The sequence below is a fragment of the Lactuca serriola genome, chromosome 5 (genome assembly GCF_051521515.1).
Source record: "Lactuca serriola cultivar US96UC23 chromosome 5, Lser_US96UC23_V15, whole genome shotgun sequence".
NCBI classification, from domain to species: Eukaryota; Viridiplantae; Streptophyta; class Magnoliopsida; order Asterales; family Asteraceae; genus Lactuca; species Lactuca serriola.
In genome coordinates this window covers 311,140,485-311,281,620 of record NC_136412.1, presented here as the reverse complement: position 1 = coordinate 311,281,620, position 141,136 = coordinate 311,140,485, and the positions used below count along the sequence as shown (strand labels likewise).

General features: G+C 37.3%; 7 protein-coding genes, 1 long non-coding RNA gene and 1 other non-coding gene across 19 annotated transcripts in view; 1 reads left to right on the top strand and 8 right to left on the bottom strand.

Annotated features, from left to right (window-relative positions):
• Positions 1 to 2,261, bottom strand: part of LOC145054936 (NADPH-dependent aldo-keto reductase, chloroplastic-like) — a 3,224-nt gene extending 963 nt beyond the window's left edge. The window contains exons 1-5 of the mRNA XM_079003209.1: positions 2,007 to 2,261; positions 578 to 628; positions 372 to 448; positions 167 to 254; positions 1 to 81 (exon numbers count right to left, since the gene is read on the bottom strand). The exon at positions 1 to 81 is cut by the window's left edge and continues 195 nt beyond it. Coding sequence (XP_078859335.1) covers positions 1 to 81; positions 167 to 254; positions 372 to 448; positions 578 to 628; positions 2,007 to 2,126 — 417 coding nt within the window. The 5' untranslated portion in view covers positions 2,127 to 2,261. The remainder of the gene's footprint in view (positions 82 to 166; positions 255 to 371; positions 449 to 577; positions 629 to 2,006) is intronic.
• A 3,676-nt stretch (positions 2,262 to 5,937) lies between these two features.
• LOC145050759 (uncharacterized) lies at positions 5,938 to 7,539 on the bottom strand. The gene is made up of 7 exons (XM_078998957.1): positions 7,292 to 7,539; positions 7,120 to 7,204; positions 6,683 to 7,006; positions 6,365 to 6,620; positions 6,253 to 6,305; positions 6,093 to 6,164; positions 5,938 to 6,045 (listed from the first exon to the last, which is right to left on the bottom strand). The coding sequence occupies exons 1-7, from the start codon at positions 7,537 to 7,539 to the stop codon at positions 5,938 to 5,940; spliced, it is 1,146 nt and encodes a 381-aa protein (XP_078855083.1).
• Positions 7,540 to 20,911: 13,372 nt separating this feature from the next.
• On the bottom strand, positions 20,912 to 31,712 carry LOC145054934 (uncharacterized). Of its 11 annotated transcripts, XM_079003204.1 has the most exons (14): positions 31,455 to 31,638; positions 31,231 to 31,337; positions 30,789 to 31,124; positions 23,923 to 23,992; positions 23,746 to 23,846; positions 23,093 to 23,241; positions 22,712 to 22,982; positions 22,533 to 22,615; positions 22,320 to 22,453; positions 22,167 to 22,248; positions 21,976 to 22,066; positions 21,745 to 21,899; positions 21,257 to 21,654; positions 20,912 to 21,194 (listed from the first exon to the last, which is right to left on the bottom strand). In XM_079003204.1, the coding sequence occupies exons 8-14, from the start codon at positions 22,556 to 22,558 to the stop codon at positions 21,109 to 21,111; spliced, it is 972 nt and encodes a 323-aa protein (XP_078859330.1). In that variant the 5' UTR covers positions 22,559 to 22,615; positions 22,712 to 22,982; positions 23,093 to 23,241; positions 23,746 to 23,846; positions 23,923 to 23,992; positions 30,789 to 31,124; positions 31,231 to 31,337; positions 31,455 to 31,638; the 3' UTR covers positions 20,912 to 21,108. The 11 variants fall into 11 exon arrangements, with proteins under 11 accessions (XP_078859330.1, XP_078859332.1, XP_078859329.1 ...); XM_079003206.1 differs by lacking the exons at positions 23,746 to 23,846; positions 23,923 to 23,992 and adding an exon at positions 31,645 to 31,693 and having other exon boundaries at positions 31,455 to 31,512; XM_079003203.1 differs by lacking the exon at positions 23,923 to 23,992 and having other exon boundaries at positions 23,746 to 23,860.
• Positions 23,100 to 26,442, bottom strand: LOC145050758 (uncharacterized). The gene is made up of 5 exons (XM_078998956.1): positions 26,299 to 26,442; positions 25,898 to 26,190; positions 25,145 to 25,828; positions 23,645 to 25,066; positions 23,100 to 23,241 (listed from the first exon to the last, which is right to left on the bottom strand). Exons 1-5 carry the CDS (start codon positions 26,440 to 26,442, stop codon positions 23,100 to 23,102), a joined length of 2,685 nt encoding a protein of 894 aa, XP_078855082.1.
• Positions 31,713 to 53,111: 21,399 nt separating the features above from the next.
• LOC145056004 (small nucleolar RNA R71) lies at positions 53,112 to 53,218 on the bottom strand. The gene has a single exon (XR_013685546.1). It is a non-coding gene; the product is annotated as a small nucleolar RNA R71 (small nucleolar RNA).
• Positions 53,219 to 67,529: 14,311 nt separating this feature from the next.
• LOC145054933 (NADPH-dependent aldo-keto reductase, chloroplastic-like) lies at positions 67,530 to 69,657 on the bottom strand. The gene is made up of 7 exons (XM_079003197.1): positions 69,426 to 69,657; positions 69,034 to 69,084; positions 68,827 to 68,903; positions 68,628 to 68,715; positions 68,262 to 68,537; positions 67,898 to 68,149; positions 67,530 to 67,801 (listed from the first exon to the last, which is right to left on the bottom strand). The coding sequence occupies exons 1-7, from the start codon at positions 69,543 to 69,545 to the stop codon at positions 67,715 to 67,717; spliced, it is 951 nt and encodes a 316-aa protein (XP_078859323.1). The 5' UTR covers positions 69,546 to 69,657; the 3' UTR covers positions 67,530 to 67,714.
• A 1,372-nt stretch (positions 69,658 to 71,029) lies between these two features.
• LOC145050757 (uncharacterized) lies at positions 71,030 to 72,388 on the bottom strand. The gene is made up of 3 exons (XM_078998955.1): positions 72,372 to 72,388; positions 71,311 to 72,298; positions 71,030 to 71,188 (listed from the first exon to the last, which is right to left on the bottom strand). Exons 1-3 carry the CDS (start codon positions 72,386 to 72,388, stop codon positions 71,030 to 71,032), a joined length of 1,164 nt encoding a protein of 387 aa, XP_078855081.1.
• Positions 72,389 to 75,823: 3,435 nt separating this feature from the next.
• LOC145054932 (NADPH-dependent aldo-keto reductase, chloroplastic-like) lies at positions 75,824 to 78,093 on the bottom strand. The gene is made up of 7 exons (XM_079003196.1): positions 77,832 to 78,093; positions 77,326 to 77,376; positions 77,150 to 77,226; positions 76,953 to 77,040; positions 76,587 to 76,862; positions 76,223 to 76,474; positions 75,824 to 76,106 (listed from the first exon to the last, which is right to left on the bottom strand). The coding sequence occupies exons 1-7, from the start codon at positions 77,949 to 77,951 to the stop codon at positions 76,020 to 76,022; spliced, it is 951 nt and encodes a 316-aa protein (XP_078859322.1). The 5' UTR covers positions 77,952 to 78,093; the 3' UTR covers positions 75,824 to 76,019.
• A 43,740-nt stretch (positions 78,094 to 121,833) lies between these two features.
• On the top strand, positions 121,834 to 123,585 carry LOC145051806 (uncharacterized). Its single transcript, XR_013683831.1, has 6 exons — positions 121,834 to 122,135; positions 122,225 to 122,390; positions 122,473 to 122,513; positions 122,621 to 122,863; positions 122,984 to 123,112; positions 123,426 to 123,585. It is a non-coding gene; the product is annotated as an uncharacterized LOC145051806 (long non-coding RNA).
• Positions 123,586 to 141,136: the final 17,551 nt, after the last annotated feature.

Sequence of the window (141,136 nt, the reverse complement as noted above, 5' to 3'; positions counted from 1 at the left end):
TGTGTTTGGAATATCTACTGGAGCAAGATTCTCCGGCTTAGGCTCAATTGATCCCTTCTTCATCCTAACAGGCCAATGTATCTTCAAGATAAATAAAAAAAATCATTGGTCGAATCAATCATATATATAAAAAGATATACAAATTTTTTATGTAATGCATAATTACAAGGTATAAGTCGATATAGTCAAGCTGCAAATCATTCAGAGTTCTGTCTAATGCAACCGGTACATCTTCTGGTGCATGATCAGAACACCTGCGAATCATTATAGATTGTTAACTGAAACTTGGAAGGATCTGTGCGTGTGTGTGTGTGTGTGTGGAAACATGTTATGATATGAGAAGAATGTAGATTCCATGGAATGTGGCAAACCAGAGCTTAGAGGTGATCCATAAATCTTCTCGTTTCACCACATCATCTTGAAAGAGCTTTTTCAAAGCTAAACCAATCTGAAATAAATAAATTTACATGAAACCAATCTGCAAGAAATAAATTTAACAATCTATACATTGACATTTTATAGAATTATCAACCAGTGAACAAGAAAATTCAATAAACAAAAGTTAGTAATTGTGTACCTCCCTTTCGTTGCCATAAATTTGAGCACAATCAATGTGACGATACCCCATCTACATGCATATGAAACATTATTTATAAGACAGAGTAACTAAAAGTTAAGACAAATGTTGATTCTTCAGGACTTTAATGGTACAATGCAGTACAGGTTAGAGTTCAATGTGATAATATTAGCTGAATATATCATATTAGTACATATTAGATGACTTGAAGAAGAAATGGTATTGGGGGATCCTAAATTGTAACCTAAAGAAAGCATAAAATTCTTACATGTCATGGATGACATACATGATTAAGTTTGTAAGAGAATTACTAATCCTCTCATAAGAAATGACTTCATAAAACACGGAAATGTGTGCATCATGTCGCCAATTTTAGGTATCGATTGCTAATTGGTTGATAGCTAAATTTGAATTTGAAGATCTGAAGTCGAAACCCTTACTGACCCGGTTAACTTTATTAAATTGTGCTAAATGTATTCGTTGTAATGACGTAAATGTTGGATTATATGTCTAAGCCCATAACTATTTTTATATGTGCTTGACCCGATTATGAGCATAGTCTTTTTGGGTTGCCTTCACCATAGCAACTGATAGGATGAATTAAGGAGAAAAAGGATTAATTATGATTTAATAATATATTATATGAATAATATATTTAAAGAGAAATCATATTGTTTAATTAATATTAGTCAAAAATTAATTTTGTGGCTAAAAGAGATTAATTAAATAAAGGGGACTCATATTGCAATTATATGATAGTTGCGATTGGGCTATGGATTCCTAATGGAAGGGGGATTTGACGAAATCTATGAGAAGCCCATATGATTTTCATCCAAGGGCTTTCAAGAGGGACTCCATGGGTTGCTTAAGGCCTAAGCAGAGAATTAGGGTTTCACCTGAAACCCTAGCAGCCCACACAAGTATAAAAGGACCCCTAAGGCTCCCAAAAACGTGGCTAAAACTTCTAAGAGAACCCTAGGACGTTTTTGGAGCCTCTTCCCTCTCTCCTTGTTCATCTTGTTTCTTATGGTGTTTGTGACTCCATTAGAGGTGCAACATTTGAGGCACTAAGCTTGCAGAAGTCAAGATCAAGAGGAGTTGAGATTGTTATTGCTACATAACAATCAAGGTAAGATCTAAACCCTTTTATTAATATAGTATTGATTATTATATGCTAGATCTAGGGTTTATGAGCTATGGATGATTATTGCATGTTCATTACACAAACTAGATCCAAAGCTTTAGGGTTTGCATATACACCATAGGATTGATGTAGTGCTCAAAATCCATCAGTAAAGGGGCGACAAACACATGTTAGAAAACAAAACGTGAACAGAATATACGATCATTAATGAAAGTGATTTTTTTCATTACATGATACGAATCAACAAAGAGTAAGAACAACTATGAGGGAGGGAGGGAGGGTAACCTTAATAGCAGCAGTAACAGCATCACCAACAACACCAGGCTCCGATTGCCATGTGCCGAGACCTACAAAAGGAATGTTGGTTTTGTTAAACAATTGAAAGAATCGAATGGCATTCAACATTGTCTTGCGATTGAACAAATGTTGAGAATAGGGTTGTATTTGGAGTGGGAAGAAGAGAAGTCTATAGATTAACAACACTCTTAATTTTAGACTCTTTTATGTGTATGAAGCGGAGACTTCGCCAATGCTTCGATATCCATGGCCAGATGTCGTTTTATAAAGCTCCAATATTTCCATATTTCCAATTAGATGTTTCGATTTTTGACTTTAGACCCATCATTTTGGTCCCATTCTTTAAAGAATTCACGTTTTAAACATTTTTCTTTTCTAAAATGGGCAACATATTTTTATGAAAATAAAGAAGCCAACAGACAATTGGCAAAAATTATCCAAGGGAAAGAAAGGGGGCAATTTGATGCTAAAATGAAAACACCAAAAATTATAACTGTTTGAGATTATAACCCAACCCCAATTTCAAATGCATTGTAGAGAATTGCAGTCGACATATTGAAGGCCTTCTTCTCCATTACATAAACCTCATCCTTGAAAAAGAAATCAAGATAAAACCTAAAAAACAAATTGTTTTCGGACATTGAAACCTGCAAATGTCGATGTTCTATTGTTCTATTTCACATGTCAATTTTGTTTTATTCAACTTTATCAAACTTAAAGGCTAGATATAGGAATTGGATAGGGAAACCTCATGGATCTTGAGGAAACAAATACAGATTCTCTTTTCTGGTGCGTGAAGTAAACACATATACTAAGGCTGTGGGGAGTGGTCACCACCAACCCACGGGAAAAGTGGTGTCACCTCTGCGTCACGTCACCTTCACAACCAACACACTAGACCTAGGAAATGGTCACCACTCCATAATTATCTTTTTTATGATTAAATTAGATAAAAACATTATTTAAAACATAATAAAAAAATTTATATTAATTAAAACCACATTACATAATTTAAAACATAGAAAATTAAACCTAAATTACTAAAAAAAATATAAAAACACATAAAAATGAAAACTAAAATACTAAAAAACATAAAAATGACCTAGAAAATTAAACCTAAATTACTAAAAAACATAGAATAGAATCTAGTTGCGATATTGGTCGAGAACTTCTTGTTGAATTTTCAAAAACACCCTTAAATTTTCCGGGTCGAGATTCGGTTGTGGCACCGTGTTTATAATTTGAAGATCGGTGAGTGCCAATTGTCTTCGACGTTGTTCCTCCGTTCAATCAAAATTTTTTTCTAAAAAATTTAGAGTTTTGTTGATGTTCTCCGCTGGTACGTCCTCATTAGTTGATTTTCTGCTAGAAGACGCCCCCTTTCTCGCTTTGTCCCTTCCCGGTGGTCGACAAAGTTGGACGTTCGGGGACCCTACCCCTCGGTGGCGTTGAACTCATCATTTAGGTCGAGGTTCACACCAATGTCCAACTCATATGTTCTCGGCCTTTTGTTGGAACCAGTGGTAGATCCCGAATGCGTCGTTTCCGGATAAAAAACCCATTTTGGACCATTGCGACAAACTTCCCACACTTTTTGGTTGGCAAACAGTTTACCATTGTTGGTAATTTTGTATTGGTACAACGTGGTTGATAAAATGTTGAAATCGTTGCTACCACTTCGATGCATATTTTTAACATTGTTAAATACGCTATTAAATTTGGTGCAAGCCGCTCGAAGGTCACGTAATTTTGCATTGACCGAGTCGTATGACCGACTCGTTTGCCTTCCTAATAACGCGTGGAAGTGGTCTAAAACACTATTCCAAAAGCTTTGAACCGATTGCGCGTTGCCGACATCCCCGTCTTGTGATATGAAAAATCCAGCTTTAGCTAAAGTTGCCTCCTCCTCCTCGGTCCATTGCATATTTTTCTATTTTGTTGGATCTTTTGATTTTTTTTGCCTTCTACGACTTGGTTGTGTTTCTTGAACCCGTTCATCGTCGTCGTCGTTGTCGAGGTTTACGGGTTGCGATTGAGATAATGGAACTTGAGATGGTTGTGAAGTTTGTTGACGTTGGGAAGTTTGGGATTGAAATTGTGGAGAAGGTTGTTGTTGAAAGGCTTGAAATCCGGGTTGAACGAATTGTGGTGGTTGTTGTTGTTGGTAGTAGTGTGGGTGGTATGAAAGATTGGTGAATGGAGGTTGTTGTTGAACGGGGGATGATAACAATTACATGTAGCCAATATTCGCTAACGGATCATTTAGAGTGTTTGGGGTGTTCGGGTGGGTGGGTTATTTTGGTTTGGATCCATGAAGAAAGAGATTTATTTTAGTGAAGTGTTTGTGTTGAAAATATGTTTGTGTGTTTGAAATGATAAAAATGGTTGATATATATAGAAAAAGTGGGTATGGTAATTAATTAATTTTTTTACAAACGGTAACAATTCAACGGTCAAGAAAGGAATAACCAATCATCTCATGCGTCTTCTCTCGTCTCCAGCTCCACATCACACCCAACCCACCGGAGGTTGGGGCGGTGTTCACACGTGAAGGGGGCTGACACATCAGCTCCCACACGTCCTTACCCCTACCACTCCGGGTAGCCGAATACATATAGATCATCTCTTTTGGTTCTATCTCATTTTAAGCCTACTTTAGAAGAAGAAATTCAGGTGAATTCGACTTGTTATGTACTTATATTTAGGGTCGATTGGTTTTGGTATTAAATTAGTTTAATTGATTGATCTGAAAGGAAAGAAAATTGAATTTATTTGCTTCAAAAACCAAGAGTAGATTGCAGTAATGGTCCTTGTGTTTTGGTCAAATTCACAATGTCAGTCCAACTTTCAAAAAGTTGATAATATGTCATTGATCTATGTAAAAGACAAAATTTCACAAATAGTCCTTATGGTTTTCATTTTTTTTTTCTCTAAAATAGTATCTATAAAATCTTTTTTGGACGAATGGCCTTCTAGAGCAAACCTTGCACACCAATGGTCCATCTAATGGATGTCCGATAGATGGATTCACTAAGTTAAAATAGTTTTGGATAAGGACAATTTCTATCATTTTGTGAAACTTCGTCTAAGGACCATTCGTGAAACTTCGTCAAAGAAACATTTGTTAAAATTTAAAGAAGTCTATTAACTCTTGTATAAATTATTATAAATCAAATAAAAATTCAAAAAACTAAAACTTAAAAAATGTAATATGTATATAAACTAGAATATAACTCGCGTTAAATGTGGGGGAGCGCATAAAAAAAACATACAAACGTCTAATGATTAAAGAAAAAAAATTATGGTTATTCGTATTATTGAAATATGTAGAAGATACACTGAAATTTATAAATATCTATAATCGTTGAGTGACCTCTTTGTAGACAACATTTTTTGTTTTATTAGTTGAACGACCATCCGTGTCACATATGAGTATCTTCAAACCTTTTTTACTTGTGACGCGGGAAACAACTACATATAACTGACCATGAGTGAAAATGGGTCTACGCAAGTATAATCCAACATCTGATAATGGTTGTCCTTGACTTTTGTTAATGGTCATAGCAAACAAACAGCTATGGGGAATTGCCTCCACTGAAAATGGAATGGAATATTTTTTTTCAGACGGGGTTAAGTTCATGCGAAGTATATAAGTAGTCTCATTGAAAAATATTCCAGATATGATTCAGGCTTCAATGATGACTCCTTGCGATCTGTAATCTAGTACCATTGCATAGTCCTTTGGTTTGGTCGATATTACAAAGTAACATGACCGGAACACCTTTTTTAGTATAAGTTTATGGTTGGGAATTCCAGAAGCCTTAAAACCATTCTACACATCTAGAGAGTATATTGATTCCTCAAAAGAATCTTGTGCGTCAGTCTCACATAAAGAATATGAATTCATATACGTTTTCCCTTAATCTTTAATCAATTCTAACATGTACTCATTGATAACATCGACTTCTTCATTTGTAGGGACCAAAATAGCTTTATCTTGAAAATACGATGGATCATCAAGATGGTTCTGAAAGGATGAATAAATGGTGGATACAACTGAATGAATATGGTCACCCATAGAAGGAACGATAACATCTTCTCAAAATTCAACTTCAACTTCACAATCATTAGGGCCACCAATAGTACCTTCACCAATTTTAAGAATCTATTCAACAAATGATTTTGTCTCTTCGAAATCATTATTTTGATAGCCGACATGAAGCCTCGTGTTTACATTCAAACATAAAACTATACATTCACGCCATATCTTGATGAATGAAATGATGCCTGGACAATATTTGAATAATTTCCCCTTTGTATTACTGGAAGCATCTATCGAAAGTTACCTCCAAATACAATGGTCTTGCCTCCAAATAGTTTATTCTTGTCTGATGAAAGGATAACGTCTCTAAGTGTCCTATCAACTGCTTCGAAACAATGACGATGCATCATTGGGGCTTCATCCCATATGACAAGTCTAGCTTTACTCAACAGTTCAGCTACATCGTTACTTGGTGTAATAGAACAAAACGAATCCTCATTCAAGGTTAATTGGTATATGAAATCTTGAATGCGCTCTCCTACCACCAGAGAGCAAGAGTGCTACAATTCCGCTTAAAGCAACGTTGATAACAATTTCACCTTTAGATCTAATAGCAGCAGACAGTGTCTTCTAAAAAATGTTTTTCTTGTTCCTCCATAACCATACAGGAAAAGACACCACCTTTTTTGTTGTTAACAACATTCATAATTGTATCATAAACCTTTTTTTGCTCGACATTTAATTTGGAATGTAGTTGTTGATGTTCGAATTCAAGATCAGATGGATCATAATTAAGCTCATCTTGAATTAACATATTACAAGAATCTTGAATATATTTGTGATCAGGTAACAACATATTGGGTATTTGCTTCAAACTCAGTCCACAACTCAATAAAGATTTCTCAATATATGACAATGTTAGGTGGAAAATTGTTTCCGGTTTTAGCTTCAAGCATGAAAAGACAAAAAAAATTATGAAATTATTTATTTTTAATATCAATTAATTTTAGAACATTTTTAGTGTAAATGGGTTAGATTATTTGAAAATGTACCTGTTACGTCGATTTCTTGTTCACAAATGTGAACGACATCATCAGAAAGACAATTATAGGTCTCTTTAAAAACATGATGAAGACGGGATACACTATAGGATGTAAACAACATAACAAATAGAGACCTGTAGAATGAAGTAGTGGCCCAATGATGTGTTTCGTGTATAGAAGATATGTACTCTCTGTTATCATCTAAAAGACCAAGAGCATAGCAAGCATCTTTGTAAGATTCATAAACGGTATAATTAGTTGTCCTGATATCTTCATAGAAAGTAGGACCCTTTAATTTATTAAGCAAAATGTGTAAGTAATAAACATCACCAGACTTGGGAGACACATGATTAATTCTACCAAGTGACTTTGTCTTTGTTTTTCTTCTTGTCCGTACTTTATCTGATTTATTCGAAACATATTGACTTGGGTACATATGATAACTGTCACAACTAGCAATTTAGGGTTTAAGATGTGAAGCTTATTCACAACAAATTCCTCTATGTAACCTTGTTGCATCTTATAAATAAAATTCAAACTACAATGTTATTCGAATTCATACGTGCATACATTGTGATTCAACTTGAAATAGCCTCATACAAGCCCAGAAACTCGATCCAATAGCTAAACCCAATCAATTTTGGGCCTTGGTCCAAGAATTCTCGGTCTAACACCCTATTGGGCCGAAAACTCTTTCCTTGGGCCCTATTGGGCCGAAAATTTATCCTTGGGCCCTATTGGGCTGAAAGCTTTTCTTTGGGCCTTATCGGACCGAAAAGCATTTCTTTGGGCTTTATTGGGCCGAAAACTTCTAATGGGCCTTCCATAGGGCTGAAAACCCTTCTATTGGATCAAATAACACCCAAAGACCGATACACACATCAAAAACCGCAAACACATTTGGGAATTAGGGTGTTTCCGGCCACCCTTAAAACTGAAAACCCTTGAGAGGCCTTAAGGCCGCAAACCCCCTTAGTTTCGACTAAGGCTTGAATAAAACAAAAAAAAGAGAAAAAGAAATGAAAAAACCCTTGCCACCTCACTTTTACCCTTCAAATAACAAGGCAATTAACCTCCATACTTCCAAGCAAGTATCATCTCAAGCCTCTAATCAACAAAGTCAACCCCCCCCCCCCTTCTCTCTTATTCTCGACCGATACCCACCACACACACAACACCGATTTGAAATTCATCCCACTCCAAACTCTCTCAAATCCTTTCATTTTACCCTCGAAATTTTCGATACCATCTTCAAGGAAGGAGTTCACTTCAAGGAAAAATCTTAGTCATTTGGTAAGAACTTCTTGTAGCCTTGTAATTCTAAACATTTTTATGATACCAACTTCTTTTTTACACACTTTTTTTGTGTGTTAAGTGCTTAAAAACACTTGAAATTTCGAGAATACCTTCAAGAGGTTCAAGACTAGGCTCGAAATCTCTTCACTTTCCTCTTTTCTACCACACGAAATCTTCAAGGTGAGCTTCATACCCGACTATTTTCATGTTTTTTATACTTTTTTTTGCCGGGGAGAGAGGAGGGGATATAGTTTAAGTTGCGTTGAACCATTGGATAATTGCTTGGACCTATGTGTAATGTATTTAACCTTTGGGTAATTGCATGAACATGGATTTTATCTTATGCATCTTCATAAAAACCATGAGAAATGTGTTTGTTAACATATATCTTGCATGAAAACTTGTGGATGTCGGTTGCACACTCAAAATTGGCGAAAAAATGAGTGTTGTGCTCAAACATGCTTAGCTTTTGGACATATACATTTTTAACACAAATATTTGCATATAATAAATTTCAAGGTCATATTTGTATTTTTTGGAAATCGTGACTTGCAAGGGTCACAACAAATTAGAATATTTTGTGTTACAAAACTCTCAAAATAATTTTTGGTGTATTAAACAAACTACAAAACTTGATATTTTGGTAATATTAATTTTATTGGAAAAATATTCTTAACTAAGTTGTCACTATTTTGTTGGATGGCTTAAAAACTTGAGAAATTATGCTATACGATATGTTCACTAATGACTATTTATAAAAAGTATTATAAATAATTTAACCAAAATGGTATACAAAACAGAATTCGTGACAGAAAGTTTCGTGTGTCAAGACCTGTCTATCATAAAGCTGTTAAAGCATGAGTAATAAGTTGTATGTCATAAAGCTGTAAAACACGTGTCATAAAACATCACTCATAAATTTACACTAGTAATGTCGATTTCATTATTCAATAATGGGAGTCAAAGTTCACGTTAATCTGTTAAGGCTCATGTGCAACTTTCCTTCACCGTACCTACCTAGCATACACCGTAAGTCCTGTAGTTATAACCAAAGCTTCCTGGAGGGAGAGCGAGGTAATTGTGTATAGATCTATACAGGGTTGACACCCATACACCTGAGTTGTTCGCTACAGCTAGACTGGACCGGTCTAGGGTGACAAATATCTTACCGAAACCGACACCTCAAGAACGTCATGACAGGCATATCAGTCACATCAAGCATGGTTGTAACGACTCACATAGGGATTAACAATGTTATTTTGGATTTACAAAGAGTATACACTTCACTGGTTTTATAAATTACAAAACTACGCTTTGTTTTTCAGTGCACTATTACCACCACTCCAGTCTTAGGGTATAAGACTACAATTTTTCATACAACTGAAAATATTGGATTTTCTGGGGACCTACACTTTACCACTACAAACAAAAAGAAAACAAAGGACATGCATGCAATTATTCATAGTTCTAGAACGAGACTTACAAACCATTTTTCACAAGAAAATATCGGATTTTTTGGAGACTTACAAATTATTACAAACAAAGATGTTACAAACCTTTTCTTCCAAAAATGCTTATGAACTCACCAACATTTAATGTTTACGATTTTCAAATGACTTGTATTCTCAGGGAACTAGTAAGCAGGTACCTCGGAACCGGATTCGCAACTTTTTGAATTCACACACTTTATGTCATTTTTGTGTAATTAGATGAACAAATAAAATTTGTATACAATGTGTGATGGTATCTTTTAATGTATGTTTTTTGGTTGCTAAGTTTCATTCATATTCAATTGTTGTGATACTATACAATGACGTCATCCGCCCCCGAACGTTTCTGCCGTCCTTGTTCGGGGGTGTGACAGATTGGTATCAGAGCATTGTTTATAGTGAACTAGTATATCTAACCATACAAGATATACAACTATAAATGCAATGGGACTAAAACACTCTGACTAAAAGTATACTTTAAAAATATAAGTATTTTATAAAAGTGTACAAACATACATGTATATTAGAAAACAATACGAAGAGTTGGACATCGCGACTAAACTTACACAATTATGTAATCATATATAGGGTAAATATAGCCTGATCAACTATATTTATTCAAGATACGACCAACATGTGTCTAGAAGTGGTCAAGGTGGATAACAAATCTAAAACTTATCGGCTATAAATCAAAAAGAGGGTCTAAGAACAAAACTAAAAGACATAAAATACTATATAGGTATTTTAACATTCTATCTATTTTCTCGTACTTATATATTCTCGTGCAGACACTATGGCGGGCTTCCATCACCCAGGAGACCCATACTTCCCCAATCAGGTAAACAGGGGATGGATTAAGGAGGATCCCAAGGAGGATCCGGAAGAGATCGAGGAGGAAGATATCGAAGAAGAGGAGATAGACGAGGAGATTTGCGATGAGGAAGAAGAGGACGATGATTCGGACGCCGAGTCCGAAGTCATCGGCCCGCCCTACATGGTGAGGGTACCAACACATCATTTGGGCCCTAATGGCCCAACGCCCCCTTGGGCCTACGACCTGGAGCGATGGAGCCGACACTAGGGACAACGTCCACCGTTCCGGATGAAGCAAGGGTTCTACGATCTTCTCCATGGAGGGCCCGCGGACCGAGCCCTTCTTGTCATGGTCAGGTGGATTACCGACATTTGGGACCAGGCGCAGAAGACAGTGTTGGAACCCAATTTTATAACGAACGGTGAATGCGGAAGTAAGATATCTCGAGATTAATCGTGTTTTTGTAAGTATGAACATGAAGATCATATTATGAGTTCATGGAAAGAAAGCTAAGAACAAAGAGAGAATAATAATAATATTGCATGAAGAACATAGTGGGAGAGAAACTCTCCCTGGATGGGAGAACCCACCACTTTTCTCTATTGTAGAAGAGTAAAAGTAATCACTAAATAAGAAAAAGTGAGCTAGCTTAAAATAAGAAATGTCCAACTCTCCCTTTATATAGGAGGGAGAGTATTTACACCATATATACAATAAAGGGAAAATACAACCTAACTATCACTCATTATTTGTAGAGCATTTCCATGCTCCAACATTCTCTCCCTAAATGCTTACAAATTATGAGAGATACAACAAGTGATACTAGGCTATAATACAGTAATCTGAATAGTAAGTATGGTAATAAAATGAAATCAAGTGCTGAAATGTCTCTGAAACACTGAAGTGTCTATGAAGTCTGAAACTGGCCATAAATCTTTGAAATGAAGGTCTTCGGCTTCAAAGCACAACCAATGAAGCAGAAAAGATAAGATCCAAATCTTCAAACCAGTCATAATCACTCGAAGAAGGAGGTCACCATGAGCAAGTAGAAGATCCAATAAAAGAAACACTTCGGCTTCAAAAAGTCTGAAAAACAACTCGAGTTCTCGAATCATAATACACCGAAATTCTTCAAAGAATAACCTGCTAAAAATGTGAAGCATCCATACAATGAAGTCCGGATAAAAATAATGTGAGTCCAAAGACATGGTCCGAATAATAAATAATCTGAATCGGAAAACATCGAGTAATGCCAAAAATTTGATCCGTAATTACCAAAAATAAGTGCCACATCGCATCTCCCGTCTGCAATCCTGGGGGAACCTTCACAGGTTCAAGGGGAACTCCTGTCTGCACTCCAGGGGGAACCTTCACTATCTGCCCAAGAAAACTCTAATCCCACCTTCCCAATTCAAGACAATTCAGCAGGATGTTCTCAAGTCCAGGGGGAACTACCATCTCCAACCGTAGAGTCTTCTGATATTGAAGATATTCCCTCTACTACAGCTGCTGATCATCTGCAACCCCGTCCACATGTATGGACGAAAGACTACCCACCAGGTTAAATCATCGGCAACCCATCTGCAGGTATTCAGACTCGATCATCCTAGGACTTATCCGAGCACCGTCACTACGCAGCGTTTTGGTCCTCGGTCGAGCCCCGAACGATCAAAGAAGCATTACTAGAACCAGACTGGATATCCGCAATGCAAGAAGAGGAGAAGGAATCCGAAGTCTGAGATGAGAGTTGTGGATCAAGGGAGGTGTTGATGGAGGGAGGGTGTTGCGGATGAGGAGTGGGTGTACATGGTTGGGTGCGGACGAGCTAGTTGGGTGCGGACGCAAAGGAAGGCAGATAGAGGGAGCTGGCTCCTGCTACTCGTTCTATTTGTTGCTGGAAAAAGATGTTCTTAAAAGATTATTATTTTTGTTGTTGAAGAAATGAAGAAAAATGGGAGAAGAAATTACTTTTTTGTGGTCTCTAAAATGTTGAAGATATTCTCCAGGAGGTTCTTTTTCTTGGAAGTGAAGACACAAAAATTATGGGCTTATTATTCTTGAAGATATTGGAGGAAAGCAACTTTTTCTAGAAGATTTTTGTTCTACAGCTTGTTTATTATGATCATCATAAAAGGTATGATATTCATACATTCTATCTTTTACTTGTTGTTGTGAATCTTCAAATTAGTGCATATGAACGTGTTTAAGTGTTTGCATAAAGCATATTGTCCTTGTTACTCTTTTGGGTAAAGAGTATTCCACAATTTACTCCCTCAAAAAGACAAAAGCCATGTGACATTGACAAATCCCATCACCTTTTTCCCAATAAAACCCATCTGCATACTCTTCTTTTTGCCTTCCCAAGACCCACTTTTGACTTAGAATGCTTTATAAAAATATTCCTTCATTAAAATATGAATAAATGGACTTTGAGGTACCATTTTTCATGGAAAAATAGCATTTTTCGTCATCTGTTTAGCCCTTCTCAGCCCCCTAGACTGCAGCCAAAAACTGCCATCCGGAGTCCCCTAAGAAGCCTCCCCACAGCCCTTTTTAGCCCTTGATCCGAAGTTGTAGCACCTGGTTCTTGGTACGTATTCTTGTATTTAATTCATTAAATGATTTGCAATTTTGGCCTTGGACTCGGCGAGTAGAAGGACTGACTCGCCGAGTAGAAGCGGGATGAGACGTGGAGTTTAAGCTGTGGACTCGGCGAGTCGGGTCCCGGACTCGGCGAGTAGCCGCTGTCTGGACAAAAACCATAATCCAGGGGTTTGCACCCTATTTAAACGACCTTATGTAGCCTCCATCACTCCTTTATGCTCCCAAACACCCCTCACTGAAACCCTAGTCGTTTTTGAAGCAATCTAATCCTTGTTGGTGGATTTTGGTGCTTGTAATCTTAAGAAGGAAGGAGAGAAGCTTGAGGAAGCAAGTAGAGATCAAGGGAACCTGAGTTTGTTCACCTTCTTCAGCTCATTGAAGGTAAAAAGTTGTAACCTTGCTCATTCATTTGTTAGATCCCTTTTTAGGGAGGTTTAGGGCTTTTATGAGCCATTTTTGGTGGCCAACCATGTTTGCAAACATGGTTGGGGGTTTAAGCTTCTAAATCACATCATGAAAGGAGTCACTACACAGATTTAGGTTGCTTTTGCACCCATGAAAGGTCACATGTGCCATATGAGCTTTTTTTATGTCCTTTTGAGCTCAAAGTCCCATGCAAGCACGTAAAGTTTGTAACTTTATGTAACGCCCGCAGATCCGGGCTAGTCAATTTAGAGGCAATAGGGGTCGAAAACGACTTTTCGACAAAAAGATTATTTAGAATAAATAATCTTAACCAAGTTTTAGAAGATGTCACAGGGTTTCCGTACATATAAAGAACGCCGAAATCCGAGTTATAACGAAGAAGTTATGACCCGTCGAAGTTTCGCGTCGGAACCGGCACGGCGTCGGGAAGCGTAAATAGTAAATTTATGATAGAGCGAGATTTAGATTTAGCGCTCTAAACGAAAGTCGTAGAATATGTTAAACTAAGAACTTCGATAAAAAGAACGCCCAAATCTGACTTCGTATGAAGAAGTTACGATTTTTCGAAGTTTCGGATTAGCAGTGTACAGTCCGAAATTCGAATATTAGATCGAGCGATTTTTAGCCGACACAACCTAAACGAGAATTGAAGATCTCATTATTAGTAGCGTAACAATAAAAAGACAGACGGAAATGGACATCGGATGAAGAAGTTATGAGATTATAACGGACCAATCCTGTCCCGGCCTGTTAAAAATATAACTTTAAAAATAAATTCAAAATTAGCCGAAGGAGTCTAAACGAAAGTTGTAGAGTGCGTCACCACCTACGCATGGATATAAAGAACGTCAAAAACGGAGTTCGTATGAACGAGTTACAAATTATAATAGCATATTTACGTATTAAAATAAAGTATAAATCATATATACGTACACATATATATACATATGTATATATCATTAGAAAGGTATCGACGATGCGGTCATTATAAGACTAATGTTGAGTTCTTTCGACATTAGTTTAGTACAAATATCTTTAAATCTATTTAAAATAGTATTATAAAGGGGTGTTTAGTTGTTTATATAACTATAAGGTCATTAAGTAATTATGGGGGGTAGTTTTTGTAAATTCAATTACTATAAATAAGAGGCTTGGGCTCTCATATTTCTTGCACCATTCTCTTGATTCAAGAGTCTTTCTCTCCTTATCCCCCGAGCATTTCGGTCCCTCGTGATTCGACTTCTCTTTCTGTAGTTTTAGTATAGTAAGGTGAGCGTTGAAGCGCTGCACGAATCTTTCTTAGAAAGATTCAGCGACGAAGTTCTGTCCCTACAGAGCCCGACTCCTAGCTAAAATCCCCTTGTAAGTAAGTTATGCTTACCCTATTTTAAATATAGTTTATATTTAAAATTAGTATTGTTATTATAAATTTATAATAAATATTTGAGCTATTATTATGACTTATATAAGTGTCGTTATAATATCTTTTTAACTACTCGCGGTACGGGGAATCTGGTTTAAAGGGTCGCATAGGGTTGTTGGATTTCAGAAGTGCTATATGCCAAAATGGTCCTGCCCTCCGGTGTTTTATGTCTGCCCCTGTCTGTACATAGTGGTTGGAAAGTATTGTTTAAACGCTTATATAATAATAATAATAAGACTAATAATTAGTCACGGTAAATATTAGACTAAAATCTAGTGGTAATAATACTAGGTTTCGTCGAAGGAAATTATTTTAAAGTAAACGAAGCGCTGTCCGAGTACCGAGTCACCACCTTCTCAAGTGAGTGCATAGTTACTTTCTTCTTACACATAGATATGAAGTATTTAATATATATTACGTGTTGTGAGTGCATAGTTACTTTCATCTTACACATAGATATGAAGTATTTTATATAAACTACGTGCTATGTGTGCACATTATCTGAATACTTGCTGTCTATGCTGGTTGAACGTTTTATACATGTTTTAAAGGACTTAAACTGTATACGTATTTTATATATACGAAAATGTTGGGTATGAGATGGGTAGATGAATGATGAGAGATAGAAGATGACGTGAGTATACATTGGCAGCTACAGACTTAGTGCCTATGGGACAAACACCGGTAGCTATGGACTTAGTACCTTTTAGACGTTGGTAGCTATGGATTTAGTACCTGTAGGAATTGGTAGCTATGGACTTAGTACCTGTTGAACATTGGTAGCTATGGACTTAGTACCTATTAGATAAAGACCGGTAGCTATGGATTTAGTACCCGATGAATAGACTATAGCAGCTATGGAATTAGTGCTTTATGAACGAACATTGGCAGCTATGGATTTAGTGCCAGTCCCATAACCCTGGAAGTAAGGGACTTCGGAATAAACGAATGCAGGATAGATGACTCTTAGGTTAAATCCTTAAAGAGTAAAGAAGATAATGGGGATGGGTAATTGGGTTAATTGTTTGATTGAACATAATAATTATATTATTGTGGGTTGAAAACCCTATGTACTCACCAGGTTTCCCAACCTGACCCACTCAGTTTATGTATATCACAGGTGACGAAGTGAAGTGACATTACACTGAGAGATTTAAAAGAGATGTAGATCACTAGTGTAAATCATTGTAAGTCTGTTTATGCTTATGTTTCGGTATTAACGATGACATCCCAAACATTTTAAAATGAAATAAATACGTTTCTTCGAAAATGTTTTAATAACGTATTTACCATGTTTTTCTGGGAAAAATTCCGCAACCTTTTTACAAAATGAAGTACTCTGATTTTTATAAAGCATAAACAAAAATCGGTCTTTTCTGGCCGTGATTTTGGGGATGTCACAGTTGGTATCAGAGCATTAGTTTAAGCGAACTAGGAATACGGATTTATTTCTAGACTTAAACTTAGAATGCTAAGCGATGATTGTGAGGTGTGAGCACTAGCTTATTTTTGGAATTGTGCCTAAAATGCTTTTATGTGCTAAATGCTTTGTGCATGATATGTTGTTAATTGTTTGGATCTATGGTCTGTTGCCGATCAGATCTGGAAACCTTATGTGTTTAGGATTCTAAACGTACGACTACGGTATTAGAACTAGCATGTAAATGTTTCGGAGTGATAAGGATGATTTAAACGTCAAGTAAAGGTCTAAATTCACCTTATTCGGTGTATCGATCGAGATGGTAAGGACCCGTAGCGGAAACATAAACGCAAATGGGAACAGGAACCAACCCCCAGTGGTTCAGCAAATACCTATTGTGGAAGAAGTTGCGCCTGAGCCAGTCACCATGGCTGGAGTTCAAGCCATGATTCGGGCTATGTTGGCTGAACAAAGGGAAGAAATGAGACGGGTGTTGAATAGGGACGAACCTACTATGCCCATTGAGCAACCCGAACTGATTCCCGAGCAATTTGAGGAAGGGAACTACAGCCGCCAAGTGAGTCAAGTTGGGACTCAAGGTGAGCAAAGGGATGGCCCAGAAGGGAGAAACAACAAGGATGGGCGGATGTACAAGAACTTCTTGGGTGCGAAACCACCAAGCCTCTCAGGAAGCCCAAAGTCGGTTGAGGTTATGGATTGGATCTCTGAGATGGAGATGGTGTTTGAGAGCTGCAGTTGTAATGAGAAACAGAAGACTGTCTTTGCAGTAAGACAACTGAAAACTGGAGTCTTGAGCTGGTGGAAGCTATTGGCAGATACGATACCACGAGGAGAAGCCTTAAGGATGTCGTGGGAAGAGTTTTTGGAATAGTTGAAAATGCAGTACTGCTCGGAGGTAGATCTGATAGACCTAAACAACGAGTTTCAGAACCTGAAGAAAGGGAAGATGAGTGTTGATGAGTATGCCACCGCATTTACCGAGAGGATGAAGCTATTTCCCTACTTGGTGCCTACTGAACTCTCCAAGATTGATAGGTTTGCTAATGGACTGCCCACTGACTTTGGTCCAATGGTCAAAATGGCAACTGCCTTAAAAGCAGCTATTAGGGCAGCTAAGAACGTAGAGGCCCAGATAAGAGAAAAGGGTCTAGAAAAAGATAAGGCATGAGAGAAGCGAAAGTTTGAGGGATCTTCGAGGTCGAACAAGGAAAGCAAATTCTCAAAACTCGGAGGAGCATATGGAGGTGAAACAAGATGGTGTGATAAATGCAAGAAGAAGCATGGTGGGAAGTGCAACGAAGAAGTGACTTGTTACAAGTGTGGGAGGACGGGTCACTATTCCAAAGACTGCACACATAATGACAAAGTATGCTACGGATGTGGAGGCAAGGGGCACATGTCCAGAGACTGCCCAAGGAAAAATAAAGCAACAAGACCAGAAACGCCACCAAGGCCAAGGGCATTTCACATGATCCTCGACGAAGCAAAGAACCATGCGAGGAATCAAGAATGAGGACTTCTTACCCGAAGATCGGATTATGCAGTAGCCATAGTTTCGTATGATGTAGCCTAGTAGAGGCATAGCCTAGGGTGAACTTGAACACCTATGTAATCGTTTCAAGAATTAATATAAAACCTTCGTTTTGTTATCTGATGTGTTGAATGATTGTATGATTTGCTGCATGGTGACTTGGGAAACTGCGAGACAATACTTGGGACGAGTATGAGTAGGTGTGAATGGTAGTAGAGGCCTAGACTACCGGAAGCACAGGACTCACACTTGGATCAGGGAAAGTCACAAGGTTACCAAGAAGCTAGTAATTGATTTCGTTTTATTCAAGTGTGTTGTTACCATCGTTTCGGTAATGACTAAGAAGATTGTTGATATTCCGACCCTAGTGGTCATATCGAATTGAGTCCGACTACGATGAGTATGTTGTGTGGCTCAGAGGACCAAGTTTGATGTAGCGTCCAACTTAAACCAAACGGTTGAAATCAAAGCGATCAATAGAAGTATCGCACTCGTTGTTAAAGAAGTTGGTGGCTAGAAATGCCTAATGTTAAAGTGTGATTATATCACATTAGAACATGAAGGAAGGCATAGTCTGTTTTAGAATTTAACTCTAAGAGACCTAAGTCTAAGTGTTGCAACATACGATGATAGGTCATTAGAATATGACACATCGATCTATAGTAGTAATAAAGGAACTTATCTCAAGTCCGTATCCAGCAAGGATCGAGATTGTGACTTGAAGGTCATAATTTGGAGTCTAACCTGAGGTAGAGAGCAGGTGCACGATCGAGTACTCTTACAGTCAATGAGTTTAAGAGATAGAATTGAAGGAATGTAGAAGTTATAATTATTACCTAGGATGAAGAGATGACGTATGGAGTCATTATATGACCCTGTTTCGTTGATGATTCCGGGACGTAATCATCCAAAGGGGGAGATAATTGTAACGCCCGCAGATCCGGGCTAGTCAATTTAGAGGCAATAGGGGTCGAAAACGACTTTTAGACAAAAAGATTATTTAGAATAAATAATCTTAACCAAGTTGTAGAAGATGTCACAGGGTTTCCGTACATATAAAGAACGCCGAAATCCGAGTTATAACGAAGAAGTTATGACCCGTCGAAGTTTCGCGTCGGAACCGGCACGGCGCCGGGAAGCGTAAATAGTAAATTTATGATAGAGCGAGATTTAGATTTAGCGCTCTAAACGAAAGTCGTAGAATATGTTAAACTAAGAACTTCGATAAAAAGAACGCCCAAATCTGACTTCGTATGAAGAAGTTACGATTTTTCGAAGTTTCGGATTAGCAGTGTACAGTCCGAAATTCGAATATTAGATCGAGCGATTTTTAGCCGACACAACCTAAACGAGAATTGAAGATCTCATTATTAGTAGCGTAACAATAAAAAGACAGACGGAAATGGACATCGGATGAAGAAGTTATGAGATTATAACGGACCAATCCTGTCCCGGCCTGTTAAAAATATAACTTTAAAAATAAATTCAAAATTAGCCGAAGGAGTCTAAACGAAAGTTGTAGAGTGCGTCACCACCTACGCATGGATATAAAGAACGTCAAAAACGGAGTTCGTATGAACGAGTTACAAATTATAATAGCATATTTGCGTATTAAAATAAAGTATAAATCATATATACGTACACATATATATACATATGTATATATCATTAGAAAGGTATCGACGATGCGGTCATTATAAGACTAATGTTGAGTTCTTTCGACATTAGTTTAGTACAAATATCTTTAAATCTATTTAAAATAGTATTATAAAGGGGTGTTTAGTTGTTTATATAACTATAAGGTCATTAAGTAATTATGGGGGGTAGTTTTTGTAAATTCAATTACTATAAATAAGAGGCTTGGGCTCTCATATTTCTTGCACCATTCTCTTGATTCAAGAGTCTTTCTCTCCTTATCCCCCGAGCATTTCGGTCCCTCGTGATTCGACTTCTCTTTCTGTAATTTTAGTATAGTAAGGTGAGCGCTGAAGCGCTGCACGAATCTTTCTTAGAAAGATTCAGCGACGATGTTCTGCCCCTACAGAGCCCGACTCCTAGCTAAAATCCCCTTGTAAGTAAGTTATGCCCACCCTATTTTAAATATAGTTTATATTTAAAATTAGTATTGTTATTATAAATTTATAATAAATATTTGAGCTATTATTATGACTTATATAAGTGTCGTTATAATATCTTTTTAACTACTCGCGGTACGGGGAATCTGTTTTAAAGGGCCGCATAGGGTTGTTGGATTTCAGAAGTGCTATATGCCAAAATGGTCCTGCCCTCCGGTGTTTTATGTCTGGCCCCTGTCTGTACATAGTGGTTGGAAAGTATTGTTTAAACGTTTATATAATAATAATAACTAGTGTATGAACCCGTGGTGAACCACGAGTCACGTTATTGTCGGACGTTTGGTAGTAGTAATAGAGCACTATTGAGTGTTTGGTAGTAGTCAAAATATAGATGTTGAATATTTATTGAGTTATATGGTGAAAGTTTAGTAGTCATAAAGTTTAGTATTGTTAGTTGTGTTGGTTATGATAGATGTATATAGTTGAAGAAAGTGATTTACCCATGCAAATGTTTAAATCACGAAATAACTTGTTTATGACGTGAAATATTGAATGGATTCAAAATCGAATGATGTCGTAAAGTATTGCTTTTGCAACGTATAACAAACTTCTATTTTGTACAACATGAACAAAAATCGTTCAATAGATAACAACACTTGTCACACAGACGACTATAAACATAACAATAAACACACTAAAAACTACAAATTGAAAAGTAAATGTCATTAGATATCAAACAAATCTATAGAAACAATTATTGTCAGAATATGACATAGTTTTATTGAATATTTACAGATTATTGTATATAAACATAATGTGTGTCATGTAGTTTATAATATGGACATAAAGCTATATAAAGAGAGTTTAGGTTAAGTCTAAGTATGCTATGATAAGATCAAATAGTTTCATTGCTTTTTGGCATGTGTTCCTTCGTCTGCTTCGCCGTGGTTTCTGTATTTCTCTCGTTTGGGACGTGGTTTTTTTGGTGTATCTGTCAAATGTAAGATGTTCATTACATGTATGAATTAAATAAACTTCTATAAGTTGTTTTACCTGTATCTTCCATTTGGAGGCGTTTTCCAGTTTCATGTGATTTAGTAGGGGTTAGGGACTCCATAGTTGTTGTGGTTTGTTGTTCCATTGGTGTTGAACGTGTAGTTTGTGTTTTTTGTGTTGATAAGATTGTTGGTTGTGGTGTTTTTATGTCACTGATTGTGGTGACTGTGAAACGGATATTTCTAGTGGAAGAAAGTTTTGTGCATTCTACATAGACATTCTTTGTCAACCCTTTACAACGTTCGAGTGTTTCAGGTAAAGTTTTTCTATCTTGACTGGGAAAGTTGTCTATGATTTCTTGTGCAGTCGCATTTAGCAGAGTACAGGTTGCTTCATTAGACATGAAAACTGTTGTGGTATCTGTATTGTCTGTGAGTACTGCTGAGATTTTATATCTGTGGAAAGAGAAGTAATTTTAAGTGTGATATATATATATATATATATATATATATATATATATGGTAAACATGAGAGGGAGTACTTACAAAAGTTTTGGTTCATTTATGGGCCCATGGGAAACACAAAACCATCCATCACCTTTTTTGTGTGTTGATTTACCACATGTGGTACATGTAACGTGGTACCATACATCTTTGAATGTGAAATCAGATAGTATGGTCTTTAAAACATATACATTGTCCTTAAACATGTTATAGATGTATGTTAGTGATTGTTATGTATGAAATAGTAATATTATACATAAGAAAACTAATTACCATTATTTGAGAGAAATTTGAGCTCTTTAAGCGTTGTAATGTAGTATTTATCACATTTGGTGATGATTTTGAGTAAAATTGGGTACCAAATCTGTATTCATGGATACTTGTTAGTGAATATATGTTGTTTACTATGTAGTTTATAGTTTGGTTAAGTATGGTTAAGATTTGGTAGAAGCAGTATAACATACCTTGTAATGAGTGTGTCCGTTTCTGGTAAATTGGGATTGACGTACATGTGTGTTGCGCTGGTGCTTGTCAATGTTAATTGTCCTGTGTAGTAAGATGGTATTTTAGCATAGTGTGAAGTGAGTATTATAATAAGGGTCTTTGTTATTACTTACCATTGTACATAGTGGATTTGAGATTGGTGAAAGCTAGTACCACTGTGTTAGAGTTTGATGTAAGGGCATTTCGATTGAATTTGTCTGGCGAATCTATGCATTCCTTCCATAAGATTATGGTAATCTCCTCCGCACTTGAACCAGTTTTGTCATTAATAATAATTAAAGGAAATATAGTAGGTAATTTTTTTGTTATGAAGAATATGTACTTACTTTTCATCTGTTAAAGTCATAAGCATGAATGGTTCTTTGTCTTTTTTTTCGATCTTTCATGTTGATGAGTACGCCTATGAAATCTGAATGTAATTGTAAGCGTAATATTTGTGACAAATTAGACTATTACAATTTTTTGCATTAAAGTAATGATATTTGGGTTGATGTTATAAATGTACTTGGATGCTCTAAGTTTTTGTCTGCTATCATTTGAAAGTGTGATCTTGGACTGAAGCGGAACCATGTTAGTGGAAGTGCATTGCGATTTGGTATTTCCTCAATTGTTGATGCTTCACCAATATTCATGTGTACTTGGTGATCTAAGACCTTCTGATATTTGTCTGGCTCAATGCATGTATAGTCCTTAATACGATAACATCGAGTGACTAATAATGAAGTTTGTATCGATCCTTGATTTGTCTTTCGAGCAAGTAGCTGAATTGTATCTCCCTGGTCAAAAAAATGTGTTAGGGTGTTTTATATATGAATTACTTTGTATAAGAGTGAATTATATATATATATATATATATATATATATATATATATATATATATCCTTACATGCTCATCAATCACGATAAACCATGTCTCGTCCTTTCTGAATTGTAGTGAATTGTAGTGTCCATTTTCGCAAGACACAGACTTCAAGTGAATTTCCTGGTGAGCCAAAGTGGAGGTTTGATATTCTATCCATGTTTGAGGAGATTGCTCTGCAATTATAAAAAACATTGTTAAAATAGATTTTAAAAATATGATCGTTATTTCCTACCATATATTTTAGGTATTAGATGTTTATAATAAGTATAAGAGTAAATTACTTAAATCGTCCCTATGGTTTGGTTAAAAATTGCACGTTTGGTCTCTAACATTTTTTTGCACTCGGATTGTCCCTATGGTTTTATTTGTCACGTTTTTGTCCCTGTGGTTTGATTTTGTTGTATTTTTCGTCCCTTACATACATAAAGTTAGGGACCAAACATGAATTTTTTACCAAACCATAGGGACGAAAAACGCGACAAAATCAAACCATAGGGACGATCTGAGTGCAAATAAAAAGTTAGGGACTAAACGTGCAATTTTTACCAAACCACAGGGACGATTTCAGTAATTTACTCTAAGTATAATTGCAAAACAGGTAGAAAAGATGAGATTTTGGGTGATAGAATTATCTTAGCTATTAGATTGATTTGAAAACATAAATGTGGTGTAATAACCTCTTGCATATTAACTCTTGCTAACAAATCCTTGAAGACGACATTTCTGGTACAGTTGAATGGTAATGTATCTTCTTGTTGTAGTAGAATCTTTATCAAATCTGGTGAGGTAGCTCTTGACAAAGCCACATATAGTTGTCCGTGTGTGAAAACAGAGTTTGTGAGGTATAAACCTACCTTTTTAAGAGATTGGCCTTGACTTTTGTTTATAGTCATTGCATAACACACTTTAAGAGGAAATTGTTTTCTGATAAATATAAAAGGTAGGTCAGAGGTATTATGTACAAATTTTATTCTTGGAATGTACACCCTTTTCCCAACAGATATTCCTGTTATTATGGAAGCTTCAATCACAGATGGTAATAATTGTGTAACAATCAAACGTGTTCCATTACAAAGACCTTCTCGTTGATTGATATTCCTCATTAGCATAATTGGGGTATTAACTTTCAAATTTAATGTATGTGAAGGAATACCAGAAAAGTGAAGATTGTTTAAATAATCTTGGGGATATAAGGTATCTAATTCTAAGCTATCATGGGTTTGTGACTTAATAGAATCACAACTGTTGTATACTACCCCTTGACTATTAGTTTTTGATAGAATTAAAGCATTGACTTGATCAGCTGTTTCATTTTTCGGACAAATAATGGCTCTAACAGATAACTCTTCAGGTGATGGATTGGAAATTATATCTTTGCCATAGACAAAATGTATTAGTGATTCTAATTCGTTGTCTCCTGATTCGATAAGGAAACAATGAGGTATTTGTATAACGTTTGTGCTTTCTGGATCATTCTTGTCTGGTGTTCCGATATTTCCATTTCCAATATCGAGAAGCCATGAAGCAAACTGTGATATTTGATTAACATCCTTATTTGGATTGACTGGTTGGGATAAACGCATATTATGATGCAATTTGAATACTGTAAAATGTGACCATAGATAGGAATTGGGTAGAGTTAGGCCAATTATTTGTGATTTTCTGCTTTTAGGTTGAACAGGAAGAGTTTGTCGAAAGTCACCTCCTAGGAGCATTGACATTCCACCAAAAAGATGGTTATCATCTTCAAGGACATCTTTTAGTGATTTATCAAGAAACTCAAAGCAACGACGATCACTCATTGGAGCTTCATCCCATATGATCATAGAAGTCCTCTTTAGGAGCTCTGCAAGCTGTGTTTTTTTTTTAATATTACAGGAAGACTTGTCTGTAAAGTCAATTGGAATAACAAATCTAGAATGAGCAGTACGACCTGAAGGCAACAAAAGGGATGCAATGCCTGAGGCGGCAACAGCAAGTATAATCTTCCCCTTAGATCTGAAATATGAAAGTATAGTTGTCCATAAAAAAGTTTTTCATGTACCACCAGATCCATATACAAATAATAGCAGTTGCCTTTTGTTTTTTTCAGCATCCACAACTTTTTCATAAATTGTAAGTTGATCCGGATTCAATTGTGATACCATGGATGTATTTTGAGAAATTAAGAGATTTGTATCATAATTAGTCTCTTCAAGAATAAGACGATTTCTGAGAATGGAAAGAAGAGATGGAGATGGCATTGGCAATCCAAAGTCAGCAAGTGATTTGGAAGGTGTTGAAGCTAGTAGTGTCTTTTGAATTTCGAGAAGTATTTGTTGTTCTAGTGTATTAACATGTAGAACTACATTTGGATCTGTAGAATTGGAAGTGAATGTATGGGTAATGTCATCGCCCATTTTAGGTTTTGCGGTTTCCCATAACAAAAGAGGGTTTCCTACTTCACAATACAAAAGTAGATGGCAGAATAGAGAACGAAGTTGAGATGAGGTTGTCCAAGTCGATGCTTCTTCAAATGCTGTTAGCCACTCCTTATCGTCACCGGTTAACCCTAATGCTTCACACGCATCACGAAAAGTTGAGTACGTGTATTCACGAACGGTTCTAATGTCATAGAATGATTTACATCCTTTTTGATGGAATAGTAAAATCCGTAGATAGAATAACTCCCCAGCTGTTGGATGTACATATGCAAGTCTGCCAATGGTGGTATTTGTTGTGGTAGTCCTATGAATCCATCTCTTATCTTTGGTGTCCCAACTATATTTAGAAGGGTAATCATTGTATGTCAAGTCAATTCCTCGACCATCACGTTAATTATTGTGCAACCATTCCGTTAAAGTGGTAACACCAAAACCTGGGTTATCAATTAAGGAGCTTAATTGACTGTTTTCTTTGAAAATAGTAGGTTGCATCCCATCCAAATGGACGGCCAAGACTTGTACAGGTGGATCTCGTTCATGAATGGGGAAATTGAGGACGCGCCATGCTGCTTCGTGTGGACATATATACCGACCATCAAGAAACGACTTGATTTCATTTACTGCGACAGGTATGGTAGAGGAAGTAGTAGGAGTATTTGCCTCTGATGTTTGAAGAGTGAAACGAATGCGATCAACCCCCTTTGATATGTACTTAAATAAGTACTTAATCATCATATTCCAACCACAATATTCAACATTGATGTGAGCATCAAATCAACTACACAAACGTTTATTATATGGCACTACATAGCCGTTATTAGTTCTAATCCCACTTTGTAGGACATGATACGATCCAACACGTCTCTTATAATGCACGTAACCATTTGCATCAAAAGTTGTTAATGGGTTGAACGGTTTTGGAAATTGTTTCTTACATCTATCATCTACCATACAGGGGGCACTAATATTTAATGAACCACAAGGACCATGTAGCATGCATGTAGTAACAGTCCTATATAGTGTTGGTTCAAGTATGGGATCAGGAAGTTCAGCGGTTATGTATTTATCAATATCTGCACCTTCTTGAATTGTATAGGGTGACGTTACCCATAATAATGTATGGCAATGTGGTAAACCCCTTTTTTTGGAATTCAATTGTGTAAAGATCTGTGAATAGAATATTTAATAATGATGTTATATATGACATAAAGGAATAGAAGGCAATAATAGGAAAAATGAAATAAGAGTAGAAAAACTTACATGCACTAACATCTCCAAAAGTTTTGTCCTCTTTAAGGAAGTTAATGAAAGCATGAACTTTAATTTTAAAGATGCGTGCAATGATATCTGGTCTGTTTTGAATATCACGTTGACCAATAGCATCCATGTATCTTCTATACTCAGGCCATTTAACATTGCAAGTGAAAGTGATGAAATATTGTGGCTTACCATGAACCTTGCATATGGCAAGAGCGTCTTGATAGTGTTTATACATATACCTAGGTCCCCCAACGAAAGTTGCAGGTAGAAATACACGCTTTCCAATGACCTGACTGTCTGAATCACCTCTGGACAAAGCGTCATAAACACCGCTGATGTACTCTATTCGTAATTGTTGCTGATGGTGTTCAATAAAGTCAAGCCTAGATTGTTCAATGCAAGTATATGCATCTACTAAATACTGGTGGAAAAGACGATGTGCACGTAAAATAAGAGAGTACGTGTGTCGATCATGAATTTGATAACTGTAATACATATTATTTGTTAACCTTTTGTTAGACTTAATATGTAGATGCAAGCTAGGAGACCATCCTTCTTCACCATACGGGAACAGTAATGGATACTGCAAAGGCATGTAAGTAGGATGAAGCTTACTGACACGCCGAGGTGACCCAGACTTTGAATAGACGACAATGTCATAGACAGCGCCAGTAACATCATCACCACAAACAATACAGCCTAAAGTTCCAGGGGCTGGTGGCCCATATCTTCTGTCAGGTACAACATTAAATAAACGTACACCATATGAATCTAAATTCATTGACTGAGCTATTTCTTTCGCAGTCTTAAATGTACGAACATACTCATTATGTGTGCGTAACATATGACTTAAGGATTCTACAACTTCTGCAGACAAAAGTACTTCCCCATCATGAAAAGAACGAAGTCTATTAGCGATCTCATTTTCAGTATCACACATGTACAATTGGAGAAAACGGGGTTGATGAATGTCTTGAGGATAAAAAGAGCCTATCCAATGGTAAATCTGACCACTAACCTTAAACACATATGGTGCACGACCTTTGTTGATTGAATCGTCTTCGTTTGCACCAAAAGACGTCATAGAGAACATGGAATTATATGCTCTTATGTTACGCATGAAGTGATCATCTTCGTAGAATTGCATAAGCACATCAGGCGGATGAAGAGGGTAAGGAAGAACTACATTACCCGACTTACAACATTTTGTATATTGTGGATGATTGGCTCTGGATAAATACAATACTCTCTCTTGATACCAAAAATAAGCTCCACAATACTCACATACACAGGTACAATTTCCACAGTCATAATAAAAAGGCAACGCTGGTATCTCCACTAAAAGTGAACTCCTGCGTGAACGACGTATTTGACGGGGGACTATTGTATTGGAAGTAGAAGCCATATGTCGCCGTTTTGGAGGCATGTGAAGAAGGCTTTACTGAAATGGAAATCAAAATTTATTGACGCTTAACATACTTTATATGTAAATGATATTGAAAATTAGACTCAAAACTAACTACTTTGATTAGTTACCAATTGTTGGAGTATTTTTAACACACATTTAGAAGAGATTAATAGGCTATTGTATGATTGTATTAATCGATGGAATCTTTGTATAGCTACTAGGTAGAGGTGAATATGAAAAGGATATGAACAAAAATTTTACGATTCTATATTAACAGTTATAGTTGAATGCAAAGGCTCCATGTGTATTTGTTAGAAGTCTTCTCACTTGCATACTATTACGTCTTGTGAATAAATTGACAAATAGACAAATTCCTGGTATCATATGTGGCATGTTATCTAGGAAAAGGTTTTTGTACCATAGTTTTGTTTATTCATGACCAAATTTACCTTAGAACCTTATAAATATGTTGATCTGTTACTTGATTAGAGTTGTTGTATGGAATTATTTTAGGTTTGTATCATATTTTTCATTTCTTTGTGTTATACAGTATAATAACAGGTTATGTTATTTTTTTGTAGGTAAATTTTTTCTTCTAGCATTACTAAATACGCTCTAGTGCATTATTTGTTATGTGAATATGCAATATTAAATCATAGAATTTGATTAGGGTTATCTTTAGTTGTTATTAGGTAAAATATTCAAAAAAAAAAAAAAAAAGGTTAGTGGCAGTATTGTCATTGCAGAAAATGTATGTTAAATTGTCTAAAATTTGAAAATACATTAATATAACTTGATTGTTAGAGGTATGTTGTATTTATTAGAAATTATTTTTAGATTGAATGAACTTGGAAGGAGAGGATCCAAAAAATAGCAATATACTATTTATATATTATACATTACTGCTATGTACTTTTTTTATTGAGTAATGGTTATGGGTACTATAGAATGTAATGAGAAACATACCTTTTACATAAACTTTCTTTCATAAATTTACTAATGTGTATAATTTATGTTTAAGTTAAATAGTTTAAAAGGTATTGAAAATTTTGTGATAGAAAAGGTATTCGGTAAATTTTCTCAGTATTTGCAAATATGGTTAAGGGCATTATTCTCCTTTGGTCAAAATGGATTTTCCGTCTTGTATTTGCAAATATGGTTAAGGGCTTTATTGTCCTTTGGTCAAAATGTAATATACTTTTTTTTTCATATAAACTACATGTAAACTCATTATTTTTTATTCATACTTGCTTTACATAGAATTTCAATTTAATATGTTTACAGTATCCTTTCTCTATTCTTCAATTGTCATATATAGTGTTGAATCCTATCTCTTTTCTTGCAATTGTCATATACAATGCTGAGACCTAAAACATTTGAATATTTTTATTTTTGTATTATTAAATTATTTTGTAATCGGTAGAATCATCTTTTATTTTTTTGCATTAATTGTGTTAATTTCCAATCGTTTAGAACAAATGCACACACTCTTAGTAGATTGAAAAATTATTGCTTTTAAAATTCAGATTTTGATAAATTTAGAAATAGTGCCATGTCATCTTAATCTTAAATTTTATATTGTGAATTTTTTTTAAAAAAAAAAAGCTGAGATGTGGGAAGCATGATCGAAATACCTCTTGATATCTACATTGTAACATTTTATTGGCATAGCCAATTAACATGTGATATAAAAGAGAAAGCGTCATTTTTATGCAGTTGGTTTTATCTTTAAAAGTTTGATATCAATCTAATTGGCATAAGGGCATTTCCAAAAAAAAACATGGAACTTCATGATCATATTTTAAATGAGATTGTTAATAGTGATGTCTCTTTTTTTGTCAGTTGTTATTTATAAAAGGTACTGTTGGATAATTTATATATGCGATAAAAAGAGTCCTGGGTATTTTGGGAAGTTTTTAATTTTAATTGTTTATAGGAGGAACATTTGGTTTAAAAAAGATGCAATTAATATTCAAAGGATGTGAAGAACTTTTGCACCACAATGGAGAACCTGACAAGTTTTTCTTTGAATTTCATTAAGAGTTACAGGGGCATTTTGGGAAGTTTTAATGATGTTAATATATATTCCAGGAAAATTGAGAACTTGGCAAGTTTTCTTTGAGTTGATTATGTTGGAATTGCAAAAAATATTAAGAAAAAGGAATTGAAATGTAATAGCTTTATAGATTACAAACTTAGTTAACTCTTTTCTTCAATTGTCATATACAGTGCTGAATTTTTCTGTTTTCTTGCAATTCTCATATACAGTGTTGAGACGTAAAACATTTGAATTTTTTTTTTTTTTTGGTAATCGGTAGAATCATCTTTTATTTTTTTGCATTAACTGTGTTAATTTCCAATAGTTTAGAACTATTGAACAGACTCTTTATAGATTGAAAAATTAATGGAATTATTATTGTCATTTCAGAAATTGCATGGTTAACATTAGTTTTAATCCGTCTAAATAGTTTTAGATTGAATGAAGTTGGATACTATGGCTTAGGATAAGTTGGGAGGATTCGTTTTATTATAATTGAATGAACTTGGAAACTATGGCTTAGGATAAGAGTGGGAGGATTTGTTTAAGAAAAAAGAACCAACATCAATTATACAGAAATTCAAAACATACCTTTTGTAAACAATAACGTAGAACAGGCTTATGGTGGCGGTAATTGATGGAAGATGTTGTTGGTGACAGAAACTTAATCTTGATTCTTGGACGGGATGTTGATAGTCACACCCAAAAAGTCGTAGACGTTGCTCAAAAAGACAGAATGATTAGAAAGGTGCAAGTAAACCAAAATCCAAGGAAATTGAAAGAACGAAGCACATACCGAAATTTCTCACACAGGTTGTTGATGGTTGGTGGCGGAATTGACGGTAGTTGTTGACATAAATCGATTATTGATTTGTGGATGGAAATCGTGGAGAAATCGAATCTTGATTCGTGAATGGAACCAAAATCCTAAGGAAATTGAAACATATCGATCATATACACAGATGGATCATTCGTAATTCAAAGAACCGAGCAATTGAACCAAAACCCAAAATTGAAAGAACAAACGACATACCGAAATTTCCCAGACAGACTGTTGATGTTGGTGGCGTTAATTGACGGTATTTGTTGATAGGCTGTCGATTGTTGGATGGAAACTGTCGAGATATCTAATCTTGATTCCTGAATGGATATCGTTGATTGTCAAACCCAATCCGTCAAAGATATCGATCAAAAACACAGAAAGAACAGACAGAGGATCAATCGATAAAAAATCCTTACGTAATTCAAAGAACTTACGACAAACCAGAATTTTTCACACAACAGTTGTTGGATGGAAATCGTGAAGATTTGTAATCTTGATTCGTGAATGGAAATCGATGATTGTCAAACCCAATCCGTCAAAGATAACAATCAAAAACACAGAAAGATCAGAAAGAGGATTAGTCGATCAAAAATCGTTACGTAATTCAAAGAACTAACGACAAACCATAATTTTTCACATTCGATTCACAAAGAAAAGGGGCGTGGGAAGGAATTAAAAGGGGCGTGGGAAGGAATTAAATTTTCAGATGTTGTAAAAGTAGAAGGGCGACATAGCAATTTTGTCCAAAGTGACGTGGTTAAAATTCAAACTTTCAAATTTTACTGTTCCAAGACTTGTTATAATTTAATATATGTATATAATAAGACTAATAATTAGTCACGGTAAATATTAGACTAAAATCTAGTGGTAATAATACTAGGTTTCGTCGAAGGAAATTATTTTAAAGTAAACGAAGCGTTGTCCGAGTACCGAGTCACCACCTTCTCAAGTGAGTGCATAGTTACTTTCATCTTACACATAGATATGAAGTATTTAATATATATTACGTGTTGTGAGTGCATAGTTACTTTCATCTTACACATAGATATGAAGTATTTTATATAAACTACGTGCTATTTGTGCACATTATCTGAATACTTGCTGTCTATGCTGGTTGAACGTTTTATACATGTTTTAAAGGACTTAAACTGTATACGTAGTTTATATATATGAAAATGTTGGGTATGAGATGGGTAGATGAATGATGAGAGATAGAAGATGACGTGAGTATACATTGGCAGCTACAGACTTAGTGCCTATGGGACAAACACCGGTAGCTATGGACTTAGTACCTTTTAAACGTTGGTAGCTATGGATTTAGTACCTGTAGGAATTGGTAGCTATGGACTTAGTACCTGTTGAACATTGGTAGCTATGGACTTAGTACCTATTAGATAAAGACCGGTAGCTATGGATTTAGTACCCGATGAATAGACTATAGCAGCTATGGAATTAGTGCTTTATGAACGAACATTGGCAGCTATGGATTTAGTGCCAGTCCCATAACCCTGGAAGTAAGGGACTTCGGAATAAACGAATGCAGGATAGATGACTCTTAGGTTAAATCCTTAAAGAGTAAAGAAGATAATGGGGATGGGTAATTGGGTTAATTGTTTGATTGAACATAATAATTATATTATTGTGGGTTGAAAACCCTATGTACTCACCAGGTTTCCCAACCTGACCCACTCAGTTTATGTATATCACAGGTGACGAAGTGAAGTGACATTACACTGAGAGATTTAAAAGAGATGTAGATCACTAGTGTAAATCATTGTAAGTCTGTTTATGCTTATGTTTCGGTATTAACGATGACATCCCAAACATTTTAAAATGAAATAAATACGTTTCTTCGAAAATGTTTTAATAACGTATTTACCATGTTTTTCTGGGAAAAATTCCGCAACCTTTTTACAAAATGAAGTACTCTGATTTTTATAAAGCATAAATAAAAATCGGTCTTTTCTGGCCGTGATTTTGGGGATGTCACAGTTGGTATCAGAGCATTAGTTTAAGCGAACTAGGAATATGGATTTATTTCTAGACTTAAACTTAGAATGCTAAGCGATGATTGTGAGGTGTGAGCACTAGCTTATTTTTGGAATTGTGCCTAAAATGCTTTTATGTGCTAAATGCTTTGTGCATGATATGTTGTTAATTGTTTGGATCTATGGTCTGTTGCCGATCAGATCTGGAAACCTTATGTGTTTAGGATTCTAAACGTACGACTACGGTATTAGAACTAGCATGTAAATGTTTCGGAGTGATAAGGATGATTTAAACGTCAAGTAAAGGTCTAAATTCACCTTATTCGGTGTATAGATCGAGATGGTAAGGACCCGTAGCGGAAACATAAACGCAAATGGGAACAGGAACCAACCCCCAGTGGTTCAGCAAATACCTATTGTAGAAGAAGTTGCGCCTGAGCCAGTCACCATGGCTGGAGTTCAAGCCATGATTCGGGCTATGTTGGCTGAACAAAGGGAAGAAATGAGACGGGTGTTGAATAGGGACGAACCTACTATGCCCATTGAGCAACCCGAACTGATTCCCGAGCAATCTGAGGAAGGGAACTACAGCCGCCAAGTGAGTCAAGTTGGGACTCAAGGTGAGCAAAGGGATGGCCCAGAAGGGAGAAACAACAAGGATGGGCGGATGTACAAGAACTTCTTGGGTGCGAAACCACCAAGCCTCTCAGGAAGCCCAAAGTCGGTTGAGGTTATGGATTGGATCTCTGAGATGGAGATGGTGTTTGAGAGCTGCAGTTGTAATGAGAAACAGAAGACTGTCTTTGCAGTAAGACAACTGAAAACTGGAGTCTTGAGCTGGTGGAAGCTATTGGCAGATACGATACCACGAGGAGAAGCCTTAAGGATGTCGTGGGAAGAGTTTTTGGAATAGTTGAAAATGCAGTACTGCTCGGAGGTAGATCTGATAGACCTAAACAACGAGTTTCAGAACCTGAAGAAAGGGAAGATGAGTGTTGATGAGTATGCCACCGCATTTACCGAGAGGATGAAGCTATTTCCCTACTTGGTGCCTACTGAACTCTCCAAGATTGATAGGTTTGCTAATGGACTGCCCACTGACTTTGGTCCAATGGTCAAAATGGCAACTACCTTAAAAGCAGCTATTAGGGCAGCTATTAACGATGACATCCCAAACATTTTAAAATGAAATAAATACGTTTCTTCGAAAATGTTTTAATAACGTATTTACCATGTTTTTCTGGGAAAAATTCCGCAACCTTTTTATAAAATGAAGTACTCTGATTTTTATAAAGCATAAACAAAAATCGGTCTTTTCTGGCCGTGATTTTGGGGATGTCACACTTTACGTGCTAGATCGATTGTAGAAGTTTGGATCTATCTTTTGATCAAAGGATGTACATCAGAAAGCAAAGATTTAGGGTATGGACATGACCAACTCGGCGAGTCTAAGGGGTTCTGTCCCATTCTGTTGAGGGTTGAAAGGACCCAGTTGAGTGTGGAAAGGTTTTAAGGGGGTCTCCGGGGAGTGACCCAACGTTCTGGGCTAAGCCATCGATCTGAAAGATCATGGAACTCGGCGAGTGCGTGAAGGTGCTCGGCGAGTCCAAGGCAATCTTCATAGAACTCAACGAGATGTTCATCAACTCGGCGAGTCAAGGACAGAACGTGTTCATCGGATGAAGATTAACTCGACGAGTTGTTTATACAACTCGACGAGTCGGATGAAGGACCATTTAGTATCAGTTAGGAAGTGAACTCGTCAAGTCAATGCCTAACTCGACGAGTAGAGACGGGAGTAAGCACAATCGACTGGATATGGACCCGGCGAGTTGGCAAGCCAACTCGGCGAGCCGGGTCAACTGGAAGTTGACTTTGACTTTGACTTGACTTTGGTTTGGAATCGGTCAGGGGTAAAATAGCCATTTTACCCTGGGAATAGTATTAATGTCTGATTAAGTGTTTTATGGAAATATAGTCAGGGGATCATCGGAGCGGCTGTCAGACATTTGCGGATCAGCTTTTCAGCAGCCAGCCTTTTGAGGTGAGTTACCTTCCAGTAGGGGTGGATCTAAGACCACAATGTCGGCCCACCAAGTAGGAGTATTTTAGAAGATGATTGTCTTTGTGATAATTATCTTGGTATGGATATGTGTTTGGTTATGAGATATATCTGTATGATATGTTACGTGTATGATGGGGATAGTTTTCCCCTGACAGTAGTCCTTAGGACCGAAGGGTAGTTCAGTACTCGGATATGCCTGATTGTATGATTATACCTTGTTGTTGTATGCTAGTAGTAGGGGGTGGAATAGACCCCAATTACCGGTTGGAAGATATCGATGATGATTACCGGTTGAAAGATACCGATGATGATTACCGGTTGTAAGATACCGATGATGACTACCGGTTGAAAGATACCGATGATGATTACCGGTTGAAAGATACAGATGGTATTGTATGGTATGTGGTATGATGGGTGAACTCACTAAGCTTTGTGCTTACAGTTTCAATTTTTGGTTCCAGGTACCTCTTCGTCTAAGGGGAAGGAGCCGGCAGCGTAGCATGACATCACACACACATATGATTTTTCGCACGAAGTTTTCTGGGATTGTACTCTGATATGATATTTGTTTATGACGTGGGTTTCCAACATGATACATTGTTTTATGAAATGACGTGTTGGCACAGTATTTTCTAATGAATGCTTTTATAAAATAAATAATTAAAGTGAAATTTTTGGGCTTGAATTTTGGGATGTTACAAGTTGGTATCAGAGCCCTGGTTTGAGGGATTCGGACGCACCCTCGGGGGTTTCTGGACTCAAACCGAGGGACTAAAAGATTTTTACAAGGAAAATGGTTTTCTAAAATCTAAAATGGGAAGTTTTAAGAAAGACGAAGTGTGTGATGCGTGCAACCGGCCGGGATCATGTAAGCTTTCCCCAAGATACCCATACTTGTTATGTTATGTTGTATGGTTTTGATTCAAGAAACTACATACTAGAATAAGACTAAGGGTCTAGGAGGATGCCTTGTGTGCCTGATATATGATTCTGAGAATTGCATGCTAGTTAGGGCTAAGGATCTAGGAAGGATGCCTTATATGTTGTTGTATGAGCTGTATGCTAGGACTGTTTAGTCAGCTGTAGGATGGCCTATGTAGGTTATGCCTAGTTTGGTTACTCAACGCACGGATGTTGTTTGCTTGTGCTATGGGGATTCTGGCCAACTTCGACTAACTAGTGAACGGATATGTAACAGTATCCACAAACTAGTTAAGGGGACGCGGTAAGGACTCCTAATGCAGCTGATGGCGGGGAGTATGTCGGAGAGTGCCCTAGGGAAACCTAGGATGTGATCAGTGGTAAGAGCATCGGTGAAAATGGACTTGGTGAAGTCAAGGAAATCCTTGAGGAAAGTACGGATAGATGTGGAAGGTAGTATGGGCCCGTACTACTGAAAGCAGAGGATCCGTACTCGATTCATGGAGGGTCGAGATGGAACCTGGAAACTTGGAGAGTGTGTGAGACCTTTCGGGGTATATGTGATCCTGACAATTGTGTTATTATTTTTAGAATGGTGGTCGCACGTCATGGAGCAGGGGGATTAGGATCTGGTTCAGGATCGGGTTCGGGAGCAGGCTCTGAGCATGTCGATGATGGGATACGCGAGTTCATCAGGTCTGAGATTACGAGAGGTATCCTTGAGGCGACCCGGGTCATTTTCGGGTCGATCAAGGAAGGGATTATCGAGCTGATGGAGGATCGCCTCTGGGCATTCATGAGTGATCTGACGTCTAGCCAAGTGGGTACACGTACACTGTCCTTGAAGGACTTCCGTGGGAGTGGTGCACCGGATTTTCATGGGGTGAAGGACCCCATTGCTGCTAGGAGATGGATCGCAGACATCGAGTCTGGGCAGCTAACGAGCTTCTGCCCGGAAGGGTCGAAGGTCCATTTCGCTGCAAGTTGTTTAAGGGATAGAGCCAGAGATTGGTGGGAGTTGATTGGCGATACGTTGGGAGCCCCAGCCATTGAGGCTATGTCATGGTCAGATTTCATGACCCGATTCAGGGCTGAGTTTGCACCAGTTGTGGAGCTTCAGCAGCTGGCCAGAGAGTTCTTGGATACAAGACAGACTACGGAGACTGTGGCAGAGATCACCGCCAAGTTCCGGGAACGGGCCTTGTTGGTACCCCCAGTATGCGGGGGATGAGGATATGAAGAGGACCCAATACCATGACATGCTACGGGCTGATATTTGGGAGCATGTTAGTTTCTCTGCTTGCCCTACCCTAGAGTCCATGATTTCCAGGGCTAGGGAGAGAGAGATTGATTTGGAGCACATACGGAAGAGGAAGGCCGCTGAAGGGCAGGCGATGGGGGCTCCGGGAAAGAAGCCCAAGGGATCCGATGGTAGGCCGAAAGGCTAGTTAGGGCGGGACCGCTGTGGGAAATCCGTTTGGTCACATGAGGGAGTTTGTCGCACTGGGTCGGGTTCAAGATGTTATAAGTGCGGCAAGGTGGGGCATTTTGGCAGAGATTGTATTGCCCCTGCTTCTGCAATTCAGACATTAGACCTGATTTGCTTCCATTGCAATCAGAGGGGCCATAAAAAGGTCAATTGTCCCAGGTTGATAGCAGCAGCAGTGCCGGCAGTGGCGCCAGCGTCAGTGACAGCACGAGTTATGGATGGCCGGAGGTCAAGTCGGAGGCTCCAGTGGTTTGGAGCCGAGCATTTCAGCTGACAGCCGAGGAGGCACGCGCTGCACCCGATGTGGTGACGGGTATGATTCTTTTCCTCTTATTTATTTGTATGATGTTATGATATTGATATGTGCTCTGTGTATATGCGTTTAGGATCGTTCCATGTGAACGGTATCCCAGTTCAGGTGTTGTTTGATTCGGGTGCTACCCGATCATTTGTCTTTCTTGCGCTTAGCAAGAAGTTTCCTAAGACTTCGGGCATGTTGGACTTCCCTCTAGAGGTCGAGATTGCAGACGACCGATCAGTGCGAGCATCGGAGGTCTACCAAGATTGTGTTTTGAGGTTGTTCGAGGAACGTTACCTGGTAGACTTGGTTCCCATACCGTTGCGGGGGAACAAGGTTATTATAGGCATGGATTGGTTGAGCCCCAATGGGGTCGTGATAGATTGTGCACATCAGCTAGTACGAATCAGGACCCCAGGTGGGGGAGAGTTGGTAGTGCAGGGCAAGAGGCCACAACGAGGACCAGCTGTATGTTCAGCAGCGAGAGTTAGGCGCTACCTTCAGCAGGGTTGCGCAGGGTATATTGTGTATGTTATGGACACCCGGGAGGCGGGTAAGGCGACAGTGGGCAATGTACCCGTGGTGCGGGAGTTTATGGATGTATTCCCTAAGGAGTTGCATGGGATACCTCCGGAGAGGCAGATGGAGTTTAGGATCGACCTAGTCCCTGGTGCGGCTCCGATAGCCAAGGCGTCGTATCGGTTGGCTCCTCCTGAGATGCAGGAGTTGCCTACACAACTGCAGGAGCTGTTAGACAAGGGATTCATTAAACCGAGCAGTTCACTGTGGGGAGCCCTGATTCTGTTTGTGGAGAAGAAGGACAGGTCGCATCGGATGTGTATAGACTATCAGGAGCTGAATAAGGTAACGGTGAAGAACCGTTACCCACTCCCGAGGATCGATGACCTCATCGACCAGCTTCAGGGAGCATCTTGGTTCTCCAAGATTGATTTGCGATCAGGGTATCATCAGATGAGGGTCAGAGAGGAGGATGTGCAGAAGACTGCTTTTCATACACACTATGGTCATTACGAGTTTGTGGTGATGCCTTTCAGGCTCACCAATGCTCCAGCCGCGTTCATGGATCTCATGAATCCCGTGTGCTAGCCGATGTTGGATCAGTCCGTGATTGTTTTCATTGACGATATCTTGGTTTATTCCAAGACGCGAGAGCAGCATGAGGAGCACTTGCATGAGGTTCTGAGTACTTTGAGGAGGGAGAGCTTATATGTTAAGTTCTCTAAGTGTGAGTTCTGGTTGCGCGAGGTGTAGTTTCTGGGGTACCTTGTCAACCAGGATGGGATATCAGTGGATCCGGCCAAGGTAGAGGCCGTGATGAGATGGGAGGTCCTGAGGTCTCCATCCGAGATTCGGAGCTTCCTAGGATTGGCGGGCTAGTATCGGAAATTCATTCAGGACTTCTCCAAGATAGTCGTACCCCTGACCAGGCTGACGAGGAAAGCCGTGGTTTTTCGTTGGGGGCCCGAGCAGCAGGCCGCATTCGAGACGTTGAGACAGAGATTGTGCGAGGAGCCAATCTTAGCCCTGCCAGAGTGCATGGAGGATTTTGTCGTGTACTGCGATGCGTCCATCTCGGGTTTGGGTGCAATGTTGATGTAGAGAAGGCACGTTATTGCTTACGCTTCGAGGCAGCTGAAGCCTCACGAGGCGAACTACCCGACGCATGATTTGGAGCTGGGGGCTGTTGTGTTTGCCCATAAGATTTGGCGTAATAACCTCTATGGGGTTCGTTGTACCATCTACACGGACCACAAGAGCCTGAGGTATCTCATGGACCAGCGGAATCTGAACATGAGGCAGCATCGGTGGCTTGACGTGGTAAAGGATTATGATTGTGAGATCCTTTACCATCCGGGGAAAGCCAATGTGGTGGCTAACGCGCTTAGCCGTAAGGCGTCGCCGATCCGAGATATCTGCCTAAGGATGACAGTGGTGACTCTGTTGCTGGAGCGGATCCGGGAGGCTCAGCAGGAGGCTATGAAGGAGGAACATTGGAAGAGTGAGCGGATTGTGGGGCAGGTTTCCTCCTTCGACTATGATAGCCGAGGGTTACTGACTCTTCACCGTAGGGTGTGGATCCCTTATCATGGAGGCGTGCGCCAGGTTCTGATGGAGGAGGCGCACAAATCCCGGTTCTCCATTCATCCCGGGGTAACGAAGATGTATAAGGATCTTCGTCTGGACTATTGGTGGCCCTGCATGAAGCGGGATGTGGCATGGTACATGGAGCGGTGCTTAACCTGCAGGAAGGTCAACGTCGAGCATCAGAGACCGCACGGCAAGATGCAGTCGTTGAATATTCCGCTATGGAAATGGGAAGACATCACGATGGATTTTATCACCAAGCTTCCCAGGACCGCTCGGGGAGTGGATTCGATCTGGGTCATCGTCGATCGATTGACCAAGAGCGCCCACTTTATCCCGATTTAGGAGAGCATCTCGGCCGAGAAATTGGCCGATATCTATATCAGGGAGGCGGTGGCGCGGCACAGAGTGCCAGTTTCGGTGATTTCGGATAGGGATGTGAGGTTCACATCCAGGTTTTGGAAGAAATTCCACGACGAGTTGGGTACTCGTCTGCACTTCAGCACCGCGTTTCACCCGTAGACGGATGGCCAGAGCAAGCAGACCATCCAGACTCTGGAGGACATGCTGCGGGCATGTGTTTTCGACTTTGGATGTAGCTGGGATACCTACCTTCCGTTGGCGGAGTTCTCGTATAATAATAGCTATCATGTGAGTACCGACCGTCCTCCCTTCGAGATGTTGTATGGGAGGAGGTGCAGGACCCCGATATGTTGGAGCGAGGTTGGCCAGAGGGTCATGGGGAGCACCGAAGTAGTGCTCAAGACGACAGAGAAGATTCAGCAGGTCCGGAGCAGGCTTCAGACTGCTCAGAGTCGGCAGAAAAGTTATGTCGATAAGCGTCGATCAGACCTAGAGTTCTAGGTCGGGGATATGGTTCTCCTAAAAGTGTCGCCTTGGAAGGGCGTCATCCGATTCAGGAAGCAGGGCAAGCTGGGTCCCAGGTTTATTGGACCGTTTAGGGTTGTAGCCCGGGTGGGCAAGGTGGCGTACCGGCTGGATCTTCCAGCCGAACTCAGTCAGATCCACAGCACTTTCCACGTCTCCCAGCTGCGGAAGTGCCTGGTGGACGACTCAGCGGTGATACCCTTGGAGGACATTCAAGTTGATGACAGCCTGAATTACATCGAGCGGCCTATAGAGATCCTTGACCGGAACTCGAAGGATCTGAGGAACAAAAGAGTGGAACTCATGAAGGTGCAATGGCAGCACCGGAAGGGGTCGGAGTAGACTTGGGAGCCGATGGACGAGATGATGGAGCATTACCCCGAGCTGTTTCAGGAGCGAGCAGCAGACTTCGAGGACGAAATCTAAAATACGTAGGGGAGATTTGTAGCACCTGGTTCTTGGTACGTATTCTTGTATTTAATTCATTAAATGATTTGCAATTTTGGCCTTGGACTCGGGGAGTAGAAGGACTGACTCGCCAAGTAGAAGCGGGATGACACGTGGAGTTTAAGCTGTGGACTCGGCGAGTCGGGTCCCAGACTCGGCGAGTAGCCGCTGTCTGGACAAAAACCATAATCCAGGGGTTTACACCCTATTTAAACGACCTTATGTAGCCTCCATCACTCCTTTATGCTCCCAAACACCCCTCACTGAAACCCTAGTCGTTTTTGAAGCAATCTAATCCTTGTTGGTGGATTTTGGTGCTTGTGATCTTAAGAAGGAAGGAGAGAAGCTTGAGGAAGCAAGTATAGATCAAGGGAACCTGAGTTTGTGCACCTTCTTCAGCTCATTGAAGGTAAAAAGTTGTAACCTTGCTCATTCATTTGTTAGATCCCTTTTTGGGGAGGTTTAGGGCTTTTATGAGCCATTTTTTGTGGCCAACCATGTTTGCAAACATGGTTGGGGGTTTAAGCTTCTGAATCACATCATGAAAGGAGTCACTACACATATTTAGGTTGCTTTTGCACCCATGAAAGGTCACATGTGCCATATGAGCTTGTTTTATGTCCTTTTGAGCTCAAAGTCCCATGCAAGCACGTAAAGTTTGTAACTTTACGTGCTAGATTGATTGTAGAAGCTTGGATCTATCTTTTGATCAAAGGATGTACATCAGAAAGCAAAGATTTAGGGTATGGACGTGACCAACTCGGCGATTCTATTCTTGGACTCGACGAGTCTAGGGGGTTCTGTCCCATTCTTTTGAGGGTCGAAAGGACCCAGTTGAGTGTGGATAGGTTTTAAGGGGGTCTCCGGGGAGTGACCCAACGTTCTGGGCTAAGCCATTTATCTGAAAGCTCATGGAACTCCGCGAGTGCATGAAGGTGCTCGGCAAGTCCAGGGCAATCTTCATAGAACTCAACGAGATGTTCATCAACTCGGCGAGTCGAGGACTGAACGTGTTCATCGGATGAAGATTAACTCGACAAGTTGTTCATACAACTCGGTGAGTCGGATGAAGGACCATTGAGTATCAGTTAGGAACTGAACTCGTCAAGTCAATGCCTAACTCGACGGGTAGAGACGAGAGTAAGGACAATCGACTGGATATGGACTCGGCGAGTTGGCAAGCCAACTCAGCGAGCCGGGTCAACTGGAAGTTGACTTTGACTTTGACTTGACTTTGGTTCGGAATCGGTCAGGGGTAAAATAGTCATTTTACCCTGGGAATAGTATTAATGTCTGATTAAGTGTTTTATGGAAATATAGTCAGGGGATCACCGGAGCGGCTGTCACACATTTGTAGATCAGCTTTTCAGCAGCCAGCCTTTTGAGGTGAGTTACCTTCCAGTAGGGGTGGGTCTAAGACCACAACGCCGGCCCACCAAGTAGGAGTATTTTAGAAGATGATTGTCTTTGTGATAATTATCTTGGTATGGATACGTGTTTGGTTATGAGATATATCTATATGATATGTTACGTGTATGATAGGGATAGTTTTCCCCTGACAGCAGTCCTTAGGACCGAAGGGTAGTTCAGTACTCGGATATGCCTGATTGTATGATTATACCTTGTTGTTGTATGCTAGTAGTAGGGGGAGGCATAGACCCCAGTTACCGGTTGGAAGATACCGATGATGATTACCAGTTGAAAGATATCGATGATGATTACCGGTTGTAAGATATCGATGATGATTACCGGTTGAAAGATACCGATATTGTATGGTATGTGGTATGATGGGGAAACTCATTAAGCTTTGTGCTTATGGTTTCAGTTTTTGGTTTCAGGTACGTCTTCGTCTAAGGGGAAGGAGCCGGCGGCGTAGCATGACATCACACACACATATGATTTTCCGCACGAAGTTTTCTGGGATTGTACTCTGATACGATATTTGTTTATGACGTGGGTTTCGAACATGATACATTGTTTTATGAAATGACATGTTGGGACAGTATTTTCTAATGAATGCTTTTATGAAATAAATAATTAAAATGAAATTTTTTGGCTTAAATTTTGGGATGTTACAGAAGTCCTCTCAGGTCCCATCCACAACCTCGGTCAGCAACCCTAGAACCGTAATCAAACATCTTATGCTGCCCTTGGTTCGGATCTCTGCTGGAAAATGATGTTGTTGCTTTTTATTAAATATCTTATGGAGTATGCAGATGGGTCACCAATCATGAACCGTCCTACCAAAGATGTTCTCGATAAAATGGAAAATGATGTTGTTGCTTTTTATGAAATCTCTTATGGAGTTTCCCCTGACAACTTCGACATTATCATAAACTGCAACTCAGAAAAAGAGATATGGGAAGTTCTCAAGAATTTATACGAAGGCTCAGAACAAACTCAAGATAAGAAGCTCACAACTGCACTCAATGAATTCAGCAATTTCAAAACTCGTCTGACACAACCCAAAAGAAAGAAAGGTCTTTTCAAAGCAATGGTTTTCAAATCTATTCCTGAGATGATCCAAAATGGAACGGTATCTTACCCACTCCAACACTTTAAAAATCACATCAAAATTTCAACAAGTGGCAGGGAATTTTATCAAATCCTAGAAAAAGGTCCAAAGAATCTACACGTGCTAAATCTTTTTCGAAACGAACTTTTTCAAACTCCAACAGCACCAATGTCAGATTTTACCAACTTCAGACTGATCACAAGCGTACCTCATCTTTCAAACCACTGACCAAACAAAGTTTCAAAACAAAAGACAAATTTTCAGTGTGCCAATGTCAATGCAGTTGTCAAAAAGGTTTACCTCATGTCAAATCTGATTCTTTTTAGAAACCTCGTAATTTTTCAAAAAAAAAACGCAAACACCCAGGACTAGGATTGAAAGTTGACATGAAACCAGTCCCTGCAACCTCAATTCATGCATCAATCAGAAACTCATCCTTTGTCCCAGACTCCAAACTAGTTTGGATGCCTAAACTAACCGTGTAATTCTCAGGCCTTGTGCAAGGAGGAACAAAAAGAAGATGGTTGTGTCTAGAAAAGAATTTTTGAGTCTACAATCCAAAGTAGATCAAATTCTTGCTACGGTCAAGTCCACTCAACCGCATTTTGAAGACCATCCAGGACCGCAGTCCTTAATCGAAAGAATTAAAAGACTGGAAACCCGTGAAAGACTGGATGCTAACCAAATATCTCTAAAATTTGAAATGGGAATCCGATCCCTGGATACAAGTCGCCAAGCTGATCACAAGCAATTCATGGCTGCTGCGGAGCGCCTCATCTATGAGATATCCGCAATCAAGACAGATTTACAAACAACCATTGCGGCCCAGTCAACCCACTCACGGAAACTGATAGTTGAGACTCACACTGCCTATGAGTCCACTATTTCAGTCCTTCATTCAACCATCAACAGACTTCAACGATCCTTATCGTCCAATTTTCATGCCCTGAAATTCTACAACTCACAAAGGAGATTCATCAGCTACTCTTCAACACCGCTATCCCAAACAATCAGCAACTGGCTGATGTTCTTAAAGCTCAATTTTAGGAGGTGTGTGCCAAGTTCGATGGTCTCAAACAATGGCTTGAGGAAGCTCCGGATTTGCATTCCTCAAGAGGCGGAAGTGAAGAAGACCATCACTCAAACAGTGTTTCTCATCATAGAAGCCCCCCCCCCCATCATAATTGAAAAAATTCCCTCACTGCAACCATCTACTCACCAGACGCCACTGCAACATCACTCTCCCTCTCAACAGAAAATTTCTCATGAGCGACCTGAGACTCCCCCTCACTTCAAGAATATAGCATCCAATATGTCATCTGAACACTCTAACGACTCTCCCGCAACGATACAGAAGAAAGCAAATTGGAAAGCAGCCAAATTTGTTGACCTCGTCTGGAGAGATAACGGATTAGACATCACCATGGATGAATCCCTAGTCAACTCCTGGATCAATCCCCACCGCAGACTACTGGATGATGACTACAAACCCTACCTTACCTATGCTTACTGGGATGTTCCAATCTCCCCAAATGCTAAATACTTCACTGTATTTGAGCAGTTTGACCATAGCCTACCGGATCACAAAAGACTGCCCATGGAATTCGAGAGACTCAATCGATTCTATGCCAAACATGCCTCTTCCATAGAGAAAATATGATCTAATGATAGACCATCCACAGTAAAGAACTTCAAGCCCCGGAAATTCATGAAAGCTGACTTCATTCAATACACACTTACAAGAAGGAATCAGGACTATGTCCGCACCCAAGCTGACTTCCCATGTATGAATCCAGAAGAAGACTTTCTAATAGCAAAGGTGTTCCAAAACAAAATGCAAAAGCATCCAAAGATGAAGATAACACTTGAAAGGGCAAGCACATTTCTAAAGGAAACCGTCTGCGACTTTGCAAGGATTGATGCGGACATCTATCCTACAATTGCCAAGAAGTTCGATCTACCACCACTTGATCCTGCACCGATGCCTACCAAAGGTTATCAAGAGAGATCCCTAGGTGCAACAAATTTCCCTGAACTTGGAGTCATTTTCAAAAGGAAGGTCGATAAGATGAAATACTTCATTCCCATGACCTCCATGAATCTTCTTACAAGGAATCAACTTGAAATCTATCGAACCGCAGTAGAAAAATCAAAACACACGACTGTCGAAGTCAAGTTCGAGATTTTAAGAAGGATCATCTGGTTGGAAAATATCAGAAAGTTTTGGTGGATTCTGATCAAGTTCCTAAAACTTGATAACTGAAGAAAAGTTAAAGAGGTCACTTAGGGGAAATTGTTAAATCATAAAAGTGTCACTCTTGAACTAGAGCTACCGCATCCCTCAAGGATCCGCAGTTAAACCCTCCTCGGCAACCTCATCCGAAGTCATCATCCAACCGTTGTCTTACTTACTCTTTACTTAGTTTAACTTTATCTACTTTTCTGTAATACTCTCTATTGTCCAGTATGCCTTGCATGGCTACTCTTATAGATTTGATCCAATGTAATTCTTGAGTCTCTATATATAGAGCTCATTCTTTCTCAGTTAATATAATCTTAGAGACTATCATTTTTACATCTCTCACTTCTATCTTCTCACGCATCTTAAATCTCTCCTTACTCTCAAAGTTCTCTAGAACATAACTAATTATTACTTCTCTTCGGAGCAAGTCATTCGTGACTTTATCACTAAGCTTGATCTAACTCACTAACTTGGTCTGAATGCATTCCATGTTATGAATCAACTTATGTGTATACTTGATATATCACCTGCTGTCATTTATATTTCCTTACATTTTCGCAACTAACTCTCTAATTATCTAACTTGTTAACTTATTATTGTTGAGCTTTTAGATCCTTTGAGATAAACTATTCCACAACTATACTTGTTCTAACGTTTGTTCAAGTGTGTCTCAAGTTTTTCTCTCAACAAACAGCCCATCGATTCATGGAGATGAGGGCTGCTCTGGAGGTCACTACTGCACGCACTCAGGAGCTCTATAGAAACCACTATCTGAGGGAGCAGCTCATCGAGGATCTCACCACTGCCCGAGCAGAGGTAAGGGAGTACCAGGAGCGACATGCTACTTTGGAGGAGAGGGTGTGGATTGTTGAGCTCTAGGGCGCTTCTACCTCATCACAAGCACCAACAAGGATCACTCGTCATGAGTAGGACTTATCCTACTCACCGCTTGCTATAGATTTGGTTATTGGTATGCGTTGGTGCTACCCCTTTTCTTTTCTCTATGTATGTAGGAGCGACCCTACATTTAACTGATCACACTACTCGTAGGGTCGTTACGCTGTCAGATTTGAACCATTGATGTACTGTAGACCTTTTTAAAAAGGTCAATTTTCATGCATTATGTACTAAGCATTATCATTAATGAAACGATTATGTGTTTTATTTGTGGTGTTGTTGTCTGCTATGTTCTCTCTTTTCATTTTTATTTGATATAATACAGTTTCAATTATAAGTACAATCGAACCACCTTAACCATTAAAAAAAAGGGTTTCCATAAACTTATCGTCATACCCAACTTATAGCAAGAAATGGCCCAAAGGTACAATCGCAAAAACAACACACCAGCAACACCATCACCACCGCCTACACCAGAAATGGATTCGGCCGCATTCCAGGCGGCAGTCTCAGTTGCAGTTACTGCAACACTGGCACATATCAACAACAATGGCACAAATAGAGGAGGGAATGGAAATGGAACGGGGAGTTCCAATCACAGAGGTAATCCATGACATCAGAGAACATACACATATAAGGATTTATCCAACGTAAAGCCAAGACCATTTAACGGAGTGGAGGTGTGATAACCCTCACCGTATGGTTTGAAAAGATCAAATTTGTCTTTGAAATCTACGTCTGTCCTAAAGAAATTATAGTGAAGTTCGTAGCTTGTATATTTTCCGACAGGGCCCTCTAATGGTGCAACGGCCATGTCAAGGCTCTAACTATACCAGTAGCAAACTCCATGGCGTGAGGGGAACTTAAAAACATGATGTTGGATGAGTACTGCCCCAAGGGTGAAGTGCAGAAGCTTAAGCAAGAGCTATGGAATCTCACTGTAAAGGATTTCGACATTGAAGCTTACATTTCCAGGTTCAGTGATCTGGCGCTCTTGTTCCCGGTAATGATCACCTTTGAAAGTAAGAAGGTCAGATGACTCATTTGGGGGCTAACTCCCTCGATTCAGGGGAACGTGATTGCTGCAAACCCAGCAACATTCAACAGTGTCAAGCGCCTGGCGCAAAAGCTTTACGACCATGGAGAACAAAAGGGCACGAAGAATTATGTCACTGAATCAAAGAAGGGGGATGATAACAAGAAAATTTGGTGAAAGAAGAGGAAGGTGAAACAAACTCAATAGTCTGGGAAGAAGCAACAAATCATAGCAGTTCACACTACTACCACTCCTGCTACATCAACAACAGCTACACCAGCACCTGCAAAGCCATATGCAGGATCTCTCTCAAAATCTGATAAATGTAATTTCCACCATAACGACATATGTTGAGATATGCAGTGCACCAACTGTAACCGAAGAGGGCACACCACTCGGTATTGCAGAGCACCGCCACAACAAAATAACCAACCCAACAATGCAGGGGCAAGTCAATTGTGTTATGGGTGAGGAGAGACTGACCATTTCAAAAGAAAATGTCCCAAGTCAACAATCAGAATGCATGAGAAACAAGTAGAGTCCTCACGATGGGACATGAGGAGGCTGTAAGGGATCCGACGGTAGTCACTGGTACGTTCCTCCTTAACAATATCTACGCACGCATCTTATTCGATAGTGGGGCGAAACGAAGTTTCGTGAGTCATAAATTTAAACACTTACTCAATCAAAGTTCCCAATAGTTAAACGAAACCTTCACGGTAGAAATGGCTAATGAGAATTTTCTAGGGTGCACGTTAACTTTAAATAATAACTCATTCCAAATCAACTTGATGTCGGTTACTATTAGAAGCTTTGATGTGATCATCGGTATGGATTGGTTAAGCCCCACCATGTTGATATTATGTGCTACGAGAAGGCCGTTCGCCTTCACCTACCCCACGATGAAACCCTGATGATTTATGGCGATAAACCTAGCACGAGCCTCCGTCTCATCTCGTGCATCAAGGCACAAAAGTGCTTGCACAAAAAGAACCAAGCCTTCCTAGCACACGTGGTGGATAAAAAGAACGAAGAAAAGAGCATCAAGGACATCCCGAAGGTGTGCGGTTTTCTAGACATATTTCCTGAAGACCTATTGGGAATACCCCATGAACGGCGGGTCGAATTTCAGATTGACCTGGTACTCGAAGCCACGACAATTGCCAAATCACCGTATAGATTAGCCCCTACAGAAATGCAAGAGCTCTCCAGATAATTGAGCGAGTTACAAGACAAAGGGTTCATAAGACCGAGCTTCTCTCCTTAGAGAGCTCCTGTTTTGTTTGTTAAAAAGAAAGATGGTTCTTTCCGCATGTGTATCAATTACCGTGAACTCAACAAGCTCACCGTAAAAAATCGATACCCTCTTCCTCAGATCGATGATCTATTTGACCAGTTACAAGGAGCCAGTTACTTCTTGAAGATAGATCTAAGGTCTGGATACCATCAACTGCATGTCCGAGAAGAAGATGTCCTTAAAACCGCCTTCTAAACTCGTTACAGGCATTATGAATTTGTGGTAATGCCTTTCGGTCAAACGAATGCGCCTGCAGCATTTATGGACCTGATGAACCGAGTCTGCCGACCTTTCCTTGACAACTTTGTGATAGTTTTTATCGACGACATACTGGTTTATTCATGAAGTAAAGAAGAACACGGCCAACATTTGTGGTAGGTTTTGGAAACATTCAGAGCGAAGAAGCTATACGCGAAATTCTCCAAGTGCGAGTTATGGATCCGCATAGTGGACTTTCTGGGACACGTGGTCAGTGAAGAGGGAATATATGTGGACCTATCCAAGATCAAAGGCATCAAGGGTTGGGCAACCCCGAGAACCCCAATGGAGATCAGGTAATTCTTAGGCCTCGCTGGCTATTACAGGTGGTTCATTCAGAATTTCTCCAAGATCGCCAAGCCACTCGCCGCTCTAACCCGGAAGGGTGTACCCTTCACCTGGGAGACGAAACAGGAGGTTGCCTTTCAAACCCTGAAACAAGCCCTCTGCAGTGCTCCGGTGTTATCTCTTCCAGAGGGAACAGAAGATTTCATAGTTTATTGTGACGCATCCAATCAGGGGTTAGGTTATGTACTTATGCAGCGCAGAAAAGTTATAGCCTATGTGCCAAGGAAGCTAAAAACCCATGAAGTGAATTATACCACTCACAATCTTGAGCTGGGAGCGGTGGTCTTCGCTCTAAATATTTGGAGGCACTACCTCTACGGGACGAAGTGCACCATTTTCACAGACCACAAAAGCCTCCAACAAATACTAAACCAGAAAGAACTAAACATCAGACAACAGTGATGGGTTGAGCTGCTGAACGACTATGAATGTGAGATCTGGTACCACCGGGCAAGGCCAATGTGGTGGCCGATGCCCTAAGCAGAAAAGAATACCCGGGTTGCCAAGTGAGAATACTAACGATGACCATTCATTCCTACTTGTCTTCACAAATCAAGGAGGCTCAGCTGGAAACCTTGATACCAGAAAACGTCGCAAACGAAGCCATGCATGGAATGGATAAGAAACTTACAATCAAGGATGATGGAGCCTATTACCTCATGGATCGGATCTGGACACATAAGTTTGGAGGTTTCAGAGATATAGTCATGAATGAAGCCCACAAGACAAGATACTCCGTCCATCTGGGTTCCAACATAATGTACCTGGATCTCAAACAACATTATTGGTGGCCGAATATGAAAGCTGAAATTGCTACCTACGTGAGAAAGTGTCTGACTTGCGCTAAAGTAAAGATAGAATATCAGAAGCCCTTGGGTCTATTGCAAAACTACCCCCATCTTTTCTCTAGTGCTTAAGGGCTACTCTCGAACGAATTTCGGGACGAAATTCCCTTGATATGTGCATAATTAGTTAATTATTTAGTATACATTTTTATTCATTTTTAACTAATTATGTGAATAATATGGACAAAAGGTACTTAATATTGTTTAAATTTTGTTTTCAGTTCAAAAGACATGCTTGGGAGTAAAAGGGAGCAAGGGAAAGCAATTGAAGACCAAAGAATGAAGATTGAGGAACAAAAGACCATCTACTTGGCGAGTACACGAGTATACTCGGTGAGTCCAGCTGAATATTCCAGAAGATAGACACGACTCCTGATCTAAGACGGATAACAACGAGTCTACTCGGCGAGTTGGGTCTGCTACTCACCGAGTACCCCCTGTTTTGAGATATCTATAAAAATCAAACCTTTATCTGATGGGACGACACTTTTGGCGATTTTTGAAGATCCTTCTGCGATTAAGAGCACTGGAAGACACTAAGGAATTCTAATCTCCAACCTTTTGAAGAATTGAAGCAACTAGGTTAATCATTCCACTTAGCTTTAGGATTTGAGTATGTCTAATCTAGTTGAACTTGTTTTTGTGTGTGATTTTACTGCAACTATGTACTAATTTCGTTTTTGTTTCTGTTTGGGGAATACCAAAGAACTCTTATGGTTTAATCCTTAGTTTTTGATTAATTGTTTATTGGTGATCTATTAAATTAAGTTTGTTAAAGACCCTTATGCATTAATCACGATTATTTTCTGTTAATTGGAAGACAATTAAGCTGCGTGAACATCTCTTAGTTGTTAACCTCATATGTCTATGTGAACACTAATTCATATGCTTAGGAATAATGATTATGAAACTAAGATTAATAAGACAATAATTAGATTAATGTGTGAGCTTGTTTGAGAAACCATCAAACAAGAGGTTAATTGATTTACTAAATTGATTCACCACTACAAATCTTATTTAATCCAAATCATTAATCTAAGGAATTAATTAGTTTAAACATTTGATCACCGCTTAAATTAGTTAATTGTCTAAGGGTTAGGAGTAATGGACATGAACCTAACCACTTTAATTGGTAGCCAATAACAATTAATCTATCATAAATACAAATAACCATAGGAGTGAATTGGTTGAACCTAAATAGAAACATCTTTATCAAATTTGTGAATTAGTTGTTTGCTTTAGTCATTTAGTTAATTAAGTGTTGCTTAAGTTTCTAGTCTTGTAAAACTAGAAGAAAAACCTTTTACTTTCATTAATTGTTTTAGTTAAAATTAGTTATTAGTTTAATTTTTCGTTCCCTGAGTTCGACACCTTACTTACTAAACTATACCACTAAAAGACAGGTTCACTGCCTTTGTGTGCTAAATATATCAATAAAAGTAGGGATAAAACAAGTGCATTTTACACACATCAAGTTTTTGGCACCTTTGCCGGGGAACAGTTCTAAATAATTAATCTAATTCCTAATTTTTTCGATCCTTTGTGTGAGTTTACTTGCATAAAGTGACTTTATTGCAGTTAGTAGTCAGTAATTAGGTTTTAGTATTTGTTTTAGTTTTAATATTAAGTTTATAATTTTTTCAAAAACACACTGGTACTCGCCGAGTGTAGTCGCACCTACTCGCCAAGTACAAGCGTAATCAGCAGTTAATTTTCGATTTCTTTTAGTACATTTTTTTGTTCTTTTTACGCTTTTATTCTGTTTATTTCAGGACTTTCATGACCAGAGGATCAAACACTCCGCTGGTACCCCCGTTTGAAGATACCGAAACCGCATTGAAAAGAAACAAGGGAAAGGTCGTGGAGAGTTCGAGTACACCAAAGAAGTCACCCTTGTCCAATTTGAAGACTGTTTTTGGGAAAAAGAAGAGCAGCAAGTCAAGAGCATCCAGCGCTTCCTTAGTAATCGACGAACCGGCGAAGGAGGATATCGAGTACGAGACCGAGGAAGAAGAGGACCCGACATACGAGCACGAAACCGAGTCCGAGGAAGAGTTAGCTGTCACAATGGCTAACATTGATGAAATCCCCATGGGAGAATGGAAGAAGAGGATGTGGGACGACACTGGCTCGGGACTTGTGCAACCCGCAATTCCCGCGACTGCTACCTTCGAGCTAAAGGGTCATATCCTAGCTTTACTTAAGGAAATACCTTTTTATGGAAAAGACCATGAAGATGCCTACAAACATTTGGATGAAGTCAATGATGTAGCTGATTACTTCAATGTTCCAAATGTGCCCCGCGAGATTCAGCTACTTCGTATGCTTCCGGTGACATTCAAAGGTGCTACAAAAGACTGGCTCAAGTCACTTCCCCCCGGATCAGTCACCACTTGGGCCAAGATGAAAGAAGAATTCATTGATCACTTTTTCCCACCTTCCAAGATAGCCAAGTTGAAGAAGGCCATTGCTAACTTTGAACAACAAGTTGGAGAGTCGCTATATGAAGCATGGGAGAGGTACAAGAGCTTACTAAGAAACTGCCCACACCATGATCTAAACAGCCAGCAAGAAGTATCCATCTTCTATGATGGAGTCAATGTCACAACCAGGTAGTTACTAGACTCGCAAGGCCCGCTCACAGAGAAGCCACCCCCGGTGATCAAAGAATTGATTGAAGAATTCTCTAAACACTCTAGAGAATACCACAACCCTAGGCATGATGTCACTAGGGGAGCCGCTTATGCAGCTACTGAAGACTTATCCGCGCGGTCATGGCTATGCTAAAAACAATGGATAGGAGGATGGATAAGATGGATCAAACAATCCATGCTATTCGGGTGGGTTGTGAAAACTGCAATGGGCCTCACCTCACTAGAGACTGTGATTTAGATGAGAATGGCAACAAGAAGGCGCAAGTGTGTTATTCAAGTGGGGACCGATATAATGAACACTGGCGCAAACTAAAGAAAGATTGGCTCCCTTATGAAGAGTACAAGAAAGCCAAGGAGGAAAGGTTTAGGCAAAAAGGGAGAGGGTTCTACCAAAAGGAGGAGCCGGTGCAAGAAAGGAAGCCAAGCTTGGAAGAAATGCTCACCAAATTTGTAGCTGCTTCAGAAGAAAGACATAGTGACCATGATGCTGCAATTCAAGAAACAAGGACCATGCTTAGGAACCAGCAAGCATCTATCCACAATATAGAGACACAACATGGGCAACTTGCTCAACAAATTAACCAAAGGTCACCGGGCGAACTTCCTAGCAAAACTGAAAATAACCCACGAGGCGCGCACATAAACATAGTCACAACAAGAAGTGGGAAGATAATCACTCCCCTGGCACCTATTCAGACTGAGTCATCCAAGAAATCACAGAAGGAGGAGGCAGAAAAGCAAGCAGGAAACCAAGAAATACACTCTGACAGCCCTACTCGCCGAGTACCACGTATGGACTCGGCGAGTACATCACAAAATCCCACCACACAGATTCCTGAAAAACTATACCAGCCTCCCATGCCATACCCAGCCCGAGCTAAGAAGGAGAAGTAGGAAGAGGAGTATCAGAAGTTTCTAGATCATATCAAAACTCTTCAAATCAACATTCCCTTCATTGAAGCCGTCATGCAAATGCCCAAGTATGCAAAGTTCCTTAAGGAACTTATCACTAATAGAAGGAAGATGGAAGAAGTGAAGAAGGTAGTACTCAATGAAAACTGCTCAGCTGCTATGCTAAATAAGCTACCAAAGAAGAAAGGTGATCCGGGGAGTTTGACCTTACCTTGCCAATTTGGCAACTTGACCATCATTCATGCCTTAGCCGATTCGGGAGCAAGTGTGAATCTAATGCCATATTCGTTCTTTAAGAAGCTGGATCTCCCGGAACCAAGGCCAATATGCATGGCAATACACTTGGCGAACAAAACAGTCACCTTCCCAAGAGGCATATGCGAAGACATACTAGTCAAGGTGGACAAATTCGTCTTTCCCGCTGATTTTATCAGTATAGACATGGAGGCGGATCCACAAGTGCCAATCATCCTTGGAAGACCCTTCCTCAACACGGCAAGTGCTATAGTAGACATGAGGGACTCAAAGCTCACCTTACGGGTAGGAGAAGATTCAGTCACATTTGGAGTGGACCAAGCCATGAAGTATTCAAGGAACAGTGACGACACGGCATTCTCAATCGATATGTTAGATGAATTATTGGAGGAATGCATAACTGAAGATTCCATCAAGTTCACAGCTGAGGATGAAGAATTTGATCCTGAAAAAGACTTGATGGAAATTGAAAGACTGCTGGAAGAAGCCGACTACGAAGAATTGGTGAAGAACACTGACAGTTCTACTCGCCGAGTAGGACCAATCTACTCGCCGAGTACCTCTGAAGAAAAGGCAGAAGTCGTAAATACAGCCACAAACTCGCCGAGTACCCTACCTGCACTCGGCGAGTCCAACAGTCAAAACCAAAAATCGGAGCTTAAAACTTTACCAGATCATTTGGAGTATGCTTTTCTCGAAGAAGGCAACCAAAAGCCAGTAATTATAGCCTCTGACCTGACCAATTATGAAAAAGAAGAGCTCGTGCAAGTGTTGAAGAAGCGGAAACGGGCCATAGCATGGAGCATCACCGACATCAAGGGAATAAGTCCATCATATTGCTCCCACAAGATCAATCTGGAAGAAGCAGCAAAGCCGATTGTACAGCACCAAAGAAGACTAAACCCGAATATGCAAGAAGTAGTCAAGAAGGAAGTGGTAAAACTCTTAGATGCGGGAATTATATATTCCATTTCCGACAGTCCATGGGTGAGTCCGGTCCAAGTGGTGCCCGAGAAAGGAGGGATGACGGTCATAACCAATGAAAAGAACGAGTTAATTCCGACACGAACGGTAACTGGTTGGAGAGTGTGCATCGATTATCGAAAGCTAAACGATGCCACTCGTAAAGACCATTTTCCCTTACCTTTTATTGATCAAATGCTAGAAAGATTATCGGGCCATAGCTATTATTGCTTTCTAGATGGATTTTCGGGTTATTTTCAAATACCCATTGACCCAATGGACCAAGAAAAGACCACATTCACTTGCCCAGGTAGGACTTTCGCTTATAGACGCATGCCTTTTGGGTTATGCAATGCACCCGCGACTTTTCAAAGGTGTATGACAGCTATATTCCACGATATAGTGGAAAAATTCATGGAAGTTTTTATGGACGATTTTTCCGTTTTTGGATCATCTTTCCATGATTGTCTCACTAATCTTGATTTAATGCTTGCTAGGTGTGAAAAAACCGATTTGGTCCTCAATTGGGAGAAATGTCATTTTATGGTCAAGGAGGGTATAGTGTTGGGCCACAAGATTTCCAAAATGGGAATTGAAGTGGATAGGGCAAAGATAGACACTATTGCCAAATTACCCCCACCAACTAATGTGAAGGGCATTAGGAGTTTTCTAGGACACGCGGGTTTTTACCGGCGTTTCATAAAAGATTTTTCAAAAATAATTAGACCTCTAACACAATTACTACTAAAAGATGCACCATTTGAATTCACTAAAGAGTGTTTAGAGGCATTTGAATTTTTAAAGGAAAAACTAACTAATGCCCCGATCATTATTGTACCAAATTGGAACTTACCTTTTGAGATTATGTGTGATGCTAGTGATTATGCATTAGGAGCTGTCCTTGGTCAAAGGGTTGATAAGCACTTTCAACCCATATATTATGCTAGCAAGACTCTAAACCCGGCCCAAGAAAATTACACCACCACTGAAAAAGAATTACTAGTTGTGGTGTATGCATTTGACAAATTCCGCCCTTATTTAGTTTTATCTAAAACTACTGTTTTTACTGATCACTCGGCTATCAAGTATTTGTTTTCCAAACAGGATGCCAAGCCAAGACTGATACGATGGGTGCTACTTCTTCAAGAATTTGACATAGAGATACGAGACAAGAAGGGAATGGAGAATGTGGCAGCTGACCACTTGTCAAGGCTTGAGAACCCGCAATTGGAAGAAGATAAAGTTGGAGACGACTTCCCGGACGAGTACATCATGGTGACAGTGGGAGAAGAGCCATGGTTCGCGGACATAGCTAATTACTTAGCTACAAAATACATCCCGAAAGATTGTAGCAGTCAACAAAAGAAGAAATTCTTTGCTGAATTAAAATATTACTTTTGGGATGAGCCATACCTCTTTCGAAGCTGTGCGGATGGGATAATACGAAGATGCGTATTCGGAAAGGAAAGCCGAAAAATACTAGAGCATTGTCATAGCGGGCCCGCGGGTGGACATCATGGAGCACATTACACGGCGAAGAAGATCTTTGACATTGGGTTTTATTGGCCCACAATTTTTAAAGATGCAACCCAATTTGTCAAAGAATGTGATGCTTGTCAAAGGGTGGGAAACATTTCATCTCGAAACGAAATGCCACAACATAGTATCCAAGTATGCGAGGTGTTCGATGTGTGGGGAATTGACTTCATGGGACCATTTCCCATGCCCAAAGGAAACAAATACATACTAGTGGCGGTGGATTACATATCCAAATGGGCGGAAGCACAAGCATTACCAACAAATGACGGACGGGTGGTAGTACGGTTTTTAAAGAAACTATTTTCACGATTTGGAGTCCCGAAAGCCCTTATAAGTGACCGAGGCACACATTTTGCCAATGATCAATTGGAAAAGGTGTTAAAGCAATATGGGGTCGCCCATAAGTTTTCCACGTCATATCATCCACAAACTAGTGGACAAACCGAAGTGACAAATCGAGCCTTAAAGCGAATTTTGGAGAAATCGGTGGGGAGCAATCACAAGGAATGGTCGGATAAGCTAGATGATGCACTTTGGGCCTTTCGTACAGCTTTCAAAACACCTATTGGTACCACACCATATAGGTTAGTTTATGGAAAGCAATGTCATTTACCGGTGGAGCTAGAACACAAGGCGTTTTGGGCTTTGAAGAGGTGTAATTTCAACATGGAGGAATTAAAGAGCAACCGGTTAATGCAAATGAATGCTCTTGAAGAACTAAGGAATGATGCATACTCTAGTTCATGGCTATATAAAGAGAAGACCAAGATGTGGCATGACAAAAGGATTAAAGATAAACAAATTCATGAAGGCCAAAAAGTGTTGCTCTTTAACTCAAGACTAAAGCTTTTCTCGGGAAAACTCAAGTCAAGGTGGGATGGGCCTTTTATAGTGAAGACGGTGTTTCCACATGGTGCTATAGAGCTATTATCAAGAGATGGCACGCCTTTCAAGGTCAATGGTCATAGGGTTAAAAAATATGAAGAAGGAGTCCCCCGAAATGAAGCAATGGAAGAGTTGTTGTTGCTGGAAAGGATTGCAACCACGTAGAAGGGGAGGAGTCCAGCTAATGACTCCCTAAAAAGAAGCGCTTCTCGGGAGGCAACCCGAGTTTCAAGTTTGCATTTTCTTTCCTTTTCATTATTTTTATTATTTTTCTTTTCTTCATCTATTTTTGAGGACATAACTGCTTGAGGACAAGCAATGATTAGAGTGTGGGGTGGATGGTTTAAAAAATGAGAAAATACATAAATTTTTCAAAATTGTCAGAAAATTTTTCAAAATGCAAGGTTTACTCGCCGAGTAGGCACGTTTACTCGGCGAGTACCTACCCGAGTAACCCGAAAAAATGCGTAACTGCATATGTACTCGGCGAGTAGGTCCGATCTACTCGGCGAGTAGCCAATTTACACGGGTGAAATATAAGTCTGTAAAAAAAGAGGGTTTTTCACCCATTTCACCTCATACTCGCCGTGCACAGCAATTCCTCGAGTAGCCAGGCGATTTTTGCGATTTCGTCTCAGTTCTCCAATTTTCCACTCGATTTGCATCATTCAACCAAAAAGGTAACATCTTTACACTATAAACTCGTTAAGGGTTCGATCTTTATCGTAGATTTGCCCCAATTTTGCTTGATTTCGAATTTGGGGGTTTCCTCAAATTCTAGGGTTTCGAATTAGCCATGAATCACGTAATATTATGACGAATTTCTTTATGATTTATGGTTAGATAGGCCATTACAACAAACCCCTATGGAAAAATTGGATTATTAGACGCTATACACAGGTCCGAGACAATACAGTCCCGATGTTCATCCTATTCGCCGAGTAGGTCGTGTACTCGGCGAGTAGATGACTATTCAGACCCACTGTCTTTGTTTTTAATTATTGGGTATTGTTGCTGGTGTGTTTTTTGGTGTTTGTATGTAGGAACCATGGCTAGAAGGGGGCAGTCTTCGCGCGGGGGAAGCCAAAGTGATATTCCATGGCTTTCCTTTCAACACATAACTTCCAAGTCATCCCAAACAAGGGCTAGAAACAGGTTGGAGGCCCTCAAGCAAAAGGAAATTCATCTCCCAAACGCGGTTGATTGGGGTTGGCTGGGCAATGTAGGGTTGGAGGAGGAGCTTACACCTTATTTGGTGAAAGAGTGCAGTTTGGGGTACACCACCATCATGTGTGATGGGTGGTTACAATTGTTCAAAATTCAGGAATCCGTGTATGTTGAGTTGTGCTGGGAGTTTTTCGCTACCATCTCATTCCGAGGTGGTAGTGACTACTACAATCCCAACATAATCTCTTTTTCTTTGGGTGGAGAGCTGCGACAATGCAGCATTGCTGAGTTCTCGTGGAGGTTGGGAATCTATGATCAAAGCATGATGTTGACGGAAGATTTTGAAGCATTCTTGGAAAACAGCCACAAAGAACTTCCCGAGGCAGTGGTGGCCTCAACATGGTGGAACACGATCGCCAACCGAGTTTATATTCCTTCCACCGCCCAAGAAGGCCACATCCGCTCACCAATCCACCGCCTTATTCACCGACTTGTTGCCAGCACCATCAACCGGAGGAAGGATTGGGACAAGGTCCCAACCCTTGACATCTTCTATTTATGGAGTATCATTACTCCTGAAGCCTTTGCAACCTCCCGTACTGCATTGCCAAATTCCTTGCCGAAGGGGCGGTCAAGGAGAAAATCAATTCAAAAATCAATGGAGGAATGTTTATCACTCGACTGGCCAAGTCATTTGGGATACTTGATCTGCCGCAAGCTAGGGCACTCACGGTTATCCACCCTCCACCATTCAACACGGCATTATATCGGAGGGCGAGGATAGTCGAGAAGTTTGGTGACTCATTCACCATCCCACATGAAGACGAGCCGACGATTCCGAAGGAGCCGGGGAGGCGGGTCAGACAGCGTAGCGAGCGGGTGCGAGAAGACCCACCGGTTATTCCGGTGGAGGAGGATAATGACGGATGGAACCAATTAGAATACCATCGCTACTTAGATAACATTGGGCAAGGGTGAACTATAATAACCAATCTTTTGAATATCTTTTTCAACAAATGAATATCACCCCAATATCCGGTCCCGGGTATCCATATATTATGAATTGGGATGAGCGGATGAGGAGGAGAGCCGGAGAAGGAGGAAGTGGCACGGGAGGAGCCGATATGGAGGATGAATGATGAAGAATTGTTTTCTTTTATGTTTATGATGTTTTGGTTATGTTTTGGACAAATGTTAAAACACTTGGATGATGTTTGTTTTTGTGGGTTGATTATTAGTGTCACTTTTAGTTGTTTAATTTTTTTCAGGATAGAATATTAGGAGGCATGCTAATTTGAGGGTCAAGAAGGGATTAAGATATTTTCAAGGAAAAAATGGAGTGTTGTCCTTAGGATTGAGTCCGTGAAAGTTGAGAGTAATGGCGTGGGCTATTACTGAAGGAATTAGAAGAGAGGGTCAGTTTGCATTTCCAAACCAGAGTCGAATGGAGCATCAGTTATATTAATTTTTGAAACTGACAGTTCTACTCGTCGAGTGCATAAATTCTACTCGGCGAGTACCTGAGCTATTACACGATATCGTTCTAAGACAAGAGCTACTCGCCGAGTCCACGCTACTACTCGCCGAGTAGGCTGCCAATTTTCGAATTCCAAAACTGCTTTGGGCACTTTCACTGCAACATTTACCCACTTTTTGGGAGGAATTGTCTCTGGAGATATTCTAAAGAAGCTTGTTCCTTAAAATTTTCGAGTTGTCAACCACACGATACGTATGACACCCAAGCCATGGATGAGTTGTTCCCATGGTGAAAGTCAAGAGAAAGAGGAGCTGAAGAAGAGAGTATCAACCTATCGACTGCTACCCCAGGGGAGTTTGTTCCAATTCTCTCTATATTTGCATTCTTGCATAATATGCAATGAGGGCATTGCATAAAATAAGTGTGGGGTAGGGGTTGGTCACATAAATAGAAAACTTAGAATCTTAATTTAGGCTAATTTTAAAAAAAAAAATTTGCATACCAAAAATATTACTTAGGATTTAATTTAGAAAATTTTGGTAGAAGTAAAATTAGGATTCCATGTTAGAGTTGTGTTGATAATTGCATGAAGACCCAAATGTTTAGTTGAGCCTATATACGTTCTAGTGCATTTGTGGCTTCCTTATTCCAGTGAAATCATGGGACAAAAACACGACCCCGCTCGGCCCGAGGGATGTAATATGTTTAGCAGCCTAAACCTGAAATGTATCCAGGAAAATTGTTATCGTTAGCCAATAAAGGTTGAGATTGAGCACCCTTGCTTAAGCATGTAGGGTTTTGAGTGAAAAAAAAAATTGAGTTACATGTTAAAAAAAAGAGAGAGAATTACAAGAAAAGTTGAAGAATTTTTGGAGCATCAAAGTTAAAGTATGAAGTTCAAAGATCAAAAATTCCAAGAAATTCAAAAAGTTGAAGATACCAAAAATCAAACAATAAAGGTGGTGAATTCAAAGAGATCAAAGATCAAATTACCAAAGGAAGTGAAGAATTCCAAAAGAGCTCCATAGTGGTATCAAAAAGTTGTAATTCTAGATTATGTATGCTTGGGTTGCTCAATTAAAAATACCTTGAGGGTAAGAGGTTTTATGCGGATGGATTCGGAGGGTTGCATAAAATCAGCATAGTTCGGGATGAGTGGGCAAGTGTTTATGAGGATTGTGAGTATTTGGAGTATGGGAGGTCCTTAGGAAAAATTTTAGACACAAATGCATGCGTTGCGGTCTCGGCATAATGGTTGGGTTAGATTGGAGTTGTCATATGTGATTCTAATATGTTTAAAATTTAGTTTTGCTTGGGGGCAAGCAAAAGTCAAGTGTGGGGTATTTTGATATGTGCATAATTAGTTAATTATTTAGTATACATTTTTATTCATTTTTAACTAATTATGTGAATAATATGAACAAAAGGTACTTAATATTGTTTAAATTTTGTTTTCAGTTCAAAAGACATGCTTGGGAGTAAAAGGGAGCAAGGGAAAGCAATTGAAGACCAAAGAATGAAGATTAAGGAACAAAAGACCATCTACTCGGCGAGTACACGAGTATACTCGGCGAGTCCAGCTGAATATTCCAGAAGATAGACACGACTCCTGATCTAAGATGGATAACAACGAGTCTACTCGGCGAGTTGGGTCTGCTACTCGCCGAGTACCCCCTGTTTTGAGATATCTATAAAAATCAAACCATTATCTGATGGGACGACACTTTTGGCGATTTTTGAAGATCCTTCTGCGATTGAGAGCACTGGAAGACGCTGAGGAATTCTAATCTCCAACCCTTTGAAGAATTGAAGCAACTAGGTTAATCATTCCACTTAGCTTTAGGATTTGAGTATGTCTAATCTAGTTGAACTTGTTTCTGTGTGTGATTTTACTGCAACTATGAACTAATTTCATTTTTGTTTCTGTTTGGGGAATACCAAGGAACTCCTATGGTTTAATTCTTAGTTTTTGATTAATTGTTTATTGGTGATCTATTAAATTAAGTTTGTTAAAGACCCTTATGCATTAATCACGATTATTTTCTGTTAATTGGAAGACAATTAAGCTGCGTGAACATCTCTTAGTTGTTAACCTCATATGTCTATGTGAACACTAATTCATATGCTTAGGAATAATGATTATGAAACTAAGATTAATAAGACAATAATTAGATTAATGTGTGAGCTTGTTTGAGAAACCATCAAACAAGAGGTTAATTGATTTACTAAATTGATTCACCACTACAAATCTTATTTAATCCAAATCATTAATCTAGGGAATTAATTAGTTTAAACATTTGATCACCGCTTAAATTAGTTAATTGTCTAAGGGTTAGGAGTAATGGACATGAACCTAACCACTTTAATTGGTAGCCAATAACAATTAATCTATCATAAATACAAATAACCATAGGAGTGAATTGGTTGAACCTAAATAGAAACATCTTTATCAAATTTGTGAATTAGTTGTTTGCTTTAGTCATTTAGTTAATTAAGTGTTGCTTAAGTTTCTAGTCTTGTAAAACTAGAAGAAAAACCTTTTACTTTCATTAATTGTTTTAGTTAAAATTAGTTATTAGTTTAATTTTCCGTTCCCTGAGTTCGACACCTTACTTACTAAACTATACCACTAAAAGACAGGTTCACTGCCTTTGTGTGCTAAATATATCAATAAAAGTAGGGATAAAACAAGTGCATTTTACACACATCATCCCTCTAATGGGGGGATGATGTCACAACTAGCAATTTAGGGTTTAAGATGCGAAGCTTGTTCACAACAAATTCCTCTATGTAACCTTGTTGCATCTTATTAATAAAATTCATACTACAATGTTATTCGAATTCATACGTGCATACATTGTGATTCAACATGAAATAGCCTCATACAAGCCCAAAAATTCGATCCAATAGCTAAGCCCAATCAACTTTGGGCCTTGGTCCAAGAATTCTCGGCCCAACACCCTATTGGGCCAAAAACTCTTTCCTTGGGCCCTATTGGGCCGAAAATTTCTCCTTGGGCCCTATTGGGCCGAAAGCTTTTCTTTGGGCCTTATTGGACCTAAAATCCTTTCTTTGGGCCTTATTGGGCCTAAAACTTCTTATGGGCCTTCCATTGGGCCAAAAACCCTTCTATTGGATCAAATAACACCCAAAGATCCATACACACATCAAAAACCGCAAACACATTAGGGAATTAGGGTGTTTTCGGCCACACTTAAAACCGAAAACCCTTTAGAGGCCTTAAGGCCGCAAACCCCCTTAGTTTCGACTAAGGCTTGAATAAAACAAAAAAAAAAAGAGAAAAAGAAATGAGAAAACCCTTGCCACCTCACTTTTACCGCTTAAATAACAAGGCAATTAACCTACATACTTCCAAGCAACTATCATCTCAAGCCTCTAATCAACAAAGTCAACACCCCCACTCCCTCTCTCTTATTCTCGGCCGAAATACCCCACCATACACACAACACCCATTTGCAATTCATCCCACTCCAAACTCTCTTAAATGCTCTCATTTTTCCCTCAAAATTTTCGAGACCATCTTCAAGGAAGGAGTTCACTTCAAGGAAAAATCTTAGTCATTTGGTAAGAACTTCATGTAGCCTTGTAATTCTAAACATTTTTATGATACCAACTTCTTATTTACACACTTTTGTTGTGTGTTAAGTTCTTAGAAACACCTAAAATTTCGAGAATACCTTCAAGAGGTGCAAGACTAGGCTCGAAATCTCTTCATTTTCCTCTCTTCTACCACACGAAATCTTCAAGGTGAGCTTCATACCCCCCACTATCTTCGTATTTTTCATACTTTTTTTTTGCGGGGGGGGGGGGGGGTGGGGGGGGATACAAGTCAAGTTTTGTTTAATCGTTAGATAATTGCATGGACCTATGTGTAATGTATTTAACCTTTGGGTAATTGCATGAACATTGATTTTATCTTATGCATCTTCATAAAAACCATGAAAAATCTGTTTGTTAACATATATGTTGCATGAAAACTTGTGGATGTGGGTTGCACACTCAAAACTGGTGAAAAAATGAGTGTTGTGCTCAAACATGCTTAACTTTTGGACATATACATTTTTAACACGAATACTTACACAAATATTTGCATATAATAAATTTCATGGTCATATTTGTATTTTGTGAAAATCGTGACTTGCTAGGGTCACAACAAATTAGAATATTTTGTGTTACAAAACTCTCAAAATAATATTTGGTGTATTAAACAAACTACAAAACTTGATATTTTGCTAATATTAATTTTATTGGAAAAATATTCTTAACTAAGTTGTCACTATTTTGTTGGATGGCTTAAAAACTTGAGAACTTATGTTATACGATATGTTCACTAATGATTACTTATAAAAAGTATTATAAATAATTTAACCAAAATGGTATACAAAACAGAATTCGTGACAGAAAGTTTTGTGTGTCAAGATCTGTCTATCATAAAGCTGTTAAAGCATAAGTAATAAGTTGTATGTCATAAAGCTGTAAAACACGTGTCATAAAAATTCAGTCATAAATTTACACTAGTAATGTCGATTTCATTATTCAATAATGGGAGTCAAAGTACTCGTAAATCTGTTAAGGCTCTTGTGAGACTTTCCTTCACCGTACCTACCTAGCGTACACCGTAAGTCCTGTACGGAGCCTCCTGGAGGGATAGCGAGGTAATTGTGTATAGATCTATACGGGGTTGACACCCACACACATGAGTTGTTCGCTACAGCTAGACTGGGCCGGTCTAGGGTGACAAACATCTTACCGAAACCGACGCCTAAAGAACGTCATGACAGGCATATCAGTCACATCAAGCATGGTTGTAACGACTCACATAGGGATTAACAACGTTATTTTGGATTTACAAAAAGTATACACTTCACTGGTTTTATAAATTACAAAACTACGCTTCATTTTTCAGTGCACTATTACCACCACTCCAGTCTTAGAGTTAAGACTACAATTTTTCATACAACTGAAAATATTCACAGTTCTAGAACGAGACTTACAAACCATTTTTCACAAGAAAATATCGGATTTTCTGGAGCCTTACAAATTATTACAAACAAAGATGTTCCAAACCTTTTCTTCCAAAAATGCTTATGAACTCACCAACATTTAATGTTTACGATTTTCAAGTGACTTGTATTCTCAGGGAATCGAATTCGCGACTTTTTGAATTCACTCACTGTATGTCATTTTTGTGTAATTTGATGAACAAATACAATTTGTAAACAATGTGTGATGGTATCTTTTAATGTATGTTGTTTGGTTGCTAAGTTTCATTCATATTCAATTGTTGTGATACTAGATAATCACGTCATCCGCCCCCGAACGTTTCCGCTGTCCTGGTTCGGGGGTGTGACAGATTGGTATCAGAGCATTGTTTATAGTGAACTAGTATATCTAACCATACAAGATATACAATTATAAATGCAATGGGACTAAAACACTCTGACTAAAAGTATACTTTAAAAATATAAGTATTTTATAAAAGTGTACAAACATACATGTATATTAGAAAACAATAACAAGAGTTGGACATCGCGACTAAACTTAGACAGTTATGTAATCATATCTAGGGTAAATATAGTCTGATCAACTATATTTATTTGAGATACGACCAACATGTGTCTAGGAGTGGTCAAGGTGGATAACAAATCTAAAACTTATCAGCTGTAAATCAAGAGGGTCTAAGAACAAAACTAAAAGACATAAAATACTATAGGGGTATTTTAACATTCTATCTATTTTCTCATACTTATATATTCTCGTGCAGACACTATGGCGGGCTTCCAACACCTGGAGACCCATACTTCCCCAATCACGAAAACGGGGGATGGATTGAAGAGGATCCCAACGAGGATCCGGAAGAGATCGAAAAGGAAGAGATAGACGAGGAGATTAACGATGAGGAAGAAGAGAACGATGATTCGGACGCCGAGTCCGAAGTCATCGACCCTCCCTACATGGCGAGGGTACCAGCGCATTGTTTGGGCCCCAATGGCCCTATGCCCCTTTGGGCCTACGACCTGGAGTGATCGAGCCGACACTAAGGACAACGTCCACCGTTCAGGATGGAGCAGGGGTTCTACGATCTTCACCACGGAAGGCCCACGGACCAAGCCCTTCCTGTCATGGTCAGGAGGATTACCGATATCGGGGACTAGGTGCAGACAATAGCCCATCGAGTCATGGAGATGAGGGTTGCTCTGGAGGTCACTACCGCACATCCTCAGGAGCTCCAGAGAGACCACTATCTGAGGGAGCAGCTCATCGAGGATCTTACCACTGCCCGAGCAGAGGTAAGGGAGTACCGGGAGCGACATGCTGCTTTGGAGGAGAGGGTACTGATTGTCGAGTGCCGACTAGCCGGGCTCCAAGGCGCTTCTACCTCATCACCTGCACCACCAGGGATCACTCGTCGTGAGTAGGACTTATCCAACTCACCGCTTGTTGTAGATTTGGTTATAGGTATGCGTTGGTGCTACCCCTTTTCAGTTCTCTATGTATGTAGGATCGACCCTACATTTAAGTGAGTACACTACTCGCAGGGTCGTTACGTTGTCTGATTTGAACTATTGATGTACTGTAGACGTTTTTAAAAGGTCAATTTCCATGCATTATGTACTAAGCGTTATCATTAATGAAACGATTATGTATTTTAATTGTGGTGTTGTTAACTGCTATGTTCTCTCTTTTCATTTTTATTTGATATAAACGATTATGGTGGCGATAGTGATGAGTGATGGAAGTGGTGGTGGGTGGTGGGTTAAATGTTAATTTTCATAAAATTGTTGAGAATAAGAATGAGTAAGAATACATTAGAATGAAAAGAAAAAAAAAAGTGAAAGAGCAAATCTATTTCTTTCAACATCAATGTAAGATATAGGTGGAGTCCAGTATTGTCTTTCCAAAAGAACCCTTTAGTAGAGAAAGAGGAAACTTCAACACATATAAACACATAAGCGAACACATAAGCGAGCGTGACGACGTGGGATACACTAACAATCACCACCGGAATAGGAATGTATAGATAGAAGAAAATTAACAATCAAACATAACATCCATCCCACAATGCACAACAGTAGTGTTTAAGATTTCACTCGTCACATTAAGAAAGGTTAAGGAAAATCTTAAAAGGTAAAGAGTAAAGTAGAATAGCATGGAAAGCAAAATCCTACACCAGGCAGCATTCATATTTCACCATCCCATAGTTCCTCGACTGTCTTGTAGTGACCATGAGTCTCATCCACAAAATAAGTACCTAGCAGAAGCCTAGCCTGCAAAAACAACAACGCAAGTTCACGAGACCCCATTTGTTATGCAGTACAGGACAAGAAATAACAGGTTGTACTGCTTTTGGCACGCATCCATACCTGCTCGATATCAGAAGAGATCTTCGTGAACAAATCATCAGGAATTGACCAGTCAAAAACATCAAAATTTTCTTTGATCCGGGATTCACTTGTACTTTTGGGAAGTATGCTATGACCCATCTGTAGACCCCACCGTAGAGCAACCTGAGCAGGTGTCTTGTGTAATTTTTCTGCTACTGAAATAAGAATCGGTTGTTTGAGTACATCACTTTTAATGAACGAGGTCCCCGGAGAACCAAGTGGCGAATATCCCTGCAAAAAGTATACAAAATCATATCGTATGCCAATTATTAAAATATACTACTTTTTTGGTTATTTTTTGAAAATCAATGTTTTTGTTTATTATGGCAATGTGTTAACTCACAGATAAGTGAATGCCTTTGGATTTGCAAAAGTCTCTTAGTTTTGTTTGCTTCCATGAAGGATGACATTCCACCTGGTTGACAGCAGGTGGAACACGTGCAACATCCAACAAATCACCCAATTTCTTGGTGGAAAAATTGCTAACACCAATTGCTTTCGCCTTCCCAGAGTCATAAAGTTTCTCCATTGCTTTCCATGTGTTTGGAATATCTACTGGAGCAAGATTCTCAGGCTTAAACCCAACAGATCCCTTCTTCAGCCTAACAGGCCAATGTATCTTCAAGATAACAATAAAAAAAAATCTTTCATTGGTCAAATCAATCGTATATACAAAAATATACAAATTTTTTATGTAATGCATACATACAAGGTATAAGTCGATATAGTCAAGCTGCAAATCATTCAGTGTTCTGTCTAATGCCACTGGTACATCTTCTGGTGCATGATCAGAACACCTGCAAATCATTATAGCTTGTTAACTGAAACTTGGAAGGATCTGTGTGTGTGTGTGTGTGGAAACATGTTATGATATGAGAAGAATCTAGATTCCATGGAATGTGGCAAACCAGAGCTTAGAGGTGATCCACAAATCTTCTCGTTTCACCACATCATCTTGAAAGAGCTTTTTCAAAACTAAACCAATCTGAAATAAATAAATTTACATGAAACCAATCTGCAAGAAATAAAATTTAACAATCTATACAATGACATTTTATAGAATTAGCAACCAGAGAACAAGAAAATCCAATAAACAAAAGTAAGTAATTGCGTACCTCCCTTTCGTTGCGATAAATTTGAGCACAATCAATGTGACGATACCCCATCTACATGCATATGAAACATTATATATCAAATACATTTCATAAGAAATGACTTCATAAAACACGGAAATGTGTGCATCATGTCGCCAATTTTAGGTATCGATTGCTAATTGGTAGATAGATAAATTTGAATTTGAATATCCGAAGTCGAAACCCTTACTGACCCTGGTTAACTTTATTAAATTGTGCTAAATGTATTTGTTGTAATGACGTAAAGGGGCGACAAACACATGTTAGAACACAAAACATGAATAGAATATACGATCATTACTGAAAGTGATTTTTGTCATTACAGGATACGAATCGACAGAGAGTAAGAACAGCTATGAGGGAGGGAGGGTAACCTTAATAGCAGCAGTAACAGCATCACCAACAAGACCAGGCTCCGATTGCCATGTGCCGAGACCTACAGAAGGAATCTTGGTTTTGTTAAACAGTTCAAAGAATTGAATGGCATTCGACATTTTCTTGCGATTGAACAAATGTTGAGAATAGGGTTGTATTTTTTTTGTAGGAGTGAGGAAGAAGAGAAGACTATAGATTAACAGCACTCTTAATTTTAGGCTCTTTTATGGCCGGATGCCGTTTTTTAAAGCTCCAATATTTCCATATTTCCAGTTAGATGTTTGGATTTTTGACTTTGGACCCATCATTTTGGTCCCATTCTTTAAAGAATTCAAGTTTTAAATGTTTTTCTTTTCTAAAACGGACAGCATATTTTTATGAAAATAAAGAAGCCAGCAGACAACTGGCAAAAGTGATCCAAGGGAAAGAAAGGGGACAATTTGACACTAAAAATGAAAACACCAAAAATTCCATCTCTTTGAGAATATAACCCAAGCCCAATTTCAAACGCATTGTAGAGAATTGCGGTCGACATATTCAAGGCCTTCTTCTCCATTACATAAACCTCGTCCCTGAAAAAGAAAATAATCAAGATAAAACCTAAAAAACAAATTGTTTTCAGACATGGAAACCTGCAAATGTCGATGTTCTGTTTCATATGTCAATTTTGTTTTATTCAACTTTATCAATCTTAAAGGCCGGAATTGGATGAGGAAACCTCATGGATCTTGAGGAAACAAATACGGATTCTCTCTTCTGGTTCGTGAAGTAAACACATATACTAATACATATAGATCATCTCTTTTGGTTCTAGCTCATTTTAAGCCTACTTTAGAAGAAGAAATTCAAGTGAATTCGACTTGTTATGTACTTATGTTTAGGGTCGATTGGTTTTGGTATTAAATCACTTTAATTGATTGATATGAAAGGAAAGAAAATTGAATTTATTTGCTTCAAAAACCAAGAGTAGATTGAAGTAATGGTCCTTGTGTTTTGGTCAAATTCACAATGTCAGTCCAACTTTCAAAAAGTTGATAATATGTCAATGATCTATGTAAAAGACAAAATTTCACAAATGGTCCTTATGGTTTCATTTTTTTCTTTAAAATAATAGCTATAAAATCTTTTTTGGACGAATGGTCTTTTAGAGCAAACCTTGCACACCAGTGGTTCATCTAATGGATGTCCGTTTGATGGATCCGTTAAGTTGAAATAGTTTTTGATAAGGACAATTTCTATCATTTTGTGAAACTTCATCTAAGAACCATTTGTGAAACTTCATCAAAGACACATTTGTTAAAACTTAAAGAAGTCTATTAACTCTTGTATTAATTATTATAAATCAAATAAAAAGTCAAAAAACTAAAACTAAAAAAAGGTAATATGTATATAAACTAGATTATAACCCGCGCTAAATGCGGGGAACGCATAAAAAACATACAAATGTTTAATGATTAAAGAAAAAAACTATGGCTATTTGTGTTATTAAAATATATAGAAGATACATCGAAATTGATAAATATCTATAATTGTTGAGTGACCTCTTTGTAGACAACATTTTTTTGTTTTATTAGTTGAACGACCTTCCACGTCACATGAGTACCTACAAACCTTTTTTACTTGTGACACAAGAAATAGCTACATATAACTGATCATGAGTGAAAACAGGTCTACGCAAGTACAATCCAACATATGATAATGATTGTCCTTGACTTTTGTTAATGATTATAGTGAAACAAACAGCTATAGGGAATTGCCTCCGCTGAAAATGGAATGGATTTTTTTATCAGATGGTGTTAATTTCATGCGAAATATATAATTAGTCTCATTGAAAAATATGCAAGATATGATTCGGGCTTCAATGATGTGTCTTCCAAGTCTTACAATCTGTAATCTAGTACCATTGCATAGTCCTTTGGTTTGGTCGATATTACGAAGTAACATGTGCATAAAACCTTTTTTTAGTATAAGTTTATGGTTGGGAATTCTAGAAGCCTTAAAACCATTCAACACATCTAGAGAGTATACCGATTCCTCAAAAGAATCTTGTGCCTCAGTCTCACTTAAAGAATCTGAACTCAGATACGTTTTTCCTTCATCTTTCATCAACTCTAACATGTACTCATTGATGACTTCGACTTCTTCGTTTGTAGGGACCGAAATAGTTTTATCTTGAAAATATGATGGATCATCAAGATGGTTCTGAAAGGATGAATAAATGGTGGATACAATTGAATGAATATGGTCACCCGTAGAGGGAACGATAACATCTTCTGGAAATTCAACTTCAACTTCACAATCATTAGAGCCACTAATAGTACCTTCACCAATTTTAAGAATCCATTCAACAAATGATTTTTTCTCTTCAAAATCATTACTTGGATAGTCGACCTGAAGCCTCATGTTTACATTCAAACGTAAAACTATACATTCACGCCATAATCTTGATGAATGCAATGATGCCTGGACAATATTTGAATGATTTCCTCTTTGTATTACTAGAAGAATCTGTCGAAAGTTACCTCCAAATACAATGGTCTTGCCTCCAAATGGTTCATTCTTGTCTGATGAAAGTATAACGTCTCTAAGTGTCCTATCAACTGCTTCGAAACAATGACGATGCATCATCGGGGCTTCATCCCATATGACAAGTCTAGCTTTATTCAACAATTCAGCTACATCGTTACTTGGTGTAATAGAACAAAATGAATCCTCATTCAAGTTGATTAGTATATGAAATCTTGAATGTGTTGTCCTACCACCAGAGAGCAAGAGTGCTACAATTCCTCTTAAAGCAACGTTGATAACAATTTCACCTTTAGATCTAATAGCAGTAGACAGTGTCTTCCAAACAAATGTTTTCTTGTTTCTCCTGTATCGTAACCATACAAGAAAAAGACACCACCTTTTTTGTTGTTAACAACATTCATAATTTTATCATAAACCTTTTTTTGCTCGACATTTAATTTGGAATGCAGTTGTTGATGTTCGACTTCAAGATCGAACGGATCATAATTAAGCTCATCTTGAATTAACATATTGCAAGAATCTTGAATATATTTGTGATAAGGTAACGACATATTGGGTATTTGCTTCAAACTCGGTCCACAACTCGATAAAGATTTCTCAATGTATGACAATGTTAGTTAGGTGGAAAATTGCTTCCGGTTTTAACTTCAAGCCAGAAAAGACAAAAAAAATTATGAAATTATTTATTTTTAATATCAATTAATTTTAGAATGTTTTTAGTGTAAATGGGTTAAATTATTTGAAAATGTATCTGTTACGCCGATTTCTTGTTCACTAATGTGAACGACATCATCAGAAAGACAATTATAGGTCTCTTTAAAAACATGATGAAGATGGGATAGGCTATCGGATGTAATCAACATAACAAATAGAGACCTGCAGAATGTGGTAGTGGCCCAATGATGTGTTTCGTGTATAAAAGATATGTACTCTTTATTATCGTCTAATAGACCAAGAGTGTAGCAAGCATCTTTGTACGGTTTATAAATGGTATCGTTAACTGTCCTGATATCTTCATAGCAAGTAGGACCCTTTACTTTATTAAGCAAAATGTGTAAGTAATAAATATCACCAGACTTGGGAGACACGTGATTAATTCTACTAAGTGACTTTGTCTTTGTTTTTCTTCTTGTCCGTACTTTATCTGATTTATTCCAAACATATTGACTTGGGACTTCAACATATGACAATTTTCGTGCCTTTTCATCATAGGTGTTACATTCCATTCAAGCCAAAAATTGAAATGTAACGTCCCAAAATTCAAGATTAAAAATTTCGTTTATGAAACATTGCTTAAAACATAATTATCAATCCATAACATAGTCAGAATATTAATTTCCAAAAACATATGTTCATTATCAGAGTAAAACGTCCCAGGCTGTCTAAGCTATGGTGTGTGCCATGCGATCACCCCGAGCTCTTCCCTCCGCTACCGGAAGTACCTGAAACCAAAATTGAAAACCATAAGCACGAAGCTTAGTGAGTTCCCCAACCTACCACATACCATGCATAGCCACATACTGCACATACTGGGCAACACGCGCGTTATTCTGGGCCTCACCCGCTACAACGGCCCCGCCGCTCCAGGCCCCGCCTGGTTTCGAGCCCCGCTCGGATACAGGTCTGCTTTACTTAGGCCTCGCCTGTCACTGGGCCTCGCCCGCCAACATATACTAACACATAAACATATCGCCACACATACGCTAACATATACTACCGAATCCTGTTCTAAAGGCCTCGCCCATGTCCTGCAACTGATGAGTCATGGAACCCCGTCCACACTCCTACTGATAGTGAGATACGGGCCCGGCCCACACTCACTCTTTCCCTAACCTGGGCCTCGCCCCTACTCTGCTGCTAGTAAGACATGGAACATCGTCCATACTCTGCTGATGGTGAGATACGGGACCTCGCCCGCACTCACCTTCCTACCAAGCACATACATGTATCACACAGACAACAAGTATAACTATCATGCAAACCATTCCTTGGGCACCCGCCCGCTACACTGGACCTCGTCCTGAATATCATACTAGCATACTGTACCTATGGCTAACCCCCGGGTCTTCCTACTCATAACTACATGGGTCGGCATTGTGGCCGTAGACCCATTCACACAAAAGGGAAACTCACCCACACTTGCTGACCTTGCTGATAACCCCCTCTAGCTGCTGCCCGACAACTCTCTGAACTCCTGCTCCACTAGCTCCCTGAGCTACCAATAACAATGCAACACTTAGTCTAACTGTCCTCCGAAAGTCAACTAAGTCAACTCTGGTCAAAGTCAAAGTCTTGGTCAAAGTCAACCTTCCAGGTCAACCCTACTCGCCGAGTTTGCCTGCTGACTCGCCGAGTTCCTAGGCTCAGAACCCTTCCATTCGCGACTCGACTCGCCGAGTCATCCCCTGACTCGTCGAGTCTACTGATTTTCGAGTCCTATCCTGTCCAACTCACTGAGTCTCCACTCAACTCACTGATCTGAGTCCTAACTCGAAGGGGTTCGGGGTTTCACGACTTGACTCGCCGAGTCTACGTCAATCTTCATCCGACTCGACGAGTTGTTCATCCCACTCGTCGAGTTCCTCCTAATCTTCATGCTACTCGCCGAGTCCACTCAAAGGACTCGTCGAGTCCATTCAGTTCTTCATACATGCAGAAGCTTTTTGAGTCATGCTTGGACTCCAAACTGTAGATCTACTCTTCCCAAGCCTATTACTCACGTAAAGTTGCAAATTTTACATGTAGAGAAGGATATCTAGGCCAAACACACCATAAACTAGGGTTTAAGGCAAAGAGGCTCTATAATCAACTCAAGGACAGTTACTTTATGTTTCACAAGGCCAAAATGTGCTTAGATCTAAAGTAGCAACTTCAGATCTGGCTTCTAACTCAAATGGATATCTAAACATGGCTTAAAAGCCCCAACACTCATAACTAGAATAGATCTAAATGAAGGAAACGACTTAGTACCTTCAATAACTCTGAAAGATTCCACAAACTCTGGATCTAAGGCCAAACCTTGAAGCTCCAATGATTTCCCTCCTCCTTCTTTCCTTCAAATCACCCAAAAATGGCTTGGAAGCTTGAATGTGCAACAATGGGGCTTAGGGATCGTATTCTGTGTAAGGGAGGCTCTAAAGAACCCTAATGGAGAGAATAAGGAGTTTAAATAGCACCCAAAGTCCCGAATTTAAGGTTTTCCTCTTCAGACCCAACTCGCCGAGTCCACGAGCCGACTCGCCGAGTTGGTCACTTACTCGATCCCCTGGATCCCGCTCCGACTCATCGAGTTCCTCCTTGGACTCGACGAGTCGACCCCTTTAACTTAGGGTTTTCTTTTCTTTCTTGACCTTTCTGATTTTGGGTGTTACATGAAAAGCAGCAATAATGGGTTTAAAAACAATATTAGTAACACGTTGGAATGGTTTAAACACAATAGGTTGTTTGTCTTCAAGATGAAACGACAAACTTTCAACAGGAGGTGTTCTATAATGAATATCATATCCAAAAAGTCTCCAGCATGGGTAACATCCGAAATCTAAAGATATATTATATAAATTATAAAAATAATAAATGGTGGTGGTGGCAGTTGTGGTTGAAGTGATGGTGGTGACGATAGTGATGAGTGATGGAGGTGGTAGTGGTGGTGGTGGGTAAAATGTTAATTTTCATAAAATTGTTGAGAATAAGAATGAGTAAGAATACATTAGAAAGAAAAGAAAAAAGGTGAAAAAGCAAATCTATTTCTTGCAACATCATTGTAAGATATATGAGGAGTCCAGTATTGTCTTTCCAAAAAAAACCCTTTAGTAGAGAGAGAGAAAACTCCAACATATATAAAGACATAAGCGAGCGTGACGACGTGGGATACACTAACAATCACCACCGGAATAGGAATGTATAGATGGAAGAAAATTAACAAACAAACATAACATCCATCCCACAATGCACACCAGTAGTGTTTAAGATTTCACTCGTAACATTAAGAAAGGTTAAGGAAAATCTTAAAAGGTTAAGAGTAAGGTAGAATAGCATGGAAAGCAAAATCCTACACCATGCAACATTCATATTTCACCATCCCATAGTTCCTCGAGTGTCTTGTAGTGACCATGAGTCTCATCCACAAAAGAAGTGCCTCTCAGAAGCCTAGCCTGCAAAAACAACAACACAAGTTCTTGAGACCCCATTTGTTATGCAATACAGGACAAGACAAGACAAGACAAAACAAGACATAACAAGTTGTACTACTTTTGGCATGCATCTATACCTGCTCGATATCAGAAGAGATCTTCGTGAACAAATCATCAGGAATTGACCAGTCAAAAATCTCAAAATTTTCTTTGATCCGGGATTCACTTGTACTTTTGGGAAGTATGCTATGACCCATCTGTAGACCCCACCGTAGAGCAACCTGAGCAGGTGTCTTGTGTAATTTTTCTGCTACTGAAATAAGAATCGGTTGTTTGAGTACATCACTTTTAATGAACGAGGTCCCCGGAGAACCAAGTGGCGAATATCCCTGCAAAAAGTATACAAAATCATATCGTATGCCAATTATTAAAATATACTACTTTTTTGGTTATTTTTTGAAAATCAATGTTTTTGTTTATTATGGCAATGTGTTAACTCACAGATAAGTGAATGCCTTTGGATTTGCAAAAGTCTCTTAGTTTTGTTTGCTTCCATGAAGGATGACATTCCACCTGGTTGACAGCAGGTGGAACACGTGCAACATCCAACAAATCACCCAATTTCTTGGTGGAAAAATTGCTAACACCAATTGCTTTCGCCTTCCCAGAGTCATAAAGTTTCTCCATTGCTTTCCATGTGTTTGGAATATCTACTGGAGCAAGATTCTCAGGCTTAAACCCAACAGATCCCTTCTTCAGCCTAACAGGCCAATGTATCTTCAAGATAACAATAAAAAAAAATCTTTCATTGGTCAAATCAATCGTATATACAAAAATATACAAATTTTTTATGTAATGCATACATACAAGGTATAAGTCGATATAGTCAAGCTGCAAATCATTCAGTGTTCTGTCTAATGCCACTGGTACATCTTCTGGTCCATGATCGGAACACCTGGAGATTATTATAGATTGTTAACTGAAACTTGGAAGGATCTGTGTGTGTGTGTGTGGAAACATGTTATGATATGAGAAGAATCTAGATTCCATGGAATGTGACAAACCAGAGCTTAGAGGTGATCCACAAATCTTCTCGTTTCACCACATCATCTTGAAAGAGTTTTTTCAAAACTAAACCAATCTGAAATAAATAAATTTAACAATCCATACTATAACATTTTGCAGAATTAGCAACCAGAGAGAAAGAAAATCCAATGAACAAAAGTTAGTAATTGCATACCTCCCTCTCGTTGCCATAAATTTGAGCACAATCAATATGGCGATACCCCATCTACATGTATAAGAACCATTACATGTTACATGACTTAAAGAAATGGTATTATTGGGGGATCCTAAATTGTTAATAGAAACTAAACAAAGCATAAAATTCTTACTAATCAATTCATAATTGTTACACATACTCATAAGAAATGACTTCATAAACACACAAATTTGTGTTCCATGTCACCAATTTTAGTTTTAGGTATCGATTGCTAATTGGTAGATAGCTAAATTTGGGTTTGAATATCCGAAGTCGAAACCCTTACTAACCCCGGTTAACTATATTAAACTGTGCTAAATGTATTTGTTGTAATAGGGCGATAAACACATGTTAGAGCACAAAACGTGAATAGAATATACGATCATTATTGAAAGCGATTTTTTCATTACATGATAAGGATCGACAGAGATTAAGAACAGCTAATAGAGAGAGAGAGAGAGAGAGAGAGAGAGAGAGAGAGTAACCTTAATAGCAGCAGTAACAGCATCACCAACAACACCAGGCTCCGATTGCCATGTGCCGAGACCTACAGAAGGAATCTTGGTTTTGTTAAAAAGTTCAAAGAATCGAATGCCATTCGACATTTTCTTGCGATTGAACAAATGGAGTTGTATCTGGAGTGAGGAAGAAGAGAAGACTGGATTAATAGAGAAGCAGTTTATTTGTAACGATCAGCACTCTTAATTTTAGGCTTTTTATGTGTCTTTAAGTGGAGACTGGGCCTTGATTCGATATTCATGGCCGGCAGCCGTTTCTTTAAAGCCAGGGGCGTAGCTAAGCTAAGGTGCTAAGGTGGGTCCTAAAGCTACCTAAAATTTCAATTTTATTCGTAATATTGTAAAAAAATTAGAAACTATCTTAGAAAAAAATAAAGGATCTATCTTGAGTTTGTTTTTTAAAAAATGTCTTAAAAATCATTTTAAAATAGGAAAAAAAATAAGTTACCAGGTTAATATGTTATTTTAAATTATGAAATTGATAACAAAAATTAACCACTTTTAATCGACACTTTCAAAATATCAATAAATAAATAAATTGTTCTGATAAAAAGAAGCTCACATGCCAAAGACTCTCACTCTTGTTCACCGCTTTATCAATATACTAATAATCAATTAGTTTTTCATTAAAATGTATGTTTTTTTTTCATTTATATTTCAATTGGTTTTTTAAAATTTTTAATCGGTGGGGCGTGATCTGTTTTAATAGGTTGAACTGATTGATCCGGTTTTTTTAAGGTACACGATCTGACCTGACCCAACCCCAAATAAGTGTTGTTGATTTTTTTAGTGGCTTTACTTAATTTGGGAACCATATGATTTTTTCGTCTAGATTCGCCACTCTTTAAAGCTCTAATAAATTACATATTTCCAATTAGATATTTGGATTCTTGACTTTGGACCCATCATTTTGGTCCCACTTTTTAAAGATTTCAAGTTTTAAATGTGTTTTTTTAAAAACTGGAAACATATTTTTATGAAAATAAAGAAGCCAGCAGAGAACTGGCAAAGTATCCAAGGGAAAGAAAGGGGACAATGTCACACTTGAGATTATAACCCAAGAGATTATAACCCAAGCCGAATTGCAAACTCAGTTGTAGAGAATTTGTGGTCAAGTCAGCGCCTAAAACAACACAGCAGCACCCCAAACTTGTACTTTAAGATCTCTAATTAAATGACCAAAGACATGTGAGCTCTTTGTGGGGATCTTCATAAGAGCATTAAATACTTAGGGAATAAAAACCCACACCAAAACACACACAACTGAGAACAATATATGACATCAACATGAATGGGTGCTACTAAAAAGACATTCTATAGACACCCTTAATCAAAGTCACTCTCTTTTTGGATGTTTACGTTACATTGTTTACCGAAAAAGAAAAAAACAATATTCAAAAATATAATCAAGCATTATTTATTTTAATATTGTTATATTATGATTATTATTTTTATTTTCTCATTTTCAGAAATAGCCATTTCATAAATAAAAATAATTTTGGAAAATATATATTTTCTCAAGTTAACGCTCATTTTATGATTGATATATATATATATATATATATATATATATATATATATATATATATATATATATATATATATATATATGAGTCTAAGTTATAATGTAGATGGACAACTATTTTACGGACGTGTGGACAATGTTATTCTATGATAAATACTAAAATAATAAGTTGTTTAATAATGTGAATACGTTCAACCTCGCATAATTATTGTCATTTCCATGCATTCTCACTAATTCTTATTCATTTTTTTCTTACAAATCTTTTTTCACTCATTTTTAATCTTATAGAATACGACTCAATAAACATCATTTTGACAGAATGAGAATAATAATAATAAAAATCTATAATAACCTTATAGATGATTTAATTAGTGAGAATACCTGATAATGACAATAGTTATGTAAGATTGAACGTATTCACATTATCAAACAATATATTTTCTTTGTCATTCTCACATAATAGCATTGTCCACACGCTTGCACTATATATATATATATATATATATATATATATATATATATATATATATATACCTGTAAGGATATATAAGGTTACATACCCAATCTAAAAAACTACACCGTTTTGATATCTCCTTTAATTTTCTAAAAAAATAACAATTTCCATAATCAATAGATATCATCAAACACAAAGATATCTTTCTGATTTCACATCATTTGTTCCTGATAAATCCCACAAACATGTTTTTCGATTTACTTAGCACATCTTCCTCTCTTCCAGCGTTAGCCTTGACATTCACACATCTGGGCTGCTCTCGTCGTATACAATCGAAGCCCTTCCCATGTTCGTCGACTATCTCACCAACGAAGCAAGGCATCTTCAGGTCGGCCCGACGAGACGAGGCTGGCAGCCCCCAGCCTCCAATCCACCATAGGAGGGTAAGGTACTTTTGATTGTGTATGTTGCTCAGGTAAGGTACTTTACTCATTTAAATTGCTAGTAGGGGAAGAAGGTAAGTTGTACACATAAGATGCTCGATGAAATGCCCAAATTCAGAACACTAGAACTTGAATGCTTACTAGATTATTTCTCTGTCTTTTCTTTGATTTTTTTAAACTAGAGTTTGATGTAGTCAAACACATGTAATAGTTGAATCTGGTAGCATAATTTTGGCATCCCATCAGCTCTTTCTATATAAATTATGGAATCTCACTTTTATAAATAAACTTAAATTCTTAACCTACATACTTCTTTTATTTGTGAAATGTGAATTATGGAATCCTACATCTGTGAAAGTCAGGATCAGGACCACTCATTGCAGGCTCTTCTTCATGATGTTCTTCTTGAACATTCATGGACATGGTTTTATTTGTACTAGAGTTAGCATTATTTGAAATTGTTAATATAGAAGATTCAGTTCACTCTTTTATGTAAAATGATATTTATCATTTCTATCAATACTTGGATGTTTGTAGTGGTTGTGTTTGCTATGTTCCTAATCATAACTTCAAGTATTTCTAATATGGCTCTCTATATGGAGTGAGTAATAATGACTTCATCATCATTGAATGTCACACCCCCAAACCTAAACGGCGGAAACGTTCGGGGGTGTGACAGATTGATATCAGAGCAATGTTTATAGTGAACTAAGTATATCGAACCACATAAGATATACAAACTATAAATGCTTAAGGGACTAATACTCTCTGACAAAACAAATTTTCTTTTTACACTTAAGCAACATTTCGTTCAACTTAATTTGATAATTCATTTAAGTACAATTACATGCATACCACAAACTATTTTCATGTTATACAACTATACAAATATTTAGACAAGTTGACACTACGATTGAGACTCGATATATGTAATCAGATTTTGGACAAATATAGCGTGATCAACTATATTTGCCCAAGATTGGACCAACGTATATCGAGGAATGATCGTAGTAAGCAACAAGTCAAAACTTACCAAACCATTACAAGAATCAAACACAAGAACTTAAATACTATAGGAGTATTTGCTATCTAAACTAGTTAAACTTACATGTTTTACATGTTCCGACTTTACTCAATTCTTATAACCCTATTTCTCGTACAGTCAAATGGCTGGATTTCACCACCCTGGCGACCCCTACTTTCCCAACCAAGGCAACGGAGGATGGATCGAAGATGATCCCGAAGAGGACGAGGAACCCATAGAAGTGGGTGATGACTCCGGTACCGACTCAGAGCCGGAAGTTATCGATCCACCACCCATTCAGCCTCCCGTCTTCGTAAGGAACTTTCAAGGACCGACTCCCGTCTGGGGAAGTCACCTCCACCATTGGAGCCAACAGCAAAACCTACGCCCTCCCTACGGCATGTGCCGGGACTTCTATGATGTCCGCGGCGGAGGTTCGGCTGATCGAGCACTCCCGGTAATGGTGGGTAAGTTAGCCAATCAGTCCTATCAGTCTGGAGTACAAGCTAGTCGACTCCGGGATATCAACGTGGAAGTGCAGGTTCACACTTCTGACATCTGTAGGCTGGACAAGATGCAAGACAACGCCCAATTCCAAGCTGAAGCGTTTCAAGCGCAAATGATTGCAGCCCTCGCCGAACTAAGGGAACAACAAGCCGCTTTCGATAGGCGTCTAATGGAGTCAAAGCAATCAGATACGGAGTCAAGCTCCAAGCGCAACCTTCGACGCAAGTAGTGCTTGTCTAGGACTCAAATTTTGTTATAGCTTAGGACCTCGGCTAAAAGTCTTTAAATTTCTCGAACTTTGTAATCGGAGACCCTTATAGGGGTCAAATTTTCATGATCGTTGTAACAACTTTTATATTAATATAAGTGGCACTATTACTACTATGTTGAGTATTTCGAACCTTGAATGGTCTTTGTGAACCCAAATACTTGTTTCATACCTTCAGTCTTACAAATAACTTTCATTCTTCTATTTTAAGACTCATACTATCATCTGTTGTTGAACTATAGCGATATAGTTCATGAGACACATACATTTTCCATTCTATGAAATTCTTATCCTTGTCTTTTCAATCTATAGTTGAAGGATGCCTCCGCGTAGGAATCCGAGGCGAAACAACGGTGAGGAAGCACCTATACCACCACCACCTCCACCACCCCAATTTGATGCTGTAATGTTTCAAGCAGCAGTCACCGCAGCGGTGGCAGCTGCCATGTCACAGATCAATAACTCAAGTGCTAATGGCTCGGGATCTGGCACACACCCATCCAACCATGGCGAGAGTCATGGACCACCTCGAGAATGCACCTATAAGGACTTCACTAATGCCAAGCCCCGGATGTTTTATGGTACTGGTGGTGTGATGGCCCTGAGGCAGTGGATTGAAAGGACAGAGGCAGTCTTTGAAATCTGCTCCTGCCCCGAGCACAGCAAGGTCAAATTTGCAACTTTCACCCTTCTCGATAAAGCTTTAACTTGGTGGAATGGCCACGTTAAAGTACTTACCCTAATCGTGGCAAACTCCATAAGCTAGGAGAGCTTGAAGGCCATGATGATGAGAGAATACTGCCCACAGGGAGAAATTCAAAAGCTTGAACACGAGCTATGGACTCTCGGAATGGTGGGTACCGACATCGCTACTTATACCAACAGATTCTGCGAACTGGCAATCCTTTGTCCAGATATGATTGCTCCCGAGAGCAAGAAGATAGAAAGGTACATCTGGGGACTGACGCCCCAAATGCGATCAAGCGTGTTAGCTTCTAAACCTGACACCTTTGAAAGTGCTAAGGAACTGGCACAATCTCTGATCGACTACGGAGGTCATCAGAACTCAACCACTTCTGCACCAGCACCACAGAAAGGAAACAACAACAACAACAACTACAACAACAACAACAACAACAATGGCAGGAAGAGAGCGTGGATTAAAGGGAAGGGTGGGTCTTCCCAAGAATCCGCAAAGAAACAACTGGTGTCAGTAAATGCTGCCATTGTACCTGCTACAGCCCCTATAAATACCTACCCAACAAAGCCTTATATAGGCAACCTCCCAAAATGCACCAAATGCAATTACCACCACCATGGACCTTGTCGAGATATGCAGTGCGCCAACTGCAGCAGGAAAGGACACATAGCCCGTTTCTGCAAGGAACCCGCAAAGCCGATCACTCAAGTTCCCGGTGCGGGTGTAGGGCAGGCTTGCTACGGTTGTGGCGAGGTGGGCCACTACAAGAGAAACTGTCCTAAGGCAGCAGGCACCGGAGGTGTAGGACGAGTTTTGGCAATAGGCCACAACGAAGCTGTAGCTGACCCAACTATAGTTGCTGGTACGTTCCTTCTCGATAATTCATACGCATGCATATTATTCGATAGTGGAGCGGAGAGAAGCTTCGTGAGTCAAAACTTTATTCATTTACTTAAACCTAAACCTAGCAAGTTAGAAAAATCATTCACTGTAGAGATGGCCAATGGAAAAACCGAAAACACAAATTGCATATACATGGGCTGTACGTTATCATTAGACGGCCATTCTTTCCCAATCAATCTCATGCCGGTTCAAATTAAAAGTTTCGACGTCATAGTCGGCATGGATTGGTTGAGTCTTCTTCGTGCCGACATCATGTGCTTTGAGAAAGCAGTCCGTCTTAACCTCCCTAACAACGAAACATTAGTTATCTACGGCGACAAATCTAGTGCAAACCTTCGCATCATTTCGTGCATCCAAGCTCGAAAGTGCTTGCGGAAGGATTGTCGAGCATTCCTAGCGCACATCGTCGATACAAGTCAAGAACTGAAGGACATCAAGAGCATCTCGGTAGTACGCGACTTTCCCGATATCTTTCCAGAAGAACTACCAGGATTACCACCGCAACGCCAAGTCGAGTTTAGAATCGACTTAATTCCAGGAGCTACCCCAGTAGCGAAGTCGCCTTATCATCTTGCACCAGCAGAGATGCAGGAACTTTCCAGTCAGCTTAATGAACTCCTTCACAAAGGATTCATAAGACCAAGTTTCTCACCTTGGGGAGCACCGGTCTTGTTTGTAAAGAAGAAAGACGGATCGTTCCGTATGTGCATCGACTACAGAGAGCTGAACAAACTTACTGTCAAGAACCGCTATCCTCTACCCCGTATCGACGACCTATTCGATCAACTTCAAGGGGCGAACTACTTCTCCAAAATAGACCTGCGATCCGGATATCACCAATTACGAGTTCTAGAGGGGGACATTCCAAAGACAGCCTTCCGAACTCGTTATGGACACTATGAATTCGTGGTGATGCCGTTCGGATTAACCAATGCACCAGCAGTATTTATGGACCTAATGAATAGGGTATGCCGCCCTTACTTGGATCAGTTCGTCATCATCTTTATCGATGATATACTTATCTACTCTCGAAGTGAGGAAGAGCATAGTCAACACCTACGAAAAGTCCTAGAAACACTGCGAACGGAGAAACTCTATGCGAAGTTCTCTAAATGCGAATTGTGGATTCGAAGAGTCGAATTTTTAGGTCACGTTGTTAGCGAGGAAGGTATACACGTGGACCCCTCCAAAATTAAGGCTATTGAGAACTGGTCGGCACCAAAGACACCTACAGAAATTCGTCAATTTCTAGGTCTAGCTGGCTACTATCGCAGATTCATAAAGAACTTTTCGAGCATTGCGAAACCTCTTACTTCATTAACCCAGAAAGGTGTGGCCTTTGACTGGGAAGCGAAACAAGAGAAGGCATTCCAGACACTAAAGCAGGCCTTGTGCACCGCACCGATACTATCCCTCCCCGAAGGGATAGAAGACTTCGTAGTGTATTGCGATGCTTCAAATCAAGGACTTGGTTGTGTTCTTATGCAGAGAGGGAAGGTTATCGCTTATGCCTCCCGACAGCTTAAGACACACGAAGTGAACTATACGACACACGATCTCGAATTAGGAGCAGTGGTATTTGCTCTGAAGATCTGGAGGCACTACTTATACGGAACAAAGAGTACTATTTTCACCGATCATAAGAGCCTTCAACACATTTTCGATCAGAAGGAACTCAACATGCGCCAACGACGATGGGTCGAATTACTAAATGACTACGAATGCGAAATTCGTTATCATCCTGGCAAGGCCAACGTAGTAGCCGACGCCCTCAATCGAAAGGAATACACTGGTCGGAGGGTCAAATCTCTGACCATGACTATCCATTCCCACTTATCCACACAAATTAAGGAAGCACAAATGGAAGCTTTGCAACCTGAAAATGTGGCGGGTGAATCCCTGCGAGGAATGGAGAAGAATTTAGAAGTCAAGGGTGGCGGAGCCTACTATCTCATGGACCGAATCTGGACCCCAAATCATGGTGGTTTCAGAAACGTAGTCATGACCGAGGCTCACAACTCAAGATATTCCGTTCACCCGGGTTCAGATAAAATGTATCTGGATCTTAAGAATCTGTACTGGTGGCCTAACATGAAAGCAGAAATTGCTACCTTCGTGAGTAAATGTCTTACTTGCGCTAAGGTTAAGGTCGAGTATCAGAAACCGTCAGGACTACTACAACAACCAGAGATACCGGAATGGAAATGGGAGCGGATTACTATGGACTTCATAACCAAGTTACCCAAGACGACAAGTGGACTCGATACCATATGGGTCATTGTCGACAGATTAACCAAATCCGCACATTTCCTACCCATCAAGGAGACTGACAAAATGGAGAAGCTTACAAGAACTTACTTAAGAGAAGTAGTGCGACTGCATGGTGTTCCGATATCCATTATCTCTGATCGAGATAGTAGATTCACTTCAAGGTTCTGGCAGTCACTACAAAGTTCCCTGGGAACTAGGCTGGACATGAGTACAGCCTACCACCCACAGACAGACGGACAAAGTGAGAGAACAATACAAACTTTAGAAGACATGCCGAGAGCCTGCGTGATTGACTTTGGAAAGGCATGGGATATTCATTTACCCCTTGTGGAATTTTCATACAACAATAGTTATCATACAAGCATAAAGGCTGCTCCGTTTGAAGCCCTCTATGGTCGAAAGTGCAGATCCCCTCTGTGCTGGACTGAAGTTGGCGATACCCAGTTAGCTAGAGGAAGAGTTCCTGAAAGCACTCTCACCGGTCCGGAGATCATACGTGAAACAACAGAGAAGATCGTTCAGATTCGTGAACGATTGAAAGCCTCAAGAGACCGACAGAAAAGCTACGCTGACCAAAGGAGGAAACCTTTGGAATTCCAGGTAGGAGACCACGTCTTATTAAAGGTCTCACCGTGGAAGGGTTTAATACGATTTGGAAAGCGTGGCAAACTAAATCCAAGATACATAGGGCCTTTCGAGATTCTTGCCAAAATCGGCCCTGTGGCTTACAAGCTTAACCTACCGCGCGAACTTAGTAACATCCATCCAACCTTCCACGTCTCAAACTTGAAAAAGTGTCTGTCCGACGAGACTCTTGTTATTCCACTCGACGAGATCGAGATCAACGAGAGCCTTAACTTTGTGGAAGAACCAGTAGAAATCATGGACCGAGAGGTCAAACAAACAAAACAAAGTCGCATACCCATCGTGAAGGTTCGCTGGAACGCCAAGCGGGGACCCGAATTCACATGGGAACGCGAAGATCAGATGAAACAAAAGTACCCTCATCTCTTTCATGTTCACTAGTATCTTTACTACTTTAAATTTCGGGACGAAATTCTCTCTAACGGGGGGATGATGTGACAACCCGATATTTCAACTCTTTGTAACGACCAAAATGGGTCAAGTATTGTAACCACTTCTGAATAATAAAAAGTTACTTTCATAATAAAATGTATAAATAAGTTCTACTTAAATTCCTTCTATGATTAAATGTCTTTGAACCATGATCGTACGTGAAAAGAACGCCCAAATCCGACTTCATATAGCGAAGTTATGATTTTTCCAAGTTCGGCTTAGCAACAGACAGCTAAAAACTCGAATCGGAAATCGAGCGACTTTTGGCCGGAATGACCTAAACGAGAATTGAAGGTCTCGACAATGGTATTCCAGCGGTAAAAAGTCTGGCAAAAACCGACATCAGATAAAGAAGTTATGAACTTTCTAAGAAATTCCTTAAACACGATGGATTTTTAATAAATAATAAAAAAAAATAATTTTGGAATTTGCCGACGGAGTCTAAACGAAAGTTGTAGAGCGTAGTCTCACCTACGCGAGGATATAAAGACCATCGAAAACGGAGTTCGTATGAAGAAGATATGAATTTTTGAAGTTTATTAAATAAATTAATTATTTATTTAATTCAAAATTCGGATATTATCCGAAGGGGAGTCAGCATCCTCCTCCGAGGTACGCGTTGCGTACCCCTGTACGCCCCGCGTAACCGAGAGGATTGGCCTCTGATCGTCCACGTCGCGCTATCCGAAGAAACCGACCCATCCGACCCGTCCGAAGCCCCGACCCGTCCGACCCGACGTCCCATCCGACCCGCGTACCCAGCAACCCGTCCCATCCGAACCGAGGCAGTCGAGGCTTCGGTCATGCATGACGTACGCGTACGCGCTGCGTACGAGCGTACGCCCCGCGTACCGAGGCAGACCAGCCTTACTATAAATAGGATGCGAGGGTTTCCAAAGAAAGGGTTCATTTCTCTTCTCTCTCTCTCAACTTTGCCTCGTTTTCCGTGTCCGTTCAAACCCGAAGCTCTGGTCTTTTTGGCTCGAGTCCCGAAGGTCGATTTTACTCCCGAGATTCCCGAGAATCCCGAGGAAAATCCGTTTCCCGAGACGAAACTCTGCCCGGTTTTCCATCTCGCTATCTCCAAAACTTTCAAGTGAGTTTCATACCCCTTAATCAACCTTTTTAATTATTCTAAATACTTTTATATGCTTTCAAGGGGGGGATTACAAGTAAAACACACGAGTATTATCGTGTGTTACATAAAGAAACTCTTTTATATACTGTTATATATTCAAATCACATGCGATTTATAAACATTTAAAGGAACTTTTATATATATATAACATATGTCACAATAGCATTTTACCTTTTAAAATATAATGTTGTTGTAATGCATGTATAAACTAAACTGTTCTTAGATTTTTCTTGTCTATCCTAGACTCTACACCAAAAATCTATACTTTCATAAACAAGTGATTCCTTTTCTCAATATTTCTAAACAAACAAGACACGCTTTTTGGAAACTATAATAGGTATAGTTTTACGAACAGATTTCTAACTCTTATGTACTAGAAACACATATTTCAAGAAGTTTACTTTCGTATACAAGAACAAACGTAACATTTTAACAAGTACATCTGTTTTTATACCACGGATTTGTGAGACACTAACTTCATGTACGTTCGAGTACACATTTCAAGTCCTGTATTATATACCAGAATCCCTTGGAGGGGGAGCATGGTGTTTGTGTATAGATCTATACGGGCTTGACAACCCGCGCCCTGACTGTTAGTTGCAGTCCACCGTTTGGGGTGACAAACGTCATAACATTCCAACGCCTGAAGAACGTTGTGTATAGGCATTCAGAGTCAATAGTATGGTTATAAAACTCACAAGGGGTATCAAAAATGCATTGATTTACAAGGTTTTCAAACTCATTGGTTATTTTACATTTACATACATTTTGGAAACAAACATTTGTCTTGAGTGAAGGCTACTTTTATACTAGTAGAAAATATAGGATTTTCTAAACACAAACAAACAAAGATAAAACATTTCATTTCATTCAAACATTGTCACTTAAATACTTATGGAATTCACCAGCATAAATGCTGATCTACTCTTTCAAAATTACTTGTATGTCCCAGGAAATCAGTAATTTCAGGTATTCATTTCGCTTTTGATGAAGGGATGCTGCGGCGCCAGTTTAATCTCGTATTTTTGACATCATATTGTAATTGAGTTTTGAACATGTAACTTTTGACAAATGTAAACTTTCAATTATATATATGATGGTTGTATTGCTTTCTTTACAATGTATTCATTTGTTACGCTACCACATGAAGTCATCCGCCCCCGAACGTTTCCGCCGTTCAGGTTTGGGGGTGTGACATTGAATCTTATACATGATTCTCATTTCATGATGTTGGTATTCCTTATATTTGCAGAAATTAAGGGCATGGAATTGCAACCAAATATTTTATCTACTTCATTTTCTACCTCATGGACATTTGATACGGGCTGTTAAAAGAAGACTGCTTTTTCATTTTTTTAGTTTAAAATTTTTTCTTTTTCTTGATGTAAGGTACACTTAAAAGATGTTTTAGGAAAATAGCAAAAGACTACAAGCCCAATCCAAAAGACTCCTGACACAAACAGCACTAAACATCCACACATGTTATATCCCTTCATTAACTCAATAAATTAAGCAATTGTTGTCTGCTGCCATGGACAGGGTCAAAATCATCCAACAAGGGGTTGAGAGTAATGATTCATAAAAATTCAGTTGATTTTGGAATGGTTTGAACTTTTAAGATGTAATTTCGGTGGGAGGTTGTTGTTGCTCTAGTACCACAAGTTGAAGGTGCAGTTGTAACCAGGTGGGAACGAGACAAGACTGTTCTTATCTATTGAACTTTAATTTTTTCTTGTTTAAAACAAATTATGCTAAGACTAGTTTTATGATATGAGTATTTTTAATATTTTGGAATGTTCAAAATTTCTGATGGTTTTGTTATGATAGAATTAATTTTCCTTTCAGATGAATGGTCAAACTTGATTAATTGCTAAACAACAAATGTTTGTTGCTTTGATGTTGCTGCAACTGCGGGTTAAAAATGAAAGTAGGTTGTCATCTTGGGTAAAAAATGAAGCTTTCTGCAATTGTGGGTTAAAATGAAAGTAGGTTGTCATTTTGGGTTAAAAACAAAAACTTTTTGTAATTATTGGCTAAAAATAAAAGTAGGTTGTCTTTTTGGGTTAAAAAATAAACTTTTCTACAATGATGTCCATGTCCATGATTCTGGTTAGTGTTGTGTTAATCTACACATAAGTTTGATGGTTTTTCACCTTGATGGACAATTTTGCCCCTGTCCCAAAGATGGTATGTAATCTGCAAGATGATTGATGTTTGGTCTCATTTCAGTTTTTTATATGCTTGAATTTTAACTTCCGATTTAGATGATTAACGGCCTAATATTTTTCGCCGTAAAATGAATATAATATCATTTTCATTTCTTTACAAGGTATATAAATAAAACTCTTAAATTGCAATAACTAAATAACCAAAATAGCCAAAAATTAATACTTGAGCTTGAATTTGATGAAGTGATGCTTGAATTATGTTCACGTTATATCTTCTGATACAATTAACAAGTTCATCTCTAAAAACAATTATCCTTCAAACAAACTCTAACCATGATCTGCATTGTTTAATCAAAATCAAATTTCTTTTTAAAGAGAATCACACTTCACATTCCCATTTCGATTCTCTTTTCTGATTGATTCCATTCCAACATTCTCCAATGATTTCTTCAACTCCTGAATCTACTACAATGCTTTAACCAACTCATCAACACTTGGCCTGTTTGGGTTCTTTCATCAAACACTTCATTGCTAGCATGGATGCCTGTGTGGCAACAAAAGACACGTATTGCCCTTCGATATAACATAAAATCAATGAATAATCACATTAACAATATAGTTATAAGAAGAGCCATATGCAACAACAAGGTGCAATGAAAGGGGAACCACCTCAGACATTATAAGCCGATCTTCGGGCTGTTTTTGGACACACAACAAACCAATATGTAAACACTTTACAACCTCATCCTCCTAAATGATTAAGTCACCTAATATAGGTTCCATCAATTTTAGGGACCTTCCTTCATTCCACAACTTCCATGCCTGCAACACACACACATACATATTAACCATGTATAATTTCTACTAATCAGTCTCATTGGAACAATAAGAGCCTATTCTTTTTAAGAAATATAGTCAAAAAGTTCATTGGGGCACTTAATCGAACACCTAGTGGGTAGTTATATAATTACTCGGTAATTTAGCCTATAATTTCCTATAATGATGTTGATTCAACATTGCCCACTAGACCTAACTCACTATATACACAGTGTACAAGGGAAAGAAGAAAAGAATATTATATAACTTTATTTCGGATTAAGAGTTCAATTCACGAACCTTATTGGATAAGTCATGGGAAATCAGGTGAATGGTGAACCAATTGGACGTTGGTCGACTATGACTCCTTGAACCGAATAAATAAATTGAAAATATCATGCGAGTACCTATTGGACGATCGAATTGCACATTGTTGACTCAAATCCCCAACAATCACCTCCAACATACTCTTCCGACAATATTTTATGGTGGAATAGGTAGCGGAGGATACGAGTTACCGAATATCGGTGGCTTAGTTAATACATGCTAATACGAGGTAGAAAAAGGACCGATTAACTTGGAACGACATCGGATTTTAGTTAGGGTACCTAAATGTGTGTGTGTGTGTGTATATATATATATATATATATATATATATATATATATATATATATATATATATATATATATAGAGAGAGAGAGAGGGGGGGGGGAAGGATCATTTGAGAACCTATAGTTTCCCGAGAATCCGAGAACCAAACAAGGACCGTTAGATCAAAATAATAGAGGGTCAAGACTGTGACATTTTTGTAAAAACTTGGAAATAAAAAGCACGAGGGTATCTTATTTTAATTTATCGGAGGTTATTTTAGGGATAGATAATTGATACCTGATCTTGTCAAACCTTTTCCTTATAATATTTCTATCTCTGTTTGTCATCAAATATCTCTCCCTCTCACGTTCTTCATTAACAACGAAAGACGACTGCCTCATCCATCATCCGTCGTAAATTGCCTCCCTCCTCCCTTCATCGGCCACCTCTACCTCTGTCGATCCACACTCCTTGATTTCACATTCTTATAGAAAAAACTCCACTGAAGATGCTTTGATTTTGAATCGGTTTGTCCGCCATTATTGCACATCCGTTCTCCCTTGTTTCTATATCATCATTGGAATACTACACTATGATCGAGATCTCTTTTCTTCCACTGTCGCTGCGTCTTCATCACCAGATATGTTTCTCCTACACATCGATCTGATTTGGTAAATGCCTTCATATCTATATCGACTTCTAATTTTTTTTAGTCAATCATGTTGGCTTCGATCTGACCTAATGCCTTTATTTTTGCGTATTGTAAGTCCACTAGATGAAACCAACACCTGTGTAAAAGGATGTAACGCATGTGTTTCCGGGCTTGCCATTTTTAGCAATGTAATAGTCTAGGTTAACCTTTGTAACCCGTTTTGAAAATAATAAGATTGTATTATTTGAGTATTATGTGTTTTGTGCTTAATTGCTTAATTATGTGGTTTGATTAATTAAGAATAAAAATAAGCGTCAAAATTTAAGTGTAAAATAAACTTGATATCTTTGGTTAATGTTGTAGTAGTTGAAACGAGGTTTCCGAATATATATAGAACGCCCAAATCTGACTTCGTATGAGGAAGTTAAGATTTATCGAAGTTTCGGCTTAGCGGTATGCAGCCTGAAATACTCGATTTGAGATCGAGCGGTTTTTAGCCGAAGCAATCTAAACGAGAATTAAAGATCTCATTGTTGGTATCGAAGCGATAAAAAGTTAGGCGAGAACGGACGTCAAACGAAGAAGTTATGAATTTATAACGAAGTTTTTCTGTCGCGGCCTATTAAAAATAAATAATAAAAATAAAGTCAAAATTAGCCGACGGAGTCTAAAAGAAAGTTGTAGAGCGTAGTCTCACCTTCGCGTGGATATAAAGAACGTCGAAAACGGAGTTCGTATGAAGAAGATATGAATTTCCGAAGTTTATTAAATATTTTGTATTTAAATTAAATCTTTAATTCGGAGGCATTATCCGAAGGGGAGTCAGCAATCCGATCTGAAGTACGCCCCGCGTACACCGAGGGATGTCGACATTCGCACTCGAGTCTTCGGATACGTAAGCAATGACGTTTCGGGCAGTACACCCCGCGTAACGCAGTACGCCCCGCGTACTCCGAGGCTCCAGCCTCCTATAAATAGGATGCGAGGGCAGCTGGTTCTTTTGTTCATTTTCTCTCTTCTCTCTCCCGTTTTGCATCCTTTTGCGTGCCAGAAATACCTTGAAGCCACGATATTATTCTCAAGCCCCGAGGCAAGTCCCGAGATCCCGAAGATCCTGAGAAGTGCGGTTCCCGAGCCGAAGCCCTGCCCGCGAGAAGTTCGATTTTTGTGAAGATCTTCCAGATCTGCTGAGGATTACTACTTCTGCAAGTCGTAGTGCTGTCCGATCATCTTCTGATCAGGTGAGTGTATACTACCTTTCATAAACACGATAATAATACAAGTATGGTTTGAGTGTATTAAGTATATTGTTGTTTATATGTGTGAATGTATATTCACTCTCTTCTATCACATGGATCTGATTTGTTTTCTATGAAATACGTGTTATGTGTGTGTGTGCCTCATCTGTTATGTGGAATATGTATTGATTAAAGCATGCTATACAGGTTTTCAAAACTATGTATAAAAATGTATATTTTATCTACTAATATGTTGGGTAGAATATGGGTAGATAGTTGGTGTGTAATAAAATAGATGAGAGGCCTCGTTGTTGTTTGATTTAGTCATCTAGCGGAGTTTAGATGACGACCACGGACTTTTCTAGATAGTCTTGTGGAAACATTAGCAGGTTCTCCACCTGTAGGTGTTAATGAACTTGGGTGTTCATTCGCTGTACTCCATCCCCCTCATGGTTGCCTTATTTGACTTATATTGCTGAGGAACCCCCGAAGCATGTGTTGTCGTCCCGATGAAATATTCTTAGACTAGGTCCCTTATGTTAGTTGTTTTAGGGACATAAAGTGAGAATAACAGGAATGGGTAATTGGGTTATTGTTAGTTGATGAAAATTAAATATGATTATTTATTGTGGGTTGAAAAACCCTATATACTCACCAGGCTCCCAAGCCTGACCCACTCAGTTTTAATTTGTATTACAGGAAGTGGCGCGAGGGCATAAGATGGATGAACCATCAAGTTGTTTTGTTTACAAGTCTGTATATGTATATATTTGTTAAATGACTTGTAATGTTATCGTTTATGCTTATTGGTCTGTATCGGAACATGACACCCCGAGTTTTGATTATATAATGAAAAATACATTTCTTTTATGAAATGCTTTGGTAAACATTGTTTTATCATGTTTTGTTTTTGGGAACAAATTCCGCAACTCTTTCAAATCAAAAGGATTTTCTCTGAAAATATTTTAAAAGAATAAATGAAAATCGGTCTTTTCTGGCCGAGATTTTGGGGATGTCACAGTTGGTATCAGAGCATTAGTTTAAGCGAACTAGAAATTTGTAGGATTTTTATACTTAAACTTAGAATGCTAAGTGAAGTTTTGAGATGTGTGTCTGTTATATTTTAGACACGAGCACTGGTTTATTTTAGGAAAGTTGCCTAAAATGCTTTATGTGCTAAATGTTATATGTTGCCATATATGATATTATTTGTTCGGATCTATGGTCTGTTGCCGACCGGATCTAGAAACCTTATGTGTGTAGGATTCTAAACGTATGTCTACGATATTAGAACTAGCATGTAAACGTTTGGGAGCGATAAGGATGATTTGAATATCTATCGTGATTGAGGATCTAATTTCACCTTATTTGATGTGTAGATCAAAATGGTGAGAACAAGAAGTGGAGTTGGAAATGCTGACGAAAACAGGAATCAACCACCAGTGATTGAACAAGTACCTGTCGTAGCAGCAGCACCTGAGCCAATAACCATGGCTGGTATGCAAATGATGATTCAGACGATGTTGGATCGTCAGATGGATGAAACTAGACGGTTGCTTCAACAGAATCATGAAGAACTGTCAATTCGTGTGGAGGAGCCTGAATTAAATGAAGGGCACTCGGAAGGTGGAAACTTCAGTGGGTCTGTTGGTCAAGCCAACCCACCGATAGTTAGGCAAAACAACCATGATGGAAGGAATGATGGAATGGGATGCAAGTACAAGGACTTTCTAACTTGCAAACCATCGACCTTCAATGGAAAGGAGGATCCGATTGGAGTTATGGATTGGATCTCCGAAATGGAGTTAGCCTTCATGACGTGTGGCTGCAGAGGCAAGTTGCAAACTATCTATGCAGTGCGTCAGTTCCGAGGAGGAGCCGTTCGTTGGTGGAACACTCTAGGGAAGACGTTAAGCCCTAATGAGCCACTACAATTGACATGGGCAGAATTCTTGGTGCAGTTCAAGCGCAAGTTCAGTTCGGCTCAAAATTTGTTGGAGTTCGAGAACAAGTTCCTGACATTGACGAAAGGCAGCATGTCAGTTGATGAATAGACCAATAGCTTCACCGATAAGATGGAGTTTTCCTTGCGTATCGTTCCAGATGAGCTGACAAATGGACCGGTATGCGAAGGGACTCCCATGGGAGTACGAGGTGCCAGTACGTCAGGGACATACTCTAGAGGCGGCTATTTGGGCTGTCAAGTCTGTTGAGAACATGATTAAGGGGAGAACCACCGACAAGGTTGAGGTTGGTGAGAAAAGAAAGTTTGAGGGAACATCTAGTTCCGGTAAGAAAAGCAAATTTTCGAAATCTGATTAGAAAAAGTTTGGAGGAAAAGGAGGCGAAGCGAAGTGGTGTGATAAGTGTAAGAAAAAGCACTTTGGGAAATGTAGCGAGGATGTGACCTGCTACAAGTGTGGAAAGGTGGGACATTTTGCCAATGAATGGCCGAACAACAAAAGGATGTGTTTTGGTTGTAATGAAGAGGGCATATTTTGAAAGACTGTCCGAAGAAGAAGGAGGCAACTAGGCCCAACATTCCACCAAAGCCGAAGGCGAGAGCCTTCTAGATGACACTTGAGGCCGCGAAAGATGAAGCTGATGTCGCTTTAGGTACCTTTCTCGTTAACGAATTACCTGCTCAAATTTTGTTTGATTCTGGAGCCAACTACTCCTTTATTTCGCATGAGTTTGGTAGAAAGCTAGATTTGCCTGTTGATAGACTAGATAATGCTTTATTAGTCGAAGTAGCTAGTGGCAAGTTTGTACCTGTTAGCCATCGTATGAAAGACATCTTAATTGGTCTTAATGGGAATAAGTTCCACGAGGAATTATTGCCTATCGAACTTAATGGTTTCGACATCGTGTTGGGAATGGATTGGCTTAGCGCCAATGATGCCGAAATTTTATGCAAGAAGAAGATAGTTAAAGTAAAGCCGCCTGGGAAAGATTCGTTTATGGTGTATGGGGACAAACGCAGAGTAAATTCTGGAATCATTTCTCTAATGAAAGCCAGAAAGTGTTTGACCAAGGGATGTACATCATATTTAGCATTCGTGATTGATGCTAAGAAAGAAAAGAAGGTGATGCAGAGTATTCCAGTGGTGTGTGATTATCCGGAAGTATTTCCCGAAGATCTTCCTGGATTACCACCTGATAGACAAGTAGAGTTCAGAATAGACTTGTTACTAGGAACCACGCCAATAGCAAAAGCACCTTATCGATTAGCACCGACGGAGATGAAGGAGCTAATGATGCAACTTCAGGAGTTATTGGACAAAGGTTTCATTAGACCTAGTTCATCGCCCTGGGGAGCTCCGGTGTTATTTGTGAAGAAGAAAGATGGAAGTATGAGAATGTGCATCGATTACAGAGAGCTGAACAAGGCAACAATAAATAATAGATATCCGTTGCCGAGGATTGATGACCTATTTGATCAATTGCAAGGTTCGAGCTATTTCTCTAAGATCGATCTTAGGTCAGGATATCATCAGTTAAAAGTAAGAGAGCAAGATATCGAGAAGACTGCTTTCAGAACTAGATATGGACACTACGAGTTCTTGGTTATGTCGTTTGGACTAACCAATGCTCCGGCAACGTTCATGGATTTGATGAATAGGGTTTGTAATCCGTTCCTTGATAAATCCGTGATAGTGTTCATAGACGACATTCTGATTTACTCGAAAAGCCAGGAGGAGCATGGCGGACACTTGCGAGAAGTGTTAGAAGTCTTGAAGAAGGAGAAGCTGTATGCAAAGTTCTCTAAGTGTGATTTTTGGATTCGTGAAGTCCAATTCTTGGGTCACGTGGTCAACTAAGAAGGGATCATGGTTGATCCAGTAAAGATTGAGGTTGTGATGAAATGGGAACAACCGAAAAGTCCCACGGAGATTCGAAGCTTTTTAGGATTAGCCGGATATTATCGAAGGTTTATCCAAGGCTTTTCTTCGATCGCTACTCCATTAACAGCTTTGACCCACAAAGGAGCTACTTATGCTTGGAGTGATAAGCATAAAGAAGCATTCGAGCAGCTAAAGAAGAAGCTATGCGAGGCACCGATACTTTCTTTACCTGATGGAGTTGAAGACTTCGCTGTTTTTAGCGATGCGTCTGGGGTTGGATTGGGTTGTGTTTTGACCCAAAGAGAAAAGGTGATAGCATATGCGTCTCGACAGCTGAAAGAGCATGAAAAGAATTACCCGACTCATGATTTGGAGTTGGCAGCGGTAGTTTTCGCTCTGAAAATATGGAGGCATTACCTCTATGGCACGAAGTGCAAACTTTTTACTCATCATAAGAGTCTCCAATATCTCTTTAATTAGAAGGAATTGAATATGAGGCAACGACGCTGGCTAGAATTACTAAAAGACTACGACTGCGAGATATTTTACCATCCCGGTAAAGCTAATGTTGTTGTTGATGCTCTCAGTCGGAAAGTCAATCTTGAAAGGAAAAGGCCAAGAGCATTGAGAATTGAAGTTGTCTCGACTATTTTGGAAAGTATAAAGAAAGCTCAAAGCGAAGCTTCTGAAAAGAATGACCGAAAGGAGGAACGTTTGGGCAAAACGTTGGTGTTCGGTGTAAACAGTCATGGACTGAAGGTGTTCCAAGATCGGATTTGGATACCTAAGACAGGAGGAGTCAGAGATCTTCTGTTAGAAGAAGCTCACAAGACCATGTACTCGATTCATCCTGGTAGCACTAAAATGTATAGGGACCTGAAACCCTACTACTGGTGGCTGACGATGAAGCTTGATGTTGCAAAGTATGTGGCTGAGTGTGTGACTTGTGCGAGAGTCAAGACACAACATCAGAAACCGTACGGGAGTTTAGAACCATTGCATGTGCCTATGGGTAAGTGGGAAGACATTGCTATGGATTTTGTCACTAAACTGCCCAGAACAAAGAATGGTCACGACATGATTTGGGTGGTCGTTGATCGATTCACTAAGAGTGCGCATTTCATAGCAGCCAAGGAGAAATGGTCTATGAAGAAGCTTGCAAATTCTTACGTGAGGGAAATTGTGAGGCTTCACGGTGTTTCGTTAACGATTGTATCGGATCGTGATAGTCGTTTCACCTCAAGGTTTTGGAAAAGTCTACAAGAGGAAATGGGTACCAAGTTATGTTTAAGTACATCTTACCATCCGCAGACTGATGGTCAGAGTGAAAGAACAATACAAACACTTGAAGATATGCTGAGAGCATGTACCTTGGAATTCCTAGGTAACTGGGATGAACATTTACCTTTGGTAGAATTTTCCTACAATAATAGTTTCCACTCGAGCATTAAGATGGCACCTTATCAAGCTTTGTATGGACAGAAGTGTCGTACGCCGTCTTGTTGGCTTGAGGCTGGGGAAAAGCAGTTTATGGGACCGGAGATGGTTCATCAAACTGCTGAAAAGTTGAAAATAATTAGGGAAAGAATGTTAGCAGCTCAAGATCGTCAAAAGAGCTATGCTGACAAGAAGCGAAGACCGATGACTTCTGAAATTGGAGATTCGGTTTTGCTTAAAGTCTCGCCGTGGAAGGGACTTATAAGATTTGGTAAAAGGGGAAAGTTGAGTCCAAGGTTTATTGGACCGTTTAAAGTTCTTCAGAGGGTTGGGAACCAAGCTTACAAGCTCAAATTACCCGAAGAACTGAATGGAATTCACAACACTTTTCATGTGTGTTATTTGAGGAAGTTCACGGGAGAAGTTCCTGACATAATTCCAATTTCTAAATTGAGAATTGATGAGAACAAAAGGTTGATTGAAGAACCAGAGGCAATTGTTGACCGAAAGACTAAGAAGTTGCGACGCAAAATGGTTGGTTTAGTGCTTGTCCAATGGAAACACACGAATGGGCCGAATCTCACCTGGGAGACGGAGAGTGACATGATGGGTCGCTATCCGCATTTGTTTGTTGATGTGTGATTCCGGGGACGGAATCATTCTAAGGTGGAGAGAATTGTAACGCCTGTGTTTCCGGGCTTGCCATTTTTAGCAATGTAATAGTCTATGTTAACCTTTGTAACCCGTTTTGAAAATAATAAGATTGTATTATTTGAGTATTATATGTTTTTAGCAATGTAATAGTCTAGGTTAACCTTTATCATGTTTTGTTTTTAGGAACAAATTCCGCAACTCTTTCAAATCAAAAGGATTTACTCTGAAAATATTTTAAAAGCATAAATGAAAATCGGTCTTTTCTGGCCAAGATTTTGGGGATGTCACAAAGGAGAAATAGAAGTATTATGGAATTTTTTGATGATTGATAGAATACCATATTGTTGTTCCTCTTGAGAACTCTATTCTTTGAGATTTTTACTTTTAGATATTGTATTAGTTACCTTCACCTTGATGGATTTTCAACCGTTCAGAGTTGGAAAATATCTTTTGTTTGTTTTTAGGACACAACATGTTTTTTGAAATGCTTCAAAGGATGTTTTCACCATTTACCTTTGTTGATTGTGCTTCTATTTTAGTAATTTCATCCCACTGACTATGGTTCTTGTGACCTGCCACCTGAGGATATTTCTAAACCAAATGATTGGCAAGATTATGTTGACCAGGTAATCACTAAAGATGATGGCACAACACCAAATTAGAGAATATTTGTTAACTATTAGAAGTTAACTTGGAAATCCACATTTACTTTATCTGTTAAGCGGTGCTTTATGTCATAAGTAAAGAAGAAGTGGTTTGTAAGATAGTTTTGGAATCTGATTCTTTTGGCACAAAAATTAAATGTAAAAAAACATTGATTATTTTTGTATAACTTTATCTCAATGTTTGATTTGTTCATTTGTTCATAACAGGAACTAGTGAAACACAAGATGGAAATAACACATCGAAAAGAAAGAGAGGAAGACCACAAAACTTACAATTTCAAACCTCAAATGGTTCATTAGAAGGTGTGATTAAACATGTTATTCTCTTTTTAAAGCTTTAATCATCTAGCAAACAAAAATATTCTGATACTTTATTGGGTTTAATGGGAATGCGACTTAATCTGGTAAACTTTATATTAGTGTTTCTTTTATACTTAACGTAGAAAGAAGTTATAATAGAGAAAATTCGAGAAAGGAGGCTTTCCGTTTTAAGTCCAAAATGTTTTATGAATTTGGCCTTAATATTGTTTCCTTTATTTTTGCATTCAATTTCCCCAATATAGTCATCTTTTGGCACATAGACTTTTTTCTCTAGGGTTCTATGGTTATAAATGAGAGTATATGGATGAATTATAAGGTGTGTATTCTGATATAGCTCGAGATTTTGATTGTGCATTTGATTTTTGTTTCTAGGTAGCTTTTGGGATTCATGTTTTAGAATTGTTATGTCAGCAACCAGGAAGCATCCACTCTTGTAACTTAATTTCCATGGCTATTTGTAAGTCTCACTTTTATTTATGTTATTGCATTCGAAATTACCAAATTAAATGAATTTATTTATCTAGATATAGAAAAATAAATGAGATATCAAATATTTTATAGAGATAAATTCACCTAAAATTCTTATTTTTATGTATTCACATATCGTATATTCACATGTGAATATAATGTGGTATAGTTACATGTTAACAATACATGATATATTCACATATCACCTAAATTTATTATTTTTACTACCAGAGCTATGTGTTTGATTGCTTTGTTGAAACAATCATCTTATTTCCCTACTTGCTCACAATAAGTTACTTATTTGATCATCTTTAAAAGCACTAAAGTTTAGTTTATATGTAAATCACACGTGAATCACATATGAATTACATGTGATTCAAATGTAAATTACATGTAATATACATATGAATCACATGTAAATCATGAGTGAACACATATCAATTACATGTGATTCACATGTAATTCACATATGAATTACATGTGATTCACATGTAAATTACATGTAATTCACGTATGAATCACACGTGATTCACATGTAAATCACGAGTGAACACATATGAATTACATGTAATTCACATATGAATCACATGTAAGTTACATGTAATTCACATATGAATCACATGTAAATCACGAGTAAACAAATATGAATTACATGTAATTCACATATGAATTACATGTGATTCACATGTAATTCACATATGAATTACATGTGATTCACATGTAAAGCGCATGTAATTCACATATAAATCACATGTGATTCACATGTAAATCACAAGTGAATCACATATGAATTACATGTGATTCACATGTAAATTACAAGTGAATCGCATATGAATTACGTTTATATGCACACATGCATTTTATGTGGGTGTTCTTCGCTAATTTTCTTTTTAATTTTTTTTTTGTGAATTTCATATTTGAATCTTAAAAGATATAGTCACATGTGAATATCACATTATATAGTCACATATGAATCTTACATGATATATACATATATATGAGACATCCCCATTTTCAAGGCCAGAAAAGACCGATTTTGTTTATGCTTTGTTTGAAAATCAGAGTAACATTTTAAATAAAAGTGTTGCGGAATTTGTCCCAAAACAAAATATGATAAAGATTTATCAAAAGCATTTCCATAGAAATGTATTTCATTAAAAGGCTTGGGATGTCATGTTCGTATAGATCAAAAGCATAAACAGTACAATATAAGCCTTACTACATTATTTCATATCTACAAGCCTATATCCGTAATCCCTCGTCCAAACATCATATCTATGCTCAAGCGCCACTACCTGTAATACATAAAACTGAGTGGGTCAGGCTTGGGAGCCTGGTGAGCACATAGGGTTTTCAACCCACAATAAATAAGTTTATTAATTTCATCAATCAACAATAACCCGATTACCCGTTCCCGTTATCCTCACTTTACGTCCCTAAACACCTATCATAAGGGACCTAGTCTAAGGATCATCATCGAGATGGACACTACTGCTAAGGGGATTCCTTAACAATAAATGTCCTAAAGGCAACCATGTGGGGGATAGAGTACATCGGTGAACACATCGTTCACAAACACCTATAGGTTGCGAGCCTGCTAGTGTTCCACCGGACTGTCTAGAAGAGTCTGTGGTCGTCATCCATACTCCGCTAGATAACAGAATCAACAACATCAACATCGAGGCCTCTCACCATTTTATCACACATCACCTATTACATCTACCCATGTTTTACCCCAACATTTTCGTAGATATAAAATACATATACAGTTTAAATCATTGAAAACATGTATAACAATGTTCATCCAGCATAGATAGCAAGTGTTCAGATAATATGCACACATAGCATGTAATTTATATAAAATACTTCATATCTATGTGTAAGCTGAAAGTAACTATGCACTCGAACAGCTCTTCGTTACTTCTTAAAACAATTTTTCTTTGACCAAAACCTAGTATTAATACCACTAGAGTTTAGTTTTAACGTTAATCGCGACTAATTAATAATCTAGCTATTATTACTATTATATAAGCGTTAAATAACACTCAATATAACTCATAATAATAGCCCAAATAATTATTTTAAGGTCCTAATAATGTTACTATAATTAAATAAAAGCTATATTAAATATAGTATAGGCGTAACTCACTTACAACGGTTTTTTATTAAAAATCAGGCTTCGCTGGAGTAGCGTTTCCGAGCCGAAAGCTTTTCTTCTCGGAGCCGTCGGGCGCTCTGGGGCTTTCTTCTCGGGATAGGGAGGTTCCCTAGACTTGGGAGTGGTTTAGGGAGGTTAGAGAGAAGTTAGAGAGAGAAAGAAAGGTTTGAAGGTGTGAGGAAATAATGAAGAGTTCATCTCTTATTTATAGGAAGTGTATAGTAAAGTAGTCTCCAAGCTTCGTCCGTAACTTTTGCATACGAGCTCCGTTTTTGTCTGTCTTTTTACCGTTGAGTTCCTATTAATGAGATCTTCAACTTTCATTTAGACCTCGTTAGCTAATTCTCATTCTATCTCGGATTTACAAAACTGTATCGAATTCGCCGCGCTCGAAAAGTAGAGACTAAGCTTCGTCCATAACTTTCGCATACGAGCTCTATTATCAACGTTATTTATATCCACGCGTTGGTATTTACGAGTACTAAAACTTTCATTTAGATCCCGTCGGCGAAAAATCGACCGATCTAAAATTCAGATTTCATGCTGTGCACTGCTATGCTAAATCTTAGAAAAATCATAACTTCCTCATACGAAGTCAGATTTGGACGCTCTTTTTATCGATGTTCTTAGTTTAACATATTCTACGACTTTATTTTAGAGCGATAAGGCTAAATCTCACTCTATCATAAATTCACTATTTACGCTTCCCGGTATCGTGCCGGTTCTGTCACGTAACTTCGACGAGTCATAACTTCTTCGTTATAACTCGGATTTCGGCGTTCCTTATATCCCCGGAATCCTTGTTTCGACCACTAAAACTTTATGCAAAGATATCGGGTTTATCTCACACTTTAATTTTAACGCTTATTTTTATTCTTTATTAATTATACAATAATAAGCACAATAACACACATAATTCACATAATACTCAAATATTTCATCTTTATTACTTCAAAAAGAGTTACAATAGTTGACCTAGACTATTACATTGACAAATATGCTTAGCTCTGAAACCCGGGCGTTACAATATATATATATATATATATATATATATATATATATATATATATATATATATATATTAGTGTTCTTGCATTAATAATTTTATTGTGAAAAATATTGAAAAGGTGAAAAGTGAAAAATTAAAGAAAATATGTAAATATTCACACGAAGACATGAAAAGGCTTTGAAATTTTGTAGCATTTTTTATTTTATATATTTAATTTTGTATCGAATAAAATACTTATATAATTGTGTTTATAAATTATTAATAAAAATGAGATTTTTTATAATTTATTTATGAATATTATAGTATAAGAAATATACATATATGCACTTGAAAACATATGCATATATACAACTAAAATGTCGATTCTTTTTGTTAAAAAAATTTTATATTTTTTTAAATATTACAGTTTTTTTATATTACTGTTTTTAAAACGTTGCAATTTTTTTTATAAAAATAAAAATAAAAATTTTCAAGTTTTTTTTAAATTCATGTTTTCTTAAAAAATTTAAAAAATTTGCATTTTTTTTATAAAAACAAAAATTACTATTTTAATAAAAAAAATCCAAAAATTAAGTTAATTATGTTAATTTTTAGATATTTTAATTAATATTTCTAAGAACGCAAAAATTAAACATTAAATGAGATAGGTAAGATGACGATCATGCCCTTAATGAGTTACTTGTGATCTAACGCTTCACCTTTAGTCTCGGGTTCTCGGAAAACTATGAGTTCTCAATGGATCTCACTTATATATATATATATATATATATATATATATATATATATATATATATATATATATATATATATATATATATATCAGGGGAGGGTTAATGCGAAAATGCAAATAATTTACGAAAACGCGAAAACAAAAGAAAATTATGAGATTATGTCACCTCAACCTTATACTTTGGACAATAATTCATCCAAACTTTGAACTATATGATGATAATCGATAATACATGATAAATTGTTTCATATTAGTAAAGCATGATTTTTGACATTTTTATTATGAAAACATCAATTTAAAAGTGGTTAAAAACGTGAAAAAAAATAGTTGTTAAAACCGTCTTTAAATCTATATTATCATAACAAAATTCAATGTAAACTTATTATCTTTAATCTATTGCTAATAAATTTAATTTTTATAGTACTTGTGTTTGATTTTTATAAGATAATTTTTTTTTCGCATTTTTGCAAGATATTTATGTTTTCGCATGAACCTACTTGTATATATATATATATATATATATATATATATATATATATATATATATATATATATATCATGTCATATCATATCATACTATATTATAAAAGAAGCATTTTTCCTTTCACCAAATTCATTTGAAACTCTCATGTATTTTTCCTTTCACCACATTCATTTGAAACTCTCATGACTTTTCAATTTCTTTCTAATAATAATTATAAGTTGGTTAATAAGGTTAAATAAATAGCAAACTTAAAGTGTAATCATATATAAACTAAATTTCAATATTAAAATAATATATTTATTTCTACTTATAAAGTTATGTTTTTTAACTTTTAACATATCATACTTAATTTATTAGTTTTAATATATTGTTGAATGTAAACCATTATCATTTTAAATATACATTTTTGTAACAATTTGTATAAAATACTTAAATTATTAATTTGAATATAACATTACAGGGTTAACTTAAATATAAATTTTAGTTTAACTTAAACAACCCAATGAATATTTTGTAAATAGTTAAAAATGATTAATTGTAGGTTTTTCTAATAATGATTATAAGTTAGTTAATAAGGTTAAAGGAAGCATTTTTCCTTTCACCACATTTATTTGAAACTCCCATGTATTTTTCCTTTCACCACATTCATTTGAAACCCTCATGACTTTTCAATTTCTTTGTAATAATTATTATATGTTGGTTAATAAGGTTAAATAAATATCAAACCTAAAGTGTAATCATATATAAACTAAATTTCAATATCAAAATAATCATATAATATCATATCATATCATATCATACTATATTATAAAATAAACATTTTTCCTTTCACGACATTCATTTGAAACTCTCGTGTAGTTTTCCTTTCACCATATTCATTTGAAACTCCCGTAACTTTTCAATTTTTTCTAATAATAATTATAAGTTGGTTAATAAGGTTAAATAAATAGCAAACCTAAAGTGTAATCATATATAAACTAAATTTCAATATTAAAATAATATATTTATTTCTACTTATAAACTTATGTTTTTTAACTTTTAACATATCATACTTAATTTATTAGTTTTAATATATTGTTGGATGTAAACCATTATCATTTTAAATATACATTTTTGGAACAATTTGTATAAAATACTTAAATTATTAATTTGAATATAGCATTATAGGGTCAACTTAAATATAAATTGTAGTTTAACTTAAACAACTCAATGAATATTTTGTAAATAGTTAAAAATGATTAATTGTAGTGTTTTTCTAATAATGATTATAAGTTGGTTAATAAGGTTAAAGGAAGCATTTTTCCTTTCACCACATTCATTTGAAACTCCCAAGTATTTTTCCTTTCACCACATTCATTTGAAACCCCCATGACTTTTCAATTTCTTTCTAATAATTATTATATGTTGGTTAATAAGGTTAAATAAATATCAAACCTAAAGTGTAATCATATATAAACTAAATTTCAATATTAAAATAATATCTTTACTTCTACTTATTAAGTGATTTTTTTAACTTTTAACATATTATACTTAATTTATTAGTTTTAATACATTGTTGGATGTAAATGTTGAAGGTTTGATAGGACGCCAATGTCGAAGGTTTGAGAACTTGAGAATAGAGTACAAAGAGAAAGCTCTAGGAAGAAGATAGAAAAAGTGAAAAGCGGGAACAATTAGGATTCAAAATCCTTTTTATAGGTTGGATATTTCGGGTCGGGTCGAAAAAAGGAATGATGACACTAGAACAAGAAATGGGTCGCATTAAATGCATTTCCTAAAATGGTTTCCTGAATGAGTGTTACGATCAAAAGATGGGATGTTTGTTTGTTCAAACGAGAAAACCGTCGATTCAATTCAGATTTCACTCATTTCTTTATTGGAACATTTTCCAAATCATGTTTATTGGGATCTAAAAGGATAATCATGAAGAAAAAATATCGTTAATATATTAATGAAAAATGTTTCAGGATAAAATCTTTAATGATAACCTTAAAATTCTTTTATTGATGACGATCTCGGAATAATTAGATTCTGAGATGAGATGTCATAAGATACTTTGGAAAGAATATAAACACATCAATAGTACGTAATATAGAGTTCGAGATGGCACTATCTCAAAATAAATATCAGAGGTAAAAATGCATGAAAATCTTAGAGGACCAGTTTCAAAAGATTTGAGGTTCCAAGATTTGAAGGAACAGAGCTTGGAGGAAGATAAGAAATGAACTCACATTACCATTTTGGATTTGAATTATGAGATGAACTTCATAACACATGCTTGTTTTTTACACCTACTCTGAAATAGGAATTTCTCAAGTAATCCGATGTAACTATATCGGTCAAAACTTCAAGTGACGAGGAAAGCTGAAACAACTAAAGACTAGAAGTAGATGTTATACAAAAAGATACATATAATGATCCTATATTTTCCGAGAGGAAAAAACTTCAAGGAGAAGAGAATTTGAAATTGAAATTGTTTTACTTTATAATGTTTCCAGTAGAGAGTACAACCCTCTTGGAAGAATTGTGGATCAGGCATTATTATTCCTATTTTGTTTAGAAAGCCATCAAATTTGGTTTCATCTAATGCTTTAGTAAAGACATCAACAATTTCATCCTCAGATGGAACAAAAATGAACTCGTTGTTTCCTCTTAAAACATGATCTTTAATAAAATGGTATTGAATGTCAATGTGCTTGGTCATGGAGTGTTGAATTGGATTGTGAGAAATCGCAATTGCACTTTGAGAGTCACAATAGATGGGAATCTGTTGAAATCGATAACCATAATCCAGAAGCAAAGATTTCATCCAAAGAAGTTGCGAAGTGCAGCTTGCAGCAGCAATGTATTATGCTTCGGTCGTTGAAAGAGCAATACAGTTATGTTTCATGGATGACCAGCTAACTAATCTTCCTCCCAAAAATTGACAACCTCCAGATGTGCTTTTTCTATCCAGTTTAGACCTCCATATATTGAGTCAGAATAGGCTTGAAGAAGAAAACTTTCATTTGTCAGATGCCAAATTTTGAGGTTCTTTGTTCCTTTAAGATATTGAAAAATTTGCTTGGCAACCAGAAGATCAGACATCTTCGGATTAACCTGAAATCAAGCACACGAACATGTAGAGAACATGATGTTTGGACGAATTGCAGTGAGTTAGAGTAGCGATCCAATCATTCGCCTATACTTCTTCTCATCAACAGCAACACCTGATGGGTTCGAGAAGATCTTGTTTCTGAAACCCATTGGAACCTTTGCACAGGCATAGGCATCCATTGATTTTTTTAGAAGTTCGAAAATGTATTTATCTTGATGATTAAAGATTACTCTGTTGGTCTACTTAACTTAAAGACCGAGGAAGAAACTTAATTCACGATTCATGCCCATTTGGAATCGACTAACCATTAACTTCGTAAAATCAACAACCAAACTTGAATTCGTGGATCCAAAGATGATGTCGTCAACATATATTTGAACTAACATGAGATGGTTTTCATTCGATCTTCGGAATAATGTAGGATCAAGAATTCCTCTTTGAAAACCAAAACGCTTTAGAAAATCAGTGAGAGTTTCGAACCAGGCGCATAGAGCTTGCTTGAGGCCATAAAAAACTTTTTGAAGTTTGTAACAGTAGTTCGGATATGAAAGATTTACAAATCCATGGGTTCTTGAAGATATACTTTGGTATCAAGTTCACCGTGAGAAATGCACTTTTGATGTCCATTTGGTAAACTTTAAAGCCTTTTTGAGTAGCATAAGCGAAAGATTTAGATGGCTTCAAGAGGAGCAACATGAGCAAAGGTCTCGTCGTAGTCGAATCCTTCAATCTGAGTAAATCCCTTGGCCACAAATCTCGCTTTGTTTCTAATAATTACTCTGATGTCGTCAAGTTTGTTTCAGAAGACCCATCTTGTACCACAATAGGGTGATCCTGAGGAGGAGGGACAAGAGTCCACACTTGATTTCTGTCAAATTATGCTAGCTCTTCTTGCATCACTGTAATCCAATCATAATGTTCTAAAGCTTCATTGATGGATTTTGGTTCAGCCATTGATATGAATGCCAAGAAGTAACACTCATTTTGAATGTTGGCAGCAGAGCGAGTTTGAACACCTACGTTGAGATTTCCAATGACTTGATTTTGAGGATGATCCTTTGTCCAGATACGTAATTTCGGAAGTTCTTGTGTAGTGGATGATCTGATATCAACAATGGGATTTTGTTGCTCCCCCTGAACAGTTTGAATTTGAAGATGATGCTCCCCATGAACTTCTTAACCGGATATGTCAACGTCGCCATTATTCGAAAAGTCAAAGAAGTTAGCATCATATTTGTTGTTGTTTGGAATCAGATGATCTGATACATTTTGAAATCCGTCAACATTTGATTCGAGGGTTGGATGACTATTCTCCCCCTCAACCTGAGAAGGTTGAAATGGATCAGAATCAAATGGAGGAAAAGGTTGGGGTCGGGCCAGAGAAATTTTGAGAAATCGAAGCTTCAGTTAATAAGGATGGTCTTGATCGAGATTCTGAATCAAGAGCGGTTTTTATTGGTCCGAACAAGCGTTCAAAATCAACTTCATGGATAATTTGAGGATTCAGAGACCCAAGAGGTGGAGCATCGGACTCCATGATATGTGTTGTGACATGAGTAGGATCTGAAGTCTGAATAAAATTATCATCAAAAGTGACATCAAAACTTTCTTCAAGTACATGAGTTCTACGATTCAGAACTCTATAAGCTTTAGACTAGGCTGAGTATCCCAAAAAGATGGCTTCATCGACTTTTGGTTGAAACGTGGTGAGTTGATCATGGTTGTATTTCATAAAGCATCGACAACGAAAAACGTGTAAGAACCATATACTCGACTTGTGAACATTCATTGCTTCATACGGTGTCATGTTGAGATGGTGATTAATGATGCTTCGATTTTGAGTGAAGCAAGCAGTGGAGATGAATTCAGCTCAAAGGTAGAGAGCAAGGTTTGTAAAGTTCAACATCGATCGAGCAGCTTCAATGAGAGTTCAGTTTCTTCTTTCAACCACACAGTTTTGTTGAGGAGTGTAGCGAACCGAGAAATTATGGTCGATGTCTTTGTCACTGAGGAATATCTCAATGGTGGCATTTAGAAGAATATAATTTTTGTGAACCTTGTGTAGTCATCAACAATCATAAGAATATACTTTTTGTGATTTAGAGTTTCTATGTTGGATGGTCCACATATATCGATATGAAGAAGTTCCAGTGGATCCGAAATAGACTTTTCAATGATGACAAGATGACCTTTCTTAGATTGCTTGCCACATTCACATGCAACACAAAGATGATCATTTTCGAATTTCATGAGTGGCAGACCTTGGACCATTTCACCATAAACTAGATCATTCATGTATCGGAAGTTGAGATGAGGGAGCCTCCGATGTCATAGCCAACTTACGTCAGGAGCGGCCCTTGAAAGGAGACATAGGTGAGGCTTTCTGATGATCATATTGATGTCTAAAGGATATCTATTTTTGATGTGATCTGATTTGATAAGACATTCTTTCCGGTCTTCTGTCATAACATAATTATGCTTCTTGCAGAATTCAATTATTCGATTTGCATCAGTGAGTTGAGCCATAATTATCAGATCATGCTTGAGATTAGTTGCATACGGCACATTAGAGACAGATAAATTTCCATTGGTTAAGATGCCATAACCTCGAATTTGAGAATTTGAATTATTGCCATAAGTAACATAACCAATGTTAGTAGCGAGCTTAAGATCATGCAAAAAGTCTTTCTACCCAGTCATGTGCATGGAACATACACTATCAATATACCATATTTTATATTTTTTTCGAAGCACAAAATGCCTGCAAAATCAGTGATTTTTTGAGTTTTTAGGCTCCGAGTTAGATTTAGGGACTTTGGCATGGGTTTTGGACTTGGTTTGTGATTTCTGAGCAATTGGCATCTCGGAAGGTTTTTTTTTAGATTCTTTTGGAAAGAAAGAGAATGTTATGGTATTTTCATTTATCGAAAAATCATATTCAACCAATGGTTGTTTGGATACTGTATTTCTTGGAGGAATAGTTTTCTGAGATGTTGTAGGAATGACCGTGTTCACAGATGTTATAGTTGTGTTTTCAGACTTTTTAACTTTCCATTCAAACTTTAGTTTTGAGTCTTTGGGAGGTTTCTGAATAGTAGTGTTCCTAGCAACTTGTCCTTTGTTTGCTGCTTTCGAAGGCACGTTAGGTTTTGGTAATTGTTTTGGTTTGAAAATCATGGCATTTGATTAAGCAATAAACACTGAAGACGAAATTATCTTAGGAGAATCAGTTTTCACAGAAGAAGTCACAACAGTGACCTTTTTATACAACCATTGACAGATTTGTTATGAACATCCAAACTGGCAAGATTAGATGGCCTCTTAAGGATCTTAACAGTCATGAAAGCATTGTGATTCCTAGTAGTTGGGTAGACTTTTTTAGACACTTTCCTCTTGGATCTCTTAAGGAATCTAGAGGCTTGCATAGACCTAGTTTCTTTCTTAAGAGCATTCCTAGCTTCGGTCTTTGGATGAACAATATATTTCTTATTCAGCCAAGGTTTCTTCTGAGAGTCAGATGATGACTTAGAAGATTGTCTAGTTGTTGGATAGTTGAAACGTGGCTTAATTGGCACTAGAGTCAAATTCGATATCACATCAGAATTAGAGATACAAGAGTCAGATGATTTTTCACACAAAAATTCTTCATCTGCATCTCTATCAAATGACGCCCAAACAAAATTGGATTTGTCAAAGTCATGTCTATTTATCTCAAGAATAATTTCCTCAACAACACAATTATTCAGTGGACTAGAGTTCATAAATTGAACTCTAGTACAGCCGGTGTCAGGGAAAGATTTTGAAGATTGATTCAAGTCCAGGGATATCAGAGGTGGAATAGGTGTGCAATTAGGACATGTGACAGTGATAGGTTGAACTCAGGATTCAAAGATTGAAACTTGTCTGAAGTCTCAGGAAGGGACGACAAAGGTGAGACGGAGGTATCCGAATAAGTATGGTTCGGAATGTCTCCCACAAACATTAGGTTTTGACGTTCCTTCAAGGGACGAACAACAGGTTTCGAAAACTCACTTCCGAGATCTGGTGCTTTGGACCATGGGTGACAAAAATTATGTGTCATTCGTTCGTTTGCTTCAAGAATATCAATAGAGTTATGCAAAGCATCAGTTTTGGCATTAATACGTTTATTATCAGTAACTAAGATATTCCTTTCACTAAAAGTGATTTCACATTTGTCTTTTAAAATAGTACATTCATCCTTAGTCGTTACAAGTTCTCTCTCTAGTGATTCAATCATAAGCTTTCGATCTTTAAAACGTAATCTAAGACGAGTCAATTCACTATCCAACTTCTCACTAACTTCTATGGCAGGCTCATAGGCTCTATAAATAACTGTCATATATGATTTAATTTGAGTTAGATAAGGTTCACAAACAAATAAATCAAAATTATTGTCAGTGATCATGGATTTTACCTGCAGGATGATGCTTCCGCCAGGTGGATCGTTTGTGCCATGTAACAAAAGTTTGGCTCAGCATCATCATTGTCTTCTTCTGAACTAGAAGACCAGTATCATTCATCACACTCAATCAATTTTCTAGTCATAAGACACATGTTATGTGCTGATTTTTCTTCACCCTCATCACCAGAAGACCAATACCCATCAACATTTCTTGACACCGTGGTAACAAAAGCCTTTTCACTTTCAACAAGTTCTTCTGCTCTACGAGCATAGTAGGCAGAGTCTTTTACCTTCGGTTTTTGAGAAGTTTCAGCCAAACAGTCCTTTGCAAAGTGGTTTCTAAGACAATATTTGTGACAAACAATCTTGGGTTTAACTGGTTTCAAAACTTCCTGGGGTTTCGAGGAATGATTTGGGATGTTGGATCGATATGCCGGTGGATTTCTGTAGGTTTAGGGAAAGTTTGAGGATTGATTTGATGAGGAGCTTGAAATCAGTTTTGAAAAGGTTTATGAATGGGATTCTATGGAAATTTGTACTTCATAGATAGAAGTGAGAATTATGGTTGGAAACAAAGTTCGGAATCAGCCGAATCGAGATCAAGATTTTCTTCAAATGAATGGTTCGGAATGGGTGGATATAACTGGGTACGAAGTGTTGGATGAGCATATGAAATAAGTGGGATATTTCCTAAAGGATCTAAAATAGATGGGCCATGAATTAGTGGGTTAATAGAACTCACAAAGGCGAGAGGACCTCCTGACAGTTCTCCTAATGTTTGAGCAACGTTAGATTCACGGGCTTGCAGTTCATCAAATAACTGATAGATCTTCAGTTTCTTTAGGGATCCATTACTCTGAAGACATGACTTAACATTTCCACATAATTTTCTGAGGTTTTTGATGAACTTTAGATTGTACTCGAGTGGAGTTCTGACTATTCTATGTGAAGTCATGTTGTTCACAACAATCTTGTACCGATTTGATGCAGGGGCTATGGATTCACCAAGAGTTGTACTGAAAGTACCAAATTCATTTACAACTAATGTCAAATGCTTATCCTTCATGTGCTCAAAACATTCGAACAAGTCTTGAATGTATCCCAAATCTCTTTGGCATATTTGCACAACTTAATGTGCTCATAGAGAGATGGAGGAACACCAAACACCATTTCCGAGAATGCAACCTGATTTGCATGAAGCTTTTCGAGGTCTGATGCAGTTAGAGGTACTGGACGTTGTTCTTCTTGAACCATGAGAGTAACAGCAGTATCTCTGACCATTTGTATTACCGGAACACGAGGACCTTCATTCACGGACCTCCGTATTTCTTCACATTTTTCCTTACCAAGTAAAAATCTCTCCATTCTAACTTTCTAGAGATCATACTCTTCAACAACTAGCAGTGGAGAACACGTTGGGTAACCCATTCTATTTTTTATTTTCATTGGGTACATTTGTTGAATTGGATTAGGAGCAGCCATTGAAGTTAAAGTATTAGAGATGTAGTGGTATATAGAAGAACTTTTATCCTGAACACATAAATGAATTAGATACGTAATCTCAAATCACCTATAATATGTTTATGGATTCAAATGACAACCACTTAGGCTCTAATATCAATATAGAGTGCAAGAGAATATGCACATACAAGGTTTGAAAACTCAAACGTTAAGTTAACTTAAGATCAATGTGTGTTGCTAGTATTAAGAGTCCATTCAAGTTTGGTAAACCAGCCTTGTCTTGAAATGAGAAGTTCAAAAAAGTATTCAAGTCTGTGAAAATGAGTATGAACAATTTATAGAGATTTTAAGAACAATAAGAATGATAGAAAGAATGATTTAACTTGCAAGATACTTGGTTTTGATGCGAAAGAGAATGTTACTCAAGCTGTTACAGTGCATGAAAATCAAATATCCTTAAATAGCCAAGGAGTGATAAAAAGACAAACTAACAAGACTGCATGAACTATGTAAAGCAGAAAAGTCAAAAAGTGGACACACATGATTTTCTTGATCTTGTCTCATGATCTTTACAATAAAATAAAGACTAAAAGACAAGAAACATTAAATGCTAATACAGACTCAAAATAACATTGAATACAAGGTGCTTCTCTGATACAACTTCATTTTGGAACTCATCACACTCTGGAATGCATATTACTTCAGAATGGCTTGACTTTAGATTGCTAGAGGTTCACTTTCATGTATCAGCAGTACACCGTCACGACATAGCTGTTAAGGGGTGTTATGTGGTCTCCACTTGCGATGATAACGAGAGGCAAAGCCTCTTTTTTCAAAGATAACAGTCATATGACCGTTTGGAACGGTCAAAAGCAATTAAAGAAAATTACTTATTTATTTTTTCAATATAAATACACACATATATACCCATTTTTTCATCTCTTTCTCTCAAAGTTTTTTTTTATGTAACGTTATTTTTAATCTTTTAATGTTATGGTTAATTTAGGATTTAACTAAATTGCATGTCTTATTTTTTTAAATAATATAACGTGAATAAAAACAAATAGGAAAAATCAAAAATAAATAAATCAAAATTAAATAAAGTTAAAAAAGAAAAAAAAAAGGAAAAAAATGATGATGGTTGTTATTGAGGCAAACAAAATAAATACCCTTAATATTGTACAAAAATAACATATAATGGTAAATGGACCGTATCCATGGAGATTGGCTCAATTTTATAACTCTATGAAAGTATTTTTGTTTAAGCACTTATGAAACAAAAATAAAAGTAAAAATGGGGGTTTAAATGTTTTTGGTTGTTTTGAGAAAATTAGAATTATGCTAGAATGTAGAAATTGCAAGAAAACAAGTAAAGAGATTGATTCAAATAAATGAGAAAAAGATGATTCACATTGGAATTTCATCACTTGAACATTTGGTTAACTAATCATGAGAATACCAAGATGCAATACTTGTGTTTACAATCTAACTTGGCTATAGCATTTATAACTTGCCCCAAATATTCTTTTATTAAAATGGCTTGAGAAGCTCAAAGCACATTTCCTAAATCAAAGTCACAAAACTAATGAAACATGTAATTTTGTAAAAATCAATTAGCATTATGATTTAAGAGTCACAAAATCCAAAGAGTAATTCATTGCTTTCATTACCACTATGGAGAAAAAATTTTCTTAGTCTAAATGAAATGAAAACTAATTGTTGCTTGTCAGATTAAAGACCCATTACTTAGCCAAGAATTTAACCAACAAAAATAACATTCACACATCAATATTCATGACTAGAGATATATAAACATGAAGGAAGTTTTCATAGAAAATATAATCATAGATATTCAACACAAGCTCAAGGAGTTCTTCAAAATAACCAAATCATTTAAACAATTACGTCCAAGTCAACCCAAGATAGTTTAGCCTAGCATGGCTAAACTCATAAGAACAAAATGAAAGTTAGAAATACCAAACATGAACTAAGATGGAAAGATGCAAATCTTCAATCTTCAAGTTCTTCTTGAGAGCAAAAGTGTGTTCTTCCAAGAGTTTCCTCCTTTTTTTCTCTCCAAAATGCAGCCAATATACCCTAAAAATCAAATCCAAAAGTTGTCCCAAAAGTTCCCCACCAACCATCCTCAAATAGCCATAAAAGTTAAATACCCAGAATTTCCCCTACAAGAGTCACGTGGCCTCGTGGGATATGCTAATCAAGAAAAGTTTGTTGTCCCCTTTCCTCTTTGGTCCAATTTTGTCCTCTTGCTTTTTGACTTTGTCGACTGATCCAAATGCTCCCAATGCAACATTTAGTGGTCCAAAACAAGTCCATCTTCTTCTTATTATCATCAAAAGCCCAAATAGAACAACCAAAACCAGTAATCCATAATCCATAAATCTTTGTCTTCCAATCATCCAAGGCTCAAGTTTCTTGCATATAATCTTCAAAGCAAACTCTAATGACATCAATCTTCACTCCAACTCTTTTTAATAACCTCCAAAAATCCCGATCACTTACTCGAACTTCGTTAGTCTTCCAAATCTCCCTCCATGCTCCGCTCCATTTCTCCAAATATCTACAATAAAGCTAAAAAAACTCGAAAGTACCCGATATAGATATAAAATAACAAAAAGGAAAAATGTGCATGAAGATTAAATAAGAATAAAATAAAATATGCTAAAATAAACTATAAAAATAAGTAAATAAAATGAAAGTATCAAGTGACATGGAGAATTAAGGGTATTATAACATGTTCATTTCCTCACTTGGTGTTATAACACCATGATTGGCATGGCATGTGAGGTGACACTTTTTAGGTGTAGTAACATGTCTTAATATGTTGTCCACTCACACTAGTCTTAGATATCAAAGATATTAATTATATTTTGATTTAGTTTTATATTTGTTATTTGGTGTTATAACACCATGATTGACATGTGATGTGACACTTTTTAGGTGTAGCAATATGTCTTAACATGTTGCCCACACATACTGGTCTTAGATATCAGATATATTAATTATATTTTTTTATTCAGTTTTATAATATTTCTTATTTTTTTCATCACTAAATAATATAAAATATATATGTGTTAATTAATATTTATAAATTAAAAATAAAATTTAATCGTTACTAAATTAATAGGGTGGTTTTAAGTAGAAAATAAATATAAAAGGAGAAAATTACTAAACTGACCTAAATCCTTAATGACTTATCCATTTAGCCAAAAAATACTCATTTATCCCAAAATAGCCAACGAAACTGTAAACAATTAGGATCGTATACGGTTAAACACAGTTTGACTACGGTCAAAGGAAATTTTTGAAGTTTGACTACTATTTCAGGAAATGGCTACTCTTTCGTGGCCCGTCTACTTTTTCAAGGTCCATCGGCCCATAATATATAATGGTTTATTTTTCAGATTAGGTCATTTTACCTATTTTTTCTTGGTTTGGCCTATTATTTTTTCTCAATAGAGCCTTCAAATAACAACGATGTATGGGCCGTTTTTTGCCGAAAGTTTACTGTATTATTGATTAGGAGTAGTTTTTATATATATAGGTTTTTTTCAAAAAAAAAAAAAACCAAAAAAATATGAAACCGTAGGCTTCATACGAAACCTACGATGTACAAGTATACAATGCACAGATTGTGCATTGTGTACTTGTACACCATAGGTTTCGTATGAAGCCTACGTTTTTGGTTTTTTTTTCGATTTTTCGATTTAATTTGCTTGTAAGTTGTATATAAATGTATTATGGTTCACATTTGATGCTTTTTTTTCAAAAAAATAACAAAAAAGGAAAATCGTAGCTCAACCGAGAGAATACCGTAGGTAAAATAATACCTGCAGTTTTAGTCCAAAAAATGAAAAAAAATTTATAGTAAAATCGAAACAGTAGACAAATAGGTCAAACAATAGGCGAAAGGCAAAACAATAGACGAACCTAAAAGTCTAAGGTCTCATGGGCTATTTTGGGACAATTGCTAATTTTTGGTTAAAAATCGGTAAGTAACTAATGTTTTTGGCTAGTTTAGTAATTTTCTCATATAAAAATAATGTTAATCATTATAAATCAAATGTAAATAACTAACCATTTAAAAAAATCAAAAGTAATAAATAATTATTATATAATCATTGCTTAAAAGTAACTAAAAATAGTGATTGAATTGTCTAATTAGCCAAGTAGAATGTCTTTTTAGCCAACCCCACATGAAAATGTTAAAACGTCATATTTTCGACTTTTTCTCGATAACGTGTGGAATTCTATATAGTAGCCTCCCAATCTAATGAAAACAAAATGAAGAATATGGGTTTTGATGAATAGGAGTTTGAAGGACTTGAAAAATGAAGACCATGGGTCCAAGACGATTAATCGAGTTTTAGGCCGGTTTGGTTTTGAAAAATGAAGACCAGGCCAGATTTAGGAATCGGATAGGGAAACCTCATGGGTTTTGAGGAAACAAATACAGATTATCTATTCTGATTCGTGAACTAAACACATATACAAATACATATAGATCATCTCTTTTGTTTCTAGTTCATTCTAAGCTTACTTTAGAAGAAGAAATTCTGGTGAATTTGACTCGTTATGTTCAAGAAATCATGAAATCCAACGAAGGAGATGAGGGTTGATTGGTTTTGGAATTAAATTCGTCTAACTGATTGATATGAAATGGAAGAAACGGAAGTTATTTGCTTCAATAACCAAGAGTAGATTGTAGTAATGGTCCTTGTTTTTTGGTCAAGTTCACAATGTTAGTCCAACTTTCAAAAGGTTGATACCTCACTGATGGGATAATGACTCAGGAGGGTAATCAATTGTAGAATTTGTTCACATTTGGTCATTTTCCTTTTTTTGTACCCAATATACCATCGAACTTGTTGTTTGTGTCACCATAACCCTTTTGACCGACTATCACCTGTAATAGTCGGTCAAAAGGGTTATGGTGAACATAAACAACAAGTTCGATGGTATATTGGGTACCAAAAAAAAGGAAATGACCAAATGTGAACAAACGCAACAATTGGTTATCCTCCTAGTCATTTTCCCCAAAAAATTTTAATGAAATTAAAGCTACAAAAGTATCAAAGACTGCAACCTTCTTAGGCCATAAAGTATATGAAGAGCATTTCGAATGGGTATCTTGATCAAAACATGATAGACAATACGCCTACTGTGGTTAGCTGTCAACAACTCTCTGCAAAAGGATATTATTGTGTATGGGAGGTATCTTTATTAGCATAAACGTTTAGCTCTTGGTATATTATGATGTTGTGTCTACAAAAGTTTCATGATCATGTACATATTGATGTTGTATCTTATCCCATAAAGTCGATCTTAAATCCAAGTAAAATAAAAAATCACAGCATTTGTGATTCCACTCGTTTGTAGGCCTATCCAGAATCCATGATACGATAAATTGTTTGACTGTAAATGTAAATATAGTTATGAAATGCTCCTGCCCAATCAAGATTCCTCTGATAAATATGCAAGTGCATTACAAAGTTATACATGTATGAATAATGTTCTTTGTGGGTTATGTTTTAAAGAGAAACAATAATGAACCTCATAAAGTCATTAATATGAGCAAGAGATGACGTAAGATTTTCTGTAAATGAGTAAAGGAAAAATGACTCAATAGGGTAACCAACTGTTGAGTTTGTTCACATTTGATCTCTTTCCTTTTTTTACCCAATATACCATCGAATTTGTTGTTTGTATTCACCATAACCCTTTTGAACAGTTATCATAGTCAGTCAAAAGGGTTATGATGAACTCAAACAATAAGTTTGATGGTATACTGGGTACAAAAAATATGAAATGGACCAAATATGAACAAACTCAACAGTTGGTTATCCTCCTGAGTCATTATCCCCTCACTGATCTATGTAAAATGACTATCTTCTATTTTCTATATACTTTTTCTTTTTTATTATATTCATCTATTATTCTTAATAATAAAAATTTTAAAAATGATCCACCTCATCCCAACCCAACCATTGCCCTTTCTTTCATATCTTTTCTTTACTACTTCATCTTCCGACCTTACGCCCCAACATATATCTAATTCCCAAATCTTATAATTTAAGAATCTATGCATGCTATGACGGTTTGGGAATTATGGAACCTTAATCCTCCATTTTTCAAAGCTTTTAAAAAGGTTTGGAAATACATTTTAAAATGTCCAAAAATGGAATACTCATCAATGTCAAGACTCGGCAAAATGTATCAATTTATGTAAACTTACTCCACCGTCAATCCATGAAAGCTCTTCATTTAAGTAAATTCGAAGATGAGAACCGCAAAATTGGTAAACTAGCAAACCATTTAATTTATGCTCGAGGGGATTATATTCTGAAACATTCCTCCCATTGTTTCTTTCCATGCATAATTCCTAAAGAAACAGGAAACTCCACACTATTTTCCTTTTATTTTATACCTGTCGATCATATCACATGGCTAATCCACCGAAAAACTAGCAAATTCGTTTAGATTATGCTATTCTAATTCTAGTACAACTTGATTTTCCTCCTAATATGGCTCGCCATAACTAAAATACAGTGTTGTAAAATTCGGTTTACTCGAACTATTACTTGGAATCAGGGAAGTGACGGGATGGTTGTCTAAGAATCAGTAAAAAAAAAATCGGAATCTGTCCCACTCGGAGAAAATCAGTCGTGCTCGGCCAACTCGTCAAATTTGGGAATTTTGATATTTTTTTTTTGATAAAAAACTATAATAATTATTGATATTCATCTATTTTGTTATATATTGTAATAAACTTATGATATATATATATATATATATATATATATATATATATATATATATATATATATATATATATACTAACTTATAAAAGAAATCCTATTATTTTCATAAATAGATTGAATATAATAATAATATTTTTTTAAGACGTTCAAGTCTCTAAGCTTAAAATACAACTAACAACAAATAAAATAATATTAAATTTTAGAAAAAATGACAAAAATAGCCATTTACACTAATTGCATTATAAAAATAGTCAAAAAAATCGAAATTACAAAATTAGCTTTAGGTGAGAGTATTTCGCAGATGGACCTATTCCATCTGTGAAATTACCCCTATATATACAGCAAAAATATTAAAAAAAAAAAATTAAAACCAACTGTGAAAGTACAAGCACCTAAAGCACAGCTGTGCTTTAGGTGCTTGTACTTTCGCAGATGAGAAGCTCATTACGCAGATGGGGCATCTCCATCTGCGAAATCGTTGGCTAATTTTGTAATTTCGATTTTTTTTTTTTGGGTATTTTTGTAATGCAATTAGTGTAAATGGCTATTTTTGTCATTTTCTCAAAATTTTAAACTTAACCCATATAACAGCTCTTATCATACGTATCCTTTGACCTGACTTTTTCTCTATGACTTTTTTCCATTTGAATTGTCCCTTAATCCACGACTTTGTTGATAGAACACCAACAAACATCATAAAATCGCCGCATATATATGTCAACCTGTAAATCGTCAATATATCGGGAGAAAACCTAAAAACACAATCATCGGCATAATGGTCTGCCCAAACCACCGCCACTCCATCGGACCACCATCTCACCACAATATCTCCACCAATGCACAACATAAAACCCTGGCCTAGAGCTCATCGCTACACACCTACTGCAAGAGGCCGAACTCCATCTAGGGTTGATTTTAGGTTTGGAATGTCCCTATCTGATCTGTTTTGGGCAAGGAACAGGTAATCTATGTTTATTGTTTCCTTCTTTCTCACGCAAGAAATCCCTAACGGATCACCGGTAACGACTGTGTGTTTGTTTGTGTATACAGGCCCTGAGTCTTGGCCGTCTCCTCATTTCAATCAATATCTAGGCAAAAGGAATCGAATCTTGGCTATCACTTCTCAATGCGACGAAAGTTTGATAGTTTTGCTTGATATTTGTTACGGTTCGACGACGATAGATGGAGTTCACAGGCAAAAATTTAATCGGTTCAGGTATTCATGCTTTGTAGCTTCTATCTAGAATTTCTATTCAAGAAATATGATGTAGGTTTAATGGTTTTGGTTGTTGTTATAGATATAGGAGAAGCCGTCAAAGAGCCAGGGGTGATTGTGAATGTAAGTATAAAATTTAAGTGGTGAATCCATGAATCAATTTATGCTTTTTAGTGATTTAATGGGTTTAAGAACCTTGGATTTGTTATTTTTTTTTTGGCAAATTACAGATCATGCACCCCAGTTGTTCGACATATTGCCTTCAATAATGTTTGGTCAAGTATGGTGAAATTTTCAGATAAAGTGGATGAAGTGGTTATAAGTCAAGAGATCTTAGAGCCGATCTGCCTATATCTCACGAACATGAAGAACTACGACCCTTTTCCTACTTCTGAATCTGAATCTTTGAAATCTCCCATTCAGATCTGTATGCAACATTGGTGATTTTGATTTTTATGTTATCAATTATTCATGTAAGGGATCTAATATATGATAATCTTTCTTCATTATTGTTGTATTTGCTATGAGTGAACTTAAACTTAGTAATAATGGCTAATTTATTTGTAAATTTGTCGTTTAATATGTATGATCAGGAATGGAGGGAGAAGAGCATACTAAAACCAGCCCAAGCAAATGTCAATGTAACTCAGGAATGATGTTAGTCACAAGCAAATTGGCCTGGTGATGGTTAACAGATCACACATCATGTTTGTTTCTTAGATGTGAGTCACTTTAACTATAATAGAGTTTTTGTTTCAGTTTTTTCATTTAATGAACACGAAGGATCTTATTTTATGAAGAGAGTAAAGACAAAGCATAAACAAATAGACTTTAAGGTAAAAAGAGGGTTGAGACACATGATTTTTCATGTAATAAATATCTTTTACTTTTAAATTTAGTTATCCTTTTGTGTATAAAAATATGAATTTTTGTTATTTATAAGGCATTGTATCAAATATACAGATATAAGATAAATGTTTTTTTTAATATCTAATCTAATAATAGCTTGCATTGTTCTTGACAATAATCTTGTAGGGGCTGAAGAGTTAGAACTGCTTTGTGACGAAGTGTAATTTTTGCAGAAAAATGCTGGTTTCTAACGTAATTATTTTTGGCAAAATTTACCATTTGTAATCTATATTTTTCACATATTATACGATTACTTGAGATCTTATTAACTTATACACTTAATATATTTACGTTGTAATTGTTTGTACTGCAAAAAAAAAAAAAAAAAACTTGATTAACAAGAATAATGTGTTCATAAGTGCTCCTGTATATTGAATATTTTGGTGGTGTTTTGAAGAAAAATAAGAGATTTGCTGTCTTTGATACTTTTTATTTTACTAATTATTTTTGGCAAAATTTACCATTTGTAATCTACCTTTATAATATTTTTATAGTTTCAAAATCATAAATATTAAGTGTTAATGGTCTCTTGATTTTGAAATAAAATATAATATGATAATATTAAGAACGAAATATTATAGAAGCCAGTGAATGATGTTTTACATAAAAGCAATTAATATGAATAGTTAAAGAAAAAAAACGCTAGCACTTAGCTTCACTATTTTCCAATGAAGATTAATCACCGTTATGTAACTCCTTGCCCACAAGATTAATCACCGAAATGAAATTATTTCCTCGTGCCAAAATTCAAGAAAAATATTGAATTTAAACAATTACAAATTTTGGAAAATGTTTTTTAGTTTAATTCTAAAATTTGATATTTGAATCCGAATGTACAAATTCTTTTCTACAGTCTTTTATTTATTTTCATTTATTTATTTTTAAATTTTACATAAATTAACTTCGCCATGATCAACTTAGTAACTCAAATAAGTTGGGGTATATATTTTATATTATCAAATTTTGGATAGTTATTTTCATTTCAAAACCATATATTCCAACTCACCGTATAAAATATTTTACTTTGCATGATGAAACAAGAAGAAGTACCCGATTGATATTAGTTTTTTTATTTTTTATTTTTATATTTTTTCATTGCAATGTATAACCCAAATAGTTAGTACTTTTTTTAATCACAACAATAATGTATATTTATTTTTAAACCAAAACATTAACGTATTTTCTTAAAAGAAACGATTTGATGACCATCAAAACGAAACAAATTTTTGGACAGAAACTAATCGTTGGAATCAAACAAATTTCGCCGCTGCATCGTGCGGTTATCCTATATATATATATATATATATATATATATATATATATATATATATATATATATATATATATATATATATATAGTTTTTCTAAAGTTTATTTCTTTATAATTTACTCAATCTAATTCCGTCTAGACCGAGTGCTCACTAGTCGACCGAACGCCTACCAACTTCTGCAACATTGCTAAAATATGAGAGGTAATTCTTAAATCTTCCTCATGAAATTCTCACTGGAAAAAATCTGAGTCGCCTCATTACGAGTTGCCTGATAGGCTTTTATGTTGTCAATAATTCTAGGGTTTCACCAGATTGAAATCTGTTGAGCTCCTTCCCAAATTCTGAAGACCAACAAACCAATATGGAGTTGGCTAAACTACGACGTTAGGATTAAGGTGAAGAAGGTGTGAGGGTGGATTGGCGTTGGATAGGATGAGGTGGGGATGAGTCCAGTATAATTTAATAAAAGTTATTATGTACATAAAAGAAATATTTAAAAAAATGGTAATATACTCATTTTACATGAATGAGAGACAGAAAACCACAAGATTTGCAAACGAAAATGATATGGCTTAAAATTGCAAATGTAACCTAACCACAAAAAGATAATTTCTATAGTTTACTAAAAGATAATGAACAATGAAGGAGTTTTGTGAGTCATGGTAAATTCGTTAAAAAGAGTTATCAAAATCAAAACAAGTGCAAATCTTACTACCTTACTACCTTAGGGACGAAATTATAACAAAAAGAACTAGGAACAAAAAAATTGTAATTCTTTAACAGATACAAGGACCATTCTAATTTCTATTAAAAAATATGATTGAAAGACGCTTTAGGTAAACAAGATGGTGCAAACTGCAGAGAGCTTCCTGACCACCCCTTCCTATAGTGATTGATACATTCAAGTTGCAAGGCTGCAATAGAAATGATGTGATATAATTAATCCTGCATACAGAGTTGACCTTTCATTATACTTTTTCTTTACTTTTTCCTAAAGTAATTAAAAGATATTCCTTACATATCTAAAATAATATATGATTAATCGCGAAAAGTAGTAATTATTTTATCAAAATAAAGATTATAGTACTATACTCTATACTCTACACATATAATATCATACTTTTGATATATATTTGATAATAATAATGAATATTATCAAATTCTTCATCGTAGCATGCTTTACGACATTAGTTGTTATAATAATGATGAAACTGAATGCAAGCTAGTTGTTAGTATAAACAAGGCCGGTGTTGATTATTAATATTATGTACGAAAATAAAAGTTTGCTTTAAATATTTTTTTTTATATAAACAAAAATAATTGATAAGTCAGATAATTGTTATAAACTATCTGTCACGAATTTGTGTCACTAGTGTGTCCTAATCTGCCACCATCCGTCGCTAATATTAATACATGTAAAAATTCTGGACTCCCTAAACGACATGGTCTAATTTCGGCCGCACATAGCTAAAGGGGTGAGTAAAAACCGCACCGCGACTAAAATTAACCGCATAAACCGCAACCGCAATAAAAACCAAAGGTAAGGTTTTCTGTTTTTCAAAAACCGTAAATTTGCGGTACGGTGCGGTTATTAGTTTTCAAAAACTGCAAAAAAACCGCACCGCACCGCATATATTATATATATTTTTTTTATTAATTATTAATATATTAAATATTAAAAATAAGACAAGTTTTTAAGATATTAGTTGTTTGTGATTTAAGTTAATTGTTATGGTTTTTTTATTATTACAAATAAATATGTTTAAACTCTTAACAACGTTTAAGCTCTAAATTGTGGTTAAAAACCACAAAAAACAACCGCACCAAATCCATGCGGTTAATAACTGCAACATTAAAAAAAAAAAAAAAAAAAAAAAAAAAAAAAAAAAAAACACCGCAAAAATAACCGCACCAAACGGTTTTGAAAATGGATTAACCTCATTTGCGGTTAGTGGTGAGGTTGTGACTAATAACAGCACCGAAACGCACCGCGCTCACATTTACCCAAAACAACCATGATTATAACTATATTAAAAATATACTGTTATAATAAGAAATTATGATAAAATGTCTTATTATTATTTTCCAAAATTAATCCATCTTAAAATATCAAAAACCCTACAATTTTTTTTCATATTTGTTTTAAGATGATTTTTAGAAAAATGAAAATTACTTTTTATTTTCGATTTAATCGGTTTTTTGTTTATTTGATTCGATTTAATTGGTGCTTTTAAAGATGTAGCTAAGCCAAATAAGTTTTTAACTAACCCTAATTTAAATCATTATTGTCCTTATAAGTTTTTAACTAACCATAACTTAAATCATCTTCATCATTAACCACTTTTACAGTTTTTTTTTTTTTTAATTTCTTACTACCCTCATCTTTATGAAATGTTTAATAAAATATCATCATCTAATTATAATGTGTTGTTACTTAAGCATAAGTAGTATTTATCAAAAAGTACTTAATAATAGCACTAAATAAAATCAATATATTATAATACAAAAAAATAAAATAAGCAGTATTAAATCTAGATTCCATAAAAATGATAAGCTTTTTACCTAAATAGTTATAAAAATAACATACGACAGTTATAGAATTAATATTTAATATTGGCTAAAATGAAAAAATAATTAGTTAATAAATAATAAAACTTTGACGGTGAAATATATTTATAAAAGTAAAATGAATAACTATTGAATAATAGTGGTCGATTATACAACACGCAAAATAAAAATAAATAAATAAATAAATAAATAAATAAACATTTAGTATGATAAATACAGTTGATAGTTGAATAATAAAAAGTTAAAAACTATCCTTTCTAATGATGAAAAAAATAGTTTTTTATGGGTTAATTATTAATAAAGAACATCTCAAAATGTCTATTAGAAATACTCTTAAGTTCAAACTCTTGTATTGACAACCTCGAGTCCAAATATGGATTGTCATGTTAAGATTTCCTACGATTCCAATACGGATTAGAGTGTGTGGTTTCATTCATCTATTTATTGTACTTGCTCAAGTTTGTTATGTTCATATGATCTCAAGTTTATTATGTTTTTCATTACTAGTTGTCATACATATCTTCATATGATCACAAGTTAATCCATGAAAATTTTAAGAATAGGCAAACTTAAAGCAATTAACATGTCTTACTCAATACCTAAATTAAGTGCAAATAACAATTACCTATCATTATATCCAAATATTTCAATTGGGAAGTATCCACCTACCCCTTCTTGTGTATGCTCTTGTGCATGAACCATGATATGATGTACCTACTAATCTTTTTATATAACTTCATTTTCACATAGGTTGCCATTTTCCCATAATCATTAATTTGTTATTTGCACCATTGAAACGTAGCAATCGCTTCTTCTTTGGCCAATTTTATTACAGAAAAGAGTTTTAATATAAATAAATACAGCATACAAACAAGAAGAATATGTTGGTTGATTCGTAGGTGAGATGCCAACTACATCCTATATCACACATATACATACATACATATAAACATATGTACACATCAATGTTTCTTTTAAATTTTTTTTCTATAAAGACAACTTCTCGTCATCTAATTTTACTAATAATGCGTCAAAGATTTTTATTCAATAAATGAAAGTCAAAATTAATTAAAAATCGACATTATTGAGTTGGATTTAAATATGGATTGGTCGGTTTATGTTGGAGTAAACAAGCAACCACCCCTAACTACTACATCTTTTTGATAAGCTTTTTTCGAATATAAATCTATTTGAGTGATAGAAACTAGAACTTCAGTTTTGGATTCATTAGGATACAAAATATAATAAGTGAAATGTTTTTATAGAACACAATTTAATCAGTTTTTTAATAGATATGTAAAGACGTATCTTTAGAATCACTTTCTTGTTGGCATAATCACATCAAGTCGGCTCCAAGTTTTGAAAAAGGATGAGTAGATTTCAGTTTGAATTTGATTTTTGGGTGCGAATATTGCAACTCCATCAAACCGGGAAATAGTGATTTGAAAATTTCAATAGAAGAGTCAACAGAAAATAAAATATTCGAATCTTTTTTTCATAGTTAATGAATTACAGTTAGATTTTGAAATCTGAAAATATCTTCCCTAATAAATAAAAATGATTTTGTCACATGTCATTCTCTAATTCATTATGTCACATGTCATTTTGTCATAATTTTGAAATATTTACTTTCCACTTGTCATTTACTTCATTTTTCATTTTTCAATATATCATTAATTTAGTTTTTATAAATTAAACACTAGGTGTGAGACCCATTTATCATATGGGTTTATTTAAAAAAAATTAATATAAAATTCAAAATATTTGAGAAGTTTGAATTTATAAGAAAAGTGAGAACTGAATTATAAAAATTAAAGTGTTTTTTTTTTGTCTTTTAAATTTAAAAAAATAATTTACATAATTAAATAAAGGAAATTAATGAAACTTTAAATTAGTAATTTTGAAATTAGAAGGAAAGTCCATTAATGAAATTGATATGCATTTATTATTAGATTTAAATAATATTTGACATTTAATAAAATAGAAAAACCATAAAATGACAAGTGGAATAAAAATTAATTTAAATTTACCATAAAATTATATGTGGCAAATCAAGTGGCAAAAAAACCTTCATTTATTAGAGTAGATATCATAATCACTATATTAATGTAAATTTTCAAATTTTAAATAAATTTACAGTTTAAACCTTTGTATTTAACATTTTGTTATAATTAACACGTTTAGTACATGGGTCTGACAACTAAACAAATACTTTTAATTTTTTTCATGTTTTTTTCTTATAATTTTATAATTATTTTAAAGTTCAAATTAAAATAAACTTCATATTTAATCATTCGTATTTAACATTTTATTTTAATCAACTCGTATAACATACGGGTCTCACACCTAGTATCAATATGTATTTGGATAATTCCTAGGATCATAATTGCAATCAATTTTCATAGGGTATCAGGAAATCTGATTTTGGATAATCCAATAAAAGACAATTTAAAAGTGAGACCACTTTCAAATTCGAAACACATAAAATATCTTGTTGTTTTGCATTTCTGGAACACTTAAAAGATCCCTTGTGAAGAGAAAATACTCCAACATATATAGTTACTTATAAGATCGTGTCGCACCGATGTGAGATACAATAACACTCCCCCTCAGAGTCGAAGGCTCAATGAGGATAGACAGGTATGTGTTGAGCCACAGGGGTGTGGGACGCTGACTCTGATACCATGTAAATATATGGAGCCCAAAATTATCTCTCCAAAAGCGCCCTTGTGGAGAGAAGGGGAGTCCAACATATATAGTCACTTATAAAACCGTGTCGCACCGATGTGGGATACACTACCATTATTTAGGGAACAAATGTAGTTAAGGGTGGTTACATTCATTTTGGCGCCAAATATGGTGGTTATAAGGTCGGTTATAAGGCATAACTGATTTTTACATTATAACGATGTCACCACTTGTTTCGGTGGGAAAATACATGTTCGGACTCTTTCCTAACATAGTAATATGTTTAGGTTTCGGGGGTGCTACCCTTTGATCCCGTCCGCTAACTGGTCAGCAGAACTACCGCCAAGGGCTCTGCCCCTTGGAACCCTGTACCAAGGGTTGCTGCCATCAGACCCCCGTATTCCCAAGTTCACATTTATCACTCTGAGTGTGCACCCACACCTCCTGTCTCAGTGAGTAAATGGAGCTCAACCTTTCTCGATATTAATAATAATTACACTAAAATATATTGGTAACACTAAAATCAGCAACAATTACCACATTATATGACATACATCAATCTAAAGGCTTAAGCATTTTCACAATCGAATCAGACGATTTAACATAAAGTAATAAATGCAAACGTAAAAGTAAGAACACGATAACTTACGTGTTTCACACGATCAAGATGATTAGCTACGTCCAGTCACCGTACATGGTGATCACGAAAAAGAGTTTTATTATTATTGTTGTAAAAAGACTTTATTGTATGATACATTATATTACATGGATTCGGAGAATATAAATATTAGTTGGTTTGACCTAAAACTGTCTATAAATCCAAATCAGAAAACTCTAACAAAATTTGCCCATCAAATCTAAAGGTGAATCCTATATAGGAACTAACATATGTTTGGTCTACCTAGTGGCTATAAGGTCATAGGATAAATCAATCTTCACAACTTAACATCTATTATATTACATCCTACTATATTACATTAAATGTTACCAATCTAGACCAATAACTATAACATATGAACATTTATATACAATCTAAATGTATTGTTGTGATGTTGTATCAAAAAGATGTTGGATACATACTTAACAATCAACAACAATAAAGTTTCAAAGAAATTAAAAAAAAACACAAGGATTTAATGTGGTTCGCATAATCATAGTCGTCGGCTAATCTACACACGAATTAAAGAAACACCTAATAGACTTGTAGAAATACAGCCGCCATGCACACGCATACACACTTTCTGCTTCGTAGGGTTACAAATATACATAAAGTTATATTTATAACAAGGGGAGATGACCAAATGCTTATGGGGCAAACCCAAAACATCGCCATCTAATTGGGCTTCCTGGTCCAAGCACCACAACTATGTTGCTCGACATTGTAGACTTGCACCACAAACCTTTCTCTTTGGTGTTGCAAACCTTGCCATTGCTCGAGCATTACAAAGTGCATTGCATACCTAGGGGCATATCTACCTTATGTGAAGGTGAGTCCTATGCGACATCCCCATTTTCACGGCCAGAAAAAAAAATTTATTTATTCTTATTTTAAATGATAGTATTCTTTATATTTCAGAATTTGTCCCATAAAGGTATTTCTGAATAAATGTTTTCATTGGTTTATTAAAAACTTGGGATGTCATAACTAATACAAGAAGCATAAGCATAAACATAGTCATTACATGCCTTACATTAACTTATTGTACTAATGGCCTAAACTCCTCGAATCTCTCAGAGGATTGTACATTCGTACCGCTACCTGTGATACAAAAAAACTGAGTAGGTCGGGTTTGAGAGTCTAGTGAGCACATAGGGTTTTCAACCCACAATAATATTATTTCTTTTTATTAACAAATAATTAACTCAATTACTCATTCCCGTTATTCTCACTCTTTGATCCTAAAATACTAAACTCAAGAGACCTACCTTAAAGATCTCAGTGAGTAGACAATACTACTTCGAAGAACCCGTAGCAATATGTGTCAATAAGGCAACCCTGAGGGGGATAGAGTACCCAAATGAACAACCTTCATTTTCCCTAAAAAGTATGATCATTAACACCATCTGTTGGTGTTTCACCGGACTATCTAGGATATTTAGTGGTTGTCATCTATACTATGTTAGATGACTGGTCCCGCTAATACAACGTGTAGCCTCTCACCATTATTTTATTTTCCGAAAACCTTTCACTACCCAACCCATTATTTTATTTTCCCAAAAATCTCTACTACCCAATGCAAATTTAAATATGATAAAGTAATTTATATAATTAAAATCTTATTATATTATTATACATAGCACAGGTATCAAGAACACATATAATAAGCATATATAGCATATAGAGATACTTCATATCTATATGTAAGATGAAAGTAAGTATGTACTCACTTATTAAAAGTGGATGCTTTGGAATTTGGGTAGCATCTCACCTAACACCTTGACTATTCCCTCGACGTGACCTAGGTATGATTGTTACTAAGTCTTATTATGATATTCCTTATGACGAATGATAGTCTAGATTCCTCAACAATCTCAAGGTCTACATTAAAATTTATCAAGTAAGGAATAATCAGGTAAGATCATATTGGAGGTAGGGTTCGTTTGGTATACAAAATATATTGTTTGGAAATCTCACTTTAAACACCTCACTAAATCCAACCTAGACATCAATCATGTAAGTAAATCAATCAATATAATGATTTGGAATTACTGATAATTCTTATTTATAGGTTCATAATAACGACTATGAACATAAATATAAGTTACACTTGAAATAAAATATGTGTAGCTTAACTTACATAGATTTTAACCAAAAACGAGAAATTGCATGGGCAGAATCCCGACCCGATCACCTATTTTCTTGGACTCCTAGATATATGAGAGCCCCGCTAAAATTCTCAAGAAACCCGGAAAAATCGGACTTAATAGAAGAAGAAGGATCAGAGAGGTTTCCAATGAAATGGTGAGGAAAATGAGTGATTTTCGAAGGGTATTTATAGGGGTGGAAAGGGGTGCGTGTTGCGCATCTTGTTTGGGCGTGTCTTGCCCTTTGTCGGCTCTAGTGACATGGCTTCTTCTCAGGATGACACGTGGCAGCTTTTAGGTGGAGTGTCAGACGCACACCGAGCACCTTGTCGGTACACGCCCAAGCGCAAGCATTTCTATCAGAACTTCAAAAATTCACAACTCTTCATTCGAGCTTTGTGTTCGAATGAAACGTCCCAAAAATACAACCCAAAATTTTCATTTTAAAATCATTATTAAAACCATAATATCATCGCCATAGTATAAAATCATAAACCATGTGTCTCAAAATATCATAATATATGTCAACATATCAAAATCTCATATCAAATATCAGAGTAAATCTCCTAGGCTAAAGACTGTGGTGTGTGCCATGCGATCATCTCGAGCCCTTCCCTTTGCTAGTGGAAGTACCTGAAACTAAAACTGATAACCGTAAGTACGAAACTTAGTGAGCTCCCCCAAACCACCACATACCATACAAATACATACAACTAGGAGATACGGGCCCCACCTACTCTCATGGAGATTCGGGGCCCGCCCACGCTCCGTTGTCTAGGAGATTCGTGCCCCGCCCATACTCTGTTGTCTAGGAGATTTGGGCCCCGCCCACACACCGCTTTCTAGGAGATTCGGTCCCCGCCCACACTCCGCTACTAACATGCATACAAGTATCACACAGACAACAAGTATATCTATCAAGCAATCACATAACTATACTCAAATAATACTATGAGATTCGGGCCCCGCCCACACTCAACTGCTAGGAGGTTCGGGCCCCGTCCATACTCAGCTACTAACATATCACATAGACGGGTCGACCTTGGTGTCTTTGACCCATTCCTACTAAAAGAGAACTTACCTCGTAATACTGACTGCTGAAAACTCGAGTGAGGAATCCCTGTCTGCTGCTCCGACGACTCTCCAGCTATCAATTCCATACAACACTTAATCAAAATCTGATAATCCTTCTTAGGGTAAAATGACCATTTTACCCCTGGTCAAAGTCAAGATCCTGCTCAAAGTCAACCTTCCAGGTTGACCTAACTCGTCGAGTCAGCCTATTGACTCGTTAAGTTCTAGAACTCAGAAACCCTAAAATCACGACTCGGCTCGCCGAGTCACCCTATGACTCGTCGAGTTCCCAGGTTACCCATCATTGCGACTGGACAAACTAACTCGTCGAGTCGTCCTCAGACTCGACGAGTCCTAGCATAGTCAAAAAAGGGACAAGATGATCCAACTCGTCGAGTTCCTTGACAACTCGCCAAGTTTCATGACCATCATCGAGGATCCTTGATCGGGCTCGCCGAGTTCCCATATGAACTCGTCGAGTCCCTTGCAGATCTAACCTAAACAACTGATTTCACACTTCTAAGGCTCCAAAATACAGATCCATATCGTTTCCAAGGTCCATTTCTATAAAGTTAGAGACTTGATGCTTTTGCACACCTCAAATAGACCCAAACTCAAGTTATAGCAACCTACTTCCATGAACATGACAATTACTTGGATAAAAACGGGTTCAAGACCTCTTTTATGGTTCTAGAGGCTAAATATCACAGGAAAAACGGATTGCTTGGCATACAACCCATGGATAGTAACTTATCATTCTCAAAGGGATCAAAAAGACCCATAAATCAACACTAAAAGAGATCTAAGTTATGGGTTATCAAGCTAAGAGCTTTTTACCTCAGAAGGTTGCCAAAGATGGATGAAATCCTGGATCTTGATTTTCTCCACAAGCTTGATGGCTCAAAGCTCTTCCAACTCTCTTCTATATCACAAAAACACATTCAAAACCTCAATAATCTCTCAAGGATGAAGCTCACAACGAATTAGGGTTTTGGAGGACAGGGAGGCTGGTAAGGGAGGCCCAAAAGGGGTTAAGTGGCTTAAATAGGGTGCAAAACCTCAACAATAGGGTTTCCTCCTGATAGACCTACACGTTGAGTCCAGGCTTCGAATCGCCGAGTAAACCATTTAAATCCTCGCGTCCAATCTGGCATCTACTCGACGAGTTAGGGCTACCAACTCGTCGAGTAGCTTTTACAAAATTAACATTAAATGAACCGATGTCTACCAGGAATGGGGCGTTACTATTCTACCCTACTTGTTTTAGACTTCGTCCTCGAAGTCTGCTGCATCTGAAAACAACTCTGGGTAGTGCTACCTCATCTCCTCCTTGGGCTCCCATGTCCACTTCGAACCCTTATGGTGCTGCCACTGCACCTTTACTAGCTCGACCCTCTTGTTCCTCGTCTCCTTCGTCTTGTGATCCAGAATCACCACTGGTCTCTCAATGTAATTCAGGTTGTCATCAACCTGAATATCCTCTAGGGGTACCAGTGCTAAATCATCCACCAAGCACTTCCGTAGCTGGGAAACATGGAAAGTGATGTGGATCTGGTTGTGCTCGGCGGAAAGATCCAATTTATACACTACCTTGCCCACTCGGGCTATGAATCAGAAGGGGCCGATATACCTGGGTCCCAGCTTGCCCCGTTTCCAGAACCGTATGTTTGTTAGGTTTTATACAAACAATCCTATGTGTGCATGCAACCCTAGTTTGGATCTATGTTTTCATTATTATACATACAACAAATGAACATAAAAGGAAACCTTAGAATGCATCTAATATTTCAAAATTCACAAACAAAAGGGATTAGAGTACATACCTTTGTTGCTATATAGTAATAACAACTAAATCCTAAAGTTCCTTTGCTCTTGAGAACAAGTACCACAAATGTAGTACCTCTAATGGCTCACAAACACACAAGAGTGAAAGGATGTATATAAGAGAGAGGAGAGAGTGTAACTAGCTCTAGAAATCGTCTCTTCTAGGGTTTCTCAAGGGGTGGTACGAATTCTTAAGCCTAGGGGGTCTATTTATACTTGAGGCCAGCTAGGGTTTCAGGGTGGAAACCCTAATCCCTTAGCTTAAGGCCTAAGCAAGTCCATGGACCTCCTTGCATTAGGCCTTGAACGAAAACTCCTAGATTGTTCTAGGATATTCGGCCTAGCCCTAATAAGGGTGATCCAATGGCCCAAACCTCAACTATCAAATAATTACAAAACAACCCTATACTTTTAATCAGTTCCTTTAATCCCAAAATTAATTCCAAATTAATTTCTGATTGAATATTAATTAAAAATATGATTCCAAATTAATATATTATTCATATAATATATTAATAAATCATATTTATGCCCCCAATTTATTATTATTATTAATAAATCATGCTCTCTCCTCAACAGTCATCCTGTCTAATCATCAGTGTGAAGGCAACCCAAAAGGACCATGCTACTATCGGGTCAAGTACATCCCATTTATAGTTATTGGCTTAGACACCTAATCCAACAGTCTCCCACTTGGATAAGTCTAATAACTATAACTTCCAATGTAACTTCAAAATCTGATTAGTAATCGTAACTCTCAATAGCCGCTGTCGAACTTTGGCTTAGTCAATGACACATCCTTTAGATAAGGGATCTTATAGTCCTCCATTATCAAGATATCATGTGGACAAATACATAGAACATAGTCACACTTATTGTCCAGCAGTTTGTTTCGTGATCTCTGATTTGTCTGACATAGAACTGTTGGGTTTTGAGCATTCTAACACTCCTAAGTATACATGCAACCCTAAATACCTTGGATCTATGTTTTCTCTATTATACATGCAAATATGAACTTTCCAAGGTATTCATCCTAACTAGCATAATAACATTGATTCATATGAACATATCGAGTTAGAATTACATACCTCTTTGATGTAGAATGTCTTCATGAAGCTTGAGTGCCTAGTGCCCCACGTGTGACACCTCAAATGGTTCACACAACACCAAATACACTTGGAATAGATTAGAGAGAAATCTACACTTCATAAAAATCGGCTAGCCCTTTCACATATAATCTAGTGGCGATTTTGTCAACAATAAGATGCTTATATAGTTAGTGACAATTAAGGTGAACCCTAATTGTCATGGCTTTCCATTTCCTTGGATCCATGGGTTCAAATATACCATGGAGCATCCATGGAGCATCTTATGGGTTTTAGCCCAACTTGATAATCCATGGAGTCTTAGCCCACTATACAAGTATGGATGATTTACACAATCAACCCATATATTTAATTAGTCTTCTTTTGATCACTTAATTAATTCTAGATTAATTCTTGATTAATACTAATTAAATAATCTTATTAATATATTAGAACTTATAATATATTAACAAATCTTAAGTGTTATTTATCTCATTTTAGTATATCCAAATGCATGATGTCATGCAACCCAAATGGACCATGCCGGGTCGGGTCAAGTCTTACTAATTATAGTTATGGACTTAGACATTAATCCAACAAGAACTTAATTGAACACATCAATTCAATCCTGACTTGGCCCTGCACATAAGTCACACCAAATCATCGAGGGGCCCAAGATATCACTTTTACCCTCACAGGATAAAAGGAAAAGATAAACTTCGACTCATATGCTTGTACTATTTGCTCATCAAATCGTACACAACAATACGTTTTATAACATCAAGTTGCTGATGCGTTTACGCATTATCAATACACAACCAAATCATAAACAACAACTCATATATCTAGGTTTAAAGACTATATAATATTATCATCTCACAATCACTCGTGATTAAATTCCATGAAGTGATTCATGTGAGTGCAGGTTTAATCCAATACTTAAATATTATTTCAGGAGCACTCATGAACCTTGCAGCAAACTTTTGTTATGTCTAAACGCTTAGACAATCTACAAGTCAATTCATGACAGTCTTCTTTCATACTTACTTCCAACGTATGATCGACTGTGGACAGTTTAAATAATCTTACAATTTAGGAAGTCAAAACATGCAAAGTGAAACAATAGTAAATAATTAACACCAGACAATAACTTTAATTATAAATAAAACTCTTTTATTTAATCATCAAATGTTGATTACAATTTATCTGTTACAAGTTTCTAAAAGCTATCTAATCACTAAAACTAATATCGTCCTTCAGCCCAATGCTCTTAGCGTGCTGCAAGTGCTTAACCCTACTTAGTCCTTTCGTAAGGAGATCTGTTGGGTTCTCCTTTGACGATACCCTCTTTACTACGAGGAGTCCCTCTTCTACCCGATGTCTAATGAAATGATATTTTTTGTCGATATGTCTGGATCTAACATGATCCCTCGGTTCTTTGGTTACGGCAACCGCACCTTCGTTATCGCAGAAAATCTCCAGAGGCTCCTTTATAGCCGGTACAAATCCAAGGTCTCCAATGAAGTTCTTCAACCATATTGCCTCCTTCGACACTTCGCTTGTTGTTATGTACTCTGATTTGCACATTGAGTCAGCTACGATCTCTTGTGTAACAGCCCCAATTTCCAGGTATCTTTATTGTTTATGATTTTGGTGTTTTGAGTGGGGACTCGGCGAGTTGGAGCTCAGACTCGCCGAGTAGGGACGCGATTCTGGACGCGGGATTCGCCTGGACTCGGCGAGTCCAGGATATGGACTCGGCGAGTCCGTGCTGTTTAATGAAACCCTAATTTCTCGGGTTTGGGACCTATTTAAAGGGCCTTATGGCCGTCATTTGTACCCAGCAGTCCATAGAGAGAAACCCTAGAGTGCTTTAGCGATTTGAGAGAGAGAAAGGAAGCATTTCTTGACCTTTGTGTGTTGTTTAGCAAAGAAGAGGGAAGTCCTAGCCAAGAGGAAGCAAAGGAGGTTGCTATTCTGTGGATTTGAAGCTTAGATCATCGATCTAAAGGTATGATTTCGGCTCATCTTCTGTTTTGTGAAGTATATTTGGATTTAGGGCTTCTTGTGGCCTTTGTTGGGTTGATTTGATGGCCAAATAGTCCCTTGCTAGTGATGAGGCTTTGGATCTGGATCCATAGAGGTCCAGAGAGCCTCATTCATCAAGCTTTATGAAGAACAATGGAGGTTATGACCTTGAGTTGTGATATTTGTTGATAATTCTTCATATATGGACATTTAGAGGTTGTATGTACACCAAGTTTGGGGCTTTACGTGATGAATCAGTCTAGGAAGGCCAGATCTATGAATTGTTGGAGCAGATCTGACCTTAGAAGCGAGTTTGAGTGATTGCATGGTATGGACTCGCCGAGTCCGATGAGCAGACTCGGCGAGTAGCTTGAAGATTGCCTTGAGTTCGCTCAGTGAGTGGTCCAGACGAGTCATAGGTTGACTCAGTGAGTCAGGGTGAGTTGGAGAGGGTTGACAGGTGGACTGAGTCGAGCTGGGACTCGCCGAGTTGTTCTTGAGACTCGGCGAGTTGAGTCGGGGTGGCCCCGCGATTCTTCCAGGCGGAACTCGTCGAGTCAGGGGGAGTACTCGACGTGTAAGAAGGGAATCCTAGAGAGTTGGTGAAAACGTCTAGACTCGCCGAGTTGCCCTTGTGCACTCGCCGAGTCCGGTCAAAGTTGACCGTTGACCGTTGACCAGAGTTGACCTGTGTTGACTTCTTAGGGATAGTCAACCTTAGAGATAAAAAGTGTTAATAAGAGATGTATGATGTTATAGGGAGATTGTAGCTCGGAGGATCGAGCACGAGTGATTTCGGGATTTGCTAGCTATCGATATTCACGAGGTGAGTCTCCTCACTATACTATACCCGGAAGGGTTTGATTGTGTGACCGGAAGGTCGGATATGATATGAGACATATGTGTTATATGTGATAAGTTAATTGTTATATGCGCTATGTATGATAAGTTTAATGTGGGCCGGAAGGCATTATGTTATGGGCCGGAAGGCGAATATGTTATGGGCCGGAAGGCATTGTAGTGTGGACCGAAAGGTTGGCGTGGGTAGGACCGGAAGGTTTACCCAGCAGGGACGGAAGTCCCCTGAGACACATGGACCGGAAGGTCAGGGCCTGGAAAGGCGTATGTGCATAAGTTGTATTTTGGGGAACTCACTAAGCGTTTATGCTTACAGTTGTTATGTATGTGTTTCAGGTACTAGCGAGGACCGTGGGAAGGCGCCGGCGTGATCTGTACACACTGATAGATGATTTATGATCTTGGGATTCATATGATTTGTATTATGATATGACACGTTGAATGTTTATGCCTTGTTTTGGATGAAAATACTTCCTTTTGAAATGAAAATTTTGTTTTAAAAAAAAAAATTCCGTTGTTACATCTTGCTTGGAACTTTTCCAAGTAACTGCTCCTCCATTCAGGGTAAAGACCCAGCCCGACTGCAAGCGAAAATTATCCCGGCCAGTCTGAAAACTAGCATCACTATACCCTCGCACTCTCAAGTCATCGCTCCCACCGAGGATAAGGAACCATTCCTTAGTCCTTCGTAGGTACTTAATAATATTCTTTATTGCGGTCCAATGTGATCTACCAGGTTTCCTTTGATATCTACTGACCATGCTCAAAGCGAAGGCCACATCAGGGTGAGTACACGTCATAGCATATATGATCGAGCCAACAGCGAAAGCATAAGGTACCCGACTCATATCTGCTATCTCAGCTTCGGTACTCGGGCTTTGAGTCTTACTCAACTTGGTATTGCTTTGGATTGGCAACTCCCCTTTCTTGGAATTCTCCATGCTAAAACGTTTCAACACTTTATCCAAGTAAGTACTTTAACTAAGTCCTATTAGTCTTTTACTCCTATTTCTTACTATCCTTATCCCTAGAATATAAGCAGCTTCTCCGAGGTCCTGCATAGTGAAGCACTTCCCAAGCCAGGACTTAACCTCCTGCAAGGTTAGGACGTCGTTTCCTATGAGTAGTATGCCATCGACATACAAAACGAGAAAGATAACTATACTCCCACTGGCTTTGACATATACACAGGACTTATCCTCGCTTCTCGAAAAGCCAAAATCTTTTACTTTCTCATCGAAACAAAGATTCCATCTACGAGATGCTTGTTTCAATCCATAAATGGATTTCTCAAGCTTATACGCTCTATTAGGGTGCTTCGCATTGACAAAACCCTCTGGATGACTCATGTAAACATCCTCAGCCAACTTCCCATTAAGGAAAGTGGTTTTGACATCCATCTGCCATATTTCATAATCATGAAACACAGCTATGGATAACATAACCCTTATAGATGTAATCTTTGCTACTGGTGAGAAGGTCTCATCATAGTCAACTCCGGGAGTTTGTCACACCCCCGAACCAGACGGCGGAAACGTCTGGGGACTTGGGTGACTTTATTTAGGTAGTATCATCATAGTGTATATAATTGAAACATAACATCATCATCATCACACATGTAATATTACAACAGTCA

Excerpts from the sequence above, each read along its gene's own strand:
- LOC145054932 (XM_079003196.1), bottom strand. The coding sequence starts at position 77,951 with ATGTCGAATGGCATTCGATTCTTTGAACTTTTTAACAAAACCAAGATT. Across the intron at positions 77,377-77,831 it reads CTGTTACTGCTGCTATTAAG|ATGGGGTATCGCCATATTGA; the intron begins GTTACTCTCTCT and ends TTATACATGTAG. Across the intron at positions 77,041-77,149 it reads TGGATCACCTCTAAGCTCTG|GTGTTCCGATCATGGACCAG; the intron begins GTTTGTCACATT and ends AATAATCTCCAG.
- LOC145050757 (XM_078998955.1), bottom strand. Across the intron at positions 71,189-71,310 it reads ATGGTACTAGATTACAGATT|CGGAGGCAATTCCCTATAGC; the intron begins GTAAGACTTGGA and ends TTCCATTTTCAG.
- LOC145054934 (XM_079003199.1), bottom strand. The coding sequence starts at position 28,177 with ATGCCTCCAAAACGGCGACATATGGCTTCTACTTCCAATACAATAGTC. Across the intron at positions 26,659-26,751 it reads TTTTGGAGATGTTAGTGCAT|ATCTTTACACAATTGAATTC; the intron begins GTAAGTTTTTCT and ends TTCTATTCACAG.
- LOC145050758 (XM_078998956.1), bottom strand. The coding sequence starts at position 26,442 with ATGGTAGATGATAGATGTAAGAAACAATTTCCAAAACCGTTCAACCCA. Across the intron at positions 25,829-25,897 it reads GTTACCACTTTAACGGAATG|TTGGGACACCAAAGATAAGA; the intron begins GTTGCACAATAA and ends TTCTAAATATAG. Across the intron at positions 25,067-25,144 it reads GATGCTGAAAAAAACAAAAG|ATCTAAGGGGAAGATTATAC; the intron begins GCAACTGCTATT and ends TTCATATTTCAG.
- LOC145050759 (XM_078998957.1), bottom strand. The coding sequence starts at position 7,539 with ATGTACCCAAGTCAATATGTTTCGAATAAATCAGATAAAGTACGGACA. Across the intron at positions 6,165-6,252 it reads GTATAGTTTTATGTTTGAAT|GTACTATTGGTGGCCCTAAT; the intron begins GTAAACACGAGG and ends AAATTGGTGAAG. Across the intron at positions 6,046-6,092 it reads TGTTATCGTTCCTTCTATGG|AACCATCTTGATGATCCATC; the intron begins GTGACCATATTC and ends TCATCCTTTCAG.
- LOC145054933 (XM_079003197.1), bottom strand. The coding sequence starts at position 69,545 with ATGTCGAATGCCATTCAATTCTTTGAACTGTTTAACAAAACCAAGATT. Across the intron at positions 69,085-69,425 it reads CTGTTACTGCTGCTATTAAG|ATGGGGTATCGTCACATTGA; the intron begins GTTACCCTCCCT and ends ATATGCATGTAG. Across the intron at positions 68,150-68,261 it reads CCAAAGGCATTCACTTATCT|GGATATTCGCCACTTGGTTC; the intron begins GTGAGTTAACAC and ends TACTTTTTGCAG.